A 144,179-nucleotide genomic window follows, 5' to 3' on the forward strand; every position below is an offset into this window, starting at 1 on the left:
ATTTTAATTATTTTAATCTTTCTTCATAACTAAGACCCATAACTGCATATTCCAGATGAGGCCACGAGTCCATGCCTCGTTTAATGCATGACAATATCCTGGTAACCTTAGAAGCAGCTGATTGACATTGTATGCTGTTATTTAATCTACCATCTACAAGGACATCACAACTAGTATTACTGGCCTGTGCACAGCTAAGCCCCGTTCACTTGACTGGAGTTTAGCCGCCTTCCTAAGCCTGTGACGTTACTTTTATTGGTCACATGGCCTAGGCACAGCTCAGTCCCATTCAAGTTAATGGGACTGAATTGCAATATCAAGCAGAGCTTCTATGAAATGGATGGCGCTGTGCTTAGTAAACTGTGAGGAGGCCCTCTTCAAACAGCTGATCAGCGGGGGGTGCCCATCACATACTGATGACCTATCTTGAGAATAGGTTATCAGTAATAAACACTCAGACAGACCCTTTAATATTGTAAATTGAAGGAACACTTGTATTGCGCTATCTGTATGTAGACCTGCAAAAATAATATATGTATCTTTTCAATACATCACAAAAGAAAGCTATTTAAGTAATTATAAAACGTCATGAACATTAATCATGTGTAAATATACTGCTCTAAACAGGAGTTTGGAATAACGATTAAGAACAATACTAAAGAAAAGCTATAGTCCAACACTGCCTCCTACTGATGGTTAAAGGATTATAGGATTGTTTTACTTTTTCATGTATTTACCTTTCAAACATTATTCTGTTCAGTAATGCAGGGGACATACATAACCGTCATTTCCATAACATTTTTTATGTTGAAGTTCATGTAGTATTTAAAATGGTTGTCTCACTTCAGTAATTGACATTTATTTTGTGTAAAATCATCATACAAGTCACTTACCCAAATGCTCTCTGTAGCAATAATGCCTCCTGTTCTTAGTTTTCACAATTTTGCTAGTTTTTATAGACTGCTCATCTCTAGGGTAATGGCCACTTGCGCACTAAAAGCTAAGAATGTCAGCCTGGTGGCCAGGATCACTAGAGCGAGCATGCATAGACTCGCCAGCTTGTGTAGTAGCTCTCTTCGCTGGTGTCACGGTCCCTCCTGTGAGAGAGGTGAGAAGATCGGATAGACTTGCTGCACGTAAGGCTATCTGACAGGTCTCTGTTTTCCTCTATGTATGTTGTGGTTTGGCAGGATCTCACCTCTCCTCAGGTGCCACTTGTTATCAGTGATGAGGCTTTATTTAGATCCACCTCACACTGCTGACCATGCAGTTGATAGTTTCTGATTGGAGTTGCTAGTGCTGGTTTGTCTTGGATCTCCTGCTTCTCCATACATATCTAAGCTAAGTACTTGTTGCCTTCGCTGTTTCTTATTATCTAGTGTGTGTTGTTTCTTGTCAGTTTTAGCAGGGCTTTAGGTATCTGGTGTATGAGTATTTCCACCATCAGGATCTGCTCATAATGGCAGGAGTTAGGGAAAGGCCTAGGGATTACTAGGAGGTCACCATCAAAGATGGCCAGTTCGCAGTGTTCGCCAGCGAAGTGTCACGGCCATGGTCATGGTCGTGACTCCTGTGTCCGCATGCTGATGCCTGCGGTTTGGGTCTTGTTATTCAGCCACAGGTGAGGGCCGCTAGTTTGTTGCCTCACTTGTGGTTGCCGCTGGGAACATGTGTTTGTACTTGGCAGTATAGCAGCCGGAGCTGGTGCTAGGTAGCTTACTGTCAAGTGCATGCGGTTACACCTGAGTGGTATGTGTGTATGTATGCACTTTGTATGTCTGGTGTGCACTTGGTTTTATGTTTGGTGTGCACTGTGACATTTTCCCTTCACTGTAGCTGCCCGTGGCAACGTTTGGTTTAATGTACATGTGGTGGCAGTGTCTCTGCCTTTTGGCCGGCTCCCAGGACACGTTTGCCACACATGTCATTGTCAACGGTAACAGCTGCAGTGAGTATTTGTGTGTATTTCCTTTTATGTGGTCTCACTACACTTCCTGGTGTTGGAAGGGTTAATTCCCTTCTGTGTGTGTGAACACTGGGTGTGTCTGTGTGGGTGTGACTACTTGGGCCTGTAAAGCCTCAGTGTTAATCTCCAGTCTGAGGGGTACTTCAGCCATGACTAGCTGGAGTAGCCTCCTGTGTTATTTCACCTGCCAGTGGGGGCCACCCTTGTGGTCATAAGTTTAAGTTTGTGTGATGTTAAGTTTATGTTTTCCTTTATTATTCAGTGCAGCTATGGATCTGGGTTCCTGTGTGTGGATGTGTGTGTGTGCTGAGTTCTATTTGTATTCTTGTGGACTTCAGCTTGCCTGCACACGGATCCAGTCAGCAAGGCTGTGGCAGGTGGCTGGAACTAGTGCAGCACCTGCCATATCCATAGGCCTGTTTCTGTTCCCCTTTTTCCTGCAGCTTGGCAAGTGAGACTCCTGTTCCTCCGTGTCCAGAAGGAACAGGTCGTCTTACCCTTCACTCCTAGTTCAGGGACCGGCGGAGGGTGAGTAGGGATCCGAGGTTCCTGAGCATGGGCCCTCCTACCTTCAAGGTCGGCCCATGCAGCTAGGAGTTAGGGACGGATTAGGGATGCGTTAGGAGGTGACCTGCTCCCTAATTCTCTCGTCCTGGCCGAGCAGTGGTTAACATCTTCTGGCATCGCACGGCTGAGGGTTTTCCCCATCCTCAGCCGTGACACGAACACATGCGAGCTGCCATCTTAACTCACAAGTCCGGCGATGCACAGGTAAGTCCTTACCTGTGCCTGAGCCGGTCTGAAACAAATGCGGTCACCCGGAGCAGGCAGTTCTGAGAACAGCTGTCGGGCGCCTTCATCGGGCTGTTCTCGGAGCTGCCTGCTCCCGGTGACCGCATTTGTTTCAGACCAACTCGCGCACGGGCACAGGTAAGGACTTACCTGTGCATCGCCGGACTTGTGATTTAAGATGGCAGCTCGCATGTGTTCGCTGGCGAACACTGCGAACTGGCCATCACTGGTCACCATCCCTCTTCCTTAGCTTTTAAGGCCTAGATTGTTGTCGACTCGTTGTGGTGTGTATTTGGTGTTTTCCCTTCCCCTTAACCTGTAACATTATCAACCGCCTAAACCGTTATCCTTTGTTTTATCAGTGCAGCTATGGATACTGTTTCTGCACTGGTTAATCGTATGCAGAGGCCTTCTTTGGAGGTGGCTGACCTCCGCATGGCTGTTACACAGTTTCAGAGACCACAGGCGGTGGGTTCTGGCAGCGGGAACCAGGCCTGCCCTGAACCGAAGGTTGCTCTTCCGGATTGGTTTTCCGGGGGAAGTGAACTCTTGGTTTGGTTCAGGGAATTATATTTCAGACTGCGTCCTAGCTCTTCTGGGGACGAGAGTCAGAGAGTGGGGGCTATTGTTTTGTTGCTTAAAGGTGACGCTCAGTCTTGGGCTTTCTCTATGCTGACTGGTTCACAATCCCTCCAGTCGGTAGATTAATTTTTCATAGCTCTGGCACTTATCTACGATGACCCAGATCGGGTTCCCCTGGCCGAATCTAAGTGGCGTTGCTTGCGGCAGTGAGTCCTATTGCTCGGAATTTAGGAGGTGGGCAACTGATACGGAGTGGAATAACCCAGCTCTCCATAGTCAATTTTGTCAAGGACTGTCTGAACCTGAAGGACATCTTGGCATTTCACGCTAATCCAGAGACATTGGAGGCGGACATGTCTCTGGCGGTGGGTATTGATAGACGCCTGAGGGAGAGATCTAAAGTTCCTCTCGCTCAGGACGTATTATCATAGAGGGAAGTGGTCTCTTCTGACACTCTGGGTAAAGAGACACTCTAGCTCATGTCTGGTGATGAGCCAATGCCATTGGGTCAGGTCACACGTGGACCAGGTGATAAAAACTGTTAAGGAAAGACTTTGCTTTTTCTGTGGTAAAGGAGGACATTTTGTTAGCGTATGTTCTTATGTTAAACATCAAGGTGAAAAGGGAAAAAAAAGTCCTAATGTGTCTAGTCCTCCTTCTCACTCTTGGTAGTGTGGAAGGGGAAGTTGAGAATGTACTTTTGTCTTTTACTGGTAGTACCCGATTTCTCCTGCCTGCCAAGTTGGCACTAGAATCCAAAACTGTGGAAATTGAAGTATTTATTGACAGTGGGGCAGGGGTTAACTTAGCGGATGGCCAGTTTGTCCGTGTGCATGGTTTGATAACAAGCGCATTAGACAAAAATATTTCTGTGTTTGCGATTGATTCCGCCGATCTCTCTCAAAAGTGTCTGTCTCAAATGGTGAAGGACATTCACCTAAAGGTGGGAGATTCTCATATTGAATCCATTTCATGTTTTGTGCTGGAGGGTTTGCCTACTCCTCTGGTGTTAGGTTTACTATGGTTAACCAAACTTAACACTACTATCGATTGGCAAGCAAGACAGATTCTCGATTGGAGTGATTTCTGCCTTGACAACTGTCTTAGCTTGTTGCTTTCTGTTGTAACTACTAAAATGTTAACTCCTTTCCTTTCGGATTTTTCTGATGTATTCTCTAAGGGTGGAGACCAGGAGTTGCCTCCTCATCGGGAGTATGCAATTCCTGGGGTACCTAGTCTCCTCTTTGGGTGTTCGTATGGATCCGGAAAAAGTCCATGCTGGGTTGGACTGGGATCAACCCGAAGATCTGAAGGCCCTCATGCGATTTTTGGGGTTCACCAACTACTACCGTAAAGTTATCTTGAATTACTCAACTGTTGTTAAACCATAAACTGATATGACTAAGAAAGGCGCGGATTTCTCAGTCTGGTCTGAAGAAGCATTGCATTCTTTTTCAGCAATGAAGGAATGTTTTGCTTCTGCTCCTATTCTGGTGCAACCAGACATGTCACAACCATTTATTGTGGAAGTTGACGCATCAGAGGTAGGGGTTGGAGCAGTTTTGTTGCAAGGTTCTTCTCCTAGCAAATGGCGCCCTTGTGAATTTTTCTCTAGAAAACTCTCTTCTGCTGAAAGAAAGTATGATGAAGGTAATAGAGAGTTGTTGGCCTTAAATTGGCTTTTGAAGAGTGGCGTCATTGGTTGGAAGGAGCAATTCATCCCATTACGGTAATTACTGATCACAAAAATCTGGCCTACCTGCAGTCGGCTAAACGTCTGAACCCAAGGCAGGCCAGATGGTTGTTGTTTTTTACTAGATTTAAATTCATTGTCACTCCTGCTCCGATATTGGCTGATGTGGTGGTTGTATCTGCCCTATATCCTGAACTTGAGAAAGAGGTGTTGAAGGCCCAGGGAGAAACACCCGATTCCTGTCCTGCAAGGAAGTTGTTTGTCCCTTCGGAACTACGACACAAGTTGTTTACGGAACATCACGATACGGTTCTTACGGGACACCCTGGGAGCAGATCCACTGTGGATCTCATTTCTCAAAGATTCTGGTGGCCAGGGTTACGTAAATGTGTTAAGGGCTATGTGGCAGCTTGTGAAACTTGTGCACGTGCTAAGGTGGCTCATACTCGGCCTTCAGGATCTCTACTTCCCTTGTCTATCCCATCCCGACACTGGACTCATTTGTCCATGGACTTTATCACAGATTTGACTAATTCTTCTGGAAAAACTGATTCTGGTAGTTGTTAACCGCTTCAGCAAGATGGCGCACTTTATACCATTATCAGGTTTACCTAATGCCAAAACTCTCGCTCAAGTGTTTGTCGATAACATCATGAAATTACACGGCATTCCCTCTGATGTGGTGTCTGATAGAGAGACTCAATTTGTTTCCAGATTCTTGAAGGCATTCTGTACTCGTCTGGGGGTCCAATTTTCCTTCTCTTCGGCCTTTCATCCTCAGTCGAACAGGCAGACTGAGCACACTAACCAGAATCTGGAGACTTATTTGAGATGCCTTGTCTCTGAGAATCAAGAGGAGTGGTCTTCATTTTTGTTGTTGGCAGAGTTTGCCATAAATAACCGTAGACGGGAGTCCACTGATAAGTTGCCATTTTTTGGTGCATATGGGTTTTATCCGCAGTTTGGCACATTTTCTGGTACTGAAACGTCTACCTGAAGAGGAAAGATTCTCCTCTTTGTTGTCATCTATTTGGCGGAAGATTCAAAACAATTTAAATAAGAGACGGGTGATTCTGTGTGGGCGTGAGAGTGGGTGATTCTGTATGGCTGTCCACAAGAAACATTAAGTTGAAGGTACCCTCTTGGAATTTGGGGCCAAGGTTTATTGGGCCATACAATATCTCTGCCATTATTAATCCGGTTGCTTTTCGTCTTGAGCTTCTGCAGGCAGGAGATTCATAATGTGTTTCACAAGTCATTGCTGAAAAGATATGTTGAACCTGCTGAACCGTCCTCCCTGCCACCACCTCCTGTTATGGTGGATGGTAATCTTAAGTTTCAGATTGCCAGGATAGTGAATTCAAGTATTCTTCGTGGATCTCTTCACGTGCACTGGAAGGGTTACGGTCGAGAGGAAAGAATGTGGGTTCCTGTGATCTACGTGAATGCCAGTCGCCTTGTGAGGGCCTTTCACAGGGTGCATCCTGATAAAGTTGGTCCTGGGTGTCCGGAGGCCACCCGTAGAAGGGGAATTACTGTCATGGTCCCTCCTGTGAGAGAGGTGAGAAGATCAGATAGACTTGCTGCACGTGAGGCTATCTGACAGGTCTCTCTGTTTTCCTCTATTTATGTTGTGGTTTGGCAGGATCTCACCTCTTCTCAGGTGCTGCTTATTATCAGTGATGAGGCTCTATTTAGATCCCCCTCACACTGCTGACCATGCGGTTGATAGTTTCTGCTTGGAGTTGCTAGTGCTGGTTTGTCTTGGATCTCTCCATACATATCTAAGCTAAGTACTTGTTGCCTTCGCTGTTTCTTATTATCCGGTGTGTTGTTTCTAGGCCTCAGGGAGACGAGTGTTCCTTCATTCTGGAAGCAACTAGCTGTCTCATCCCCTGCTACCTATCCTAGGGCATCGTCAGTTTTAGCAGGGCTTTAGGTATCCGGTGTATGAGTATTTCCACCATCAGGATATGCTCATACTGGCAGGAGTTAGGGAAAGTCTATGGATTACTAGGAGGTCACTATCCCTCTTCCTTAGCTTTTGAGGCTTAGATTGTTGTCTTATTGGCTTTAGTGATGAGCGGCATAGGCAATATTCGGTTTTGCGATATGTAACTTATTTTTTTTGCATAATATTAGCAATAAATTCATGAATTCTAGAATTCATGATCTCCGGTCATTATTTTTGTGATTGCGCAAATCGGCACTAATGATGCGCATATTTTTTGTGCAATACATGCAACTTCACATTTTATTGTTGTGACATCACAGCACTATGTCTGTAGCATGTATGTATGGACAGCAGATAAACAGTAATTCCTATTACACTACCTGAAACCCTGCACTGGAACCTATCAGCTACACTATATCACTATCTAACCTACACTGACTATCTCCCACTAACTATCTGTATTATATATATGAGCTAACTATCTAATGTAATTTGATAAGGAATAGGATCCAAATGAAAGCACAGAGCATAGCAATGTCAATGCTCTCTCAGAAGTGCAAAAAAACTGCAGAAAATGGCTGCTGGGGAGTCTCCTATATAGTAAAGTGTAGCTGGCCAGCTAAGACCTGTCCTAGGTTGCTAATATAGCTTATATGTTTATACAGCTAGACCTGCCAATAACCTTAATACAGTTCCTATGTGTGTGTGTTAAAGAGAAAAGCAGAGTTATTTACAATAACTTCATGTTTGGATGTCATATAACTGTTATATATATAGATTCACCTAAAGAATTTTTAGGAACACCTGTTCTATTTCTCATTAATGCGATTATCTAGTCAACCAATCACATGGCAGTTGCTTCAATGCATGGAGGGTTGTGGTCTTGGTCAACACAATCTCCTGAACTCCAAACTGAATGTCAGAATGGCAAAGAAAGGTGATTTAAGCAATTTTGAGCGTGGCATGGTTGTTGGTGCCAGACGGGCCGGTCTGAGTATTTCACAATCTGCTCAGTTACTGGGATTTTCACGCACAACCATTTCTAGGGTTTACAAAGAATGGTGTAAAAAAGGGAAAAACATCCAGTATGCGGCAGTCCTGTGGGGGCGAAAATGCCTTGTTGATGCTAGAGGTCAGAGGAGAATGGGCCGACTGATTCAAGCTGATAGAAGAGCAACGTTGACTGAAATAACCACTTGTTACAACCGAGGTATGCAGCAAAGCATTTATGAAGCCACAACACGCACAACCTTGAGGCGGATGGGCTACAACAGCAGAAGACCCCATCGGGTACCACTCATCTCCACTACAAATTGGAAAAAGAGCCTACAATTTGCACGAGCTCACCAAAATTGGACTGTTGAAGACTGGAAAAATGTTGCCTGGTCTGATGAGTCTCGATTTCTGTTGAGACATTCAAATGGTAGAGTCCGAATTTGGCGTAAACAGAATGAGAACATGTATCCATCATGCCTTGTTACCACTGTGCAGGCTGGTGGTGGTGTAATGGTGTGGGGGATGTTTTCTGGGCACACTTTAGGCCCCTTAGTGCCAATTGGCCATCGTTTAAATGCCACGGGCTACCTGAGCATTGTTTCTGACCATGTCCATCCCTTCATGACCACCATGTACCCATCCTCTGATGGCTACTTCCAGCAGGATAATGCACCATATAACAAAGCTCGAATCATTTCAAATTGGTTTCTTGAACATGACAATGAGTTCACTGTACTAAAATGGCCCCCACAGTCACCAGATCTCAACCCAATAGAGCATCTTTGGGATGTGGTGAAACGGGAGCTTCGTGCCCTGGATGTGCATCCCTCAAATCTCCATCAACTTCAAGATGCTATCCTATCAATATGGGCCAACATTTCTAAAGAATGCTATCAGCACCTTGTTGAATCAATGCCACGTAGAATTAAGGCAGTTCTGAAGGCAAAAGGGGGTCCAACACCGTATTAGTATGGTGTTGCAAATAATTCTTTAGTTGAGTGTATATCGTGTTCACAGAAGCAGAAAAGATAATAGCCTTTAAGATTCATTATATGGATATGAGGTAAGCTCAATGACACAGCAGAAGCAACAGAAAGCATAGAGTTAAACTGTTGTTTCTGGGAAGGAGTCTAGACCAATCACAGCCACCCTCACACACAGCAGGAGTCTTGGCCAATCACAGTCAGCGTCACACACAGCCTGTGTGGGAAACTCCCTAGCAGGAGCTGCTAGAAATTATTATTCACCAGGAGAGAAGCTGAACAGACATTCACTCCACTAAGACCTGTTTTTTATGATAGCAGAGAGGCTAAAATAGGTATTTAAAACAGTTATATAATGTTCCTACTGTTAATATAGTGATTAGAACTGTATACTGAACCAGTTATACGTGTGTTTACTTACAATTCCACCAATTGCAAACTACAAAGTTCACAATCCAAATTCAAATTCCATATTGCAATCCAAATTGTATACAACCATACAAGATCAATCATACTCAACTAATCTGCAAATAGTTACTGCTAACTGCATACTGAAAATTGCAACCGAATTCAGCAAGTGAACTATTAGTTAGACCTCAGATACACCTCTCAGAGAGATCATAAAGTGCTTAAATAACTGAAAGTGAGAGTACAGATACTCAAGAGAGAAATATGTCCACCATTTTATGTTGAATAACAAGATTGAACAGTTGAACCACAATCTTATGCATACCGCCATTTTGTGATACTTTATTCAACACCAGTGATGGCTGGTTCGCATTGTTCGCCCGCAAACATATGTGGGCTGCCATATTTTTTCACAAGTCCGACGAGGCACAGGTAAGCCTTTACCTGTGCTTGTGGGCAAGCCGGTCTAAAAACAAGTGCGGTCAGCGGGAGCAGGCAGTTCCAAGAACAGCCACCGGGGGCCTTCATCGGACTGTTCTCGGAACTGCATGCTCCCGCTGACAGCACTTGTTTTCAGACCGGCTTGCGCACAGGCACAGGTAAGGGCTTACTTGTGCCTCGCCTGACTTGTGAAAAAAGATAGCAGCCCGCATATGTTCACGGGCGAACAAGCCATTACCGTTCAACACGTGTTTTGCACATGGACTATCTGCTGCGGAGGCGGCAGTGTTATATGAAGAAAATTTGAAATTAATAAGTAGTTATTTCAAGCATTTGGTGTGCTCTTTAAACCTACTGTTGCCATAGAACGGCGCTAGAGGAATTACAGAGTAATAGTCTGGTTAGACTAAAAGTCCGAGATATCAAATTTCTTCTAATGCCACAGTGCAAAAGGCACTTCATAGTGCTGTGCCTGCCACAGAGGTAGCAGCAGCATCAGGAGACCACAGAGTGGCACAATAACAGAGTGTGGAGGTGGCAGCAGCATGAGGAAGCCAGAGAGTGGCAAGTTGACCTAGTGTGGAGGTAGCAGCAGCATCAGGAGACCACAGAGTGGCAAGGTGACATAGTGTGGAGGTAGCAGCAGCAGCAGCATGAGCAGGCTACAGAGTGGCAAGGTGACATAGTGTTCAGGTAGCAGCAGCATCAGGAGACCACAGAGTGGCACAATGACAGAGTATGGAGGTAGCAGCAGAAGCATGAGGAGGCCACAGAGTGGCAAGGCGACATAATGTTGAGGTAGCAGCAGCATCAGGAAATCACAGAGTGGCAAGGTGACATAGTGTGGAGGTGGCAGCAGCATCAGGAGACCACAGAGTGGCATGGTGACATAGTCTGGAGGTGGCAGCAGCATCAGGAGACCACAGAGTTACCCGGTGACAGAGTGGGGAGGTGGGTGGCAATAACAGTACCCACTGTCGATGCTGGGTGTAAAAAGGATCACTTGGCATCAGATGTGTGGTATCAGGCGGGTGGCAGCATCAGAATAGTAGCTGAGGCAGGTAGCCAGAAGAAACCGGTCTCTTTTGTCAAGGTTTGGGTGAGGCAGCATGGATGATCTAATCTGATGCATCAGGCATTGGTGGGTGGAAATCCTGGCTGATCCACGCCTGATTCATCTTGACAAAAGTCAGTCTCTCCACATTTTGGGTGAACAGACGAGTTATCCATGGAGTAACTTTGGCCCCCGCCGCACTAAACACCCGCCCTGATGCCACACTACTGGCCGGGCAGGACAGCTTTTCTAGGGCAAACTCGGCCAGTTGCGGCCACAAATCCAGTTTGGCTGCCCAGTAGTCTAGTGGATCTTCCATGACAGCTGTCAGGGTTCACTCCAAGCCACCACCTGGTGAGTAGTTTCTTCACAATGCGGGTGAAGAAAGCTGCGCATCAGCGACTCTGGCAGTGAAACGTGAGCGCAGAGGTCCCTTCTGGTCAAACCTGCGAGAGGATGGACGATGGCACATATAGGCAATGGTCAACTGACTACATAGTATTTTTCTAATAGTAGTTCAGTTTGTCCTTCCTCTCAGCAGGTGTAAAAAAGGCCCCCATTTTGGACCGGTAGCGAGGGTCTAACATGGTGGAGAGCCAGTAGTCATACCTCTGCTAAATGGTGACAATTCAGCTGTCACTATGCAAGCAAAGTGAGCATGCATCAGGCTATTTGCTCAAGTGACATTTGCGCAGGGACTCCCTGCCTCCATCTCCACTGCATACTGCCACGGTGAGTCTGGGTCATCTGCCTTGTCTTCCTCTTGATCCTCTGGCTGCTCCTCCTCTCCTCTCACCTGTGTAGAAAAACCACCCATTTCACTACACATTGCTTGTGCTCCAATGTCCTCCTCCTCCAGTTCAGCCCCCATCGGGCTCATGTGGCCATGAGATACCGGCGCCACATCTCCAGTCCCCTGACCAGACAGATTTACCAGCATCTTTCCCAGGATATGAATCAGTGGAATGATGTTGTTCATCCCATAATCCTGGCGACTGTCAAATAAAATGGCCTCCTCAAAAGGCACGAGCAAACAGAGGGTGTCACACATGAGCTGCCACTGGCTAACATTGAAGTTACACAGGGGAGTACCTCTGTCCGCCTGTATCAAGAAATCGTTTGTGGCCTTTCTCTATTCATACAGTCGGTCCAACATATAGAGGGTGGAATTCCAACGGGTGGAAACTTCGCACATCAGCCTATGTTGGGGGACGCCGTTCTGCCGCTGTAGCTAAAGGAGGGTGTGCTTGGCGGTGTACGAGTGGCTGAAGTGCATGCAAAGTTTCTTGGCCATTTTGAGGATGTCAAGCAGATGGATGGAAGACTTCAGGAACTGCTTGACAACCAAAATGAACATGTGCGCCATGCAAGGCACATGGCTCAGTCCTCCTTGACACAGCGACGACATAATGTTTTTCCCGTTGTCGGTCACCATGGTTCCGATTTTGAGTTGTCGTGGAGAGAGCCAGGATTCGATTTCTTGATGAAGGTCGCGGAGTAGTTCCTCCCCTGTGTGACTCCGTTCCCCCAGGCAAACTAGGTGCAGAACAGCGTTACACCACTGTGCCCTGCACATGTGGTATGCTGGTGGGACACTGTGAATTGTCCCTGTAGTGGAGACTGAGGACAAGGTGGAGGATCAGGCAGAGGCGGACATTGTCGCAGGACCAACAACGGGGGAATGTGGAGGCGGAAGCAGAGTCACCTGACCAAGTTGCTGGTTTGGCTGGGTAGGAACCACATTTACCCAGTGGGCTGTAAAGGAAATATATTGTCCTTGACCATAGTTACAGATCCATACGTTGGCGCTGCCGTGCACTTTGGCAGACACCAACAGGCTCAAGGACTGACACACCTTCTGTTCTACATATGTGTGCAGGACTGGTACTGCCTTTTTGGCAAAGAAATGACGGCTTAGGATTCTCCACCTCGGCTCGGCACAAGCCATCAGTTCTCTGAAAAGTGCAGAATCCACCACTTGGAAAGGGAGGGACTGCAGTACCAGTAACTTGGCCAGGAGCACGTTCAGCTTCTGCGGCATTGGATGAGTGCACGCATACTGTTTTCTCTTGACAATCGCTTCGGTGATCGATTGCTGACAGAATTACTGACTACGAGGAGGAGGAGCATCAGGACCAGGTGGACCATGGTGTCCTTCTCGCTCGCAACACCAGCTCCCACGCCACTCTCCTCTTCACTACTTGCCCACCTGCCTTGGCTGGGCAGTAGCTGCTGACTGTCCTCTAGTAGCTCGTCCTCGCTGTATAGTAAAGCTGAGCCCACAGGATATAGTACTTCTCTGGCTGAGGAAACAGAAAAGGACAGAGGCAGATTGAGGACAGGTGAGGGCACAGGGCCTGCTCCCGGGCCATGCCAACTAAGGGTTGTGCATGACGAACCCACCGACTTTTGGCTGTGGGTGTCTGATGTCACTTGCGATGAAGTCGAAGATCGAGTAAGGGCTGTTTCACATGAGCGGATGTCGTGCGTGACATCCGCTGCGTGAATGACAGCCAAGGCCCGCTGCAGCCAGCAGAAGCACGGAGCATTAACATGATTGATAATGCTCCGTGCCTCTCTGTGATCTCTTTACTACGAAATTACAGTGAGATAAAGTTGTCACTGTGATTTTGTAGTAAAGAGATCACAGAGAGGCACGGAGCATTATCAATCATGTTAATGCTCCGTGCTTCTTCTGTCCGCATTGGGTCTTGGCTGTCATTCACGCAGCGGATGTCATGCACGGCATCCGCTCGTGTGAAACAGCCCTTACCCATTCAAGAACCGTTGGGTTGCTGGTCAAGACACGACTGCTAGCTGACACTGGGAGCTCAGGCCTCTCAAAGTGACCTCTGCTGCCACGCCCCCTTACTGTGCTGCGACCTGTGCCTGCGCCAGAAACATTTAGGCCTGTGCCCTTCCCCTGTGCAGGGTCTGTCACACATACTGTTAGATCAAATAAGTAAATAAAAAGGAAATTAATACATGCCAAAAAGGGCTGTCATTTTCTCACTTCACCACACAACAGCTAATAAGCCCCTTTTCCCCCCACTAATACACGGCAAAAAAAGCATTAGAACATATAACTGCACCGCTGAACGGCAATTTTTATTTTTTTTTTTAGCACTAATACATGCCAAAAAGGGCTATAATTTTCTCACTTCAACACACAACGGCTAATAAGCACTTTTCCCCCCACTAATACACGACAAAAAAAGGCTTTAGAACATATATATAACTGTACCGCACAATTACAGAGGTATCATCTATTGCAAACCTGAAATGAGCAGCAGTATAATGGCAATTTGGATCCGCAGTCAGTGCAGCAAGGTGTAATAGGATTGTTCCTATTACCCAGGCTATACCTCCCCTATTGGACCCTGTTCTGCTTCAATACTGTGGAATAATCCCTCCCTATCCTTTCCCTACACTTCTAATGCTCTTTCCCTGAACTTCTACTGAGCAAAATATAAGTTTTCAAGTCTTTCCTATCACTGTCCCTAGCGCCTGCTGACGTCTCTCCCTGCACTAAGTACACTGGAAAATGGCTGAATCCAAGATGGCTGAGGCTATTTATAGGGCTGTGACATCACAGGGCTGACTGGCTGATGATTGCCTGCATGCATGGCATTATGGGTGATCTCTTGTTCCCAGAGTTACTTGTTCTATGTCCTAACATGTGCAGCAGCCATTTTAGGAAAAAATGGGATTCGTTACCACGAAGCGTGAGGAGATTCTGTGCGAATCGAATAATTCCTGAAATTTGGATTTAAATTTTACTTTCTCAGCTTTGATTCACTCATGTCTAGTAGTAGCAGCAAACTAGTCAACACACATAGCAGTCATTCGGCAAGGAGGGTTCAGCTTGTACAACGTGATGAACATAGGTCATATTTGGCGGTCTTTTCTGTCACATTTTTGGTGGTTTGTATAAACCAAAGATGTGCTTAATAAGCTATAGTACGGTCACGTACGTACGCTGTGATATGAAATAAAAACGTGATGTTGGTAGTCTTAAGCATACATAACATCTTTTGAGAATGGTCATTAGTGAGATTTCAAAGTGCAGAATAAAAAATGGCGTCTGCCATGCTCTCTGCAAAAAAATTGGACTTTATGCCCTGCCCATTGATATAGGGCAGTGGTGCCCAACCATTTTTCATCTGAGGGCCGCACTAGACTTGGTATAAATTTCGCGGGCCGGAGGCAAAAGTGCAGACAGAGCTGCTTGCGCTAAAAAGAACCGAGATCCTGGAAGAGCAGCAGGAAACTAGCACGTCTACTGCGACAGCTGACGCTGAGCCAGGACCTTCAACATCAAGAACATCAATACTGGAGAGTCTCTTCGAGTCTGGTGGCAGCAGTGAAGAGGACACCGAGGCACAACACATGGAGGAGGATATTAACACAGTCATCCGAAATGAAGTACAGTCCTATTTTGCTGAGAAGCCTCTCAACAATGATGGCAACCCTTTGAGCTGGTGGAAGTCTAACGAAGACAGGTATCCTACATTGGTTAAACTTGCAAGATCATACTTGTGTATCCCAAGTACATCCACACCATCGGAACGCCTCTTCTCAGCAACGGGCAACATAGCGTGTAAGAAGAGAGCTAGCCTCAGCCATGACCATGTGGATATGTTGTCTTTTTTACATTGTAATGCCAAATTTTTATAATTATGTAACTCTTAAAATTGTTGATATGGCTTTTATACATATTTTTACAAGTAAAATGACATAATCCCATTACTTAAAATTTTTGTCGTTTTTCCGATTAATCGATTAATCGTAGAAATTAATCGGCAACTAATCGATTATTCAAATAATCGTTAGCTGCAGCCCTATATGATAATATATGTGGTGATGTACAGTAATAGATCAATGATGTCACAGCACAGTAATAATACGCACAGTGATGTCACGGTACAGCAGTAAGGCTCACAGTGATATCACCATGCATATGATAATACAGGTGGTGATGTACAGTAATAGATCAGTGATGTCACAGCACAGTAATAATACGCACAGTGATGTCACGGTACAGCAGTAAGGCTCACAGTGATATCACCATGCATATAATAATACATGTGATGTACAGTAATAGATCAGTGATGTCACAGCACAGTAATAATACGCACAGTGATGTCACAGTACAGCAGTAAGGCTCACAGTGATATCACCATGCATATAATAATACATGTGATGTACAGTAATAGATCAGTGATGTCACAGCACAGTAAAAATATGCACAGTGATGTCACGGTACAGCAGTAAGGCTCACAGTGATATCACCATGCATATAATAATACATGTGGTGATGTACAGTAATAAATCAGTGATGTCACAGCACAGTAATAATACGCACAGTGATGTCACGGAACAGCAGTAAGGCTCACAGTGATATCACCATGCATATGATAATACAGGTGGTGATGTACAGTAATAAATCAGTGATGTCACAGCACAGTAATAATACGCACACCGATGTCACGGTACAGCAGTAAGGCTCACAGTGATATCACCATGCATATGATAATACAGGTGGTGATGTACAGTAATAGATCAGTGATGTCACAGCACAGCAATAATACGCACAGTGATGTCACGGTACAGCAGTAAGGCTCACAGTGATATCACCATGCATATGATAATACAGGTGGTGATGTACAGTAATAGATCAGTGATGTCACAGCACAGCAATAATACGCACAGTGATGTCACGGTACAGCAGTAAGGCTCACAGTGATATCACCATGCATATGATAATACATGTGGTGACGTACAGTAATAAATCAGTGATGTCACAGCACAGCAATAATACGCACAGTGATGTCACGGTACAGCAGTAAGGCTCACAGTGATATCACCATGCATATGATAATACATGTGGTGATGTACAGTAATAAATCAGTGATGTCACAGCACAGTAATAATACGCACAGTGATGTCACGGTACAGCAGTAAGGCTCACAGTGATATCACCATGCATATGATAATACATGTGGTGATGTACAGTAATAAATCAGTGATGTCACAGCACAGTAATAATACGCACAGTGATGTCACGGTACAGCAGTAAGGCTCACAGTGATATCACCATGCATATGATAATACAGGTGGTGATGTACAGTAATAAGATCAGTGATGTCACAGCACAGTAATAATACGCACAGTGATGTCACGGTACAGCAGTAAGGCTCACAGTGATATCACCATGCATATGATAATACAGGTGGTGATGTACAGTAATAAATCAGTGATGTCACAGCACAGTAATAATACGCACAGTGATGTCACGGTACAGCAGTAAGGCTCACAGTGATATCACCATGCATATGATAATACAGGTGGTGATGTACAGTAATAAATCAGTGATGTCACAGCACAGTAATAATACGCACAGTGATGTACACGGTACAGCAGTAAGGCTCACAGTGATATCACCATGCATATGATAATACATGTGATGTACAGTAATAGATCAGTGATGTCACAGCACAGTAATAATACGCACAGTGATGTCACAGTACAGCAGTAAGGCTCACAGTGATATCACCATGCATATGATAATACATGTGGTGATGTACAGTAATAGATCAGTGATGTCACAGCACAGTAATAATACGCACAGTGATGTCACCATGCATATGATAATACAGGTGGTGATGTGCAGTAATAGATCAGTGATATCTCAGCACAGCAATAATACACACAGTGGTGTCACGGTACAGCAGTAAGGCTCACAGTGATATCACCATGCATATGATAATACAGGTGGTGATGTACAGTAATAAATCAGTGATGTCACAGTACAGTAATGATATGCACAGTGATGTCACGGTACAGCAGTAAGGCTCACAGTGATATCACCATGCATATAATAATACATGTGATGTACAGTAATAGATCAGTGATGTCACAGCACAGTAATAATATGCACAGTGATGTCACGGTACAGCAGTAAGGCTCACAGTGATATCACCATGCATATGATAATACATGTGGTGATGTACAGTAATAGATCAGTGATGTCACAGCACAGTAATAATACGCACAGTGATGTCACGGTACAGCAGTAAGGCTCACAGTAATATCACCATGCATATAATAATACATGTGATGTACAGTAATAGATCAGTGATGTCACAGCACAGTAATAATACGCACAGTGATGTCACAGCACAGTAATAAATCAGTGATGTCACAGCACAGTAATAATATGCACAGTGATGACACGGTACAGCAGTAAGGCTCACAGTGATATCACAATGCATATGATAATACAGGTGGTGATGTGCAGTAATAGATCAGTGATGTCACAGCACAGTAATAATATGCACAGCGATGTCACGGTACAGCAGTAAGGCTCACAGTGATATCACCATGCATATGATAATACAGGTGGTGATGTGCAGTAATAGATCAGTGATGTCACAGCACAGCAATAATACACACAGTGATGTCACGGTACAGCAGTAAGGCTCAGTGATATCACTATGCATATGATAATACAGGTGGTGATGTACAGTAATAAATCAGTGATGTCACAGTACAGTAATGATATGCACAGTGATGTCACGGTACAGCAGTAAGGCTCACAGTGATATCACCATGCATATAATAATACATGTGATGTACAGTAATAGATCAGTGATGTCACAGCACAGTAATAATACGCACAGTGATGTCACAGTACAGCAGTAAGGCTCACAGTGATATCACCATGCATATAATAATACATGTGATGTACAGTAATAGATCAGTGATGTCACAGCACAGTAATAATATGCACAGTGATGTCACGGTACAGCAGTAAGGCTCACAGTGATATCACCATGCATATGATAACACAGGTGGTGATGTGCAGTAATAGATCAGTGATGTCACAGCACAGTAATAATATGCACAGTGATGTCACGGTACAGCAGTAAGGCTCACAGTGATATCACCATGCATATGATAATACATGTGGTGATGTACAGTAATAGATCAGTGTTGTCACAGCACAGTAATAATACGCACAGTGATGTCGCGGTACAGCAGTAAGGCTCACAGTGATATCACCATGCATATGATAATACATGTGGTGATGTACAGTAATAGATCAGTGATGTCACAGCACAGTAATAATACGCACAGTGGTGTCACGGTACAGCATTAAGGCTCACAGTGATATCACCATGCATATATAATACAGTGGTGATGTACAGTAATAGATCAGTGATGTCACAGCACAGTAATAATATGCACAGTGATGTCACGGTACAGCAGTAAGGCTCACAGTGATATCACCATGCATATGATAATACAGGTGGTGATGTACAGTAATAGATCAGTGATGTCACAGCACAGTAATAATATGCACAGTGATGTCACGGTACAGCAGTAAGGCTCACAGTGATATCACCATGCATATGATAATACATGGTGATGTACAGTAATAGATCAGTGATGTCACAGTACAGTAATAATATGCACAGTGATGTCACGGTACAGCAGTAAGGCTCACAGTGATATCACCATGCATATGATAATACAGGTGGTGATGTACAGTAATAGATCAGTGATGTCACAGCACAGTAATAATACGCACAGTGATGTCACGGTACAGCAGTAAGGCTCACAGTGATATCACCATGCATATGATAATACATGTGGTGATGTACAGTAATAAATCAGTGATGTCACAGCACAGTAATAATACGCACAGTGATGTCACAGGTACAGCAGTAAGGCTCACAGTGATATCACCATGCATATAATAATACATGGTGATGTACAGTAATAGATCAGTGATGTCACAGCACAGTAATAATACGCACAGTGATGTCACAGGTACAGCAGTAAGGCTCACAGTGATATCACCATGCATATAATAATACAGTGGTGATGTACAGTAATAGATCAGTGATGTCACAGCACAGTAATAATACGCACAGTGATGTCACGGTACAGCAGTAAGGCTCACAGTGATATCACCATGCATATAATAATACATGTGGTGATGTACAGTAATAGATCAGTGATGTCACAGCACAGTAATAATATGCACAGTGATGTCACGGTACAGCAGTAAGGCTCACAGTGATATCACCATGCATATGATAATACAGGTGGTGATGTACAGTAATAGATCAGTGATGTCACAGCACAGTAATAATATGCACAGTGATGTCACGGTACAGCAGTAAGGCTCACAGTGATATCACCATGCATATGATAATACATGTGGTGATGTACAGTAATAGATCAGTGATGTCACAGCACAGTAATAATACGCACAGTGATGTCACGGTACAGCAGTAAGGCTCACAGTGATATCACCATGCATATGATAATACATGTGGTGATGTACAGTAATAGATCAGTGATGTCACAGCACAGTAATAATACGCACAGTGATGTCACGGTACAGCAGTAAGGCTCACAGTGATATCACCATGCATATGATAATACAGGTGGTGATGTACAGTAATAGATCAGTGATGTCACAGCACAGTAATAATACGCACAGTGATGTCACGGTACAGCAGTAAGGCTCACAGTGATATCACCATGCATATGATAATACAGGTGGTGATGTACAGTAATAGATCAGTGATGTCACAGCACAGTAATAATATGCACAGTGATGTCACGGTACAGCAGTAAGGCTCACAGTGATATCACCATGCATATGATAATACAGGTGGTGATGTACAGTAATAGATCAGTGATGTCACAGCACAGTAATAATATGCACAGTGATGTCACGGTACAGCAGTAAGGCTCACAGTGATATCACCATGCATATGATAATACAGGTGGTGATGTACAGTAATAGATCAGTGATGTCACAGCACAGTAATAATATGCACAGTGATGTCACGGTACAGCAGTAAGGCTCACAGTGATATCACCATGCATATGATAATACATGTGGTGATGTACAGTAATAGATCAGTGATGTCACAGCACAGTAATAATATGCACAGTGATGTCACGGTACAGCAGTAAGGCTCACAGTGATATCACCATGCATATGATAATACAGGTGGTGATGTACAGTAATAGATCAGTGATGTCACAGCACAGTAATAATACGCACAGTGATGTCACGGTACAGCAGTAAGGCTCACAGTGATATCACCATGCATATGATAATACAGGTGGTGATGTACAGTAATAGATCAGTGATGTCACAGCACAGTAATAATATGCACAGTGATGTCACGGTACAGCAGTAAGGCTCACAGTGATATCACCATGCATATGATAATACAGGTGGTGATGTACAGTAATAGATCAGTGATGTCACAGCACAGTAATAATATGCACAGTGATGTCACGGTACAGCAGTAAGGCTCACAGTGATATCACCATGCATATGATAATACATGTGGTGATGTACAGTAATAGATCAGTGATGTCACAGCACAGTAATAATACGCACAGTGATGTCACGGTACAGCAGTAAGGCTCACAGTGATATCACCATGCATATGATAATACAGGTGGTGATGTACAGTAATAGATCAGTGATGTCACAGCACAGTAATAATACGCACAGTGATGTCACGGTACAGCAGTAAGGCTCACAGTGATATCACCATGCATATGATAATACAGGTGGTGATGTACAGTAATAGATCAGTGATGTCACAGCACAGTAATAATACGCACAGTGATGTCACGGTACAGCAGTAAGGCTCACAGTGATATCACCATGCATATGATAATACAGGTGGTGATGTACAGTAATAGATCAGTGATGTCACAGCACAGTAATAATACGCACAGTGATGTCACGGTACAGCAGTAAGGCTCACAGTGATATCACCATGCATATGATAATACATGTGGTGATGTACAGTAATAGATCAGTGATGTCACAGCACAGTAATAATACGCACAGTGATGTCACGGTACAGCAGTAAGGCTCACAGTGATATCACCATGCATATGATAATACAGGTGGTGATGTACAGTAATAGATCAGTGATGTCACAGCACAGTAATAATATGCACAGTGATGTCACGGTACAGCAGTAAGGCTCACAGTGATATCACCATGCATATGATAATACAGTGGTGATGTACAGTAATAGATCAGTGATGTCACAGCACAGTAATAATACGCACAGTGATGTCACGGTACAGCAGTAAGGCTCACAGTGATATCACCATGCATATGATAATACATGTGGTGATGTACAGTAATAAATCAGTGATGTCACAGCACAGTAATAATACTGCACAGTGATGTCACGGTACAGCAGTAAGGCTCACAGTGATATCACCATGCATATGATAATACAGGTGGTGATGTACAGTAATAGATCAGTGATGTCACAGCACAGTAATAATATGCACAGTGATGTCACGGTACAGCAGTAAGGCTCACAGTGATATCACCATGCATATGATAATACATGTGGTGATGTACAGTAATAGATCAGTGATGTCACAGCACAGTAATAATATGCACAGTGATGTCACGGTACAGCAGTAAGGCTCACAGTGATATCACCATGCATATGATAATACAGTGGTGATGTACAGTAATAGATCAGTGATGTCACAGCACAGTAATAATACGCACAGTGATGTCACGGTACAGCAGTAAGGCTCACAGTGATATCACCATGCATATGATAATACATGTGGTGATGTACAGTAATAATCAGTGATGTCACAGCACAGTAATAATACGCACAGTGATGTCACGGTACAGCAGTAAGGCTCACAGTGATATCACCATGCATATGATAATACAGGTGGTGATGTACAGTAATAGATCAGTGATGTCACAGCACAGTAATAATATGCACAGTGATGTCACGGTACAGCAGTAAGGCTCACAGTGATATCACCATGCATATGATAATACAGTGGTGATGTACAGTAATAGATCAGTGATGTCACAGCACAGTAATAATATGCACAGTGATGTCACGGTACAGCAGTAAGGCTCACAGTGATATCACCATGCATATGATAATACAGGTGGTGATGTACAGTAATAGATCAGTGATGTCACAGCACAGTAATAATATGCACAGTGATGTCACGGTACAGCAGTAAGGCTCACAGTGATATCACCATGCATATGATAATACATGTGGTGATGTACAGTAATAGATCAGTGATGTCACAGCACAGTAATAATATGCACAGTGATGTCACGGTACAGCAGTAAGGCTCACAGTGATATCACCATGCATATGATAATACATGTGGTGATGTACAGTAATAGATCAGTGATGTCACAGCACAGTAATAATATGCACAGTGATGTCACGGTACAGCAGTAAGGCTCACAGTGATATCACCATGCATATGATAATACAGGTGGTGATGTACAGTAATAGATCAGTGATGTCACAGCACAGTAATAATATGCACAGTGATGTCACGGTACAGCAGTAAGGCTCACAGTGATATCACCATGCATATGATAATACATGTGGTGATGTACAGTAATAGATCAGTGATGTCACAGCACAGTAATAATACGCACAGTGATGTCACGGTACAGCAGTAAGGCTCACAGTGATATCACCATGCATATGATAATACAGGTGGTGATGTACAGTAATAAATCAGTGATGTCACAGTACAGTAATGATATGCACAGTGATGTCACGGTACAGCAGTAAGGCTCACAGTGATATCACCATGCATATAATAATACATGTGATGTACAGTAATAGATCAGTGATGTCACAGCACAGTAATAATACGCACAGTGATGTCACGGTACAGCAGTAAGGCTCACAGTGATATCACAATGCATATGATAATACAGGTGGTGATGTACAGTAATAGATCAGTGATGTCACAGCACAGTAATAATACGCACAGTGATGTCACAGGTACAGCAGTAAGGCTCACAGTGATATCACCATGCATATAATAATACAGTGGTGATGTACAGTAATAGATCAGTGATGTCACAGCACAGTAATAATATGCACAGTGATGTCACGGTACAGCAGTAAGGCTCACAGTGATATCACCATGCATATGATAATACAGGTGGTGATGTACAGTAATAGATCAGTGATGTCACAGCACAGTAATAATACGCACAGTGATGTCACGGTACAGCAGTAAGGCTCACAGTGATATCACCATGCATATGATAATACAGGTGGTGATGTACAGTATTAGATCAGTGATGTCACAGCACAGTAATAATACGCACAGTGATGATGTCACGGTACAGCAGTAAGGCTCACAGTGATATCACCATGCATATGATAATACATGTGGTGAAGTACATTAATAAATCAGTGATGTCACTGCACAGTAATAATATGCACAGTGATGTCACGGTACAGCAGTAAGGCTCACAGTGATATCACCATGCATATGATAATACATGTGGTGATGTACAGTAATAGATCAGTGATGTCACAGCACAGTAATAATACGCACAGTGATGTCACGGTACAGCAGTAAGGCTCACAGTGATATCACCATGCATATGATAATACATGTGATGTACAGTAATAGATCAGTGATGTCACAGCACAGTAATAATACGCACAGTGATGCTCACGGTACAGCAGTAAGGCTCACAGTGATATCACCATGCATATGATAATACAGTGGTGATGTACAGTAATAGATCAGTGATGTCACAGCACAGTAATAATACGCACAGTGATGTCACGGTACAGCAGTAAGGCTCACAGTGATATCACCATGCATATGATAATACAGGTGGTGATGTACAGTAATAGATCAGTGATGTCACAGCACAGTAATAATACGCACAGTGATGTCACGGTACAGCAGTAAGGCTCACAGTGATATCACCATGCATATGATAATACAGGTGGTGATGTACAGTAATAGATCAGTGATGTCACAGCACAGTAATAATACGCACAGTGATGTCACGGTACAGCAGTAAGGCTCACAGTGATATCACCATGCATATGATAATACAGGTGGTGATGTACAGTAATAGATCAGTGATGTCACAGCACAGTAATAATACGCACAGTGATGTCACGGTACAGCAGTAAGGCTCACAGTGATATCACCATGCATATGATAATACGTGGTGATGTACAGTAATAGATCAGTGATGTCACAGCACAGTAATAATACGCACAGTGATGTCACGGTACAGCAGTAAGGCTCACAGTGATATCACCATGCATATGATAATACAGGTGGTGATGTACAGTAATAGATCAGTGATGTCACAGCACAGTAATAATACGCACAGTGATGTCACGGTACAGCAGTAAGGCTCACAGTGATATCACCATGCATATGATAATACAGGTGGTGATGTACAGTAATAGATCAGTGATGTCACAGCACAGTAATAATACGCACAGTGATGTCACGGTACAGCAGTAAGGCTCACAGTGATATCACCATGCATATGATAATACATGTAGGGATGTACAGTAATAGATCAGTGATGTCACAGCACAGTAATAATATGCACAGTGATGTCACGGTACAGCAGTAAGGCTCACAGTGATATCACCATGCATATGATAATACATGTGGTGATGTACAGTAATAGATCAGTGATGTCACAGCACAGTAATAATACGCACAGTGATGTCACGGTACAGCAGTAAGGCTCACAGTGATATCACCATGCATATGATAATACAGGTGGTGATGTACAGTAATAGATCAGTGATGTCACAGCACAGTAATAATATGCACAGTGATGTCACGGTACAGCAGTAAGGCTCACAGTGATATCACCATGCATATGATAATACAGGTGGTGATGTACAGTAATAGATCAGTGATGTCACAGCACAGTAATAATACGCACAGTGATGTCACGGTACAGCAGTAAGGCTCACAGTGATATCACCATGCATATGATAATACATGTGGTGATGTACAGTAATAGATCAGTGATGTCACAGCACAGTAATAATATGCACAGTGATGTCACGGTACAGCAGTAAGGCTCACAGTGATATCACCATGCATATGATAATACAGGTGGTGATGTACAGTAATAGATCAGTGATGTCACAGCACAGTAATAATACGCACAGTGATGTCACGGTACAGCAGTAAGGCTCACAGTGATATCACCATGCATATGATAATACAGGTGGTGATGTACAGTAATAGATCAGTGATGTCACAGCACAGTAATAATACGCACAGTGATGTCACGGTACAGCAGTAAGGCTCACAGTGATATCACCATGCATATGATAATACATGTGGTGATGTACAGTAATAATCAGTGATGTCACAGCACAGTAATAATACGCACAGTGATGTCACGGTACAGCAGTAAGGCTCACAGTGATATCACCATGCATATGATAATACAGGTGGTGATGTACAGTAATAAATCAGTGATGTCACAGCACAGTAATAATACGCACAGTGATGTCACGGTACAGCAGTAAGGCTCACAGTGATATCACCATGCATATGATAATACAGGTGGTGATGTACAGTAATAAATCAGTGATGTCACAGCACAGTAATAATATGCACAGTGATGTCACGGTACAGCAGTAAGGCTCACAGTGATATCACCATGCATATGATAATACAGGTGGTGATGTGCAGTAATAGATCAGTGATGTCACAGCACAGTAATAATACGCACAGTGATGTCACGGTACAGCAGTAAGGCTCACAGTGATATCACCATGCATATGATAATACAGGTGGTGATGTACAGTAATAGATCAGTGATGTCACAGCACAGTAATAATACGCACAGTGATGTCACGGTACAGCAGTAAGGCTCACAGTGATATCACCATGCATATGATAATACATGTGGTGATGTACAGTAATAGATCAGTGATGTCACAGCACAGTAATAATACGCACAGTGATGTCACGGTACAGCAGTAAGGCTCACAGTGATATCACCATGCATATGATAATACAGTGGTGATGTACAGTAATAGATCAGTGATGTCACAGCACAGTAATAATACGCACAGTGATGTCACGGTACAGCAGTAAGGCTCACAGTGATATCACCATGCATATGATAATACAGGTGGTGATGTACAGTAATAGATCAGTGATGTCACAGCACAGTAATAATACGCACAGTGATGTCACGGTACAGCAGTAAGGCTCACAGTGATATCACCATGCATATGATAATACAGGTGGTGATGTACAGTAATAGATCAGTGATGTCACAGCACAGTAATAATACGCACAGTGATGTCACGGTACAGCAGTAAGGCTCACAGTGATATCACCATGCATATAATAATACAGGTGGTGATGTACAGTAATAGATCAGTGATGTCACAGCACAGTAATAATACGCACAGTGATGTCACAGTACAGCAGTAAGGCTCACAGTGATATCACCATGCATATGATAATACAGGTGGTGATGTACAGTAATAATATGCACAGTGATGTCATAGCACAGTAATACCGCAAAACACAATGCACGCGTCTATTTTCCATATCACTATCTGCACATTGTCTGGGTGGAGATGGGCCCCCGTAGTTATTGGGGCCCCACAGGAGCAGTTATGCCCAGACTTCTGTGAGCTTTACCAACTAGCTCAAGTTGAAGATCTGTTCAGTAGAAACAGAGGCTCCAGGTGATCCAGCCATAACACATGCTAAACGTATGGGTTGTGGAGGAGAATCCCTTTAAGCCATTACCGGCCTCTTCCTGCAGCTAAGGTAAGAGGTTTAGTGTGCTGGGATTGCAGGCAGGAATCTGCATGGGCAGAGATGAGCACTTTCGGAGGACTCCCCCTCAGGAGGTGCCCACACCTGTATCCTGACAGGACCATGGCGGGCTCCCCGTCTGCCCTGCCTATGACAAGTGACAGCGCGGACTCCGTGTCACACCTCCTCCCTCACAGGTCTCGCTCGTGTAACCTCCCTGTCTGACACCGCGCATGCGCCGCCCCCTGAGATTTAAAACTGCAGCCCGGAGTGAGAAGGTGCAGAGCTGTCGCCTAGGACCCGTCCGGGAAGGTGATACTGGGGCTCGGGCACATCCCGGAGGCCGCCCCGCCAGGTGAGACATTGCCCATTCTCACCACTGTCCTCCGGACACTTTGTCCTTCTTGTCCTGGGGCAGCCTAAATGCCCCTGTCATGTACCCCCGCAATGCCCCCCTTATATTATGTGACAAGCACAAGCCGTTTAACCCTTCCCTGCTCACCATGCACCTGTAGATGCTGGGGAGAGTAGTACATCTGGCAGCCCCCCTCTCCTTCCCACTATCCCTATGTTGTCCCGGAGAAGCCCCGCTCTTCCCTCTCATCTTCCGGAGGAAGAATTGTGACTCACATCAAATGAATACTTAGGATGCTAGTTTGTCCTTATTTTCCGCCTCCTCAATACTTCCCTGTGCCCTGGATTAACCCTTCCTTGCCACTGACCTATAGCGTCGTATAAGCCCATATGACCTTTATATATTCACTTCAATGAGAAGTAGCACTTGCTTTTTTAAAATATTTCTTTTACACGTGGGAAAAAGAAGCAGCGCGCCCTATATTGGGGCCAAATCTGCGCTGATTCTCCCATTGAAATGAATAGGAAGCATAAAAGAACAGCACCATGTAAGTCTATACGGTTTTTCAGCGCATTTTCCATGCTTTGTTTTGGCGTAGATCCGCGGCCAAAACCTCAAGCTGAAAATGCAGCTTTGTATTGAAGTGAACAACCATTGGTTAAAAGAAGACACGTCAAAAATATGCACTGAAAACCCCACTTTTTGTTTTTTTCATTAGTTCTGTTTTTCCAGAAGAAATGTGTGGAAGGCAAAATGTCAATTCAATATATTTGTGTTTTAGCGGGACATCGGCTATATGGTAATCAGTTTATCTCCATAGGGGGTCGCACAATTAACCCCAGAGCTTTGAGTGTCAAATCTGATCAGATATGAGCGATATCGGAATAAGGATCCCTGCATACACACATTTGATGTGCCTTCAGAATAACCGCATGCAGGTTTTTTTTTTACACTCGTATTATTTGTGGCGTTTTTTGCAAACAGTGGCCCAGATTTACTAATCCTACAGTTGGTGCCAGACAGGCTGACTCCATCAGGACCAGATGTATCACCGGGGATCAGGCAGGATGGTAATCTGGTGCAGGGATAGGCACTTGTCACTAACTCTATGTGAACTCTTTTTACGCCAGAATTGTGGCACCAGTTTGGTACAAAATTTAAAATCCTTAGGCCCGCCCTTTCCTGTGAAGCTCCACCCATTTCCAAGCCCCGCCGTTGTTGAGCATTTAGAAAAAAGTGTCAATTTTAAACAGATTTCTGGCGCAATCACGTTCTAAAAAACAAACAAAACGCAACTAAAATGCCAAAGTGTAGGCAAAAACAGCAAAAACCTATGTTGGAAAGCGCCCCAAGGGGTATTCCCACCAGACCAGTGAAGGTCAGTCTATAGAAGAAGCGGTTGTAGCGCCACCAAAGCAGAGCGCAGCTCTTGACCTGGTATAGGGCAATTCAGCCCGGACCACAGCAGTAACACAATGATTACTATGGAGGGCAGATTAACCATTTCTACCATCTCTAGGAAAGATGGATGACTGTGGACGCTGTAAGGGTGGCCAGAAACGGATAAGTGTGAATAAGTTGCCGTCCTTTGATAAATCTTTAGGTATGTCATAGTGACTCTGATCAATGCGGGTGCGGAGGCAGATCGATGAAACAAGGGGGCAGCTTCGCCCAGCTGAGCACCGTGCCCCTTCTGCTGCGGTTGGCTCTCCTTTCCAGTCACGTGATCTACGAATATCATTCCAATATTTGACATTATTTGGATCCATTACTAGGGATAGAAGACAATAATCAGGGTGTGCCGTACGACACAGTGTACAGTCCATACATCCCTAGAGCTTGGATCCAATGTCCTGTAGTTATAGCAGAAGCTAATGAATACTTCACCAGTTCCCTGTATAGTCCTTTCACTTCTTATCTCAAAGGGATTCGCTTTCTTCAGTGCGTGAAGCAGCACATTCTTTATACGTATATGTGTTGCTGGAGGTTGTTTATCTGCTTGAAATATGGAAACAAATATTCGCAGAGTCTCATGTCCCATCAGCAAATACAATCTTCCTTAAAGGGAACCCGTCATCAACTTTAAGCTGATCTCACTGAGGGCAGCATAAAGTAGTGACAGAAATGCAGATGTCAGCGGTGTGCCGACTGATGAGCTAAAAGTAAGTGGTTGCTGAGAACCAGCATCATAATCATTACAGCCCAGGCCTTGAGAAGAGTCACATCTACCTGAGAAGAGTCCTGGTTATTCATCTCCTGCTCTCTCACCACCTGCTGATGATTGGCAGTTCTCTCCTAGATAGAAAGGGAGAAAACTCGGTAGGAGACTGTCAGTCATCAGCAGGTGGGCAGGAGAGCAGGAATTCATGAATAACCAGGACTCTTCTCAGGTGGCCGGGACTCTTTTCCAGGCCCAGTCTGCCATAATTGTGATTTTGGTTCTTGGCAACCACTTACTCTTATAAATGACAGACCGGCTGAAATCATCTCACCTGTCTCTACTTTATGCTGCCGTTAGTATGGGACCCCTGATCAGCAGGGGTCTCGGGTGTCAGACCCCCAGCCAAGGATAGGTCATCAACATGAAAATCCCAGAGAACCTGTTAAGGTCGCCAACAAGTGAAGACAACATTTAGGTTTGAACCAGCAAACACATATATCACAGTATTAGGCCTCATGCACATGACCGTGCTGTGTTTTACGGTCCGCCATTTGTGTGCGTCCCGCAATTTGCAGAATAGAACTGGCGCCCTTAATAGAAATGCCTATTCTTGTACTCAAAACGGATCTAACACGATCTTTTTTTTTTTTTTCGGGGCGGGGCTACGGAACGGGGCGACGAATGCGGACAGCACACGGAGTCCTGTCTGCATGTTTTGTGCCCCCATTGAAGTGAATGGGTCTGCATCCGAGCCAAGAAATATGCGGTTCGGATGCGGACCAAAACCACAGCGTGAGGCCTTAGGTCGTGTTCACATCACCATTTAGCTTTCCGTTCTTCTGATCTGGCAGAACAAAAAAAATTGGATCCGTTATTTAGAGCTTCAGTCAGAGATCAGTTATTTTTAATGGGTGAAAAAGTACTGATCTCTGACAGAAGTGACACAAACGGATTGTAACTGATGCTCTAAATAACGGATCCGATTAAAAAAAAAAGTTTCTGTTCTTCTGATGGATCAGAAGAATGGAAAGCTAAAAGGCGATGAGAACCCGGCCTGAACTATCTTATCTATACAACCATAAATATGGTAATGGTATTCTGTGGAGGTCCGGACATTTGCGGACTGTGCTGTGGAAATGACATTACTGGGGATTATCATATCAAAATTCACTAACGTTTGGTCAGTTTGCTCATTAGTGCTTTGCACTGCTTCTCTCCGGCCTACGTTATAGTCCACAGCTACAGCCATGGTTCTGCAGGGTGCACAGCATGAATTGCTTGCCCATCTGTTTAGCATTTTTTTGGATTTAGTTTATCAGGGTAAGGGCTCGTTCACACAAATGTAATTTGCTTTCCGTATACGAGCTATTTTCTGCGTTCTGTATACGAAACCATTCATTTCAATGGGTCCGCAAAAGATGCGGACAGCACTCTGTGTGCTGTCAGCATCTGTTGCTCCGTTCCATGGCCCCGCAAAAATTATCAGTCCTGTCTTTCTTGTACATTATGTGGACAAGAATAGGCATGTCTATAATAGGCCTCCTGTTCTGTTGCGCAAATTGCGGAAGGCACACGGACGCCATCCGTGTTTTGCGGATCCGCAAAAAATGGCACGTTCGTCTGAACAAGCCCTACTACTTTCACATTCGTGTTTTGTGCGGATCCGTCTGGATCTGTTCAGATAATACAACCGTCTGCATCCATTCAGAGCGGATCCGTTTGTATTATCTTTAACTCAGCCAAGACGGATCTTGAACACCATTGAAAGTCAATGGAGGACGGATCCGTTTTCTATTATGCCAGATTGTGTCATAGAAAATGGATCCGTCCCCATTGACTTACATTGTGTGCCAGGACGGATCTGTTTGGCTCAGTCTCATCAGACGGACACCAAAACGATGCAAGCAGTGTCTTGGTGTCTGTCTCCAGAGCGGGATGGAGACGGATCAGAGGCAAACTGATGCATTCTGAGCGGATCATTTTCCTTTCAGAATGCATTAGGGCAAAACTGATCCGTTTTGGACCGCTTGTGAGAGGCCTGAACGGATCTCAGAAACGGAAAGCCAAAACGCCAGTGTGAAAGTAGACTTATCTACACAACCTTTTTTTTTCTGTTTGCGTTCAGCTTTGTGCGTTCCATATACGGTTTCATATTTCATTTCAATGGGTCCTTAAAAAAACGGAATTTACTCCGTATGCATTCCATTTCCGTTTTTCCGTTCCGTTCAAAGATAGAACATGTTCTATTATTGTCTGCATAATCCACAACTCCTTTCAACTTATCTCCTGCCTCATCTGGATGTGGATGCTCTTGAAAAAATAAAAAAAGTTTTGATTGCAACAACCTAAGGCCTCATGCACACGACCGTTGTGTGCATCCACGGCCGTTGTTCCGTTTTCAGTTTTTTTTCGCGGACCCATTTACTTTCAATGGGTCCGTGGAAAAATCCGAAAATGCACCGTTTTGCAGCCGCATCAGTGATCAGTGTTTCCTGTCCGTCAAAAAAATATGACCCATCAAATTTTTTTGACGGACAACGGTTCACGGACCCATTCAAGTCAATGGGTCCGTGAAAGAACACGGATGCACACAAGATTGGCATCCGCGTCCGTGATCCGTGGCCGTAGGTTACTTTCATACAGACGGATCCGAAGATCCGTCTGCATAAAAGCTTTTTCAGAGCTGAGTTTTCACTTCGTGAAAACTCAGATCCGACAGTATATTCTAACACAGAGGCGTTCCCATAGTGATGGGGACGCTTCTAGTTAGAATATACTTTGAACTGTGTACATGACTGCCCCCTGCTGCCTGGTTACTTAGCAATTTTTAGAAGCATTATACTTACCCGTGAGTTGCGATGTCTGTGACCGGCCGGGCGCTCCTCCTACTGGTAAGTGAAAGGTCTGTGCGGCGCATTGCTTATAGCACAGACCTGTCACTTACCAGTAGGAGGAGCGCCGGCCGGTCACAGACATCGCAGCTCGCAGGTAAGTATAATGCTTCTAAAAATTGCTAAGTAACCATGGCAACCAGGACTGCAGTAGCGTCTTGGTTGCCATGGTTACCGATCGGAGCCCCAGCGATTAAACTAGGACTCCGATCGGTACTCTCCGCTGCAACCAATGATAGGGGGGGAGATTTTAATTAGGAGGGGGAGGGAGGGGGGGCCCACTGGCCACCAATGAATCTACAATACTACAGGGGAGAGAGGGGGGGGGGCCGGCCGCACTGGCCACCAATGTGTTAACTACAATGAATTTAAAACTGGGGAGGGAGGGGGGTCTGCCCCCTCCTGCCTGGCAGCACCCAATCTCTTACAGGGGGCTGTGATCCGTACAATTAACCCCTCAGGTGCTGCAATCCGATGGTATAAAAGGGACTCCTGACTTTACATTGAAAGTCAATGGGGGACGGATCCGTTTGCACGGCCAGACGGACACCAAAACAACTTTTTTTTTCATGTCCGTGGATCCTCCAAAAATCAAGGAAGACCCACGGACGAAAAAAAGGTCACGGATCACGGACCTACAGACCCCGTTTTTGCGGTCCTTAAAAAGAAACGGTTGTGTGCATGAGGCCTTAATCTGAGTGCCTCAATTTTCATTATGTGTAATCTTATTTTATTCATTTTTTGATTTTCATAAGCAAATGACACATTACATCACAGGCAAAGATATAAGTAATATGGACACAGTCCAACACCGGGACACGCAGGACCCTCAGAATACAGCTGAAGTATTACAGACATCGTAACAGTTAAAGGGACTCGAATATCCCAATCATAACAGGGAACCCCAATCAAGGAGGACTATTATTGTGGAGGAGAACAAGGCTACTTTCACACTAGCGTTCGATTGGATCCGTTCAGGACTACTCACTGTAGTTCAGCTGTCCGCCTGTCCGTGCGGAGGCGAGCGGAGCGGAGGCTGAACGCCGCCAGACTGAGCGGATCCGCTCCATTCAGACTGCATCAGGGCTGGACGGAGGCGTTCGGGTCCGCTCGTGAGCTCCTTCAAACGGAGCTCACGAACGGACCTATGAACGCTAGTGTGAAAGTAGCCTAAGGTTTATTGTGAGCCCTCAAGTGCCCAAGTGAGAACACTGAGTGAGTAGTCCTAAACGGAGGTTCCTAAAACACATCAAAACATAACGGACACAAAAGGAAAGAGGATTAGGAAGAGGGGAGGGATACCGAGGAAAGGGTACACCTGCCACGAACCCTGCCGGGGGAAAAATTCAGGAACAAATCAGATCCCTAAATCTCTGAGAGTCTAGAAAGAAAGTTAGAGAGTTGTATCTGTTCTGGTAAATCCCGCCCCTTTCCTGACTGTCGGCTATCAACTCTTCCATCCTAAGAATGTGCTTCAATTCCTTGGCCCACTCAGTCAATGTAGGGGGGGAAGTGGTTTTCTAGTGCCTTGGAATCACCATGCGCGCCGCTGCTAAGAAGAGACGTAGTGCCCCTTTCTTAACTTGTGAGATAGAGCCCGGAATGAGAGACAGCAGTGTAACCTGAGGAGTATTAGGTATTGACTGGTTCGAATAGCTGGTATAAATATCCAAAACCTTCTCCCAGAAAGGCTTTATCAGCTGGCAGTCCCACCAGATATGCAACATAGAGCCCTGTTCTCGTTCACACCGCCAGCAGTGATCGGGAACCGACGGAAACATCTGATGTAGAGTAGTAGGACAATAGTACTATCTAGAGACAATTTTATTTTCTTAAATTTGAGTTGCCATAGACATCCCATGGGAGAGTGTACACATCTTCTCAGCTTCATCCGCTGAGAAGGTAATTTGCAGGTCCCTTTCCCATTTTGCAAAGAAGGGGGATCTGTCACCATTCTGGGATTGTAGCAAGACCTGATACATGGATGATATTGTACCGCGACCATCAGTGGAGGCCAGGTAAAGTTTATCAAAGTCTGTCAACTGGCCTATCGCTCCACCAGGAAACGTGAGACCCATGAAAAACCTGACTTGAGCGTACCCCAACCATGAGACTTGTGAGAAAGCTACGTTCTGTCTGAGGATCTCAATGGAGGATAATAGCCCCGAGGTGACTAAGTCCTTAACCCTCAAGATACCATCCCCTATGGTTTTAATGAGAAAAGCGGAGGGTCGAAGGCCCGGTGAAAATGCCGGATTACCATGGAATGGGGTCATGGGACCTGGCCTAGCTGACACTTGTGACATGGAGATCCACTGATCCCAAATAGATAGGGCATGCCTTACCAGATATGGCCATTCCTCAGAGGCTGGCCTTTTATCTAACTCCAGCCAGGGCAACGCTTGAAGGGGCAGGGGAGACAAAGACTGCTCCAAACCTACCCACAATTTCTGAGCATCCTTATGAAGCCAGTCCCGTATTCTGGTTAGCACCGAAGCGCTGTGATAGATTAAGATGTCTGGGAGGCCAAAACCGCCCAAGGATTTCTGTTTAGTCAGGACTTGTCTCCGTAATCTGGGTTTACTAGCTAGCCATATGAATTTGTTCAGACCTTTTTGTAGCTCTTGGAAATACGACCTTGGCACATAAATCGGGACAGTTTGAAAGAGGTATAGAAACCTCGGCAGGATGTCCATCTTGAAGGCGGACATGCGGCCAAACCAAGACAGCTTTTTAAGGGAGTACTTCTGCATGTCCTCCAGCGTTCTCCTTTGCAGTGGTAAGTAATTGAGAGGGAAAAGCAAGTGTAGCTGCGTAGGAATTTGGACGCCCAAGTACACCAAACTTTGCTCTTTCCATTTAAAAGAAAAGTTATTGCGGAGGGAATCTACATCTGCATCAGCCAAAGAGATGTTTAGTAGCTCCGTCTTTGAGAGATTCACCTTGAAATTGCTTAGGTGTCCAAATCTATCAAACTCACGGAGTAAAGATTTGGAATTGAGATGTAAGGGGACGACACGTATAGGAGCAAGTCGTCAGCGTATAACGCCAGTTTCTGCTGTTTATTCCTGATGGAGATACCTGGAATGTCTGGATTGAGGCGGATAGCCTGAGCGAGGTGTTCCATTTGTAGTACATACAGGAGAGGGGACAACGGGCAACCCTGACGGTTACCATTATGAATCTCAAAAGGTGGCGCTAGAGCCCCATTAACCCTAACTCTGGCAGTAGGGTTGGTATATAAGGCTGATATATAATCTATGAATCTGCATCCCAATCCAAGGTGCTGCAAGGAAGCTAACAGAAATCGCCAATGAACCCTGTCAAACACCTTCTCGGCATCAACAGACATCAGGCCAGCGGGGATCTGTCCTTCTTGCACATGATGGATCAGTGTGATAGTGCGTATGGTATTGTCTCTGGCTTCTCTGCCAGGGACAAAGCCCACTTGGTCCAGGCTAATACATTGCGGTAAAATCAGCGGCAACCTATTCGCCAGGATCTTTGAATAGATTTTAATATCACAGTTTATTAAAGATATCGGCCTGTAGTTACCACAAACCGTGCTATCTTTATTAGGCTTGGGAATGACAACGATATGAGCCTCCAGGGATTGTTTAGGGAAGGGACAAGTAGGAGAGATGCTATTGAACATTTTTGTCATCAAGGGACTAAGTAGATCAAGGAATCTTGTATAGAAAACGCCAGTAAATCCGTCCGGTCCCGGGCTCTTATGGCATTTAAGAGATTTAACCACCAATTTTACCTCAGCCTCAGAGAAGGGTAGGTCTAGATCAGCTTGCTGTTCTGGCGTAATCGCGGGCAGGGCTGTCTCATTTAGATAAGAGGAGATGCGACTATCCAGATCAGAGGGCCGCATGTCCGCGAATTGGCCTTTGATATTGTACAATGATGCATAATATTCTCTGAAAGCTTCAGCAATGTGGAGAGGATGATGCAAGGTCTTACCCTGTGAGTCCTTAATCTCAGGGATATAGGATTGTGTCGATTTAGGATGAAGAAGTTTGGCTAGGGCCGACCCACATTTATTGGCGTTTTCGAACAAAAAGCCCTGGTATCGTTCCCTGGCATGTGCATGTTTCCTACCAATCTCTTCCCTTAGTTTGTCTCTCACCGAGAACAACTCCGTCAGCAGATCAGGGGTAAGAGATCTCTTATGAAGGGATTCCAGGCGAAGTAACTCCTCCGACAAGCTCCTAATACGTGCCTCTCTCTCTTTTTTCAGTCTCGAAACGTGCTGAATAAAAACCCTCCTTAGGACACACTTTAGTGCTTCCCACTGCATAGGAGTAGCTGTGGAGTCAGTGGCGTGAGTATCCATAAAATCTGAAATGGATTTCTCTATGGCTTTTCTACAAACCATGTCTTTCAATAAATGTGCATTGAGCCGCCACGTCCACTCTTTGGCCACTAAGTCAGGTAAAGCCAGAGTAAGAAAAACAGGGGCATGATCCGACCATAATATCAAACCAACATCCACCCTAGGATGATAGGACAAGGCATGGTGGGAGATAACAAACAGGTCGATCCGGCTATAGGAGTCATGGGCTGGGGAATAGTATGTGTAGTCTCGGCTCGTCGGATTTAACACCCTCCAGACATCTACCAACCTATTGGTCTGCAAGACAGAGCGGACTCTAGAGAGAGTCGAGTTAGGGATCAGCGATCTCCCAAGGGAGGTGTCTAGCGACGGATTGAGGGGCAAATTAAGTCCCCTCCCAGCAGCACAATACCATCCATGAAAGATGAGCAGGGTAAGTTTTTATTCAACGCTATCGAGACACCTTTTGCTTTAGTATCTGGATTAGTACTATGGATCCATGTGGTATACGTCTTGGATCTGAAATTTGGTACATGGTGCGTCTTAAAATGTGTTTCCTGGAGAAGTAGGATTTGAGCATTTTCTTTCTGCAATCCAGCTAGGATCTTTGCTCTTTTATCAGGGATATTAAAACCCCTTACATTCAAGGAGACCAATTTGATCTCAGCCCTCTGATTAATTGGTGGCGCCATGACCAAATTACAGAGAGACCCTGACAGGATCGGTGGCAGGTACAGGGGTGAGGGAAACACACAACGGTAAGACAATACAACAGAAATTCACACAAGCACACCAGAGACAAAAAAATGGGGAAGGGGAAAAGTAATCGGACAAGACAAGACCACAAAAAGAAAAAAGGAAAAGACTGCAGACACAATCCCAATCAGGGAAGACACCCTAAGGTATCAAGGAAACCTCGGAAATGAGGTGAGTAACGAAAAACGTTATTCAGGGAACTGTCTTCCAACAGCAGGTGTAGAGACCTGCCTGAGAGTATACATAACCAGCATTAAACCTCTGAGCGCCCTAAAAAGATGGCGGGCAAAAAGGGGGACAATTCCATAAAAGAGGTACCAATCCCCAACAAACAAACAGGAGACCCAGCAACAGGAGATCAAACTGTAAGGTAGGGGAGCCTAGTGAAATGAAATACCCCTTCTTGGGAGAGGGGAACCATGTCACCAGATCTAGTAGAGAAATCTGCCTCATGAGAGCTGGACCTCAGCCAGAAGAGACCTTATGGGAAAAACTATGTAAAGGGGTACAGCATACTCCTCAAATCGCAACTAAGAGGAACGATCAAGAAGGCAGTCTCCTATCTTCCACCCCTCTGTTACGTCCCGGTGAGGTAGCCTTCCAAACAGAGAATCTCGACGGGATCGGGGGGGGGGTGATAGTCCAGTCGGGGAGTTCAATATCAGGGAGGCCCAGCGCTGCCAAGAAATCAGCTAACTCAGACGGGTCACGCAGTTCATAGCGCTTGCCACCCCTTCTGACCACCAACTGGAACGGATAGCCCCACATGTAGGGAATGTCTCTTTCACGGAGGCACTCTAGAAGAGGGCGAAGAGCTCTTCTCTGTTGTAAAGTGGAGCGAGCCAGATCTTGTAGAAGTAAGATATGGACTCCCCGAAACTCAATCGTGGCTGTGTTGCGCGCCTTACGCATGATCTCTTCTTTAATGGAGTAGTAGTGCAGGCGACATATCACATCCCTGGGTCTAGCAGGATCCGGATTTGGGGGGCCGAGTGTCCTGTGTGCTCTGTCAATTTCCAGATCATCAGAGACCGGCCTGTTCAGGATCTTCTTGAAAAGTTCTTGCAGAGTGTGAATAAGGTCAGCTGTAGGGATAGCTTCAGGTAGGCCCCGCAGCCTGATATTATTACGCCTACTACGATTTTCCACGTCTTCATGTAGACGATAGAGCTGGCTAATATGTTGATCCCTCTGCACCCCCACCCTGTCTTCTAGCATGTCCAGACGGGAGGACAATTCAGCCTGGTGGGAGGATACATCGTCCACCCTCTCCTCCACCATTTGTAAATTGGTGGACAGGGTATGGAGTTCCTGCTTATAGGAGGTTTCAAGGCACGCAATAAACTGTTCTATCTCTTGCCTGGTCGGCAGTTGTCGAACATGGGCTCTCCAGTCCCAAGACGGATCTTCTATGTCTGTCGGAGGGATAGCCTGGGATAGAGCTGGTTTCTGCGGGGTCGGTGCGGCTTGAGCCAGTGGTGTGGAGTCTCATGGGGCCTGGCAAGATGGCGCCGGCCTAGCGTCTCCGCCAGACATAACGTGGGCCGGGGGAGGTGAGTCCCTCTTCTGGTTTACAGCAGGCGACTGAGACTGGATCATATTGCGGTGGCCAGCCCCTGATTTCTCTGCTTGCTTCGGAGTATGTAAGGGCTTGTATGGGGTGCAGCGATGTTCAGTTCGCGCGCTGCTTGTGGGAGAACCGTGGCTCCCGAGTCGCGACCCGTTACCTTCTGGTCTTCCAGAGCAAAAAACTGCTGGATGTCCTTGTGCCTCACGTCCGTGGGGGTACTAACGGAACCGGCAGAGGAACCCCTTCTCGTCCGAACCATCGGAGCCTAGAAATGCAGGTGCTGGTGAGCTAGAAATGCTTGCAAAAGCCCTCTCAGGACAGGAGCTCTCAGCGATGCGTGTTCACTCCGCCATAGTCAGGACACGCCCCCCTCAATTTTCGTTATATATACACTGGCTGTTCCCAGTACTTGATTGATCAGTGTTACAGATCTGTGGGGAAACCCTCCCAAGGTAATATCCCAGTGGCCCGTCCGGCTAGGAAGAATTTTTTTTCATGCAGTCGGTTATTCCCTGTCAGGGAACTTCTAGTCAGAAAGATTGTTTCCCTGCTGAAACATAGTAATTCCTTTTCTATGGCGCAGTGCAAAGCGTCTTTGGCTTTAGTTTCTTAGTATCATAGGGATTGCTTCCCCATGAAGTCTCGCTTAGTCAACTAAAATTGGGGGTCCAGTCACAGAACTATATCCGATTTTGCGGACCACAAGTTGCGGAGCCATAGGGCACGGATGCCGCCATGTGCATTCTACATTTGCAGTTCAACATCCTGCCCTAGGATGGTAATGCCTATTCTTGTCTGTACAGGCAATACGGACAAGGGGGGTACATTTCTATCTCTTTTCGAGACCACGGAATGTATGAGCAGATGTGGACGGCACACTGTGTGCTGTCCGTGTCTCTCGGTCCCATTGTAATAATGGGTCCGCATGAGATCTGCAAATTGCGGGACGTGTCGGAAAGAAAAAATACTTTTGTGTGAATGGGCACTAATTGTGCTTCTGAGTTCATGTGATCCCCATAGACACTCTGTGCAGAGGGACATTCTATTAGCGCCATTTTGTTCCTCACCAAATTAATTCTATTTAGAATCAATCGTTGTTACAGAGGGGTCTCCTTTCCACAATAGACGCCGAAGGAAGGAAGCCGGCAGCAGGAGCGCGTCCTTCACTCACTGCGCCTGCACCGAATACTAAAAGGGACGGCGCAGGCGCGGGATTTACAGGACACTGAGGAGAACTCGAAAGTCAATCAACTGGACCTGGGCATGCCAAAGGGTCTGTAGACGGAGCCTCTAGGTGCTGAAGCAACGCCCTAATAGCACCAAAAGGCTCATTAGCATATTTTAAAAGTCTTTATTTTAAGAGAACGGCGGCAGGCAGGGAGTTATAAAGCACGCTGTTATGTACTGCTGACATTAGCACATCGCTAGTCAGTCAGCTACATAATGTTATTTCTCATGACAGAAACCCTTTAAGAAATTCATCAGAATCATCATTCAGCTAAACAAGACAAGCTTCACCTACTGGTCATTGGAGAACCAGGGTCCTTGAGGTCGGCTGACCAGCTTTTTATAGAGAAGTGTAAAAGCCAGCAAGCCTACACTGCTTGGAATAAGGTTACTATTAAGCCTCATGCAGACGTCAGTGTGTCACGGACGTGTGCTGTACGTATTCTCCACGGACAGCACACGTCCCTATTCATTTTAATGTGTGTATTCACACATCAGTGTTTCAGCACGGTCCGTGGGTCTGTTTTTTTTTTTACCACGGATGCATGCTCTATTTTGTCAGTGTTCACAGATCCATCACGCCCATTATAATCTATTGGTCCGTGAAAACCACGGATGCCATCCGTTTTTCATCCGTGTTTCACGGATCATTAACAAGAAATTCTTTGAAAATTATTTTTCAGCTGTTGAGTGTTATTGCAACACGGACAGCAAAAAACAGACCCACGGACCCAACACGGATTGAACACCTTCCGTGTTACCACTGATCCAAAACTGACGCAGACGTCTGCATGAAGCATTAAAGTCTGCTTCTAAATTTCAAGTACTTCAGTTACCATGTGAAGTTACAGCACACTCAACTCGGTTCACTTAGTCGCTTGGGCAGAGAAAAGGGGAAGAAAAGGCATTGGTACAAATCTGCAGGGCACTACATGGTCTTCTGCATGCACCTTTACAAAACAATGTAAGTTGGATGTATCTGGTGCTTGTGATACAGCCTTTCTGTGTGCTGCCTGCTATTCCCCCCCCCCCCCCTCCTTGTTTAATACTCCTTTTTAGATCCCGTTGTGTGTGCTGCCTGAAGGACGATAAGGAAAGTCTAAATTTCCCTACCAAAATGTATCTTTTCTTGAGTCCAAAGGCAGCACATATCTCCTTCTCCACACATTTCGGTAATCAAATTTACAGTTTCATTTTCCAAAGCAGCTGTGAAAAATGAAAGGTGGAATCTGATCAGTTGCTATTGGCAAATAAGGGTACTTTCACACTAGCGTTCGGGCGGATCCGTTCTGAACGGATCCGCTCATAATAATGCAGACGGAGGCTCCGTTCAGAACGGATCCGTCTGCATTATTTTTAGCATAGAACAGCTAAGTGTGAAAATAGCCTAGTACGGATCCGTCCAGACTTTCAATGTAAAGTCAATGGGGGACGGATCCGCTTGAAGATTGAGCCACATTGTGGCATCTTCAAACGGATCCGTCCCCATTGACTTACATTGAAAGTCTGGACGGATCCGCACGGATCCGCACGCCTCCGCACGGCCAGGCGGACACCCGAACACTGCAAGCAGCGTTCAGCTGTCCGCCTGTCCGTGCGGAGGCGAGCGGAGCGGAGGCTGAACGCCGCCAGACTGATGCAGTCTGAGCGGATCCGCTCCATTCAGACTGCATCAGGGCTGGACGGCTGCGTTCGGGTCCGCTCGTGAGCTCCTTCAAACGGAGCTCACGAGCGGACCAGCGAACGCTAGTGTGAAAGCAGCCTAAGCCAATTCTATTTTACACCAGTTTGATAAATCTCCCCCTATATTCCCAGTACTCCATGTGTGGTCTGACTAGCGATTTGTAAAGTGGTAGGACTATGTTCTCATCACGGGCATCTATGCCCCTTCTGATGCAACCCATTATCTTATTTGCCTTGGCAGCAGCTGCCTGACACTGGTTTTTGCAGCTTAGTTTGCTGTTCACTAAAATTTCTAGGTCATTTTCTATGTCAGTGTTACCCAGTGTTTTACCATTTAGTATGTACGAGTGACTTGCATTATTCCTTCCCATGTGCATAACCTTACATTTGTCAGTGTTAACCTTCATCTGCCACTTATCTGCCCAAGCCTCCAATCTATCCAGATCCCTCTGTAGCAGTATACTGTCCTCTTCCATGCCAATTACTTTGCACAGTTTAGAGTAATCTGCAAAAATTTATATTTTACTGTGCAAGCCTTCTACAAGATCATTAATAAATATATTTAAGAGACTAGGGCCCAATACTGATCCCTAAGGTACTAGTGACAGTGACCCAATCTGAGTGTGTACCATTAATAACCACCCTCTGTTTTCTATCACTCAGCCAGTTACTTACCCACATACAGACATTTTCTCCCAGTCCGAGCATTCTCATTTTACATACTAACCTTTTATGCGGTACAGTGTCAAATGCTTTGGAGAAGGCCAGATATACGACATCCATTGATTCGCCGCTGTCAAATCCGGAACTTACTTCCTCATAGAAACTGATTAAATTAGTTTGACATGACCAATCCCTCATAAAGCCATGCTTATATGGCGTTATTTGCTTATTTTCCTTGAGGTACTCCAAGATAGCATCTCTTAGAAAACCTTCAAACAGTTTACCCACGACAGATGTTAAACTTACTGGACTATAGTTTCCGGGCTCTTGTTTTTGGACCTTTTTTGAATATTGGCACTATATTTGCTATGTGCCAATTCTGTGGAACACTCCCTGTCAGTATAGAGTCCTTAAATATCAGAAATAAGGGTTTGGCTATGACATTACTTAATTCTCTTAGGATACGGAATCTGGTCCTGGCGATTTGTCTATTTTAATCTTTTTAAGACGCCACTGTACTTCTTCCTGGGTCAGACAGGGCACTTTTAATGGCGAACTAACTTTTACATTCTGCATTTCAGCTGACAGTTTATTTTCCTCTGTGAATACAGTGGAGAAAAAAATATTTAACCTCTTCAGGACATAGGGCGTACAGGTACGCCCTTATGTCCTGGTACTTAAGGACACAGGGCGTACCTGTAGGCCCTGTGTATTTCTGATCACCGCCGCGCAGCAGGCGGTGATCGAAAGCAGATGCCTGCTCAAATCATTTAGCAGGCACTTCGGCTAAATGCCCGGGGGTGTCCCGTGACCCCCCCCCCCATGTCGGCGATCGGCGCAAACCGCAGGTCAATTCAGACGCGCGGTTTGCGGCTTTTCTAACTTGCGGCGGCGAGCGGTGCCATCGGGTCCCCATGGGGCAGGGGGGGACCCGATGGCATGGAAGGCAGCGCGATGTCTAAGGAAGGCATCGCGCTGCCTTCCGGTGACGGGATCTCACAGGCCCCGGAAGCTGTATGAGTAATACACACAATATTACTCATACAGCCAATACAGAAGTATTGGAATGCATTGTAAAGGAATATACCCCCAAAAGTTCAAGTCCCAAAGTGGGACAAAAAATTAAGTGAAAAAAAAGTTGAAAAAATAAAGTTTTCCCCCCCAAAAATTAAAAGTTTCAAGTAAAAATAAACAAAAACTTAATTTTCCCCAAATAAAGTTTTAAAAAATTGGTAAAAAATAGGGGAGAAGAAAAGTATACATATTAGGTATCGCCGCGTCCGTATCGACTGTCTCTATAAACATATCACATTACCTAACCCCTCAGATGAACACCATAAAAAATAAAAACTGTGCTAAATAAACAATTTTTTTGTCACCTTACATCACAAAAAGTACAACAGCAAGCGATCAAAAAGGCATTTGCCCACCAAAATAGTGCCAATCAAACCGTCATCTCATCCCGCAAAAAATGAGATCCTACCTAAGATAATCGCCCAAAAACTGAAAAAACTATGGCTCTCAGACTATGGAGACACTAAAACCTGTTTTTTTTGTTTCAAAAATGATATTGTGCAAAACTTACATGAATAAAAAAAAAAGTATACATATTAGGTATTGCCGCGTCCGCATTGACTGGCTCTATAAACATATCACATGACCTAACCCCTCTAATGAACACAGTAAAAATAAAAAATAATTAAAACTTTGCTAAATAAACCATTTTTTGTCACCTTACATCACAAAAAGTGTAATAGCAAGCGATCAAAAAGTCACACTCACGCCAAAATAGTGCCAATAGAACCGTCATCTCATCCCGCAAAAATCATACCCTACCCAAGGTAATCGCCCAAAAACTGAAAAAATTATGGCTCTCAGACTATGGAAACAATAAAACGTTTTTTTTTGCTTCAAAAATGAAATCATTGTGTAAAACTTACATAAATAAAAAAAAGTATACATATTAGGTATCGCCACGTCAGTATCGACCGGCTCTATAAAAATATCACATGACCTAACCCCTCAGATGAACACTGTAAAAAAATTTTAATAAAAACTGTGCTAAATAAACAATTTTTTGTCACCTTACATTACAAAAAGTGTAATAGCAAGTGATCAAAAAGTCACATGCACCCCAAAATAGTGCCAATAAAACCGTCATCTCATCCTGCAAAAATCATACCCTACCCAAGGTAATCACCCAAAAACTGAAAACATTATTGCTCTCAGACTATGGAAACATTAAAACATGTTTTTTGCTTCAAAAATGAAATCATTGTGTAAAACTTACATAAATATAAAAAAAAGTATACATATTAGGTATCGCCGCGTCCGTGACAACCTGGTCTATAAAAATACCACATGATCTAACCTGTTAGATGAATGTTGTAAATAGCAAAAAAATAAAAACTGTGCCAAATCTTGCCTCACATCTTGCCTCACAAAAAGTGTAATATAGAGCAACCAAAAATCATATGTACCCTAAACTAGTACCAAAAAAACTTCCACCCTATCCCATAGTTTCTAAAATGGGGTAACCTTTTTGGAGTTTCTACTCTAGGGGTGCATCAGGGGGGCTTCAAATGGGACATGGTGTAAAAAAAAAACATTCAAGCAAAATCTGCCTTCCAAAAACCGTATGGCATTCCTTTCCTTCTGCGCCCTGCCGTGTGCCCGTACAGCAGTTTATGACCACATATGGGGTGTTTCTGTAAACTACAGAATCAGAGCCATAAATATTAAGTTTGGTTTGGCTGTTAACCCTTGCTTTGTTACTGGAAAAAATGGATTAAAATAGAAAATGTGCCCAAAAATTTTAATTCTGAAATTTTATCTCCATTTGCCAATAACTCTTGTGGAACACCTAAAGGGTTAATGACGTTTGTAAAACAGTTTTCAATCCCTTGAGGGGTGTAGTTTCTTAGATGGGGTCACTTTTATGGAGTTTCTACTCTAGGGGTGCATCAGGGGGGCTTCAAATGGGACATGGTGTCAAAAAAACCAGTCCAGCAAAACCTGCCTTCCAAAAACCATATGGCATTGCTTTCCTTCTGCGCCCTGCCGTGTGCCCGTACAGCGGTTTATGACCACATACAGAATCAGGGCCATAAATATTGAGTTTGGTTTGGCTGTTAACCGTTGCTTTGTAACTGAAAAAAAATTATTAAAATGGAAAGTGAAATTATGAAATTATATCTCTATTTTCCATTAATTTTTGTGGAACACTTAAAGGGTTAACAAAGTTTGTAAAATCAGTTTTGAATACCTTGAGGGGTGTCGTTTCTTAGATGGGGTCACTTTTATGGAGTTTCTACTCTAGGGGTGCATCAGGAGGGCTTCAAATGGGACATGGTGTAAAAAAAAACTGTCCAGCAAAACCTGCCTTCCAAAAACTGTATGGCATTGCTTTCCTTCTGCGCCCTGCCGTGTGCCCGTACAGCGGTTTACAACCACATATGGGGTGTTTCTGTAAACTACAGAATCAGGGCCATAAATAATGAGTTTGGTTTGGCTGTTAACCCTTGCTTTGTAACTGAAAAAAAATTATTAAAATGGAAAATCTGCCAAAAAAGGGAAATTATGAAATTATATCTCTATTTTCCATTAATTTTTGTGGAACACATAAAGGGTTAACAAAGTTTGTAAAATCAGTTTTGAATACCTTGAGGGTTGTAGTTTCTTAGATGGGGTCACTTTTATGGAGTTTCTACTCTAGGGGTGCATCAGGGGGGCTTCAAATGGGACATGGTGTCAAAAAAACCAGTCCAGCAAAACCTGCCTTCCAAAAACCATATGGCATTGCTTTCCTTCTGCGCCCTGCCGTGTGCCCGTACAGCGGTTTATGACCACATACAGAATCAGGGCCATAAATATTGAGTTTGGTTTGGCTGTTAACCGTTGCTTTGTAACTGAAAAAAAATTATTAAAATGGAAAGTGAAATTATGAAATTATATCTCTATTTTCCATTAATTTTTGTGGAACACTTAAAGGGTTAACAAAGTTTGTAAAATCAGTTTTGAATACCTTGAGGGGTGTCGTTTCTTAGATGGGGTCACTTTTATGGAGTTTCTACTCTAGGGGTGCATCAGGAGGGCTTCAAATGGGACATGGTGTAAAAAAAAACTGTCCAGCAAAACCTGCCTTCCAAAAACTGTATGGCATTGCTTTCCTTCTGCGCCCTGCCGTGTGCCCGTACAGCGGTTTACAACCACATATGGGGTGTTTCTGTAAACTACAGAATCAGGGCCATAAATAATGAGTTTGGTTTGGCTGTTAACCCTTGCTTTGTAACTGAAAAAAAATTATTAAAATGGAAAATCTGCCAAAAAAGGGAAATTATGAAATTATATCTCTATTTTCCATTAATTTTTGTGGAACACATAAAGGGTTAACAAAGTTTGTAAAATCAGTTTTGAATACCTTGAGGGTTGTAGTTTCTTAGATGGGGTCACTTTTATGGAGTTTCTACTCTAGGGGTGCATCATGGGGGCTTCAAATGGGACATGGTGTCAAAAAAACCAGTCCAGCAAAACCTGCCTTCCAAAAACCGTATGGCATTGCTTTCCTTCTGCGCCCTGCCGTGTGCCCATACAGCGGTTTATGACCACATATGGGGTGTTTCTGTAAACTACAGAATCAGGGCCATAAATATTGAGTTTGGTTCGGCTGTTAACCCTTGCTTTGTAACTGAAAAAAAATTATTAAAATGGAAAATCTACCCAAAAAGTGAAATTATGAAATTATATCTCTATTTTCCATTAATTTTTGTGGAACACCTAAAGGGTTAACAAAGTTTGTAAAATCAGTTTTGAATACCTTGAGGGGTGTAGTTTCTTAGATGGGGTCACTTTTATGGAGTTTCTACTCAAGGGGTGCATCAGGGGGGCTTCAAATGGGACATGGTGTAAAAAAAAAACAGTCCAGCAAAACCTGCCCTCCAAAAACCGTATGGCATTGCTTTCCTTCTGCGCCCTGCCGTGTGCCCGTACAGCGGTTTACGACCACATATGGGGTGTTTCTGTAAACTACAGAATCAGGGCCATAAATATTGAGTTTGGTTCGGCTGTTAACCCTTGCTTTGTAACTGAAAAAAAATTATTAAAATGAAAAATCTGCCAAAAAAGGGAAATTATTAAATTATATCTCTATTTTCCATTAATTTTTGTAGAACATCTAAAGGGTTAACGACGTTTTTAAAATCCGCTTTGAATCCCTTGAGGGGTGTAGTTTCTTAGATGGGGTCACATTTATGGAGTTTGTACACTAGGGGTGCATCAGGGATGGGACATGGTGTCAAAAAAACAGTCCATCAAAACCTGCCTTCCAAAAACCATATGGCATTGCTTTCCTTCTGCGCCCTGCCGTGTGCCCGTACAGCGGTTTATGACCACATATGGGGTGTTTCTGTAAACGACAGAATCAGGGCCATAAATATTGAGTTTGGTTTGGCTGTTAACCCTTGCTTTGTAACTGAAAAAAAATTATTAAAATGGAAAATCTGCCAAAAAAGGGAAATTATGAAATTATATCTCTATTTTCCATTAATTTTTGTGGAACACATAAAGGGTTAACAAAGTTTGTAAAATCAGTTTTGAATACCTTGAGGGGTGTAGTGTCTAGAAATGGGTCATTTTTGGGTGGTTTCTATTATGTAAGCCTCGCAAAGTGACTTCAGACCTGAACTGGTCCCTAAAAATTGGGTTTTTGAAAATTTCTGAAAAATTTCAAGATTTGCTTCTAAACTTCTAAGCCTTGTAACATCCCCAAACTATAAAATATCATTCCTAAAATGATCCAAACATGAAGTAGACATATGGGGAATGTAAAGTAATAACTATTTTTGGAGGTATTACTATGTATTAAAGAAGTAGAGAAATTCGGAATCCGGAAAATCAACAGACAACCCTGGCACACCAACCTGACCAAGAAACTCAGACAAGCTTCCAGGGCTGCTGAGCGGCGATGGAAAAAATCCCCTTCTAAAGACCATTTCACTGCATACAAGCAATCCCTTCTCATATTCAAATCCTCACTCGCTGATGCAAAACAGGCCTACTTCTCATCTCTCATATCTTCCTTGTCACACAGCCCTAAACAACTTTTTAGCACTTTTAACTCCCTTCTCCGACCCCCAGCGTCCCCACCCTCTCCTCTCTTCTCAGCTGAGGACTTTGTCAAATATTTCAAACAAAAGATAGTCCACATCAGAGAAAGCTTTACTACACAGTCCCCACAGACCCTCTACACAACTGCTCGGTCCTCTCCCCCCAAAACCCGCTTCTCCACCATTACAGAAGAAAAACTCTCCACTCTACTCTTCAGATCACATCTCACCACCTGTGCACTTGACCCAATCCCATCCCACCTCATCCCTAACCTCACCGCAGTGTTTATCCCAGCCCTAACTCATCTCTTCAATATATCACTAAACTCTGGTGTCTTCCCCTCTTCATATAAACATGCTACCATTACACCCATCCTCAAAAAGCCTTCACTTGACCCATCTGCCTTGTCCAGTTATCGCCCCATATCACTTCTTCCGTATGCCTCAAAGCTACTTGAACAACATGTCCATTCAGAACTGTCCTCCCACCTCTCCTCCTGCTCCCTCTTTGCTCTTCAATCTGGCTTCCGAACCCACCACTCGACCGAGACTGCCCTTACCAAAGTCACCAATGAGCTACTGACAGCCAAAACCAAGAAACAATACTCTGTCCTCCTTCTCCTTGACCTGTCCTCTGCCTTCGACACTGTTGACCACTCCCTTCTGTTGCAAACTCTCTCATCTCTTGGCATCACTGACCTGGCCCTCTCCTGGATCACATCATAAGTCACAGACCGGACATTTAGCGTCTCCCACTCCCGTACTACCTCCTCGTCTCATTCCCTCTCTGTTGGTGTCCCGCAAGGCTCTGTCCTAGGACCCCTGCTCTTCTCAATCTACACTTTTGGCCTGGAACAGCTCATAGAGTCCCATGGCTTTCAGTATCACTCCTATGCTGAAGACACACAAATCTACCTCTCTGGTCCAGACATCACCACCTTACTTTCAAGAATCCCACAATGTCTATCTTCTATATCATCCTTCTTCGCCTCTCGCTTTCTTAAACTTAACATGGATAAGACAGAATTCATAATCTTTCCCCCATCTTGTTCAACCCCCCCAACAGACCTATCTATCACGATCAATGGCTGCACATTATCCCCAGTCAACAAAGCCCGCTGCCTTGAAGTGACCTTAGATTCTGCCCTTTCCTTCCGACCGCACATCCAAGCCCTTTCCACCACCTGCCGCCTCCAACTCAAAAACATCTCCCGCATCCGTGCTTTCCTTAACTTTGAATCTGCGAAAATGCTCGTACATGCCCTCATTATCTCCCGCCTAGACTACTGCAACATTCTCCTTTGTGGCCTTCCATCTAGCACTCTTGCACCCCTCCAATCTATCCTCAACTCTGCTGCCCGACTAATCCACCTCTCACCTTATTACTCCTCTGCCTCTCCCCTCTGCCAATCCTTTCAGTGGCTCCCCATTGCCCAACGAATCCACTTCAAAGTACTAACAAACACATACAAGGCCGTCCATAACCTGTCCCCTCCCTACATCTCCGAGCTACTTTCCCGATACATCCCCACACGCACTCTCCGATCCTCACAAGACGTCCTTCTCTCCTCTCCTCTTATCGCCTCTTCCCACAATCGACTCCAAGATTTCTCCCGTGCATCCCCCATACTCTGGAACTCGCTACCCCAAAATATCAGACTCTCACCTACAGTGGAATCCTTCAAAAGAAACCTGAAAACCCACCTCTTCAGACAAGCCTACAACCAGTGACCCTGCTGCCTCTATACCGCCATGACCAACTTAACCCGCACCTACTGTGTCCTTCTCCCATACCATGTAGATTGTAAGCCCTCACGGGCAGGGCCCTCTCTCCATCTGTACCAGTTTGTAACTCATCTTGTTTATGATTAGTGCAATTGTCTGTGTTATGTATGTGCACTGCTTATCATATGTACAGCGCTATGGAATGAATGGCATTTTAATAATAAATAATAATAATAATTGATACTTGGAAATTTGCAATTTTTTATAAAATTTTTGCTAAATTTGGTATTTTTTTATAAATAAAAATGATTTATTTTTTACTTCATTTTACCAGTGCCATGAAGTACAATATGTGACGAAAAAACAATCTCAGAATGGCCTGGATAAGTCAAAGCGTTTTAAAGTTATCACCACTTAAAGTGACACTGGTCAGATTTGCAAAAAATGGCCTGGTCCTTAAGGTAAAATAAGGCTGTGTCCTTAAAGAGTTAATAGCTTTGCTTTCTCCTCATTGCTCTTTGCAACTCCCCCCTCATTACTCTGAGGACCGACACCTTCAGATTTATACTTTTTACCATTTATATAATTGAAAAACATTTTAGGGTTAGTTTTGCTATATTTGGCAATTAATCTCTTGGTCTTTAGTTAGGCTGCTTTTATTTGTTTTTTACGTATTCTATTTTTTTTTCCTCCTGTTTTAGTGATTTAAATGCTTTCTTTTTGTCATTTATTGCTTTCTTTACAGTTCTATTTATCCACATTTGTTTTTTCTTGTTCCTTAATTTTTTATTCCCATAAGGTATGTACCTCTCACAATTAGATTTTAGGGTGCTTTTAAAACTATCCCATTTTATGGCTGTATTTTTATTTTTGAAGACTTTGTCCCAGTTAGTTAGGCCTATGGCCTCTCTTAGTTGGCTAAATTTAGCTTTTTTGAAATTTGGTATTTTTGTTCCTCCCTGAAGACACACTTTTTTTTTATGATAATTGGAAGGTTATTACTTTATGGTCACTATTCCCCAGGTGTCCCGCGGCCTGCACATCTGTTGTTCTGTTAGGTCTATTGGTTAATACTAAGTCCAGTATGGCCGTCTCTCTAGTTGGGTCCTGAACCAGTTGGGAAAGGTAATTGTCTTTGGTTATTGCCAAGAACCTGTTTCCTTTATGAGATATACAAGTTTTAGTTTCCCAGTCTATATCTGGGTAGTTGAAGTCCCCCATAATAACAACCTCATTATGATTTGCCGCCTCGTCTATCTCGTTTAGTAGCAGATTTTCAGTGGACTCTGGTATATTAGGTGGTTTATAGTAAACTCTTATTAGTAATTTATTATTGTTTTTGCCTCCATGTATTTCTGCCCACAGTAACCCCACATGTTCATGTCCCTCACTTATATCTTCCCGGAGTGTGGGCTTTAGACAGGACTTTACATAAAGGCAAACCCCTCCCCCTCTCCAGTTTTGGTGATCCTTTCTAAACAGACTGTAACCTTGTACATTAAGCACCCAGTCATTGTTATCATCCAGCCATGTCTCAGTTATTCCCACTATGTCATAGTCCTCCTCACACATCACTAATTCCAGTTCACCAGTTTTATTAGTCAGGCTTCTGTCATTAGTATACATATATTTAAGAGGTTTATGTATATTTTGTACCCTACACTTCTCCTTCTGAGCTGTTCTAGTCCCTCCTTCCATTTCTCCCCCAGTCCCATTACCTTGCCCCGGTCTCTATCTGCACTATCTTACTATCCTATAATGTAATTACCCTCCCCCCCAGTCCATAGTTTAAACACTCCTCGAAACTTCTAGCCATCGTCTCCCCCAACATAGCTGCCCCTTCCACATTGAAGTGCAGCCCATCCCTACGATAGAGCCTGTAGCCAACAGAGAAGTCGGCCCAGTTCTCCAGGAACCCAAACCCCTCCTTCTTACACCAGTTCTTTAGCCACTTGTTAACCTCCCTAATCTCCCGCTGCCTTTCTTGTGTGGCTCGTGGTACAGGTAGTATTTCGGAAAATACTAGCTTTGAGGTCCTTGCCCTAAGCTTTGGACCTAAGTCCCTAAAATCATTTTTAACCACTCAGCTCCCCTAGCTTAAACACCCTTAATGACCAGACCACTTTTTACAATTCTGCACTGCACTATACAACTTACCACCCAAATGAATTTTACCTCCTTTTCTTCTCACTAATAGAGCTTTCATTTGGTGGTATTTCATTGCTGCTGACATTTTTACATTTTTTGTTATTAATCGAAATTTACCGATTTTTTTAGCAAAAAAAATGTAATTTTTCACTTTCAGTTGTAAAATTTTTCAAAAAAAACTACATTTCTATATAATTTTTCTCAAAATGTATTGTTCTACATGTCTTTGATAAAAAAAAATGTTTGGGTAAAAGTTATAGCGTTTACAAACTATGGTACAAAAATGTGAATTTCCGCATTTTGAAGCAGCTTTGACTTTCTGAGCACCTGTCATGTTTCCTGAGGTTCTACAATGCCTAGACAGTAGAAACACCCCACAAATGACCCCACAATGCCTAGACAGTAGAAACACCCCACTGATGGGCATAGTGAGTTCATAGAACTTTTTATTTTTTGTCACAAGTTAGTGGAAAATGATGATTTCTCATATTCCACTAACTTGTGACAAAAAATGAAAACTTCCATGAACTCACTATGCCCATCACGAAATACCTTGGGGTGTCTTCTTTCCAAAATGGGGTCACTTGTGAGGTAGTAAGACTGCCTTGGCATTTTAGGGGCCCAAATGCGTGAGAAGTAGTTTGAAATTCAAATGTGTAAAAAATGTCCTGTGAAATCCTAAAGGTGCTCTTTAGAATTTGTGCCCCTTTGCCCACCTAGGCTGCAAAAAAGTATCACACATGTGGTATCGCCATACTCAGGAGAAGTTGAGCAATGTGTTTTGGGGTGTCTTTTTACATATACCTATGCTGGGTGAGAGAAATATCTCTCTAAAATGACAACTTTGTATAAAAAAAATGTGAAAAGTTGACTTTTAGAGAGATATTTCTCTCACCCAGCATGGGTATATGTAAAAATACACCCTGAAACATGTTGGCTTACTTCTTCTGAGTACGGCGATACCACATGTGTGACACTTTTTTGCAGCCTAGGTGGGCAAAGGGGCACAAATTCTAAAGAGCACCTTTACGATTTCACAGGGCATTTTTTACACATTTGGATTTCAAACTACTTCTCACGCATTAGGACCCCTAAAATGCCAAGGCAGTATAACTACCCCACAAGTGACCCCATTTTGGAAAGAAGACACCCTAAAGGTATTCGCTGATGGGCATAGTGAGTTCATAGAAGTTTTTATTTTTTGTCACATCATTTTTTTCCGCTAACTTGAGGGTCTCCGCAATCATTACATGTATGGCCAGCATTAGGAGTTTCTGCTATTCTCCTTATATTGAGCATACAGGTAATGAGATTTTTTTTTTCCGTTCAGCCTCTGGGCTGAAAAAAAAACTGAACGGCACAGATTTCTTCATTCGCATCGATCAATGTGGATGAAAAAATCTCTGCCAAGAAAAAAAAGGAGGGGAAAGGCGTCTGCCAGGACATAGGAGCTCCGCCCAACATCCATACCCACTTAGCTCGTATGCCCTGGAAAACCCGATTTCTCCATTCACATCAATCGATGTGGATGAATAAATCATTGCCGTTTTTTTTTTATATACAAAGTGTTTGCCAAAGCATATGAACACCACCGCCCGTAAGCTCATAAGCCTCGGCAAACATATCTTTTTTCCTGCAGAGGAGAAATCTCGTCTTGCAGCGCCGCATACACTTGTGTGTAATCTGACAGCAGTGCAATGCTTCTGTCAAAATACACATCAGTGCTGCAGCTGGTCGATCGGTTGGTCCACCTAGAAGGTAAAAAAACTAAACAGAAAAGAAAAAAACAGGCCGCAACGCAATAAATTTATTAACATGAACTTTATAATAACATTTGAACAAAACATTAACTTTTATGAACTTTGGAAACAGAACATTAACTTTTTTGCTTACCGGTGATTTTTTTTTGTTTTGCTTTTTTTTATAGGACAAACCTCTGCTTCCCCATGGAACAATGTGCAAAGCGCAAATCGCCCAGAGATGTGGCGAAGTACATTATGCACTTTGTCCCAGGTGAAAGGAGAGGTTTGCAGCAGCTCTGTGTGAATGGGCCCTAATAGCCCTGTGTGCCTGTCCTGTGAGATGCAATCCCTATGCTAAGTGTACCTGTGTGTGGTACCTTCCGGAAACACTCCCCTAAGCATAGGGCAGGGTGGTCAGGGCAGTCAGGACAGAAATAGCGGGTGTCACGCCTTATTCCACTCCTGCTACAGACACAACCTTTTTTTTTTCGGGGTGGCGGTTGGTTTGAGGTACCGGCAACGACACTGGGGAAATGTCGCTCGTGTAGACGGCTCACTACACTGGTGGTTGGGGCCACGGAACCTCCTGGATACAGGAGGTTCTCGATGATCTCTTCCTGAAATTTGAGGAAGGATCTTGTTCTCCCAGCCTTACTGTAGAGAACAAAACTATTATATACAGCCAATTGAATCAAATATACAGACACCTTCTTATACCAGCGTCTGGTTCTGCGGGAAAGTAAATAGGGAGCCAACATCTGGTCATTGAAGTCCACCCCTCCCATGAGCGAATTATAGTCGTGGACACAGAGGGGCTTTTCAATGACACTGGTTGCTCGTTCAATTTGGATTGTCGTGTCTGCGTGAATGGAGGAGAGCATGTAAACGTCACGCTTGTCTCTCCATTTCACCGCGAGCAGTTCTTCGTTACACAAGGCAGCCCTCTCCCTCCTTGCAAGACGGGTGGTAACGAGCCGTTGGGGGAAGCCCCGGCGACTAGGTCGCGCGGTGCCACAGCAGCCAATCTGTTCTAGGAACAAATGCCTGAAGAGGGGCACACTTGTGTAGAAATTGTCCACATAAAGATGGTACCCCTTGCCAAATAAGGGTGACACCAAGTCCCAGACTGTCTTCCCACTGCTCCCCAGGTAGTCAGGGCAACCGACTGGCTCCAGGGTCTGATCTTTACCCTCATAGACACGAAATTTGTGCGTATAGCCTGTGGCCCTTTCACAGAGCTTATACAATTTGGCCCCATACCGGGCGCGCTTGCTTGGGATGTATTGTTTGAAGCCAAGACGCCCGGTAAAATGTATAAGGGACTCGTCTACGCAGATGTTTTGCTCAGGGGTATACAAATCTGCAAATTTGGTGTTAAAGTGGTCTATGAGGGGCCAAATTTTGTGGAGCCGGTCAAAAGCTGGGTGGTCTCTGGGACGAGAGGTGCTGTTGTCACTAAAGTGCAGGAAACGCAGGATGGTCTCAAATCGTGTCCTGGACATAGCAGCAGAGGACATGGGCATGTGATGAATTGGGTTCGTGGACCGCAATTCATGTTTTTTTGTTAGGCCCATGTTGAGGAGAAGGCCCAGAAAACTTTTAATTTCGGAAAACTTGGACGGGTTTCCACCGGAAAGACCGGGCATAAAATCTTCCCGGGTTGGCGGCTATAAATTGAGTGGCATATCGATTTGTTTCTGCCACAACTAAGTCCAACAGCTCCGCAGTCAAGAACAGCTCAAAAAACCCCAGTGCCGAACCGATCTGAGCTGTCTCAACCCGAACTCCAGACTGGGCGGTGAAAGGGGGAACTACTGGTGCGGCTGAAGTTGGGGGCTGCCAATCAGGGTTTGCCAGCACCTCAGGGACTCTAGGGGCTCTACGGGCCTGTCTGTGCGGTGGCTGCGACGGGGGAACTAATGCACGTGCCACCGTACCAGCTTCAACTGCCCTTCTGGTGCTCGCCACTTCACCATGTTGTACGGCAGTGCTGGTACTAGGTCCAGGATGGGCTGCGCTGCTGGTGTATGCCTCACCACGTAATCCGACAGCGCCAGCCCCACTCTGCTGCCCTTGAAGCGGATCCTGCGCAACCTGTGGTCTAGCAACACGGGGCCGGGTACGCCTGGTGGTATCAGGGACCTCAACCTCCTCGTCCGAACTTTGGGTCAGACTGCCACTGCTTTCTACAGGTTCGTATTCTGACCCACTGGATTCGTCAGATGAGGGTTCCCATTCCTCATCCGACTGGGTCAGAAGCCTGTAGGCCTCTTCAGAAGAATACCCCTTATTTGCCATTTGGACTACTAAATTTAGGGGGTATTCCCTGAGACTACCCAAGAAAAAAAGCAAGCCTGTCTTACAAATGGGAGGCTAGCGAAGTACCGGTGGCCGCTGCGATTGATAAAAAATATCAAAACTGATTTTTTTATTGCCGCAGCGCTTGTAAAGTGATTGTGCAGTGATAAAAAAAATTATATATTTTTTGTCACTGCAGCTGGGCAGGTGTGGGTGAATGTACGTGTGGGCGACCGATCAGGCCTGATCGGGCAAACACTGCATTTTGGGTGGAGGGCGAGCTAAGGTGACACTAATACTATTATAGATCTGACTCTGATCAGTTCTGATCACTTACAGATACTATAAAAGTACAAATGCTGATTAGCGATACGCTAATCAGCGAATCAGTGACTGCGGTGCAGTGGGCTGGGCGCTGACCAACGCTAACTGCCTAACAAAGGGGCCTAAACTATCCTAAACCTAACCGTCAATACTAGTGGAAAAAAAAGTGACAGTTTACACTGATCACTTTTTTCCCTTTCACTAGGTGATTGACAGGGGCGATCAAGTGGTTAATTGGGGTTATGGGCGGTGATCTGGGGGCTAAGTGTGCTGTTTGGTGTACTCACTGTGAACTGTGCTACTCTGCTGGAACCAACCGACGAAAAGGACCAGCAGAGGAGCACAGAAGCCATTTAACACCTTATATTTATAAATATAAGGTGTTATATGGCTTGTGATTAGTTTTTTGAAAATCACCAGCCTGCCAGCAACGATCATTGGCTGGCAGGCTGGTGACGAAATACTTCATTAACTTTTGCCGGCCCGCAATGCGCATGCGCGGGCCGGCTCTGACCGAAATCTCACGTCTCGCGAGATGACGCGCCGGCGCGTCCAGGAGGAATTACAGGGCCGCCGCAAAGACGCATCCCTGCGTGCGGCGGTCCTGTAGTGGTTAAGGACGCTCCACCTACCTCTAACTTTGTCATTGGTTCTGATATGGAACATGACCGCTGGATCTTCTCCAGCCCCTCCCAGTAATCTGGCAACCCGATCCGCGATGTGTCGAACTCGAGCACCATCCCTGTCTTTGTGACAGATCGCCCTATCTGTACCCCTAATAATTGAGTCTCGCACTACCAGCACCTGTCTGGCCTGCCCTGCTCTCCTGGGCCCCTGCTTACCGGAGCTGACATTCCCCTGACTGGCAGAGGAAGTGTCTGGCTGCAGCAGTGCTCTCCCTGAACTGACATCTCCCTCATCTGCCAACTGTGCAAACTTGTTGGGGTGTGTCAGATCAGGGCTTAGCCTCCCTGGCACTCTTCCCTCTACCCCGCTTTCTATCTCACTTTCCTGAGCCTCCTCGCTACCACCCTCCCCCACATCTACCCCATAGAGTGCTTGCTCATTGAGCAGCAAGCTCTTTTCCAAACTGTCAATGCTTCTCAGTGTTGAAATTCACCTGTTTAGATACTCGATGTGCGATTCCAAATGGGCAATTTGCTCACATTTTGAACAAAGATATGCACCCTCAAATGGACTGCATACATTACACAAGATGTGCACTGGACTGCGCTGTCAATAATGGAACACATACTAAGTGGGGATTACGCAAGAAAAGCGAAAAATACAATGTGCAGTGATAAGAATCTAACTCCTAAAGTACCTGAATCTCAAGTCACGTAAAAAAAGTAAAATTCTGAAATTTCATCTACATTTTATTTTAATTCTTGTGGAACGCCTAAAGAGTTAACAAAGTTTGTAAAATCAGTTTTGAATACATTGAGGGGTGTAGTTTCCAAAATATCCCTAATATTAATCAGACCTCAGCGCGAGGCCCAATCAGATCCCCAATGTTAATAAGACCTCAGCTCAGACCCCAATGTGAATGACCCCTAATCAGATTTCAGATCAGAGCCCAATATAAAGAACACCCCCCAATCAGTCCTCAGATCAGACCTCAGACACCCATGCCTCATATCAATCCTCCATGTCTCATATCAGCCCCCAGACATATTTAAAGAGGACCTTTCACTAGAATAAAAAATCTAAACTAACTATACAGACATGGAGAGTGGTGCCCAGGGATCTCCCTGCACTTACTGTTATACCTGGGTGCGGCTCCGTTCTCCCGGTATAGCCTCCGGTATCTTCATATGTTAGGCTCCACCCAGTGGAACATGCCGGCGTCTCCTTCTCCCATGCTGTAGCGCTGGCCAATCGCAGCGCTCAGCTCATAGCCTGAGAGGCTTTTTTTCTCTCAGGCTATCGGTGCTACAGCATGGGAGAATGAGACGCCGGGAGGTTCAAAATGCTGATTAGCAATCTTGCAGTGTAATAATGCTCGTTCATCGGGCAACTCAGATTTTTAAGCATACTTAGAAATCTGTGTTGCCGATGGCAGACCGTGCTGTCTAATAGTCATCTGCCGCCAGCAAACCACTAAACAGCATGGTGATCGCTCTTCCACATGCTGCAGAGGAGATTGCTGCATGTAAGCGAGCAAGTGATTGCCGGGAGGGAGCGCTTCTGTCCTGACAATCGCTTGCTCAATGGGCCCGTGTACTATTCATGTATTTATTCCAGTTGTCTGGTTTAAATACATTGAGAAAAGTGGTGTTCAGAATGGGTGCCATACTTATGAAGCACCAGTTCTACTTTTTCTGACATAGAAGTCAATTAAAGTGGGTGAGGCTGAGCACAACATTTTTCTTTTGCTATGGTGTCCTATGAGATCTTTCCTCTTGACTACCATGGATATTGGTGTTAACCCCTTTACAACTGTTGACCACCAAGCCACACTAGGAATGTTTTTATTAGTCCTTCACTACCCTATTCCACCAAGTTTTTTACCGTTAACTACCCTAGACCTCCATAGATATAAGCTTCACCCTAGAGAGGAAATATTTAGCAGGAAGGACTAGAAATTCTGTGGCTACATTGATTTATCTTGATACTCTATGCAATATTAAACTAGGTGCAGCCTGAATTATTTCTAGGGATGCTGTAAGAAACCTATCTGGGCACAATGTGAAACTGTTTATGTGGTTGCTGTTTAGCCTATTATGTAGGCACTGTATTGCAGTATTTATCTGGTGTTGATTGAAGAGGTTTTTGAGGGAAAGGCGCCCGGGGAACAATTTTTATAAATTACTGCTATTGTAAAGTAAATGACTGTAACCCTGAAGAAACTGTAAAACCAGAAAAACCACTTTTTACTTACATAACCATAGGAGGATCAATGGAAGATTCTCTTGCACATTCAGCCTTATGTAGTTAGTTGTGGAGTCCCTAATACCTAATCTATCTACCTAACCTAATGAAAGGATTCCTCAAATACAAGATCAGTTTCAGCAGAATATATAAGATGCCAAAAAGATAATGCTGAGGTCTATTAACATATAAGTGTTAGGCAATATGATTGCCGTATTTGTGGGAGGGGAGGTGGGGCCCTACTGCCTACTTATACCGGCAAGCGCACAGGTGTGGCTCGACGGCGTTTCAGGGCGGCTCGACGGCGTTTCAGGGCGGCTCGACGGCGTTGTCATCACTTCCGGGTCAAATGGGTTATCGTCGGATGCGGTTGTGGCGTTCGGGTGTGAGACGTTCCAGCTAAGTGCTGGTATTTAGGGTAGGTCGGAGGCTGCTGTGGCTTGCAGGTGCGGCCTGGGGCATGTGTCGGTCAGGGGTTTGTGACCGGGGGCAAGGGTTGGCGGTGGCAAGCAATTATTCCTTACCAGTCACGAGCAGCAGTGCAGTTAAGGCACAGCCGGGTATGTTCGGTCTTCTCAGTGCGCGTCACAGCCGACATCTGCTGGGTATTTTTGGTATTGCAACTCAGCAGCATCGCCAGCAAATCCCATCCAATTGCTTTCAGTTGTATTGTGCATAAAGGGCTTGGTGATGGAAGGGGGGCTGGGGCGCATAAGTACTTGTTAGTATTTGCATATAAAAATATAATGGTGTACTTGTTGATATGGTTACAATGGGGGTGTTAGTTAGGTGCTAAGTCATTAGATAGTAAGTTGTCTTTTCTCTTTCATTTCCGTAGAACAGTCAGCTACACTAGTTGTGCACAGCAGTTCTATCTCTATCTTATCTACGTATAATCAGAAGGTAGGTATGGTAGGGGCTTTGCTTGCCATACTATTTGCGGGTGCTGCTGGTCAGAGATGTAAGTATGGGGCCTTTTTTTCACGGGTGCGCCATTTTTTACCTCATCCATAGGCACTAGACTTCCTGTTGGCACTGCTAATAGTTCCACATATCACGAATCTGGTTCATTGGACCTACAGTCAGGCCCACTGTCATGGCATTACAATTAAAGTATGGTGCTAGCTTAACCACTTCAACCCCGCTAGCTGAAACCCCCTTAATGACCAGGCCACTTTTTACACTTCTGCACTACACTACTTTCACCGTTTATCGCTCGGTCATGCAACTTACCACCCAAATGAATTTTACCTCCTTTTCTTCTCACTAATAGAGCTTTCATTTGGTGGTATTTCATTGCTGCTGACATTTATACTTTTTTTGTTATTAATCAAAATGTAACGATTTTTTTGCAAAAAAATTACATTTTTCACTTTCAGCTGTAAAATTTTGCAAAAAAAACCGACATCCATATATAAATTTTTCGCTAAATTTATTGTTCTACATGTCTTTGATAAAAAAAAAATGTTTGGGCAAAAAAAAATGGTTTGGGTAAAAGTTATAGCGTTTAAAACTATGGTACAAAAATGTGAATTTCCGCTTTTTGAAGCAGCTCTGACTTTCTGAGCACCTGTCATGTTTCCTGAGGTTCTACAATGCCCAAACAGTAGAAAAACCCCACAAATGACCCCATTTCGGAAAGTAGACACCCTAAGGTATTCGCTGATGGGCATAGTGAGTTCATAGAACTTTTTATTTTTTGTCACAAGTTAGCGGAAAATGATGATTTCTTTTTTACTTATTTTTTCTTACACATTCCCCAACTTCTCCTGAGTATGGCGATACCACATGTGTGACACTTTTTTGCAGCCTAGGTGGGCAAAGGGACCCACATTCCAAAGTGCACCTTTCGGATTTCGCAGGCCATTTTTTACACATTTTGATTGCAAAGTACTTCTCACACATTTGGGCCCCTAAATTGCCAGGGCAATATAACTACGCCACAAGTGACCCCATTTTGGAAAGAAGACACCCCAAGGTATTCCGTGAGGGGCACGGCGAGTTCCTAGAATTTTTTATTTTTTGTCACAAGTTAGCAGAAAATGATGATTTTATTTAAATTTTCTTTTCCTTACAAAGTCTCATATTCCACTAACTTGCGACAAGAAAAAACCAGGCTGCAACGCAATCATTTTATTAACTTTGGAACAGAACATATAAACTTTAACTTTTTTAACTAAACATTAACCTTTTTGCTTACTGGTCCCTATGCTAAGTGTACCTGTGTGTGGTACTTCCGGAAACACTCTCCAAAGCATAGGGCAGGGTGGTCAGGACAGTCAGGACAGAAATAGCAGGTGTCACGCCTTATTCCACTCATGCTACAGACATGACATTTTTTTCGGGGTGGCGGTCGGTTTAAGGTACCAGGAACGACACTGGGGAAATGTCGCTCGTGTAGACGGCTAACTACACTGGTGGATGGGGCCACGGAACCTCCTGGGTACAGGAGGTTCGCAATGATCTCTTCCTGAAATTTGAGGAAGGATCCAGTTCTCCCAGCCTTACTGTAGAGAACAAAACTATTATACAGAGCCAATTGAATTAAATATACAGACACCTTCTTATACCAGCGTCTGGTTCTGCGGGACACTAAATACGGAGCCAACATCTGGTCATTGAAGTCCACCCCTCCCATGTGAAGGTTATAGTCGTTGCTCGCTCAATTTGGATTGTCGTGTCTGCGTGAATGGAGGAGAGCATGTAAACGTCACGCTTGTCTCTCCATTTCACCGCGATCAGTTCTTCGTTACACAATGCAGCCCTCTGCCCCCTTGCAAGACGGGTGGTAACGAGCCGTTGGGGGAAGCCCAATCCGTTCTAGAAACAAATGCCTAAAGAGGGCCGCACTTGTGTAGAAATTGTCCACATAAAGATGGTACCCCTTGCCGAATAAGGGTGACACCAAGTCCCAGACTGTCTTCCCACTGCTCCCCATGTAGTCAGGGTCACGACTACAGGCAACAGTAAAAAAATAAAAATAAAATATTGAAAAATAAAGCAAAGCAATGTCTGTCACGACTACAGACTCGGTGTGAAGTCCTGTCACGACTAAAGGCAACAGTAAAAAAAAAAGCAATGTCTGTCACGACCACAGACTCGATGTGAAGTCGTGTCACGACTACAGACAACAGTGCAATGTCTGTCACAACTACAGACTCGATGTGAAGCCCTGTCACGACTACAGGCAACAGGGCAATGTCTGTCACGACTACAGACTCATTGTCAAGTCCTGTCACGACTATAGGCAACACTGCAATGTCTGTCTGTCACGACTACAGACTCAATTTGAAGTCCTGTCACAACTACAGGCAACAGGGCAATGTCTTTCATATCTTCAGACTCGTTTTCTAGTTCCGTCACGACTACAGGCTCGGCATGGTAAGCTCTACCACGACTGTAGTCCACGTCCGGGGACTTTAGTCCTGTCACGACTACAGGATCGGGGTATAGTGGTTCATGACTGTAGGTTCACATGTATTTAGTCACGGTTGTAGGTGGCGGTTGTCTATACATCATTTATACTAAGGTGTAGGTATATTGTTATTCAGGGTTTGCATGGTGCTTGTCAATTAGGGTGCTAGTTTGGTCTCTTGATTGATATATCTCTTTTAGTAGGGAGATGTCTCAAGAGTTTCTCGCTGAGGGCTCATCCTCCTCTCGCGACAGTGGTCTGCAATCAGTACGAGGTGCAGTACCATCGTTAAGGTCATGGACCATCCCGAAATTGACGGCAGAATTATTAAAAAGAGGAATCCTGTTCTTAGCCTCAGCCAGAAAGGCAGAACTTTACCGTCTTCTCTCTATGGATTTGGCTGAAACAAGCCAGGAAGTGGTATCCATGAATACGATCCAGATGTCATTTACTCAGCTTCACGCTGTCATTAATACGATGGCTTCTTCAATGTGTGACATTCAGGCTAGACTGGACACAGTCGAAGCCAGTACTGCTGCGTCTAGCTTGATGGAACAAACACCAACGGTGGCCACTATTTCACAGTTTAATGCTCCTGGTGGGTCAAGTCCTACTCCCACTATTGCACCTTCACATTTCATACCCACTAACATATGACAAGACATCCTTGAAGGGAAAGATATTAATCTGGCATCTCTTCTCATAGCTACTCATGAGGCCCCAGATAAAACCATAACCTGCTGTGAGGTCTCGATGATATTGAAATCTAAGGACTAGTGATGGACGAATATCTGCCGGGACGGTTCGAGAACGTGATCGCGCAAATCGATAGCACACCTATACCAGTGCTTAAAATGACTTCTGTGGCCCTATTAGCTAGCATTTGCTGTCCCTAACAGCCTGTCCCTGCTCCACACAGCAACCTCTCCCTACACTGGCAAAACACTGAATGTAAAATGGCTGCCAGATCATGTTTATTAGGGGGTACGTCTATGTGCTGAAATGTGTCAATTGGCTGTCCTGTACCACCTGATGGATGTATCATGGGTCAAAGTTCTTCACAATGTAAAAGAATATGGCGGGCGCAGATTTCTCCATATGTTCGGCGAATCGCGAACACGCCAAGTTCACCGCGAAACGACCGCCGGGGCGAACCACAAGACCATCTCTACTAAGGACGCTAGATTGAATAGAAAGCTAAATATTGCAGAGTTTGTGTTGGCATTTAGCTTGTTTTGGGACGTGGTTTGTACGCTTAGCCAACTTAGGAGGGAGGAGTTAGACTTCTATATATATACAGTGGTAGACTTGGGATACAAATATTGTGGTACTGCATTCTACGACTATCACCGCTCATTTTCGGCTTAGGCAGCAGCTGCTCTTCCACAGTGTCAGCATACGGTTGATTGGTCTATTATTGATACAGAGCTATTTTGTCGCCATTTTGCGGGACTTAAAGCCCCAACCTGTACGGTTTGTAACTCCTACATCCATACTGCTGAGTGGTGTTCTAATATACACAACGGAACCTTCCCAGTCTAGCGCTGTTCTGGGCCCGTCAGTTAGCAGAGTAGTCTCCGGGGTGGATAAATTGTGTCGCCAATTAATTATTTAGGTAAATAGCAAATTTGTAACAATTTCAATAATTCTGTGTGCCACTGCAGCCAGTATAGATTGTTGCATTTCTGTGCTATTTGCTTTAGGGCCCACCCCGAGTTTCTTGCCCTCAAAAGGGCCATAATCCTGCATGACTAAGCGTGGTGAATGTGGAACTCCTTAGTTGTCACTTAGCCGCTCATCCAGACCCAGCTTGGGTACAGTTCGTGCTCAACGGCTTAGTTAACGGTTTTCATACGGGTATGCTCGCCCTCCCTCAATCTCCATATAAGTGCACAAATTTATTGTCGGCATTCAAAGATTCTGAGGCTATTTCACAGTTAATTCAGACCGAGTTAGATAGGGGATATTTATTTGGCCCTTTGAAACAGCCCCCATTTGAATGTTGGAGGATTAATCCGGTTGGGGTGGTGTTCCGGCAAATTTTCTAATAAAAAAGGTAGATTTATGATTTGTCGGGCCCACATTCCTTACCCATACCTAGTTTGAATTAATTGATTCCGTCAGAAGAGATTTCCATGAAGTATGCGTCTATTGATGAAGCTATTCAGATCATACTTAAAGTTAGGTAAAGGAGCCTGGTTATCTAAGGCAGATATTACAGATGCTTTTAAGCTACTCCCCATTCAACCAGACTTATGGCAGTGGCATGGTATCAATTTGCAAGGGCAGTATTTCTTTTCTAGTAAATTAATGTTTGGGTCGAAATCTAGCCCATAGTTATTCGACCAGTTTGCTAGCGTCCTGCATTGGGTTTTGTCAAACACTTTCTGTGTCAATCATGTCATTCATTACCTAGATGACTTTCTCTTGATTGAGCCCCCGTTACAAGAGCCTCAAGACTTACAGGTATTTGAAGGTCTTAGAGTTCTTGTAGCTCCGCACAAGGTCCAAGGGCCTTAATTACATTTCTGGGTATTTGTTTAGGTACTGTTCAGATGTAAGCTAGTCTAGACAAATTAGATCAGGGAGGTCGTACATAGATTGGCACAGATTCGGGTTACTACCAAGGCGGATCTCCAGTCTCTTTTAGGTATGCTCAATTTCGCTATTATTCCCCAAGGAAGGTCCTTTATTTCTAGACTTCTGGTTTTGCTCCCTTGTGCCCAAAGTCAGGCCTTTCCAGTTTATTTGGATCAAGAGGCCGTTGCTGATTTATTAATGTGGGATAGGTTTCTGTCACAATGGAATGGAGCCTCGCTGTTTATTCCGGTCGTCATTAATCAATCTCCGGTGGTGTACACAGATGCATCTCCGGAAAGCATTGGTTTGCTAATTTCTGGCCACCGGAGATTGTGATTATCCCAGGCTTCTGTCAGTGTTCCCCGTTGTTTGAAATGTATCCTATAGTTGGGGCAGCGCTAGTATGGGGTAAACAGTGGAGGAACCATACAGTGTTGTTTCTGACTGATAATGTGGCAGTGGCTGACATCCTTATGAAGGGTAGATCTGGGTCGAAACAGCCGACTCGACAGCCTTTTTCTGGTAGCATGTTTAGGTCTTTATCAAACATGTTGCAGAATAAACCATTTGGTCAGCATATCAGCTTGCTAATTAAAACAGCCATGTACTTGGCTTTCTATGGGTTCCTCAGGCCGGGTGAAATTACTTACGGAAGAGTCAGTTGCGCTGGAGTAGATCTTGCTATATCCTTACCTTAGAAGCTTCCAAGACAGCCCGGTCAGGGGAACCAGTAGGGGTCAAGTATTTTACCACTGGTAATAAGTGGTGCCCGGTGAATGTATTACATGAATGGTTGCAGTTTATCAAGCCTGAGCCGGCTGATTCCCCCTTACTTAGGTTGGGGCTGCGCCTTTGAATATTCAAACGTTCCTGAAGTTCATCTGCATATTTTTGGCCAATTCAGGGGTTAACCCTTTGTCAATTATAGGTCATTAATTTCGTATTGGCGCAGCTTCAGCTGCTTCTGAGCATAACGTACCGGTTCATATCATTAAAAAACTGGGTCGATGGAATTCTGCTTGCTATACTTGTTATATTTCTGATCCTCATTGTGAACTGTCACTTGCCTTTCGAGATTTGGTCATGTAATTATGTGTCATAAATATACATTTTTCTATATCTATGGTCTGTTATTTTTGGCCCCTTTAGGCTGCCCTTCTACAGCAGTTCCGGCATAATCCTGCTGCTATTAGGTAGAGTTAGGTAGGGTGTGTTCTTATATGAGCCGATCTGAGCACAAGTGTTAGGCAATATGATTGCCGTATTTGTGGAAGGGGAGGCGGGACCCTACTGCCTACTTATACCGGCAAGCGCACAGCCACAGGTGCGGCTCAACGGCGTTTCAGCCCTCCCAAACTCCCCCCTCCCCCTTTTAGGGCACTTCATATTAGGGTTGCCCCCTTTAGGCTGCCCTTCTACAGCAGTTCTGGCATAATCCTGCTGCTGTTAGGTAGAGTTAGGTAGGGTGTGTTCTTACATGAGCCGATCCAAGCACAACTACTCTTACTAGAAATTGTAGTAATGATAATAACAGTGACTGTTCAGTGGCTGTAAAATATCCCTTAGGTATTTACAATGTCAAGCATAAATCGTTCATGTTACACATTTTTGTCTTCTATTAAAGGGGTTGTCCAGCCTTTTTTTAAGTGATGGCCTGTCATGAGGATAGGCCATCACTAGCTGATCGAAGGGGGTCCGACACCCCACAACCACGCCATTTTGCTGCTCTGTTGCTGGTGTTTATAGCTCTGGGGTGTCGGAACCCACGCCAATCTGCCAGTGATGGTGTATCTTCAGGACCAATTAAAAAAGGCAGGACAAGCCCTTTAATGTGATCTAGGGGGGAAAAGAAACCATAACAACAAATACTTTACATTTGTTGAACGTTTCAGCGTATTATTATATGGCTTTTCTGTTTGTGAGAACGGTTGAACCCAGTCTGATATCCTTTTATGGTTTGCACATATGTTATAGATGCAGTTACCTGCTGGTCTTTCAAGGACAGGAAATTAAAATAACGATAGAAGCAGTCTGAAATTTTACTCAGGATCTAATTTCAACACGAAAAGATGAAATATATTTACATTATCAACAAACCGTTACTGATAAAATATTGCCTTTAATAAAATCCAAAGGTTTACCACATAAAATACTAACTTTGGGGGAGATTTATCAAATTGGTGCATAGCAACCAATTGAAATCCAACTTTCATTTTTCATAGCTCCTTTGGAAAATGAAAGGTGGAATCTGATTGGTTGCTATGGAAAGGTGGAATCTGATTGGTTTTCATGGAACGCCACTTATGCCATGCAAATGCATGACTCACTAGTTCAGTATTGATAAATGAATAGTTAAAAGTAAGTAAATTGCACGACTGTATATATAAGCATACCTTTCATACCTTTCTGATTCATAGGTTTATAAAAATAAGTTATTGAGAAAACTAGCAAGGATGTGGGATAGCTAACTGATCAGTGGGGTACAATCGCTGGGACTCCTGTCAATCCCGAAAATGCCTGCAAGCCCAGGAGGAGTGGAGCAGAGTACAGGAGTGGTAGTGGTTTTGGCTGCAACAGCTATTCCCATAAATCACAGTGGCGTTCCTCAAACTGATGCTCCATAGGGCCAGGGTAGTTATAGGAGGGCGCACTTTGATGTTGGGGCTCCTGCCTGATGGTACTTGGGGTGCCCCTGCTGGTATTATTTTGGTGCAAGTGCAAGGCAGGAAATGTAGGTGCAGTGGCCAGCAAATGGTACTGGCATCAGTAACCAGGCCAGTTGTAGAGAATAGATGAGTCTGTCTCTACTAATGTGCAGAATAGGAGGTGTAGTACATCCAACAATATGAAACACAGTTCCAAACAATTCACAACTTTCAAGTCTTCCGCGATAGTGATGTATGAATAAAAGCAAAGGTGGAGGTTGTAGTGCTCCTCTTCTCTATGTTTCCAAGGTCTCTCTCTGCAGAATTAATGCATGGCAGTAGAACTGAAATGATTCATCGATTTAATCAATGTAATCGAGGAAAAAAAATCCTCAATGCAGTTTCCTTGCATCGAGGATTTGTTTAAATCACGTGACCACGGAGCGTGAGTGAAGTGAAGCTTCTCACTCACCGCTCCATTGCCTCCCAACTCGGCACCGTGCTGGCTGACGCTGTGTGGGACCTCAGGTCCCTCTCAGTGCACGCTGGGAGGAAGACGCATCTCCTACGGACTCCGTGTCAGTGTACACCGCACTGCCAGGAAAGGTAAGTATATTGTTAGCGGCGGGGACGGGGGGATCCTGTGATGGTGAGGGGCACCTGTGATTTGGCATGGAGGGGCTGATCTGATGGGAGTGGGGGACATGGTGGATGGCATGGAGGCACTGGGGAAGGGGGACATCATGGCAATCTGGATGGCATGGAAGGGCTGATGGCATTCCTGTGGGACATGGCATGGAGGAGCTGATCTGATGGCACGGAGGCACTGGGGAAGGGGGACATCATGGCAATCTGGATGGCGTGAAGGGGCTGATGGCAATGCAATCATGGGGGCACTGGGGGACATGGCATGGAGGGGCTGATCTGATGGCACTGAGGCACTGGGGAAGGGGAACATCATGGCAATCAGAATGGCATGGAGGGGCTGATGGCAGTGCCATCAGGGGGCACTGGGGGACATGGCATGGAGGGGCTGATCTGATGGCACTGGGGCAGTGGGGGACAAGGTGGATGGCATGGAGGCACTGGTGAAGGGGGACATCATGGCAATCTAGATGGCATGGAGGGGTTGATGGCAGTGCCATCATGTGCTATACCACTGTAAGAAATAAAAATATTGTTTTTATAAAGGAATACGTTATTTTAAGAAGGTTTTTCTTATTAGAGTACTTGATTAATCGTAAAAATAATCGATAGAATACTCGATTACTAAAATAATCGTTTACTGCAGCCCTACCTGGCAGTAAGGTTTTTGCACTTGTCTGTAACGACCAGCTGAGGGGTAGCGGATTAAGATACGGCTGGCCAGGGCTGTGTCAAAGTGCAAAGGGTGTATTAGCAATGTCCCTTTCCCTGCACTAATGTGTTAAGCCTTAAAGAGGTTGTCTCATCATGGACAATAGGGGCATATTGCTAGGATATGCCCCTATTGTCTTATAGGTGCGGATTCAACTGATTGGACCCGCACCTACAGTACAGAACAAAAGTTTGGAGACACCTTCTCATTCAAAGAGTTTTCTTTATTTTCATGACTATGAAATTTGTAGATTCACACTGAAGGCATCAAAACTATGAATTAACACATGTGGAATTATATACTTATCAAAAAAGTATGAAACAACTGAAAATATGTCATATTCTAGGTTCTTCAAAGTAGCCACCTTTTGCTTTGATTACTGCTTTGCACACTCTTGGCATTCTCTTGATGAGCTTCAAGAGGTAGTCACCTGAAATCGTCTTCCAACAGTCTTGAAGGAGTTCCCAGAGATGCTTAACACTTGTTGGCCCGTTTGCCTTCACTCTGCGGTCCAGCTCACCCCAAACCATCTCGATTGGGTTCAGGTCCGGTGACTGTGGAGGCCAGGTCATCTCGCGCAGCACCCCATCACTCTTCTTCATGGTCAAATAGCCCTTACACAGCCTGGAGGTGTGTTTGGGGTCATTGTCCTGTTGAAAAATAAATGATGGTCCAACTAAACGCAAACCGGATGGAATAGCATGCCGCTGCTGATAGAACTCTGTGTGGCATAGACCTGGTCTCTAATCTGAGCTGCTGTTAACCTGCGATTTCTGAGGCTGGTGACTCGGATAAACTTATCCTCCATCAGCAGAGGGGACTCTTGGTCTTCCTTTCCTGGGGCGGTCCGCATGTGAGCCAGTTTCTTTGTAGCGCTTGATGGTTTTTGTGACTGCACTTGGGGACACTTTCAAAGTTTTCCCAATTTTTCGGACTGACTGACCTTCATTTCTTAAAGTAATGATGGCCACTCGTTTTTCTTTACTTAGCTGCTTTTTTCTTACCATAATACAAATTCTAACAGTCTATTCGGTAGGACTATCAGCTGTGTATCCACTTGACCTCTCCACAACACAACTGATGGTCCCAACCCCATTTATAAGGCAAGAAATCCCACTTATTAAACCTGACAGGGCACACCTGTGAAGTGAAACCCATTTCAGGTGACTACCTCTTGAAGCTCAACAAGAGAATGCCAAGAGTGTGCAAAGCAGTAATCAAAGCAAAAGGTGTCTACTTTGAAGAACCTAGAATATGACATATTTTCAGTTGTTTCAAATTTTTTTGATAAGTATATAATTCCACATGTGTTAATTCATAGTTTTGATGCCTTCAGTGTGAATCTACAATTTTCATAGTCATGAAAATAAAGAAAACTCTTTGAATGAGAAGGTGTGTCCAAACTTTTGGTCTGTACTGTATATCGAGAACGGAGCCCTGAAAGTAAAGGAGGGCGCACTGCGCATGTGCAGCCACCCTCCATTCATTTTCTATGGGGCTGGCAAAAATAGCCGAGCACTGGCTCCCATTCACTTCTATGGGGAGCCGGCTTGGTGGTGGCCGGACCGGAGACCCGCACCTATAAAACAATGGGGGCATACCCTAGCGATATGCCCCCATTGTCCACGATGAGACAAACCCTTTAAATAGCGAATACCTTACCTACTGACCTTCTATTTCTTTCTTTCTCTCTGGAGTATTTAGAAATGGCATTTCTTGATGCAAATATCTCAGATAGTGATTCTCTGGTACTCAAGCCTAGTCTTCTGAGGAATGAGCACACATATGTCCTCTTTCTTCCTCATCTAGCTTTATACTCACTAAAGTGGCTGAGTCTAGTAGTTGGATTACCGGAACAGCTATTTGGCTGGGTGTTCAGGTGTTTTTATGGAGTTTTTGAAGCCGAAGCTAGGAGTGATGTGCACATGACATATTCATCTCTCACTGTTCGCAAATATGTGCAGAGCCTCAAATACTAAAGATGTGCAAACCTATGGATGACGTGGACATGTGGTTATCTCTGATGGGTGACATTACAGAGTTTTATACACCACAGGTGCAGAGTTGCTGCACCCAGTATATTAGTAAGTTGATTATTTGCTGATTTACCACAGATTTCATGAAAAACTAAAACTAAAAGTTCTTCATTTCCTCCATAGCAGGAATAGTCACTATGTTGAGCAGTATGAACAGAAATCAAGGAGCGTCAACAGGTGAAAGCTTAATCTTTGTTGAGTAACACACCGTCTCTTTGTCAATAACCAGATCTTCCAGGATGTGGTTTCCTTTTTCACGTTTTCTTTGGACACAGATTTCTTTTCTTACCTCACTGATTTAGGCCTCATGCACACGGCTGTTGTGCGGCTTTTCTGTGCATTGGGGACCACAATTTGCAGTCCCCAATGCATGGGCCCCATCCGTGTGGCAGCCGCGAAGGATCCAGTGCGGTGCGGAGGCAAGCACAGAAACGCCACGGAAGCACGCAGTGGGATTCAGTGCCTCCGCTCTGCACCGAAGCTCCGGATTACGGACCCATTTAAGTGAATTGGTCCGCATCCGTGGTGTGGGGTGCACACGGCCAGTGCCTGTATATTGCCGACCCGCTGTATGTGGGCCGCAATACAGCCACAGCCTGGCAACGGCCGTGTGCATGGGGCCTTTTTTAAGTATTATTACTTTATCTTGTGATAAGCCTGTGCTAAAATGTGTACTTTTGCATGCTATGTAAATGGAGTATGAACAGAAGTGTGCATGAAGTATAGGTGCCTTCCTATGGCTGTAACATGGGCTCATTTCGGCATTCTGGATTGGGACCGGAATACTCGGGCCTCCCGCATTTCTACTGGATTGAATATAGATCACCATAGACGTGTTTTCACCACTAATATATGGAAAGATCCACACAAGTACAAAGTGACAAACATAGTTGGCCATTTAGGATTGCTCATGGTTGGCCAATTACATCATACACATTTCATTTTAGATACCATTTCAGCAGCCAGTGACCGATGTGTCATGTAAAACTTTCATTCAATCGCCAGCCATCTTTAGTTAACATGTAGGGGCAGCTTTTCTGTAAATATGTATTGTACCCTCCTCGGCTACTGTATTCAGAGAAGAGTCCACATTCACAATGGACTTTGCTGGACTGTAGTGACTAAAGGTTCCTTTACACGAGGCGATGATCGGTACAAGTGAGTTGTTTCTTGGTGTAGTGAACGTTTCAACAACGACCCTTTAGAAGCACAAATTTTGACTGCATATTCCATCGTTTGTAAAACAGACTGTTGCATTTACACAAAAAGCGAAATTTGAGTGGCGTGCAGTGAACGATTCCTGTTTACACGTATGAAATCGTTATCGTCCAGTGATGATCTTTGTGCCCACACAAGCGATTGAATCAATGAGAAATCTACCGATTGTCGCTCTATTGTTCATTTCTTTTACACTGCTCGATAATCGTTCAGTTTTGCTCGATTTAACTATAATTTACACGATAATCGGCTTTTGTAAAAGTGCCTTTAAAGGGAATCTGTCACCAGCGACCTTTCCGTATCCAACTGTTTGTATAGACACATACCTGATTAAAATGCTGTTTTTCTTTTGTTGATCTGAGGCTTCGTTCTCGAGTTATGATACTTTTTAATATGCAAATTAGGCCTGTGACGCAATGAGGGTGTCACTATTGCTCTTGTTGCACCCAGGCTCTGCCCCTTTCTGTGGCTGGCCCTCCATCACTGCTTTGATTGACACACAGAAAAGAGTGGAGCTTGGGTGTACCAAGAGCAATGGTGACACCCTCATTGCACCAAAGGCCCAATTTGCATAATAAGAAAAAGCATAACGCAGGAACAGAGCCTCAGATCAACAAAAGAAATATAACATTTTAATCAGATGACCTTTGGCTATGTGTCTGTGTAAACAGTTGTATAGGGAAGTCACTGCAGACAGATTCCCTTTAAAATCACAATCAAATTGCAATGCCAAAGACAATGCCAATCTGGGTGGGCTCTTCATTTTTGGCTGCGAGATCCAGATAGTGAGGCTCACACCTTTTATGCAGAACCAGAAATCACTGTTTCTCACCAGTACATCGCCCCATGTAAACAGGTATGTGCTGCTGACAGCATGCACACTGCTTGTACTGGGCCATCTGCATTCAGTATACCGCTATCTACATGGGCCAGGTAGAAAGACTCCATTAATGTACCTAGAAAGTGATTTCCAGCTTCCAGCAGCCCTTCTGTTAGGCCTCATGCACATTTTTTGCAGCTTGGATACGGACCCATTCACTTCAATGGGGCTGCGAAAGATGCAGACAGCATTCCGTGTGCTGTCCACGTCCGTTGCTCCGTTACGTGGCCCCGCAAAAAAAAAAAAGAACATGTCCAGACAAGAATAGGCATTCCTATTATGTGCGACCCGTTCTGTTCTGCAAATTGTGGAACGAACATAGGCGGCATCCATGTTTTGAAGATCCACAAGCCTTAATATTGTAAGGACTTGCTTTAACTGTATTAGTTGTATCTTATTATATTTAATCTTTCATTTTGTTCTTACTTTGGGTGATAATTTGAGGCCTTTGGAACCAATTAGTAGTTTACCATCCCAAGTTACTGGAATGGTCGTCCCGGAACAATATTGTTGTCACTGTATTTTATGTGAGAAGTCAAGTAAGTCACTTCCTTGTAGGCTAAGTTTGTGACTCAGCGCACTGTGTAAAAAAAGAAAAAACAAGAATGGAAGGAAGCCGGCTTTTGTATATCCTTTTAACTACCTGTGTTCTGATCTACACAGAAGTGTGCTTTGTACCTTTTGAGCATAGTGGATGATAGTGTTTGAGAGCAAGGGCACACATAATTAATTGTAGGACTGCGGTGTAAAACTAATAAGCCCTTCATCAAGTACCGTATTTTTCGCCGTATAAGACGCACCGGCGTATAAGACGCACCTAGGTTTTTGGGGAGGAAAATAAGAAAAAAAATATTTTTAACCAAAAGGTGTGCTGTGGGTTTGGAACTAGGTGGTCTGTGGATGGCACTATTACTGGGGATCTGTGGATGACGGACACTGTTATGGGGGGATCTGTGGATGACGGACACTGTTACGGGGGGATCTGTGGATGACGGACACTGTTATGGGGGGGATCTGTGGATGACTGACACTGTTATGGGGGATCTGTAGATGACGGACACTTATGAGGGGGGATCTGTGGATGACGGACACTGTTATGGGGGGAACTGTGGATGACGGACACTGTTATGAGGGAACTGTGGATGACGGACACTGTTAGGGGGGAACTGTGGATGACAGACACTGTTATGAGGGAACTGTGGATGACAGACACTGTTATGGGGGGATCTGTGGCTGGCACTGTTACAGGGGGGGGATCTGTGGATGGCACTGTTATACATGTGTCATCCACAGACCCTCCCAGCCCATAACTGTGCCATCCACAGATCCCCCGCCGCTCCAGTATACTAATATAATATGTCTTATTCAGTTAATAGTTATTAAATATGCCTCTTTATTCCTAAAAGTACCTTAAATCCTAAGCGCTTAAGTACAATGCCGGCAGGCCGGGCGGCCGGCGCGGCGCGTCACTCACTGACGTCACTTGCCTGCGCCGCCTGCTTCATTCATAAAGTAGGCGGCGCAGGCACGTGACATCAGGGAGTTACGCTGCCGCCCGCCCGGCCTGCATTGTACGGATGCGCTTAGGATTTAAGGTACCATTAGGCATAAAGGGGCATATTTAGTAACCATTAATTGAATATGACATTTTATTAGTACACCGGAGCGGCGGGGCGGGCCTTTAGTACAGTGACTGCACCGCCCCGCCGCTATTGCCGGCCCCAGCTCCTCCTCCCAGTCCCTCCCCGAGTCCCCGCTCGCTTTGCATCGCATCCAGCGATGTAAAACTGACTGCATTCGCCGTATAAGACGCAGGGGCATTTCTCCCCCATTTTAGGGGAAGAAAAAGTGCGTCTTATACGGCGAAAAATACGGTACATATAATCAAACGGAAAATTCCTAATAAAACCACCAAACAGCAGACACATGCATTTCACATTAGGGTATCTAATCCGTTTCTAGGCCAGTGAATATGGTAGATCTCCGCTGTATTAGCTCAGTGATTACTTTACGTGCACTTGTTGTCCATGCCTTAATTGGTGGATATAGCTGAGACAGCTGCACATGTGTGCACTAGCTTTAAAAGGAATGTACCACCTATCATTTTTTTCTGCTAGTTAAAACAAGATAAATTCACATATATATATTTTTTATCTGTTTTATTTTCTAAATGTAGATTTTTATATTTTTTTTAATTCTATTTCTTGAACATGATTATGGGGGCGGCCATCATCCTGAACTGTTATGAGCCATGGAGACAACAAACTGGAGGTCTGGGAGAGTTTTCTAGGCATGCTCTGTGACCTGTGCAGAGGTGTTTGTACAAGGAAAGAATAGAGAAACTTTGACAATCAGCTATTGTGAATGGTAGATCCTGTTATCTGTACAGAAGTGGCACCTATTATTAGGCCAGTGTAAGTGCCAAAACGGCAGGATTTCTATTTTTTTTTATTTATTTATTTACTATACACAATGACATCGAAAATTAAAAATACTGTTTTCCGGAATATAAGGCTAATGACTGCTTCTATTAGCCCGAAAGAAGACCAGGGATGGTGAGTGAGTGGTAGTGCCATACGTAGCAAGCAAGGTAAGTTTATTATTATTTTTTTATGTCTGATCTGAGGGCTGATGGGGGGTTGATCTGAGGCTGATGGGGGGGTCTGATCTGAGGCTGATGGGGGTCTGATCTGAGACTTATGGAGGGGTCTGATCTGAGACTGATGGGGGGTTTGATCTGATACTGATGGGGGGTCTGATCTGAGACAGATGGGGGTCTGATCTGAGACTGATGGGGGGGTCTGATCTGAGCCTGATGGGGGTCTGATCTGAGACTTATGGAGGGGTCTGATCTGAGACTGATGGGGGGTTTGATCTGATACTGATGGGGGGTCTGATCTGAGACAGATGGGGGTCTGATCTGAGACTGATGGGGGGGGTCTGATCTTAGAATGAAGGCAGGGTCTGATCTGAGGCTGATGGGGAGGGGGTGTCTAATCTGAGGCTGATGGGGGGTCTGATATGAGGCTGATGGGGGGGTCTGATCTGAGACTGATGGGGGGTCTAATCTAAGACTGAAGGCGGGGTCTGATCTGAGGCTGATGGGGAGGGGGTGTCTGATCTGAGGCTGATGGGGGGGTCTGATATGAGGCTGATGGAGGAGGTCTGATCGTAGGCTGATGGATCTTAGGGGTCCGATGAGGGTCTGATCTGAGGTCTGATGAGGATTGGGAGGTCTGATTTGAGGTCTGAAAAAAAAGTGTCTTATTTTTCTCCTCCAAATCCTGGATCATTTAGTGTGTCTTATAGTCCAAAAATACAATAACCACCAAAAATTCATTAAAAATATAATTTAAAACTTGAGTTAAACAATAGGTTTTCTGATGACTCATTCCCTATGCATGAAGCATAAATATTGATGCAGATAAGCAATGTTCACAGCTCACAGCAGCCAACCTCTAATCTGATATCTTTTGCATGTTACTGTCTGCTGCCTGTTCACTTCTGTCAAGCATTCTGCCATTTCTATACCTCATCTGCTTACTGCCTCCTCAGCTCTGTCGTTTCATGTCCTCCTAACAGCTGCCTTATCTGATTCTTCTGCCTCCCTATGACTTCCAGCCAAGTTCCCCAATAAGTCATCTTTTACCTCCCTAAATCCATCATTACTAATACGTTTCTTTGCCCTTCCCCTTTCCAAGCCACCAATTTATGATACAAACCACCTATGTTAAAGAAAGGGAGGCTCGTACACAAGTATTATGTCATCTTACCGCTCCATGCAGGCTCAGAGTTGTACAGCATAGTAATGTTACCAATAAAAGACTCTGGGGCCATACTGTACCTCTGTATGCCTCTGATGTCAGACACAGGTATTGATATGTCAATTGAATGTCTTTCTTTTTTTTCAAGATGTCTAAAACGAACCTGTCAGGAATTTCAAAATGCCCTTCTGGCTTGGCTTGATTGACAGGTCTACCTAAGCGAGAAACCTGTGTTTCCACATTTCAGAGTAGAACATTAGAACATTAGTAGAGCTGGTTGTTATTCCATGCTGTCCATGCTTTGGGTAGTGTGCTGCCCCTGACAGGGTCCCTTTAAGTTTTCCTCTGATTCTGTGAAACCATGGTGGAAATATGTTAAATACTGGATCAGTTGGCCATAGGAGCCAATCATATTGAGCATTGATAAAAAAAAAAAATCACCTTTTGTATAACAAAAGGTCACATTTGATTTGTTGCCATGGGCAAGATATCCATTTGTCTATTGTACCAGTTTTGAAAAATCTTCTCTGTGTATTAATGGGGTTGTCCCATATGGGACATAAAGGACATATCGCTAGGGCCGCAAATGTCAAATATATGCAAGTTCAACCTCTGAGACCAGAGCGGGGTCCCCAAAGTGAAAAGAGAGCAAACCACCATACCTCTGCTGTTTTCGGAATTCCGAAAGCAGTAAATGGAGGTTGTCTCACATGCACGGATTGCTCTCCCTTCACTTCGGGGTCCTGTGCTCAAGATAGGAAGTGCTTCCAGAGGTGGGCCCCTCACCTATCTGACATTTATGGCATATCCTTACTATATTCCATAAATCTTCCAGATGGGAATACACCTTATAATAGCTTGAATAGGATCTATTAATATGGGAATTACAATGTGCACCAAAACCAGACCCATGTGTTATCACTGGAATATTGTGTAGAAAAGATGACAGCAGTCTGGATGTCAGGCAGGGAAACTGGTGGTAGGTTCCCAACTCAGTTACACGTCTAATAAACTTCTGCAATATTCTGCCTATCAGGGCAATGGAAATATGATGGAATAGAGGCTAACTGAACTCAAGGCAGGTACCAATAATATATCTCATTGAATTCTGTAAGATTTTTGGTAAAATAGATGAAATAGAATAACGATTTATTCACTACAAAAAAAAATTGTTCCATGAAAAATGGATAGCACCTGGATGGCTCCCATGTGCGTTTTGTTTTTTCTTCACTTCTGTACCTTGAAAGAGTGAGTCAGATCCGAAAAAAAATGGACCAGAATAAAACATGTGCTAAGTTTCTCAGACAGAGTCATGAAGAAAACGGACATGTGATGAGCACCATTGATTTGTATGGGTCCATATACTATCTGCTTTTAACCTCTTTGCGCCATATGACAGATATATCTGTCATATGCATGCAGGGTAGGTATAGAGTGGGCTTGTGAACCCAATGCATACATGGCGGCAATGACTGGGAGAGGAGGTAACGGCGATCAGAGGGAGGGAGCCCACTCTGTCACTCTGTCCTCCAATTGGACCCCCCCCCCCCCCCCGAAGCAAAATTGCTGTATTCTGATTGGTTGATATGGCAGCCTGGGGCTTTGGAAAGGTTCCTAGACCTTCCATTACAAACAGCCTGTTTAGCCCTGTGGAGAATTCCCATAGACTGAATTCCCATAGTCAAAACAAAATTAAAATGAATTGGTATTGCCCTGTCTGAAAATCTCTGAACTATAAAATTATAAACATATTATTGGAAATCAAAATAACTGGATCATTATTTTTTGGTCACTTCACCCCCGCCAAAAATGTATTAAAATGTGTTCAAAAAGTTGGTGTATCCCTAAATATCACTAATGAAAAGTAAAGGTTGCCCGGCCAAAAACAAGCCCTCACAGAACTCTATATACAGACATAAAAAAAAAATGTAATGTGTGTCAGAATATCGCAATGCAAAAAAGAATTTTCAAAGGTTTTTATTTTTAAAAAGTTGTCAAATATAAAAAAATTATATATGAATGTACATTATCATATTGAACTACATAATGAGGTCATAGTGTCATTTTTAGCACATAGTGAACACCGTAAGAACAAAACTCAAAAAATTCCCTTTCAAAGAATTCACCTTGTCCTTGTGGAGTTCAAATGGACCAGACATGGAAGAGAAATGGCATGTGAATAAGCCCTGCCATAACTGAAAAACACTAATGTGAATAGAGCTTTACGTCTCCAGAGATCTTAACAAAACTATCTTCCTGCTTCTTACGACCTGCCTGTTTTACAAGATTCCACTCCACGTCTAGAAGTTCCTTGTCCATCTGGTTTATCCAGCTTTTACTCCTTTGACTGCAGTGCTACTCCCAAAATAATATGATTGAAAGTAGTTGTGTCTTTACAACGTAGGAGTTAATATGGTGACCTCAATCCCCTTCTTTGAAATGTGCCCTGACTTGACAGTCTTGAAGATGAAGAGCCCTTAATCTCCTGCGTCAGAGTGAGCAACCACTGAGGTATCCATTTGGTATTTTTGCCAACCTAAATTACCCTCCCACATGCAAACTGGGCTAGATGTGAGCTAGTGCTGGTCAGGCCGCAGAAAATTCTGTAAATAGTTATCTCCTAAAGGCTGAGGGGCAAAAAATAATCCTTGGGGCGTACCTGCCCTTGTGTTGGCAAGGTAATTTATTTTCAGACGGAATGCTTATTAGAAGCTAGAATAAATGCAGATTGCTATGACATCTAATATATATTTATTGTACTTTCTTATACAGGGTGGCCTACGGAACAGTAACCCGCCTCCAATATCTACCTGTTAGTAAATCACTCTTAGTTGTCCATAGCAACCAATCAGAGTTCAGCTTTCATTTTTTCAGAGACCTATAGGAACTGAAAGCTAAGCTCTAATTAGTTGTTATGGACAAGTAAGACAGATTTACTATTAGGCGGTAAACAACATACTCTGTAGAGCTTTATATACAATGGCGATCAAAATTTGAGAACAATTTATGAACACTTTATTTTTTAAGAAATAATGTAATCTACATTGATCGTCATTTGAATGATTTTTTGTAAAGGGTACACCATGCCATTAGAAAAGTGTTTTCCAAAATAACCAAAGTATATCAACAAAAAAGAAAACATAAAAAAAAAAAACCTGATGATCATAATTAGAGAACAGCAATGACTGTAGCACAGAGTAAGATTGTAACAAAAATTTCTGAAGGTTACAACAGTCACCAATGAGTAGAAAGTGTACAGGCCACAGGACATCACTAGTCTCTCACACTGCTCTGGTGTGATTTTGGTTCACTCTTCTTCCAGTCTCTTCAACAGTCTGTGACTGTTGTGGGTTTCTTGACCATAACTTTGTCACCAAGGATTTTCTAGAGGTTTTCTATTGATTTTAGATCAGGACTCTGGACTGGTCATTTCATTGTTTCAATGTTTTCAGTTTCAAGGAACTGCTTTACCCGTTTTGCTGTGTCACAGGGGGCATTGTCCTGCATAAAAAATTGCTGGCTGATTGAGTGATGAACGCAAGGAAGGAACCATGTGTTGTTGAAGAAGGTTCTGATACACACTTGCTTTCACTCTGCCATGTAGCTGTATGAGAGGTCCAACTCCTGCTGCATAAAACATTCCCCAAACCATGACTCTTCCTCCTCCTCCTTTCACTGACTTCTTTACACATTTTGGGGTCAGTTTTTCCCCAGTTTGTCGACAAACATAATGTTTCCCATCAGACCCAAATAAATTTAACTTGATTTCATTACTAAAATAAACTCTGGACCACTTCTCCTCTGTACATACAACATGCTCCTCAGCAAAGGTGAGTCTAAACTTTTGATTCTTTCTGCTAATGAGAGGTTTGGTCACTGCAGAGTGGGCTTTCAGTCCAAATGCTCTTAAATGTCAAGACACTGTATGACAAGACAGATCCTTACCCTGTTCAGTGCTGAACTGGCGAGCAATTCCTGCTGCAGTGTTGAAACGATTACCCATGGAGATTCTCCGCATTATCCTGTCCTCTCTTGCATTTGTCTTTCGAGGCCGACCAGCCTTCTTGGGGGACTTGAATGAGTTTGTGATGTTGTAAAGATGGAATATTCTAGAAATCACAGACTTGGAATGACCAACTTCTCTTGCTATGGCTGATAGGGTCACCCCTTTGGCCTTCATCTGGACAACCTGCTGCCGGAGAGTTTCAATCACTTTGGAACGGCACACCATTTTGGCAAAGTCATTGAAAACTGGAAAGTTAGGCTGCCAGTTAAATAGGGTTTGTCAGATCATTAAGGAAATTAGCACCAGTTGCCAGATTAGCACCAATAACTTGCAGGTATCTGAAAGTGTTCTGTAATTCTGATCAGTGTTCTTTTTCAATTATCTAATTTACTTTTTTATTCTATGCTTTAGAATAAATACAATTTATGAAATAATCTACTGCTATTTTATTCATGTTAGGATATATTCACATAGGACTACACTATGACCTTGACATTTCGGAAATTGTGTGTTGTTCTCTAATTTTGATTGCCACTGTATATTATTATCACTGTTCCCAGTGGAGCTCACAATTAGTGATGAGCGAAGCGAGCTTCGACATTCTAGATCCAAAGTCGCTTCACTCAAAAGTTCGGATTAATGATGTACAGAAATCCATCTCCATACAGCATTAAAATGTACGTTGCTCCGATGAGGTGAAGTAATTTATTCCCGAAGTCTGGCGAGACTTTGGTGAATAACTTTGGCATTTGACTTTTAAACTGGAAAATCACTTTAAAACTTGGATCCGAACTCTCCGAACGGCTTTGGTTCCGAGGTACTAACTCCTTGATTCGTAACCAAATTGTTTTTACACAGTGGAGAATTATACTTCAGTATGTTGACCCACCAACTCCAAACCTGTAGAGTATCTGTTTCTTAAAGATTGAATTGCTTCCAGCAACCTTTGCCTAGAATGCAAGCAGGACTGGCTGCTTCCTCTTGTAGAGCTGCCCGGGGTGGATGAGCGGTGAGGGGGTGGGCCTCTCTACATACTAAACTGCTCTACAGTAGATAGTGATGATGAGATCCTGCCTACATTATACCATCATGACTGAGTAGCCTGACAGGAAAACTCACCAATTTGTAGTATATGAAAATGCCAGAGTGTAGTAAAGCTCCCTCACCCACCTAGGAAGCTCTGCAAGTGGAGGCAACCAGTCCTGCTCACATTCTAAGACGCCCATTTTAAATCATTCCCAGAGAACTCCTTTAAACTGAAGACACCAATGTACCCATGTTCTCATGAAGTGGTGCGTCCAGGCTTTCCCCTTCTTTTTTCAACTCTGGTGAAATCCATTTTCTCTCTTCTACCAAGACGTCACTAGACACTTTAGTGTGAAATCTTCAGTTTCTGGACATTACCTTCCTTTTGCTGAAGTAAATCAGACTAATGTGTTTACAGAGAAAGCTGTTTGTTTTGCCCCAACTTTCCCCTCTTAGATTGGAGGTCTTAGGTTGCTGCCACATGTTAAGGTTTTCTGATGCAATTTTTGAAGCTAAAATCAGGAGTGGAACATAAAAGTAAAGAAAGTATTAGGGACAGAAGTGACCTCTTGTTTTTGGATCCACTCATGGTTTTGGCTTAAAAAACTGCATCAGAAAACCTGAATGTGTGGTTATATCCTTAGGAACATAGTGAAATAAATGCCTTGAAATTGATTCTGTGAATAATAAATTCTAATGAGATCATTTCCATAAGTAATTGCCATTTGCAACTTTAGTCATGGCTAGACGATTATGGGAGCTTAATAAGGGTGTCCATTCACATGAGTTACCACTAAATTCTGTGGTTTCAAATGGAAAGTACTGATGCAGGCTGGCAGTTAGCGGTAATCCGCAAGCGGATCCAGCGGCCAGGCCACACTGTGTACTGTTGCCTTAGCAAAAAATGTTCTTAGATTACAACCATTTGCACACTATTATGTATGTTTACTTGACTAACTGTAATTAAGTAGACAGTTTAGGCTGAGTTCACATAGGCACTTTGAATTCCGGTGGAGCCTAAATGACGGCTTTCGGTCGGGCATAAAATACTACACGCATCATTTTTTGTCTGGCCAAAAGCTGGCATATATGCCGGAGAGCGGCTGGATCCCATTACAGTGAGTGGGGATCCCCTGGTGACCTATGTTGCATACAGTGAACTCTGGCAGTCGTTCCTCCACCAGAACAGACCGTCTGGATTCACAACGTATATGTGAACCCAGCCTTAGGGAAATTATACGCCATCTGTAGATAAAGCATATCTATTTTATGTGTACTGTATGTTGTGTTAACATTTCATTATTTTTCTTTCACAGGAGATGGTATTGACATGCTGGATTTAACCTCATGGAAATTGAATGTGCAAACACAACTTAAGTGCTTCAGGAAATCAACATTTGAGTTCGTAGCATATGGAAGCTGCATAGTTTGAAGCACCACATAATACCAGGACTCTTTCTTAGAAATGGGCTTCTGTCAGCCCAAACAGAGTGGCCGCCCCAGATTGCACTCCATGTTTAGCAGCGGTTTATAGGATAATCAAGGTGCACAAACTACAGTGTCCATGATGCAGAAGGCGGGGATCCCCGAGGTCCTTCGCAGTCCTCGTGCACAGCTCCTACTGGTTAACTCTCTGACTTGTGGTCTTGAAGTTTGTCTAGCCGCAGGGATTACCTTTGTTCCACCTTTGCTTCTTGAAGCTGGAGTGGAGGAAAAATTCATGACCATGGTACTAGGTAGGTAAATCTGCAACCTGGTGAATTCAAGGTGTATCAGGCTGCTTTAGTTATCCATTATAATGGCGGGTGTCTGGTTTAAACAGAGATAAAATTCCTGCTAATGTGATCTCACTGGATCATAGCAAATCATAACTAGTTAGGTGACTGAAATTACACGTCGCCGCCTAAGCAAATCACTTCCTGTGCCGAGCTGTTAAATTTCATGTCGTGTAAGGCTAGATAAAACCAACATTATTGTGCCACCATAAAAAGAATAATTGTCAATGGAGGGACAATTAAGGCTACTTTCACACTTGTGTTTGGTGCGGATCCGTCATGGATCTGCACAGACAGATAGGGTTGCCACCTGTACGGGATTGACCCGGACAGTCCAGGTTTGTAGTCCAGGTACAAGCCTTTTTTAGACCCTGACACAGGATTCATTTGAAACTGCAGTGCAGACTGTCTCACTTGCTCGATCACGGTCCTGACAGCTGGCAGTGAGTGGGCGGCGGCGAGCTGTGAGTGGCCGGCATTCCGGGACCAGCTCGAACCTGAAGAGGACGAGACCGCCGGTCAGGATGGATTGGAAGCCGGAGAGCTAGAGGCTGCGGGTGGTGAGGAGCAGGAGCACAAAGACGCTGCTGAAGGAGAGCAGCAAACTCTCACCCCACAGCATGGCGGTTGCGCCGGGACTGAGCTGCTCTCACTCCCAGATCAGGCCAGATAACAATGAGACGCGCCGCGGGCTTGCGCTCCTCCCGTCCCAGGCTCTTCTGCTGTGCTCTTTTCCTATCACATCACCTCCCCTCTCCCCCGGTCTCTGTTACCGGGCTTAGAAAAGCTGCCGGACTCTCACACAACACTCTACAGTCAGTGTGCCGGCCCCGAGTGATGGTTCCCGGGGGATGAGGGCCACATTACTCTAACTGGGGGTCACTAATGGGGGCATTATTCTTAATGGGCGCATTACTCTTACTGGGGGGATTATTCTTACTGGGGGGCATTATTCATTCTGGGGCGCTCTAATAGGGCCATTACTCTTACTGGGGAACACTAATGGGGGTATTACTATTACTGGGGGCACTAACGGGGGCTTTAATATTCCTGGGGTGTGGCTTAACTTGCCCGGTATTTTTTGTTGGGAAAGGTGGCAATCCTACAGACTGATCAGTTCAGATAATACAATCGTCTGCCTCTGTTCAGAACGGATCAGTTTGTATTATCTTTAACATAGCCAAGACGGAGCCGTCTTGAACACCATTGAAAGTCAATGGAGGACGGATCCGTTTTCTATTACATAGTAACATAGTACATAAGGCCTAAAAAAGACATTTGTCCATCCAGTGCGGCCTGTTATCCTGCAAGTTGATCCAGAGGAAGGCAAAAAAAAACCTGTGAGGTAGAATCCAATTTTCCCCACTTAAGGGGAATAAAAAATTCCTTCCCGACTCCAATCAGGCAATCGGAATAACTCCCTGGATCAACAACCTCTCTCTAGTAGCTATAGCCTGTAATATTATCACGCTCCAGAAATACGTCCAGGCACCTCTTGAATTCCTTTATTGTACTCACCACCTCCTCAGGCAGAGAGTTCCATAGTCTCACTGCTCTTACCGTAAAGAATCCTTTTCTATGTTTGTGTACAAACCTTCTTTCCTCTAGACGCAGAGGATGTCCCCTCGTCACAGTCCTGGGGATAAACAGATGATGGGATAGATCTCTGTACTGACCCCTGATATATTTATACATATTAATTAGATCTCCCCTCAGTCGTCTTTTTTCTAAAGTGAATAACCCTATTGTGTCAGAGAAAACTAATCCGTCCCCATTGACTTACATTGTGTGTCAGAACAGATCCGTTTGGCTCAGTTTCGTCAGACGGACACCAAAACGCTGCAAGCAGCGTTCTGGTGTCCGCCTCCAAAGCGGAATGGAGACGGAACGGAGGCAAACTGATGCATTCTGAGCGGATCCTTTTCTATTCAGAATGCATTAGGGCAAAACTGATCCGTTTTGGACCACTTGTGAGAGCCCTGAACGGATCTTACAAACAGAAAGCCAAAACGCTAGTGTGAAAGTAGACTTACAACACAACATTTAGTAATAGACAAAAAATAAGGAAACAAACAAACAGCAGGTGGCGCTATACAGACACATTTTATTGAATGGCTCAGTGGCTATACTAAATTACATAAATGGCTGAATGGAATTATTCTTGAATTTTTAATGTGACGTGAAAGAGGATCTGTCACATCTCCTGACATGTCTGTTTTAGTTAATAGTTGTATTTCACATGAAATGACAATTCTGGAGCACTTATTCTTATGGCTGTATGTTGTGCCGTTCCTCTATTATTTCTGCTAGATGTTTCAGAATAAATTTACAATTGGATGTTACCAGTTGGAGGTGTATCCCTTCACAGTCTGTCCAGTTGGTGCCGGCAGTGGCAGACTGCCCAGGGACACACCTCTGATAAGGGGGTATGGTAATGCCTAGTTGTACATCTACCTATAAAGTTTTAATGGGAACAGTATTGGAAACACATAAAGTTATATGAAAAAATGCTCGAATTATTGCAAGTTGTCATTAAAAGAGACATGTCAGACGAGGTGACAGGCCCTCTTTAACCCCTTAATGCATAATCATGTTGTATGGTGCGAGCTCACATGCTGAGTTTTCTTCATACATGACGGGGGCCGGTTTATAATACAGCTGGCACCTGCCAGCAGTGACTGGAATCTGGGACCACGTCGATCTCAGTAATTTAAGCTCTCATAGCGACGGCGGCATCTGTGGGGTTAGACTGTCCTCCCACCTGAGCCCCCACCTTGTTCAGTGATCAAAATACCTCGAAATAGTTCCAATAAAAACTACAGCTCATCCCAGAAAAAAAACAAGCCCTCAATACAGCTCTGTAGACGTAAAACATAATAAAACCTATACAAATTTTGTGTCACTGTATCAGTACTGACTAACAGTAACACATAGTGAACACTGTAATATCAAACCCCCAAATAACCTTTTTAAATGGTAACTGTCATATTTATTTTTTTGCTAGTTTATTAGAGCTAGGCATGTATACCAGTGTTCCCTCTAAGCTGCGCGGGTGGGCGGCCGTGCAGCAATTATTGCGGCTCCGCTCACAATTTTATAATGCCCGCTCACTCAGCCTACAGCGCGCCGCTAAGTTCGCTAACACTGCTGGCAAAATGCCAGCACTTGTCGACAGACTCATCTGCGTGACGGCGCCGACGTCCTCCTCGTAGTCTTGTGCGGCTCAGCACAGTGGGGGCGCCGCCTACCAGCTACCACGTATTGCTACGCTACTTCTGCCTCCTCCTTCTTTTTGCAGGAAGAGGAGAACTGAGCAGCAGCAGGCAGTAAGGTGCGATAGTGTCGGCGGCGCCGCCATCTTAGAACCAGGCCAGAGGCACACGCTAGAGTGAGACTGAGTTTATCTTATGGGCTACCTACAATAAGTAAAATCCTAGAAACCGTCATTGATTGCTGAACTGGTCTCTCTTGGTATTTCTAGAGTGTTAACTCGTGACAAGAAGTGGAGAACAGCGGGGGACAATAGTGGCACTAGTAGTCTACTAATGACACTATTGTCCCCCGCTGTTCTCCACTTCTTATCACGAGTTAACACTCTAGAAATACCAGGAGAGACCAGTTCAGCAATCAATGACGGTAGAATGTCAGTAGTAGGGGAGAACACTAAACAATCTTGGTTATTTTGAATCCTATAGGCTAGAGTGAGTGAAGTGAATGAGTCTCTCTGGCCTAGCCTGATAGTGATAAGTCCTTCATGTGGGCAGCAGGAGCTGTGTCTGTGTTACCTAAGAAAGCAATGAAAACAGCATGTACTGTATGGGAGGTTTTATCACAGCAGACTAGCCAATGCAAAACAAGGGAATGCTGGTTGGCGCCGCCATCTTAGAGAGGCTAGAGTGAGTCTCTCTGGAACAGCATTGCATTCCCTTCAGGTTTTGCATTGGCAATGTTGCTTGTCTCAGCCAAGGAAAATGGGGGGGAAAAGTAACATATATAATTATATACAGGAGATACCCGAGTTATACCAGCGTGCTCCATATCACTATATACAAGAAGATGTATAACTTATACCAGCTGTACATATATAATTATATACAGGAGATGCCCAGGTTATACCAACATGGTCCATATCACTATATACAAGAAGATGTATAAGTTAGACGTCCTAGCCAGTGTCAAGTTAGCACTTAGCAAGGTCTTTCTTCACTCCGCAAGAGACATTTGGTGTGCGGTTCTGTCACACTGTCCGTCCACTCCAGTAACTGTTTTATCTTGTCTTACTTAGTAGGCTAGATTTATTGTTTTGCCAATATGTCGGCGATGATCTCTTGTTTGATTGTCCTATCGCCCACCTTTGACTAAGCATTGACCATGTCTAAGCCGACCCCGCTCAGCAACTGCCAAAGCTTAGAGGGAACACTGATGTATACCCGAGTTAAGTCTGTCAATGATTGTCAAAAGATCTGTAATTACCTTATAATAATAGCTTTCATGATTGTCCTCTGTCCCTTTCCACTGCTCCTTAAGACAGTGCTATGACTTGTCTGTCTCTGGCTAAGAAGACAGGAAGACGGAGGGGCGGTCCTTCACACTGCATGCCTGCATTAGGCTTCAGAGTAAGGAGGCATATCTCTCAGTAATCCAATCTGATTGGCTGGCAGGGAGCTGTTGGCTACAGCATGTGTGTATGGGAAGTGAGGGAAAGCAGTTTTGGCCTCAGAGAACTGGCAGAGGAGCCATCTTGAGAAGGTCCTCATATTGTAAATGTTTAAACAGCCGTAACTAAGGGAAAAACTGAAGGAAAACAGTGGTATGTGAAGAAACTAAAGATTGCTCTATGCATAATGCTGCTGCTGCTGCAGCAGTAATGTATGCAAATATATATATATTTTTTTTAATGAAAACATGAGTTACCTTTTAAATACTCTGGGGGAGAGTCATCAAAACTGGTGTAAAGGAAAACTGGCTTAGTTGACCATAGCAACCAATAGGATTACGCCTTTCATTATTCAGAGCTCATTTGGAATATGAAAGGCAGATTCTGATTGGTTGCTATGGGCAACTGGGACAGTTTTCCTTTACACCAGTTTTGATAAGTCTCCCTCTTTTTTATATAAGTGGGGTATGTAGTTTTTCTGCTAGCAGTGTATATATTAAGTCTTGTTTCCTTAATGTCTCCACTTCTAGGTATCGGGCCCATTCTTGGTCTCTTAGTTGTACACCTAATAGGCTCTGCAAGTGACCATTGGAGCAGCAGATTTGGCCGTCGGCGGCCCTTCATCTGGCTTTTATGTTTTGGAGTAATACTGTCCCTCATTATCATTCCTTTTGCCAAACATTTCGCCAGCCTTGGAGGTCACCACTATGCCGGCATGGAGGTGTTCTTCCTTATATTGGGTGTTGGGCTGCTAGATTCCTGTGCACAGGTTTGTTTCACTCCTTTGGAAGCACTGCTCTCTGATCTCTTCCCTGAAGGAGAAGCCTGCAGAAAAGCCTTCTCAGTGTACGCCTTAACTGTTGGACTAGGAGCATGCATTGGATTCCTTTTGCCTTCTGTGGACTGGAGTGACAGCTGGCTGGCACACCAGTTAGGTGGGCAAGAACAGTGCCTTTTCACACTCCTACTTATTATATTTTGCGGATGCATTTTTGCTACATTCTTTGTTTCCGAAAAGGTCTGGATAAATGCTGGACACTCAGATATAGAACCAGCAGGCAAGGGTTGGACTTGCACAAGAACATGTCACCTTTGGTCTCTACCACACAGGGTTTGGCGAATGGCCCTAGCGCTGCGAAGTATGTGTGCTCTGGTATCCCGCTTCAGGACGTTTTGTTGCAGAGTTCCTGTCGCTCTGTGCCGCTTGTTTATGGCCCAGCTGTGCTCATGGATGAGCCTTATGACCTTTTCTCTCTTTTACACTGACTTCATTGGGGAAGGACTTTATCATGGTGTGCCAATAGCAGAACCGGGGACGGAGGCTAGACTTCAGTATGATGCAGGTCAGTCATAGTACATATGTGATTATACCTTGAAGGGCATCTGTCAGCAGATTTGTACCTATGAAACTGGCTGACCTGTTACATGGGCACTTGGCAGCAGAAGGCATCTGTGTTGGTTCCATGTTCATATGTGCCCGTAGTGCTGAGAAAAATGATTACTATATGCAAAAATATCATCACAATGCATGGTCCTGTCAATCAAAGTGCAGAAGACACAGCAGTTGCAGAGAGAGCAGAGTCTCAATGAGTAACGGCAACGCCCCCGTTGCTCCTAGAGGCTCATTTACATATTTTTAAACATAATTTTGTGCAATGCGGGCACATATGAACATGACACCAACATAAATGCCTTCAGCTACCAAGTGCACATGCAACGGGTCAGCCAGTTTGGTACAGATCTTCTGACAGATGCCCGTTAATAGACAGTATGATGTCATATGTTTTCGAAGCTTACATTTTAATTTTTCATTCTTCTCTAGGAGTCAGAATGGGAAGCTTGGGCCTCTTCCTTCAGTCTGTGACATCAATAGTGTTTTCGTTCTCCATGGATTACCTGGTGAAGACATTTGGAACGCGAATCGTCTACCTGTTTGCGGTTTCCTGCCTCCCGGTTGCTTCAATAATCACATGCTTTTCCCATAATATTACAGTGGTAATAGCATCCGCTGCTATGACAGGCATCCCATTTTCTGTACTGCAGATCCTGCCATACACTCTTACCTCACTTTATCATCATAACCGACAGGTAAGTCATCACATCGGTGAAGTCACCCATGTATAATGCTCACACCTACATTTCATTGTATGCAGATACTGTATACCATGTTCTCCATCAGCTTTAGAAAAATGGAGCCAGTTTTCTCACAGAAATGGCACATATCAGTTGCTTTTCCAGATTCACGATCTCTATACTCATCTCCATGATCTATCAAGTTACATTACAGCTGTTATTTTTTATCAGATAAGCAATGGCTACAGTGTAAGAAACATTTTACTTTTCCACTGAGGTGCAAATCTAATTAGGTCAACCAAAAAATTTATTTTATCTGTATAGTTCAAATTCAGGTTGCTATAAAGACGGTGTATTATTTATCAGATTTTTTGGAGATGGCATCTTGCTATAAACTTACAGCAGTTTTCCAAGACCCTCAAAAATGTAGGTAAAGGCAGAGAACAGAAGATCTCTGTATAATATCTTTCACGCTGATGCTGCTTATTCTCTCTGTGAAGTATATGGAAGATATCATAGCAGCTAGTGTCCACTCCTGAAAAAATGCAGGATACAAGTCACATAATGCCCAAATTTAGTAGCAGAAGAAAGCACTGTGGGGGAGATTTATCAAACTGGTGTAAAGTAGAACTGGCTTAGTTGCTCATAGTAACCAATCAAATTCTACCTTTTATTTTTCACAGCTCCTTTGGAAATGAAAGGTGAAATCTGATTGGTTGCTATGGGCAACAAAGTTAGTTCTACTTTACACCAGTTTTATAAATCTCCCCCTCTGTACTTTCTAATATGATTAACCCCTTAGGGACCCATGACGTACCGGTACGGCATGGATCCCGAGTCCTTAAGGACCCATGACGTACCGGTACGTCATGTATTGTTCCGAACACCGGCGGTGATCGGAACCTGGTGCCTGCTCAAATCATTGAGCAGGCACCTAGGCTAAATGCGCAGGGAGGGTCCCGTGACCCCCCGTGTCGGCGATCGCCGCAAACCGCAGGTCAATTCAGACCTGCGGTTTGCGGCTTTCTATAGTGCAGCGGCGGTGCCATCAGGTCCCCATGGGGCTGTGGGGGGGGGACCCGATGGCATGGAAGGCAGCGCGATGCCTTCCTGAGGCATCTGCACTGCCTTCCGGTGAAGAGCCTGTAAGATCCAGCCCCCTGGATCTCACAGGCCCCGGAAGCTGTATGAGTAATACACAGTATTACTCATACAGCCAATGCATTCCAATACAGTGGGACAAAAAATAAAGTGAAAAAAAAGTTGAAAAAATAAGTTTCCCCCCCCAAAAAATTTAAAGTTTCAAGTAAAAATAAACAAAAACGTCATTTTCCCCAAATAAAGTTAAAATAAAATTGGTAAAAAATAGGGGGGGGGAGTATACATATTAGGTATCTCCACGTCCGTATCGACCGGCTCTATAAACATATCACATGACCTAACCCCTCAGATGAACACCGTAAAAAATAAAAACTGTGCTAAATAAACAATTTTTTTGTCACCTTACATCACAAAAAGTACAACAGCAAGCGATCAAAAAGGCGTTTGCCCACCAAAATAGTACCAATCTAACCGTCACTTCATCCCTCAAAAAATGAGCCCCTACCTGAGACAATCGCCCAAAAAATAAAAAAACTATGGCTCAGAATATTGAAACACTAAAACATCCGTTTTTTTGTTTGAAAAAAGCTGTTATTGTGTAAAACTTACATAAATAAATAAAAATTATACATATTTGGTATCGCTGCGTTCGTATCGACCGTCTCTATAAAAATATCACATGACCTAACCTCTCAGATGAACACCATAAAACGGCCGGACTGGCCATAGGGCAGACCGGGCATTTGCCCGGTGGGCCAGGCCGCCTCAGGGCTCGAGTGGAGGGGGAACGGGTGGGAACGGCATTCCTGCACTTTTTTCATGGCAGGAACGCCGTTCCCAAAGTTTCAGAGCAAAAGGACCAGGAAGCGGTGAATGCTTTGTACTCACTGCTTCCTGGTCCTCGTCTGTCGGCTCTGCAGGCTGCGCACAGGAGTGAGTCGCTCTGTGACGTCGTCACATCGCACTGTGCGCAGCCTTCACAGCACAGCCGACAGCAGGAGAAGAGGAGCGTCTGCGTCCAGGAGCAGGAGAGGTAAGTGTTTTTTTTTCCATATATTATGTGCAGGGGGACTGCTGAGAGGCGCAGGGGGGCTGATGAGAGGCGCTGTGGAGCTGATGAGAGGCGCTGTGGGGCTGATGAGAGGCGCTGGGTGGCTGATGAGAGGCGCTGGGTGGCTGATGAGAGGCGCAGGGGGGCTGATGAGGCGCAGGGGGGCTGATGAGAGGTGCTGGGGGGCTGATGAGAGGCACTGGGGGGCTGATAAGAGGTGCAGGGGGGCTGATGAGAGGTGCAGGGGGGCTGATGAGAGGTGCAGTGGGGCTCATGAGAGGCACAGGGGGGCTCATGAGAGGTGCTGTGGGGCTGATGAGAGGCGCTGTGGGGCTGATGAAAGGTACTGGGGGGGCTGATGAGAGGCAGTGGGGGGGCTGATGAGAGGCGCAAGGGGGCTTATGAGAGACGTTGGGGGGGCTGATGAAAGGCGCTGGGGGGTTGATGAGAGGCACTGGGGGCTGCTATGAGGCTACTGGGGGCTGCTATGAGGCATGGGGCTATTATCTGAGGTCTGATTGGGGGTCATTCATATTGGGGTCTGATCTGAGGTCTTATTGGGGTCTTATTAACATTGGGGATCTTATTTGGACTGTTAGCTGAGGTCTGATTAACATTGGGGGTCTGATTGGTGGTCTGACCTGAGGTGTAATGAAAATTATTTTTTTCTTATTGTCCCCCTCTAAAACCTAGGTGCGTCTTATGGGCCGGTGCGTCTAATAGGGCAAAAAATACAGTACTTGCTTGCTCCAGCCGATCTCCCCTGCCCTTTGCGAACGCCGCGCGCTGTGACATCACGCGGAGGCACTTGGTTGAGTTCCCACACTTTTTTTCCCAGGTGGCTGGCCCTGCCCCTCAATTGTGCTTCCGGTTTTGGCTCCACCCCTAGACTGCAAGGGGGTAGGGCCTGTTGGGGGTCATGTGATTGGGCTACTCAGTCAAAAATGCCTGGGCCTATTTTTTGTGCCACTCTGCCCCTGCCATAAAAAATAAAAACTGTACTAAATAAACAATTATTTTTTTTTTACTTCATTTTACCAGTGTCATGAAGTACAATATGTGACGAAAAAACAGTCTCAGAATGGTCTGGATAAGTCAAAGCATTTTAAAGTTTATCAGCACTTAAAGTGACACTGGTCAGATTTGCAAAAATGGCCTGGCCCTTAAGGTGAAATAGGGCTGAGTCCCTAAGGGGTTAAAGGATGATCCTTTAAAATAATCTCCTATCTTTAGTTCTGGGCTGTCCATGCAGCTCTTTATTTCCTGTGATGGTATGTCCATGGAGTGTCAAAGCAGCAACAGGGGCAGTGATAGGGGAGTGTCTATGTAACTAGTGGGTGGGAGGAGCTATAAACTAGCTGGGCGGTGTTAGGGGAGGTGCTAGAGCTGTGGCAGAGAATTGAGAGCTGCACCATGGGATTGGATGGATACAGCAACAGGAAGTGCTTGATACAGGATGTAACAAACCAGAGGGATTGGTTTATGTAGTGAAAACAGGTCAGGAGAGTCCCAATTGAAAATAAAACATGGGAAAAAATGTACATGACATATTAACTATTTTAAATGGTGTTTTTTAGGACTTTATTATTGATGACCTATGCTTAGGATAGGTCATCAATATCAGATCGGTGGGGGTCTCCCAGCACCCTCACCCGTCAGTTGTTTGTAGGAACCAAGTGAATGGGAGAGAGCTGCAGTAACCAGGCACAGTGTACAGAGCTCCTGCAAACATCTGACCAGTGGTGGTGGTGGGTTTGACTCTCAGCATTGATGTTGATGATTTATCCTACGTTTAGGTCATCAGTGTAAATGTCTCAGAAAACCCATGTAATGATAAAATAAAGGTTATGTTTGGAGATTACTCTGCAATCTAAATTATTAGTACAGAGTGATGGTGCTTATTGTGATACAGCATAATATTACATTGGTTTATTGTCTGTAAATTTTGACCAGCAAGTAATCGTCCCTTTACACAGAACGATATTACAGCATATTGTCAGGAAGGAAGCGTTCCTTTCCCGACAATCTGCAGCTCACTGATGGAGGAGACCGCATTTACATGCAGCGATCTCCTCCAGAGTATGGGGTGGGAGGTATCTCTAACGCCATTGCTCTTCTCCATACTGACTCGTTTCCCAGCCGTCGATTGTGTTTACACAGCACAATCCGCATTTGGGAAACAAGGATTTTTGTGTTCACACAAACGATCCAATTACCCAATAAACAAGCGGGTAATCGGGTAATCGGCGGTACATTTACACTGCCAGATCATCGCTAACAAGCATTACTATGAAAGCTCATTAGAGATGATCTATGCGATTCTCAGCCTGTGTAAAGGGCACTTAAGATACATGGAAACTTGTCTAGAAATCCTCTAGCTCTAATAGAATCGTTCCTGTTTTTGACGTTCACCTCCATTTATTCTCTTGTTGAACGTATTTCTCCATCTTCTTATCTCTCTTCATTTCCTGCCTTCTGATTGGTTATTCTTTTCTCCTATCCTGCTTACCTTGGAAGGCCATCTGCTCATGGACTACAGAAAAGCTTCCTTCTGTTCTGTAAGTTTTTCACCTCTTGCTCTGAAGCTCATTTTGCTTACTGTAATATCTTCTTCTACACGTCACGTTATATAGAGTACATATTTGTGCCTATGGTTTTTCAGATTATTGTGATATTTTGCTTCAATCATTTGCTTTCCGGCCATGTTTTACTTTTTCTTGGTGCAAAAAATGATTGTAATGTAATTGTATTTTCCAGATATGAAAATGTTTATCTTTTCAACAGGTGTTTCTCCCAAAGTATAAGGATGTGGCTGAGGAGGAGATAAAGGAAAAAGAGCGAAAGCCTGGATTCATGGAAGATGCATCAAATAATAATAGTGTTGCAATGTTTTCCTCACACTCCCCATCTATGTGCATTGGTCCCTCCTGTGACAACTCTGTCATGGTTGGAGGACCTACTACTCCAAACAATGGGATATGCTTGGATATGGCTATACTAGACAGTGCCTGTCTTTTGTCTCAGGTGGTCCCCTCCCTAGTTATGGGCTTCATCGTACACATGACACAGACGGTGACCGCCTACATTGCATCAGCTGCAGCTTTTGGTTTGATAGCTATATATTTCTCCAACAAAGTTGTCTTTGATAAACGTGATATATTAAAGGTTACCCCTCTATAGGACCATGGACATTTTAATGTTTGACAACAGGTACATTATTTATTTTGTAAATTAAACCACTATATTTCCCAGGGTGGATTTTTCCACCAATACATCTTTCCAAAATCCTTTCCTGTTTTATTAGTAAGAAATGATTAACTCTGCCTTGTTGATTTACTTAAAGGGATTCTGCACTTTGTTTAAACTGATGATCTATCCTCAGGATAGATCATCAGCTTCTGATCAGCGGGGGTCTGACCCCTGGGACCCCCGCTGATCAGTTGTTTGAGAAGGCAGCGGCGCTCCAGCAGCACCGTGACCTTTTCACTGTTTACCGCAGGCCCAGTGACGTCACGACTAGTATCACTGGTCTGGGCGCGGCTAAGCTCCGTTCCCTTGAATGGAGCTTAGCCCTGCCCAGGCCAGTTGATGCAAGTTGTGACATCACTCGGCCAGTGGTAAACAGTGAGAAGGCCGCAGGGCTGCTGGAGCACCGCTGCCTTCTCAAGCATCTGATCGGCGGGGGTCCCGGGTGTCGGATCAGAAGCTGATGATCTATCCAGAGGATAGATCATCAGTTTAAACAAAGTGCAGAACCCCTTTAACTGATAGTATTGAAAATGTGCAGTCATGTGATTCCTCCTCTCCATTAATTTCTGATTCGCATTTGTTACACTTTATTGCTTCAAGTAACAATATACGTCTTGGCAGGGGCGGATTGGGAACTAAAAGTGGCCCTGGAAAAAAACATAAAAGTGGCCCCGTGTTGCAGGTGGGTCTAAATTGACAGAAGGCAAGGCAACATAATAAGGCAGAGCCAGCAATATCATGGTGCAGAGCAACATACCACCTAAGCTAAACCAAATACCATAGTGCAGTACAAAATACTGCCACCTGTGCCACAGTATTGAAGTATACTGCTGCCCTGAAGATGTCAATACACTTGAATTCAGGAGGGCACCTGAAGCTGCTGGCCAGGTGCATTGGAGAGAATCAGATCATTATGTACCCGGCTGGCAGCCATGAGGAGGGCTTGGGTGGACCTCCTAGGCATCGGCCCATCGGGAAATTTCCCTGTAAGGTCTATGGCCAATCCGCCCCTGCGTCGTGGTCTGTCAGCACGGATATCACGCCTGCAAACAGTGGTGGTGTACTTTTTTTTTTTATAAAGCAAATTTTATAACTCAAAAGAGGTATACTAATTTCCTGGGAAACAATTTACATAATATTGTATTCATCTGGTTACAACAATTCTTGAGTATGTAAGCTGGTTCACGGAGAACACCAACTGCACACATACCCATTGATTTTAATGTGTGCATTCACACATCCGTGTTTTAGCACACTCTACAGGTCCATGGTTTTAGCATGGAAGCATGCCCAATTTTTGTTCTTGTTTACGGATCCATCACTCATGGACCCAACACAGATGCCATCAGTGTTTCGTCTGTGTTTCACAGGCCAATTAATTTTCAACTGTGCAGTGTCTGTTAAACATGTATAATGCACAGAGAGCCAAAAAAAGGACATACAGACCAAACACGGATTCTTTACGGATGAATCACTAACCCTATTATCGTAGATTACATCATGGACACGGACATGTGAAAAAGGCCTTACTCAAGAAACCGTTCCGCCACTAACAATCATTTTGTTGGTTCATGTGGTTACAGGAAAACTTGGGTAGCCAATTAAAGGGGTTATCCAACATTATATCAGACCTCAAACCGTGGTGGGGATCATAGTTACCTGGTCCCTGCCGCTGGATTCGGTATCTCACTCCACAGCCGGCTCTTCATCTCCCTGGTGCGCTTATATCAACATCTTGTTAGTGAGGGGCACGTGACCTGCTCCCCTTGCTTCAAGACAAATAGTCACGTGATGCAAGTGACAACTGTGGCCAGCTATTGGCTGCAGTGGTCACATGTCCCCCTGTCAGCAGGATGTTAATATCAGCGCACCAGGGAGATCCCGAGCCAGCTGTGGGGCGATAGAGACCGAAACCTGCAGTGAGGACCAAGTAAGTATGATGACCACCATGGGTCGGCCATTCAGGGAGGTCTGATATAATGTTGGATAACCCCTTTAACACTTTATTTGAAAACCCTGCCCAAAGCCATATACCAAAAACAGGGACAGACCCCAACCTTTCTCAACCTTTCCTTTGGTCTTGTCCCAGTGGTGTAACTATAAATGACTGGGCAGCACAGCACCCCCGGCAAATGAAGTTTTTTGTACTGGTAATATATGTTGACAGTGCGTTACTAAATATTTTATGGTTATAGAGGTTTTTCTAATATTTGTCAAAAAAATAATATTGCAGAAACAGTAATTATTTATTTTGATAGTGTATATTGAAAAAGGCTAACATCCATCCATAATAGCAAAGATAATAATATTTTAGAATATATTAAAATGAAGGAGGATATATATATATATATATTACAGTTCTGGAAGTTATTTTTATTTATTTAATGCACAGAGAGCCAAAAAAAGGACATACAGACCAAACACGGATTCTTTACGGATGAATCACTAACCCTATTATCGTAGATTACATCATGGACACGGACATGTGAAAAAGGCCTTACTCAAGAAACCGTTCCGCCACTAACAATCATTTTGTTGGTTCATGTGGTTACAGGAAAACTTGGGTAGCCAATTAAAGGGGTTATCCAACATTATATCAGACCTCAAACCGTGGTGGGGATCATAGTTACCTGGTCCCTGCCGCTGGATTCGGTATCTCACTCCACAGCCGGCTCTTCATCTCCCTGGTGCGCTTATATCAACATCTTGTTAGTGAGGGGCACGTGACCTGCTCCCCTTGCTTCAAGACAAATAGTCACGTGATGCAAGTGACAACTGTGGCCAGCTATTGGCTGCAGTGGTCACATGTCCCCCTGTCAGCAGGATGTTAATATCAGCGCACCAGGGAGATCCCGAGCCAGCTGTGGGGCGATAGAGACCGAAACCTGCAGTGAGGACCAAGTAAGTATGATGACCACCATGGGTCGGCCATTCAGGGAGGTCTGATATAATGTTGGATAACCCCTTTAACACTTTATTTGAAAACCCTGCCCAAAGCCATATACCAAAAACAGGGACAGACCCCAACCTTTCTCAACCTTTCCTTTGGTCTTGTCCCAGTGGTGTAACTATAAATGACTGGGCAGCACAGCACCCCCGGCAAATGAAGTTTTTTGTACTGGTAATATATGTTGACAGTGCGTTACTAAATATTTTATGGTTATAGAGGTTTTTCTAATATTTGTCAAAAAAATAATATTGCAGAAACAGTAATTATTTATTTTGATAGTGTATATTGAAAAAGGCTAACATCCATCCATAATAGCAAAGATAATAATATTTTAGAATATATTAAAATGAAGGAGGATATATATATATATATATTACAGTTCTGGAAGTTATTTTTATTTATTTTTTTGAAAACAAGATTATGTATTCTCTTCTGAAAACGAGATCACCTCAAAGTAAACTTGAAGATTGTTTGTACTGAAAGTGACCTCAAAACCAGTAAATTATTTGACTGGCTTACCCTATGGCCCAGATTTACTAAACCTGTAGATGTTGTAAACTTAAAGGGGTTATCCCATCTTAGACAATGGGGGCATATGGCTAGTATATGCCCCCATTGTCTGATAGGTGCGGGTCCCACCGCTGGGACCCGCACCTACAAGGAGAACGGAGCCAGGGAGAGTTGTGGCTGGAGGACCCTGGGTTTCCCGGGGTCCGTCCACCAACAGGCGCAACTCCCCGCTTCTCGTATTGAAGTTAATGGGAGCGCACCGCGCATGCGCGGCCACTGCTCCCATTCATTTCTATGGGGCCGACGGAAATAGCCAAGCTATTTTTGGCGGCTCCATAGAAATGAATGGAGGGCGGCTGCGCATGCGCAGTGCGCCCTCCTTAGGTTTCTCCGCTCCGTTCTGCTTGTAGGTGCGGGTCCCAGCGGTGGGACCCGCACCTATCAGACAATGGGGGCCTATCCTAGCAATAGGCCCCCATTGTCTATTTTGGGATAACCTCTTTAACCTATCTCTTCCATCTCCTTCCCGCTTCCCTATTTACAAACACGTTCGGCTTGGCGGAACGTTTCTGTATATACTATGGGCAGAGTGGAGAAAACCGCTGCTATACACTTTAAGCTGGGTTCACATCAAGTGCCCTATGATTAAAAAAATGTATATGTTAACAGTGATGGCCAGTTCGCATTGTTCGCCTGCGAACATATGCGGGCTGCCATCTTTTTTCACAAGTCCGGCGAGGCACAGGTAAGCCTTTACCTGTGTCTGTGCGCAAGCCGGTCTGAAAACAAGTGCGGTCAGCGGGAGCAGGCAGTTACGAGAAGGGCCACCGGGGGCCTTCATCGGGCTTTTCTTGGAACTGCCTGCTCCCGGTGACCGCATTTGTTTTCAGACCGGCTTGCGGCACAGGCACAGGTAAGGGCTTTATAATGTTCTAGTGGGTTGGGATGGCTCACCCTCCAATTGACAAGGAATGGGTGCTTCCCCTAAAAAAGATAACCCCAATATTTCAAGGAGAATAAATTAGAAGAATTAGTAAGAGGGGCACACCTGCATCCGGAAATCACACAGAGCACTAGCCAATGGTGTTGCTAAATTATTTATTAGATATAACCATGAAATTCAAATCAAATAGACGGTACCTCTATTAAAAACAATAAAAATGACATAAAATACATGAAAAACTGCTAAAATTGGTGTAACCGAACTAAAAAATTAATTATGATTGCCAACAATCTCGTGGGTGACTGTTGGAGCGTGGCCAATTTTATTGTTTTTAATAGAGGTACTGTCTATTTGATTTGAATTTCATGGTTATATCTAATAAATAATTTAGCAACACCATTGGCTAGTGCTCTGTGTGATTTCCGGATGCAGGTGTGCCCCTCTTACTAATTCTTCCAATTTATTCTCCTTCACAGGTAAGGGCTTCCCTGTGCCTCGCCGGACTTGTGAAAAAACATGGCAGCCCGCATATGTTCCCGGGCGAACAATGCGAACTTGCCATCACTGTATGTTAACGTATACATTTTTTTACAATAGAAATCTAGGGTGAACAGATGCTACTCTATGGCATGTGTATGGGGCATGCGCTAACATGTATGTTTTTTTCTGTATATATGTATATGTAAACGTGATGTGAACCCAGCCTAGTGTGTCGGCCGTTCTCGGCAGGATTGGCCGACAAAGTATAATGTATAGCTAGCTTTAGAGCTGTAATAAATGATGTACGGGACGTGCAGAACATCCACCGGCCTGATTACACAGTGACCAGCCAATGCAAACTGCGTGTCGAAGGAACAATTGCTTCTGCAGACGTTCCTCCCATAATCAGTTTCATTTATTATCGGCAGCACATCCCTGATTGAACAAGGAGATGTGCTGCCAATAATGGGGCAGCTTTCATCCTGATAAAAGAAGTGACAGCCTGCCTAGACAAAATGCACCAGGTTTATCACAGTGGCTCAGGCTGGGGGATAAATGTGGTGAAGGGTAGAAACGTCTATATGATCTACTAGAGTGTGGCGCATTGTGGCTCAAAGTGGGGTTTGTTAGTCCCATGTCCCTCTCCTGCAAAGCTTCACCCCCTTCCCAGCAAGAAGAAAATTGGGAAAAAGTGTTGCGGCAAAATTGTGCCAATTTGCACCACTTTTTAGATGGATTATAGGTGAACTGCAGGCACATTAGTAAATCTGGGCCAATCTCTTTAAAATGTTTAGAGTTTTTTTCCGTAGACGTTTTACTTTGTAAAGGTAACAGATATGAAGGTTATTTAATGTGTTTATATGCAAGTTAAAAAAAAAAAAAGTTTACTGTATTTTTCTTAATTCCCAAATTGTAATTTTATCGAAGTGTATGTTTTCCGAGATCTAGAAAAGCAGCGGGATTCACCATATGTCGAAACTTTTGTGCTTTATTCTTTTAAAAAACAAAGTGGTCAGGGATGCGGGTGACACGTGGCAGTGCGGGCTTTTATACACGTTTGTGTACGTGTACATGTGTAAAGTGTATGTTTACCTTGAAATGTTATTAGGATATTTACAATTAGCTTTTTTATGGAGATAACATCTATATATAAATTGGTGAACTTGTTTTAATACAGTAGTTTCCTGTAAATTGATTGATCAAAGCTTATCTGTGATTACAGGTTGTAACATTATTAAGAAAGTTCTATTAAAGGGGTTGTCCAAGTTATTTTCATTGATAACCTATTCTCATTAAAAGTGAATAGGACGGCTTCTTCCAATTTCACCTGCTCAATGCTGCTGTTGCGACGACGAGCAGGTAAACAATGTAGAGAAGGCAGCGCTGGCACCATATTCGCCTTCTCTTCAACCAGCTGATCGGTGAGGGTGCTGGGTGGCAGACCCCCTCCGATCTGATATTGATGACCCATCTTCAGGATAGTAATCAATGAAAATAACTTGGACGACCCCTTTAAGTGTTACACTCTTGTTCAGCTTTTTTTGTGACCACAGCAATTTTAGTTCAGATTATCTGATAATCGGAAAGTGCAATCAGATTATTTTTGATATTGTTTTCTGTCCACTAATTAAGTATTCTGTATAAGTCCCACATAAGGGTGCATTTACACGACTGTATGTATTTTGTGGTCCGCAACATGTGGATCTGCAAAAAAATGGATGGTGACATCCATGTTGCATCAGTTTTTTTGCAGACCCATTGTAACGTAACCCAATATGGGTCCGCATACAATCCGCAAAAAATGCAGAAAAAAAATACAGTTGTGTGAATGGGGTCCAAATCACATTAAATTGACCTGTTTAAAGAGGACCTTTCACTAGAATAAAACATCTAAACTAACTATACAGACATGGAGAGTGGCGCCCAGGGATCTCCCTGCACTTACTGCTATACCTGGGCACCGCTCCGTTCTCCCGGTATAGCCTCCGATATCTTCATAGTTAGGCTCCACCCAGGGGAACCTGCCGGCGCCTCCTTCTCCCATGCTGCAGCGCTGGGCAATTGCAGCGCTCAGCTCATAGCCTGAGAGCCTTTTCTCTCAGGCTATGAGCTGAGCGCTGCGAATGGCCAGCACTACAGCATGGGAGAAGGAGACGCCGGCAGGTTCCACTGGGTGGAGCCTAACATATGAAGATACTGGAGGCTATACCGGGAGAACAGAGCGGCGCCCAGGTATAACAGTAAGTGCAGGGGGGTCCCTGGGCGCCGCTCTCCATGTCTGTATAGTTAGTTTAGATGTTTTATTCTAGTGAAAGGTCCTCTTTAAGGCTACATTCACACGAATGTATTTTGTTTCCCTGTCCATTTACGTTTTTTTTGCGGATAGGATGCAGACCCATTCCTTTCAATGGGTCCGCAAAAAATGCTGTGTGCTATCCGCATGTCCGTTCCATAGCCCCGCCAAAAGAAAAACCATGTCCTATTCTTGTCTGTTTTGCGGACAAGGATAGGCATTGTTACAATGGATCTGCAAAAAAAACGGATGCCATACGGAATGTCATTTTTTTTTTTGCGGATCCGCTATTTGCAGATCGCAAAACACATATGGTCATGTGAATGTAGCCTTAGGATGAGGCCAGATGGGGTGGCTGTGATGCGGCCAAAAATCATTTTTTAAATTGATTGTTAAATGGCCACATGAACAAAATCATTTGGTATTGGACTATGCGGTTTTGCAGGTGAAACAGCAGTTTTCTGGCAATTTCATACAGCTATCAAATTAAAAACCACAGCATCTGCCACAGTTGTTGGCTGCATCACAGTCCCGCTCTGTGTGCCTTCACCCTAAGGCCTTATTCACACGTGAGTGTTCGGTTAGTGATTTCCATCAGTGATGGTGAGCCAAAACCAGGAGTGGAGCCTCCACAGACATAAGGTATAAGGGAAAGACCTGCGTTTGTTCTGTGTTTAAAGCCACCCCTGGTTCTGGCTCACAATCACTGATGGAAATCACTTAACGAACACTGACGTGTGATTGAGGCCTAAATGTTTAGACAAACGTACGTAAATGACTATGGAAGAAAGAAACATTGATCCTGATTGTAGATTTCATTGACTTCCTAAACGTCTGGTACTATGGAGCATTCTACTGAAGCATTAGTCAGACCATGTGCGTAATGCATAATATTGTTCTAGGGCCCCTTTCACACGAGCGAGTATTCCGCACGGGTGCAATGCTTGATGCAAACACATTGCGCCCGCACAGAATCCAGACCCATTTATTTCAGTGGGGTTGTGTACATGTGTGTTGGTTTTCACGCATCACTTGTGCGTTGCGTGAAAATCGCAGTATGTTCTATATTCTGCGATTTTCACGCAACGCTGACCTCATAGAAATGAATGATGCTGCATGAAAATTGCATCCGCAAGCAAGTGCAGATGCGATGTGTTTTTCATGGATGGTTGCTAAGAGATGTTGTTTGTATACATTCAGTTTTTTATCACGGCAGGCAAAACGCTTCCAAACGCATTGCACCCGCACGATAAAAAGATCGTATGCAAAACCGAATGACTTTGCCTCCAAAATCGCGCATTTTTCACTGAATGCATTTGCAACGCATCCGGACCTAATCTGGACACGCTCGTCTGCAAGGACTCTAATAGTACTTCATCTATAACAGTTTTTGTAATTGGTAACTATAGTTGGTTACCTATAGTGTGAACTTTCTATTGCCCGGGTCAAGAATTCCGATCCAGTGATACAAATTACTAGATAAAGTGCATCAACTTTTTTTTTTTATTATATCAGAATGTCCAGATCCTTTCATTTTCACATGTACAATGGGAAGGAGCCCTTCCATTTCTATCGATATGCCAGAGGAATGAGATTTCTTACTAACCCTCCTTGTTGGTGGGACATCTGCTTTTCTGTTCCTTCATCTACAAGTGCAGTTATCTAGCCAAGTAAAATGGAACTTACATTCCTTCCTTCATGACCCTGTGCAGAAATGATTGTTACTGTTACTTTGTACATGCTATTTATTTTCCAGAAGCAATAATATATTCATAGAGAAATAAAAGTTTGGCTATTTTATGTTACACGGTGTGTGTATTGTTTTTCATGTTTCACTCATGGGCCCTTGTAAATTATTTCAGTAGGGAGAGGGGACTAAGCCACTGCCAAACATGTCCAGTCCTTCTTTACTCTGACATCTATCAGGAGGTCCCAATACACATTAGATCCTCCCAGGAGTGGATTGGCCATAGACCTTACAGGTTGGCCAGTGGAAGTTTTTGGGGATGTATTTTGTGATGGACTGTGGTATTTGGCTCTGTTGGGGTGGGATAATGTGCCACAATATGGTAGTGTTGGCCCTGTCTTCCATCAATTTGGACCCAGCTACAAAACGGGGCCACTTTTAGTTTTTTTTTCCAGAGCCACTTTAAGTTCCCAGTCCACCCCTTGATTCTCCTAAAGTTGGCATGTTCAGCAGACATTTATCTAATGTGTATGTCCAAGTACATGACAATCTCTTCTAACAAACCTAGAACCAGCCCTGTACTGTACATGTTACCAGAGATCTCCTCATTCATTGCTTCGATTACTCTGCTAGATTTATTTCAAGCTGACAGCACAGAGGGCATGCCTTTTCTTAGGGGGTATGTTATTTCTGCGGCAGTTCTCTCCCTGTCACAGCTCAGGGGTGTGCCCATTCTGCGGCAGCTCTCTCACAGCTTCTGCAAATCGTCCTATGTCAGCTTAGCAGAAATGAACATGCCCCCTGAGCTGCAAGCCTGAAGGTCATCTAGCAGAGTAGTAGAATTTAATTTTTTTACATCAATCGACTGGCATAAACACTTTAGGAGTTCAGTTTAATAATGTATCCCATCTTTTTTTAAAGACCAAGCATTCTTTTTGCTTTGTTAGTTCACTGTATTCTAAGAGCCACAGTGCTTTTATTTTTCCATTATATTTTCGATCAGCTTATCTTTTTGTATTGCATAAGGTTACAGACAGTGAAGTAGGTCAGATATCGGCCATTTTGTGAATAGGTGCATTTCCTTGGGCCATAGCACTACAGTTAACCACACCCATTTATATATCCAGCTTTATTGATACATATACAAAGTTAAAAAAACACCACATTACAACAAGGAGAAGGGTACTTGCACAGATACTTGGACACAATTTAGATACAATATTCAGCACATTAAAAATGCACTTTGATCATCAAGTTTGAGCAGTTCTAGTGTCTCCAGTTTAGCTTCTTTCTGGAGCAACAATTTATATCTATTAACCCCCCCCCCCCCAAGAGGTATTCTGCACACATATCAAGCCCATAAACTGCATGAATCTTGCATCATTATTGTGACGCTCCTGCATATGCTGTATCAATCTAGGGGAACCCTCCCCATTTGCAGTAAGCATACATGACTACCTACGTACACAACGTACTTGGTTTTATGGGTCATAAACTTCTTAAGTGTATGTACCAAGTGTGCCTAAAGTTATTGCAACATATATTGACCACATACATAATTGCCTGTCAGAAACCAGTTCCGCCATTGCTGTCGGATCAAAGAAAATAGCATAACCCTGAATGTCAGTACACCTGCGTGCAGTGCTAGGACCAGTGGTACTACAGCAATAAACTATTTATCAGTAGTGCTCAGTGAACAATGGGTCAATCACAATGTTCCATCAGAGAGCAGAAGCATAAATCCCTAAATTTCAGTGATGAAAAGTAAGAGTCTATAGGCTAGGGTGACATGTAGGCTACCACTACATTGCGACCACGACATTGATGTCGCACTAAAGTCACAGAACATTTGTATAATGATAGTTGCAGCGTGTCGCAATCAACGGGGAGTTTTAGTTGGTTTTTGCCATGCATTATTGGAGATTTTTTTTTTCCATAAAATACCACATCATGGGGATTTTTTTTAAATGCAGTAACACAGTTTTTTTTTTTTTCTTAGTAGTGTTTACCATTCTTATTTAAATGATAGCTATTGAATTTTTTTCCCTACATCATTCCCTATTGGGGAAAAAAGACTTTAAAAAAACTGGTAAAAAATGTGTGAAAAAACATTCCATCCAAAAATGCCATAAAAATGCATGCAAAATGCATGAAAAACTATGCATCTTTACAGGTGTTTTTTTTATCTTAAAAAAAAATCTAAACCAAATTTATGTGTGAAGGAAGCCTAAACCATTTTTCTCCATCAATGAGTCTTAGTTAAGGCTTTTGTTTTGTGCTTTCATTGGCCCCATTTTGTAGTGCATATGAATTTTTGATTATTTAATTATTTTCTGTAGATGTCTTTTTATAGGCACCTACATTTTTATTGCATTCACCATGAGGGTTTAATAATGAGATGTGCATTTTATTTTTAATAGTTTCATAGTATAATTTTTGCCATGATAAAGTTTGTTTTAATGGGGAGGTTTTGTGTGTTATTTAGGCCTCTTTCACACAGGCGTCGCATGTGAGGGCCGGATAGGATGCACGTGCGTTGCGGGAAAATGCGTGATTTTTTCCCCACAAGTGTAAAGCGTTTTAATGCATTTTGCATGTGCATGAGAATAATCGGCATGTTTGGTACCCAGACCCGAACCCGGACTTCTTCACAGAAGTTTGGGTTAGGTGTTCTGTAGATTTTAATATTTTCCCTTATAACATGGTTATAAGGCCAACAAGTGGATTAAGGTGAGTTAAATTATTATTATTATTTTAAAGAGGACCTTTCACCAGAATAAAACTTCTAAAGTAACTATACAGGCATGGAGAGCGGCGCCCAGGGACCCCCCTGCACTTACTGTTACACCTGGGCGCCGCTCCGCTCTCCCGGTATTGCCTCTGGTATCTTCATAGTTAGGCTCCACCCAGGGGCACCTGCCGTCGGCTCATTCACCCATGCTGCAGCGCTGGCCAATCACAGCGCTCAGCTCATAGCCTGAGAGAGAAAAAAGCCTCTCAGGCTATGTGCTGAGCGCTGTGATTGGGAGAAGGAGGCGCCGGCAAGTTCCCCTGGGTGGAGCCTAACTATGAAGATACCGGAGGCAATACCGGGAGAACGGAGCGGCGCCCAGGTGTAACAGTAAGTGCCGGGGGGTCCCTGGGAGCCGCTCTAGATGCCTGTATAGTTACTTTAGAAGTTTTATTCTGGTGAAAGGTCCTCTTTAACCCCTCCATCACTATTTTACTTAGCATTTTGTATTAAGAATGCTATTATTTTCCCTTATAACCATATTATAATGGAAAATAATAATGATCGGCTTCCCATCCCGATCGTCTCCTAGCAACCATGCGTGAAAATCGCACCGCATCTGCACTTGCTTGCGGATGCTTGTGATTTTCACGCAGCCCCATTCACTTCTATGGGGCCTGCATGCGTTGCGTGAAAAACGCACAAAATAAACCATGCATGCTTGAAAATCACCGCTCTTGTGCACAGCCCCATAGAAATGAATGGGTCCGGATTCAGTGCGGGTGCAATGCGTTCACCTCACGCATTGCACCCGCGCGGAAATCTCCCCCATGTGAAAGAGGCCTTATAGTTTTTTACTAGGGTACTTCACCATTAGAGGACTTGATCATTATCCCATGGTTCTCATAAGAGCTGAAGGTAGGCAACAATAAGATTGTCTTCACACATGACAGAATTTGTTGCAGAAAAGTTCTGTGACTGAAAATCCGTTCCATTCATCTGAATGGGGCTTGCAGAAATCCATGTGCTTGACACCAAACAACCCCATTCAGTCACAGACATTTTCTGCAACAAATTCTGTAATGTGTGATGGCACCTTAATGCTCATCACTCTGTGAAGGGGAAGCTCCTAGTAGGGATCAGTTAAAAATGTCTCTCAGGAAACTGTTCAATGCATGTAAAAGATGCTGTCACTGAATATATGGACCCATGTGGCTTAATCATGAGGGAACAATATTCAGAATGCATTACACACAGTTTGTGCCACATCAAACTTGCCTATTGTCTGGATTCTGGATAAATGTACCTTAGTGTCTATTGTCCTGTATGACTACTGTGTGTATAAGGATTTGATATTTCAGAAAATTTCTCAATAGTGGCTGAACTCCAGCAAGGTTATAAATAACTCTTTGTTAATATCCTACAATCAAAGTGGAATTAAATTGCCAAAATATGATCTAGGAAAGAGGTGTACATCTCAGATCAAATACCCTTCAGATTAATATTGTTCAGTCAAAAAAAAAGAAGTTTTCATAGAAACATATAGAATGTGTCGGCAGATAAGAACCATTTGGCCCATCTAGTCTGCCCAATATACTAAGTACTATGGATAGCCCCTGGCCCTATCTTATATGAAGGATGGCCTTATGCCTATCCCATGCATGCTTAAACTCCTCCAATGTATTTGCAGCTACCACTTCTGCAGGAAGGCTATTCCATGCATCCACTACTCTCTCAGTAAAGTAATACTTCCTGATATTACTTGCCCCTCTAATTTAAAACTATGTCCTCATTTAGCAGTTTTTCTTCTTTTAAATATTCTTTCCTCTTTTACCTTGTTGATTCCCTTTATGTATTTAAAAGTTTCTCTCATATCCCCTCTGTCTCGTCTTTCTTCCAAGCTATACATGTTAAGGTCCTTTAATCTTTCCTGGTAAGTTTTATCCTGCAATCCATGTACCAGTTTAGTAGCTCTTCTCTGAACTCTCTCCAAAGTATCAATATCCTTCTGGAGATATGGTCTCCAGTACTGAGCACAATACTCCAAATGAGGTCTCACTAGTGCTCTGTAGAGCGGCATGAGCACCTCCCTCTTTCTACTGGTAATTCCTCTTGCTATACACCCAAGCATTCTGCTAGCATTTCCTGCTGCTCTGTGACATTGTCTGCCTACCTTTAAGTCTTCTGAAATAATGATCCCTAAATCCCTTTCCTCAGATACTGAGGTTAGGACTGTATCACTGATTTTATATTCTGCTCTTGGGTTTTTACGTCCCAGGTGCATTATCTTGCACTTATCAACATTAAATTTTAGTTGCCAGATTTTTGACCATTCCTCTAGTTTTCCTAAGTCCTTTTCCATTTGGTGTATCCCTCCAGGAACATCAACCCTGTTACAAATCTTTGTGTCATCAGCAAAAAGACACACCTTACCATTGAGGCCTTCTGCAATTTCGCTGATAAAGATATTAAACAATATGGGTCCCAGAACAGATCCCTGAGGTACCCCACTGGTAACAAGACCTTGGTCTGAATATACTCCATTGACTACAACCCTCTGTTGCCTGTCCCTCAGCCACTGCCTAATCCATTCAAACAATATGGGAGTCCAAGCCCAATGACTGCACTTTATTGATAAGCCTTCTATGTGGGACAGTATCAAAAGCCTTACTAAAGTCTAGATAAGCGATGTCTACTGCACCTCCTCCATCTATTATTTTAGTCACCCAATCAAAAAAATCAATAAGATTAGTTTGACATGATCTCCCTGAAGTAAACCCATGCTGTTTTTCATCTTTCAATCCATGGGATTTTAGATGGTCCACAATCCTCTCCTTAAGTATGGTTTCCATTAATTTCCCCACTATTGATGTCAGGCTTACTGGCCTATAGTTGCCCGATTCCTCCCTACTACCTTTCTTGTGAATGGGCACATTTGCTAATTTCCAATCTTCTGGGACGACTCCTGTTGCCAGTGATTGGTTAAATAAATCTGTTAATGGTTTTGCTAGTTCACCGCTGAGCTCTTTTAATAGCTTTGGGTGTATCCCATCAGGCCCCTGTGACTTATTTGTATTAATTTTAGACAGTTGACTTAGAACCTCTTCCTCTGTAAAGACACATGCGTCAAAAGATTCATTAGTCTTCTTTCCTAACTGAGGTCCTTCTCCTTCATTTTCCTTTGTAAAAACTGAACAGAAGTATTCATTGAGGCAGTCAGCTAGTTCTTTATCTTCTTCCATATACCTTCCTTCTTTAGTTTTTAATTTGGTAATTCCTTGTTTTAGTTTCCTTTTTTCATTTATGTATCTGAAGAATGCCTTATCGCCTTTTTTCCCTGACTGAGCTAATTTCTCTTCTGCCTGTGCTTTAGAAGCTCTTATAACTTGTTTGGCCTCTCTCTGCCTAATCTTATAAATTTGTCTGTCATCCTCGTTTTTTTTTTTTTTTTATAATTCCTAAATGCTATCTTTTTGTTTTTAATGATTTTGGCCACTTCTGCTGAGTACCACAGTGGTCTCTTCCTTTTTTTGCTTTTACTGACAAGCCTAATGCAATTTTCTGTTGCCTTCAATAGTGCCACTTTTAAGTAGTCCCATTTCTCCTGGACTCCAATGAAACTGTTCCAGTCTGATAGGGACTCGTATACCACTAATCTAATTTTAGAAAAGTCAGTTTTTCTAAAATCTAAAACTTTTGTTTTTGTGTGGTGTGACTCAGTCACTGTACTTATAGTAAACCACACTGACTGGTGATCACTAGATCCCAAGCTTTCCCCTACAGTAATATCAGATACCAAATTCCCATTTGTGAATACTAAATCTAAAATGGCCTCCTTCCGGGTTGGCTCCTCCACTACTTGCTGTAGAGATAATCCCAGTAGGGAATTTAGAATATCTGTACTAGCTATTTTGGTTTTCCAGTTTACATCTGGAAGATTGAAGTCTCCCATAATGATAACTTCCCCCTTCAATGTCATTTTAGCTATTTCCTCAACTAGTAGATCATCTAATTCTTTGACTTGGCTAGGTGGTCTATATATCACACCTACACGAGTTACCTTATGATTATCAAGCTGCAAGGTAACCCAAACTGACTCTAAATTGTTCTCTCTAACTTGTATCAAATTAGATTTTATGCTATCTTTCACATACAGGGCAACCCCTCCCCCCTTCTTGCCTTCTCTGTCTTTCCTGTATAGAGAAAACCCTGGTATTGATATATCCCAGTCATTACTCCCCTTGAACCACGTCTCAGTAACAGCCACTACATCTATATTCTCAGATGCCATTATAGCCTCAAGTTCATTGATCTTATTCCCTAGACTGCGAGCATTTGTAGACAAGACTCTGAGCTTGTCATTTCTTAACCTTTGTGCTACTGGCCTCTTCTGGCATTGTTCCGGGGGGCAGTTGGACTGCTGGATTATCACTCTTTTGCCCCCCTTTCCTAGTTTAAATGCTTCTTAGCAAATACTTGGAACTGTTCACCGAGGACATTCGTTCCCTTGAGAGAAAGATGCAAACCATCTTTCTTGTACAGTTCTTTTCCATTCCAACGAGAGCTAACATGAGACACAAAGCCAAACCCTTGGTTCAGACACCATTCACCAAGCCATACATTGAATTCCTTAATGCGCATCTTCCTGTCATGCTGAAGGTTCTGCACAGGCAAAACTGCAGAGAATGAAACAGTTGATGCAACCTCCCGTATATCCTTTCCAAGTGTATGAAAAGCTTCTTTCACCTTTGAAACCTCATTGCAAGCCAAATCGTTTGTCCCAAGATGGAGAATAACATCCACTTCCCTTTCCTGCTTTGCTTCCCTAACAATATTTAGCATCCGTCGTCTATCCCTGCTAGCGGTAGCACCAGGGAGACATCTCACAACACCATTCTCCTCAAACTTCACACCTCTTATGATGGAATCGCCCACCAACAGCTGCTTACTATCAATCCTCACCTTCTCCTTTTTGTCTTTGGCTGCAGTCTTACATACTTTAGGCATTGGAGATGATTGTTTCTCACCCACTGTGCTTGAGCCATCCTCCATGTTGCTCTTGCACTCTGAAAGTGCTGCAAATGAATTATGGAGAGCCACAGACTGTGGGACATGCCTTCTATCCACAACTCTCAGTCTACCTGAACCTACAGTAACCCATCTTCCATTTCTAGGGGGCCTCTGTGGCAGTGGCATTGCAATGTTCACATTGCATTCACATTTCTAGTACAGTATCTGTTTATTTTTTTAGAGCCTTAGAATATGTATTTTTCTAAAGTGCAATGCAATATGTAATAGCATATTCTATATAGCATCTCTACAAGAGATACTTAAGAATAAGTTGGGTGAATTACAGTTCCTTGAATGTTTTCACATTTTTTCACGTTACACCTACAAACATAAATGTATTTTATTGGGATTTTATGTGTTAGGCCAGGCATGCTCAACCTGCGGCCCTCCAGCTGTTGTAAAACTACAACTCCCACAATGCCTATCTGTAGGCTGATAGCTGTAGGCTGTTCGGGCATGCTGGGAGTTGTAGTTTTGCAACAGCTGGAGGGCCGCAGGTTGAGCATGTCTGTGTTAGGCCAACACAAAGTGGCAAGTATGTGTGAAGCGATAGGAAAACTGATACATGGTTTTCAAACATTTTAATAAATAAAAATCTGGAAAGGATGTACGTGCGTGGATTTGTATTCAGCTCACCCGAGTCAACACTGTAGGACCACCTTTCGCTGCAATTATAGTTGCAAGTCGTTTGGCGAATCGCGAACAGGCAAATTTTGCCGCGAAACGACCGCCGGGCAAACTGCAAGGCCATCTCTACTGGCTATAACACTTTCTTTTTGCCGACATCCCCACTATCATCATGGGTGACCAACATCCCTATTGACACCTGCCACACATCCGCCTCTAAACTCCTATCACTCTCTTCCTCCTTCGGCCTCTCACAGTGGTCTTTAGCTCCCACCCACAGAGATGGTCACACTCTAGATCTTATCTTTACCCGCCTCTGCACCCTATCTAACCTAATTCACCTCTCCCCCTATCCGACCACAACCTAGTCACCTTCTCTTCACTTATCTTTTCTGCTGCTCCCCCGGTCCACACACTGGCACACCCCAGCAGGAACCTTATAACATCTCGACTTTTGCTTGCTTTCTGACTCTCTTCTGACACTCTCTACCATCGATTCCCTGCAAGACCCAGATGCTGCCACCACCCTGTATAACACGACAACAAGTAAAGCTCTGGACACTGTTTCCCCCCTCACACACAACAAAATTTGAAAAATCAACAGACAACTCTGGCACACAAACCTGACCAAAAAACTCAGACAAGCTTCCAGGGCTGCTGAGCGGCGGCGGAAGAAATCCCATTCTAAAGATCAATTCACCGCATACAAGCAATCCTTTCTCATATTCAAATCCTCACTTGCTGATGCAAAACAGGCCTACTTCTCATCTCTTATATCTTCCCTGGCCCACAGCCCATAACAACTTTTTAACACTTTTAACTCCCTTCTCTGTCCTCCAGCGCCCCCACCCTCTCCTCTCCTCTCATCTCAGCTGAGGACTTTGCCGCATACTTCAAACAAAAGATAGTCAACATCAGAGAAAGCATCAGTACACAGTCCCCACAGACCCTCTACACAACTGCTCAGTCCTCTTCTCCCAAAACCCACTTCTCCACCATTACAGTAAGAAAAACTCTCCACTCTACTCTCCAGATCACATCTCACCACCTGTGCACTTGACCCAATCCCATCCCGCCTCATCCCTAACCTCACCCATCTTCTTTGTCCAGTTATCGCCCCATATCACTTCTTCCGTATGCCTTAGAGCTACTTGAACAACATGTCCATTCTGAACTGTCCTCTCACCTCTCCTCCTGCTCCCTCTTTGACTGGCTACAATCTGGCTTCCAACCCCACCACTCGACTGAGACTGCCCTTACCAAAGTCACCAATGACCTACTAACAGCCAAAGCCCAAAAACATTGCTCTGTCCTCCTTCTCCTTGACCTGTCCTCTGCCTTTGACATTGTCGACCACTCCCTTCTGTTGCAAACTCTCTCATCTCTTGGCATCACTGACCTGGCCCTCTCCTGGATCACATCATATCTCACAGACCAGACTTTTAGCGTCTCCCACTCTCATACCACATCCTCGTCTCATTCCCTCCCTGTTGGTGTCCCGCAAGGCTCTGTCCTAGGACCCCTGCACTTCTCTATTTACACTTTTGGCCTAGGACATCTCATAGAGTCCCATGTCTTTCAGTATCACTCTTAGGCCTCATGCACACGACCGTTTTTTTTACGGTCTGCAAAAACGGGGTCCGTAGGTCCGTGATCCGTGACCGTTTTTTCGTCCGTGGGTCTTCCTTGATTTTTGGAGGCTCCACGGACATGAAAAAAAAAGTCGTTTTGGTGTCCGCCAGGCCGTGCGGAGCCAAACGGATCCGTCCTGAATTACAATGCAAGTCAATGGGGACGGATCCGTTTGACGTTGACACAATATGGTGCAATTGCAAACGGATCCGTCCCCCATTGATTTCAATGTAAAGTCAGAAGTCCCTTTTATACCATCGGATCAGAGTTTTCTCCAATCTGATGGTATATTTTAACTTGAAGCGTCCCCATCACCATGGGAACGCCTCTATGTTAGAATATACCGTCGGATATGAGTTAGATTGTGAAACTCAAATCCGACAGTATATTCTAACACAGAGGCGTTCCCATGGTGATGGGGATGCTTCAGGTTAGAATATACTAAAAGAACTGTGTACATGACTGCCCCCTGCTGCCTGGCAGGTGCTGCCAGGCAGCAGGGGGCAGACCCCCCCCCCTGTTTTTAACTCATTGGTGGCCAGTGCGGCCGGCCCCCCCTCCCCCCTGTAGTTAACTCTTTGTTGTCCAGTGCGGCCGGCCCCCCTCCCTCCCCTGTAGTTAACTCTTTGTTATCCAGTGCGGCCGGCCCCCCCTCCCTCCCCTGTAGTTAACTTGTTGGTGGCCAGTGGGCCCCCCCTCCCTCCCCTGTAGTTAACTCTTTGTTGTCCAGTGCGGCCGGCCCCCCCTCCCTCCCCTGTAGTTAACTCGTTGGTGGCCAGTGGGCCCTCCCTCCCCCATCTAATTAAAATCTCCCCCCCTATCATTGGTGGCAGCGGAGAGTACCGATCGGAGTCCCAGTTTAATCGCTGGGGCTCCGATCGGTAACCATGGCAACCAGGACGCTACTGCAGTCCCGGTTGCCATGGTTACTTAGCAATTTGTAGAAGCATTATACTTACCTGCGAGCAGCGATGTCTGTGTCCGGCCGGGAGCTCCTCCTACTGGTAAGTGACAGGTCTGTGCGGCGCATTGCTTAATGATCTGTCACTTACCAGTAGCAGGAGCTCCCGGCCGGACACAGACATCGCAGCTCGCAGGTAAGTATAATGCTTCTACAAATTGCTAAGTAACCATGGCAACCGGGACTGTAGTAGCGTCCTGGTTGCCATGGTTACCGGTCGGAGCCCAAGCGATTAAACTGGGACTCCGATCGGTACTCTCCGCTGCCACCAATGATAGGGGGGAGATTTTAATTAGGAGGGGGGAGGGCCCACTGGCCACCAACGAGTTAACTACAGGGGAGGGAGGGGGGCCGGCCGCACTGGACAGCAAAGAGTTAACTACAGGGGAGGGGGGCCACTGGCCACAACAAGTTAACTACAGGGGAGGGAGGGGGGCCGGCCGCACTGGACAACAAAGAATTAACTACAGGGGAGGAAGGGGGGGCCCACTGGCCACCAATGAGTTAACTACAGGGGAGGGAGGGGGGGGGCAGCCGCACTGGCCACCAATGTGTTAACTACAGGGGGGGGGGCTGCCCCCTGCTGCCTGGCAGCACCTGTGAGGCAGCAGGGGGCAGTCATGTACACAGTTCTTTTAGTATATTCTAACAACGGTCGTGTGCATGAGGCCTTATACTGACGGCACACAAATCTACCTCTCTGGTCCAGACATCACCACCTTATTATCCAGAATCCCACAATGTCTATCTTCTATACCATCCTTCTCCTCTCGCTTTCTAGAACTTAACATGGATAAAACAGAATTCATCATCTTTCCCCCATCTTGCTCAACTTCCCCAACAGACCTATCTATCACGATCAATGGCTGTGCACTTTCCCCGGTCAACCAAGTCTGTTGCCTTGGAGTGACCTTGGATTCTGCCCTCTCCTTCTGACCGCACATCCAAGCCCTTTTCACCACCTGCCGCCTCCAACTCAAAAACATCTCCCACATCTGCTCTTTCCTTAACTTTGAATCTGCGAAAATGCTTGTACATGCCCTCATCATCTCCCACCTAGACAACTGCAACATTCTCCTCTGTGGCCTTCCAGCTAGCACTCTTGCACCCCTCCAATCTATCCTCAACTCTGCTGCCCGACTAATCCACCTCTCACCCTGTTACTCCTCTGCCAATCCTTTCACTGGCTCCCCATTGCCCAGTGAATTCAGTTTAAAATACAATAACAAATACATACAAGGCTGTCCACAACCTGTCCCCTCCTTACATCTCTGAGCTACTTTCCCCACACGCAATCTCTGATCCTCACAAGACCTCCTCCTCTCCTCTTATCACCTCTTCCCACAATCGCCTCCAAGATTTCTCCTGTGCATCCCCCACACTCTGGAACTCGCTAACTCCAACATATCAGACTCTCACCTACAGTGGAATCCTTCAAAAGAAACCGAAAAACCCACCTCTTCAGACAAGCCTACAACCAGTGACCCCGCTGCCTCTGTACCGCCATGACCAGCTTCACCCTCACCTACTGTGTCCTTCTAACCTACCATGTAGATTGTAAGCCCTCTGTACCAGTTTGTATTTCGTCATGTTTATGCTTAGTGCAATTGTCTGTATTATGTATGTATACCCCTTTTCATATGTACAGCACTATGGAATGAATGGCACTTTAACCCTTAAGGACGTAGGGCATACCGGTACGCCCTATTTCCCGAGTCCTTAAGGACTCAGGGCGTACCGGTACGTCCTAACTTTAAATAGATATTCCGGCGCCGCGGGGGATAATCGCAACGGGATGCTGGCTGAAATCATTCAGCCGGCATCCTGTCACAACGCCAGGGGGGGTCATGTGACCCCCCGTATCGGCGATCGCCGCAAACCGCAGGTCAATTCAGACATAGATCTGTTCAGACAAATTGTAAAGTAAAATACAGTACAGTACCCTATATAGAGTACTGTACTGTATTATACAGACATCAGACCCACTGGATCTTCAAGAACCAAGTGGGTCTGGGTCAAAAAAATGTTAAAAAAAGTGAAAAAAGTTAAGATAAAAAAACACATTTATCACTGAATAAAAATTAAAAAAATAAAATACACTACACATATTAGGTATCGCCGCGTCCGTAACGACCTGATCTATAAAACGGTCATGTTACTTTCCCCGCACGGTGAACGCCATAAAAATAAAAAAATAAAAACTATGAGAAAATTGAAATTTTGCCCACCTTACTTCCCCAAAAAGGTAATAAAAGTGATCAAAAAAGTCGCATGTACGCCAAAATAGTACCAATAAAACCGTCATCTCATCCTGCAAAAATCATACCCTACCCAAGATAATCGCCGAAAAACTGAAAAAAACTATGGCTCTTAGACTATGGAAACACTAAAACATGTCCCGTAGTTTCTAAAATGGGGTCACTTTTTTGGAGTTTCTACTCTAGGGGTGCATCAGGGGGGCTTCAAATGGGACATGGTGTCAAAAAAACCAGTCCAGCAAAATCTGCCTTCCAAAAACCGTATGGCATTCTTTTCCTTCTGCGCCCTGCCGTGTGCCCGTACAGCGGTTTACGACCACATATGGGGTGTTTCTGTAAACTACAGAATTAGGGCCATAAATAATGAGTTTTGTTTGGATGTTAACCCTTGCTTTGTAACTAGAAAAAAAATATTAAAATGGAAAATCTGCCAAAAAAGTGACATTTTGAAATTGTATCTCTATTTTCCATTAAATCTTGTGCAACACCTAGAGGGTTAACAAAGTTTGTAAAATCAGTTTTGAATACCTTGAGGGGTGTCGTTTCTTAGATGGGGTCACTTTTTTGGAGTTTCTACTCTAGGGGTGCATCAGGGGGGCTTCAAATGGGACATGGTGTAAAAAAACTGTCCAGCAAAATCTGGCTTCCAAAAACCATACGGCACACCTTTCACTCTACGCCCCGCTGTGTGCCCGTACAGTAGTTTACAGACACATATGGGGTGTTTCTGTAAACGGCAGAGTCAGGGCAATAAAGATACAGTTTTGTTTGGCTGTTAACCCTTGCTTTGTTAGTGGAAAAAATGGGTTAAAATGGAAAATTAGGCAAAAAAATGAAATTCTCAAATTTCATCACCATTTGCCAATAACTCTTGTGCAACACCTAAAGGGTTAACAAAGTTTGTAAAATCCGTTTTGAATACCTTGAGTGGTGTAGTTTATAGATTGGGGTCATTTTTGGGCGGTTTCTATTATGTAAGCCTCGCAAAGTGACTTCAGACCTGTAGTGTCCCTAGAAATTGGGTTTTTGTAAATTTCTGAAAAATTTCAAGATTTGCTTCTAAACTTCTAAGCCTTGTAACATCCCCCAACAATAAAATATAATTCCCAAAATAATTCAAACATGAAGTAGACATATGGAGAATGTAAAGTCATCACAATTTTTGGGGGTATTACTATGTATTACAGAAGTAGAGAAACTGAAACTTTGAAATTTGCAAATGTTTCCAAATTTTTGGTAAATTAGGTATTTTGTTTATGCAAATTTTTTTATTTTGTTGACTAAATTTTACCAGTGTCATGAAGTACAATATGTGACGAAAAAAGAATCTCAGAATGGCCTGGATAAGTCAAAGTGTTTTAATGTTATGAGCACTTAAAGTGACACTGGTCAGATTTGCAAAAAATGGCCAAGTCCTTAAAGTGAAATAGGGCTGAGTCCTTAAAGGAAACCTGTCACTGGGATTTTGTGTATAGAGCTGAGGACATGGGCTGCTAGATCGCAGCTAGCACATCCACAATACCCAGCCCCCATAGCTCTGTGTGCTTTTATTGTGTAAAAAAACAATTTGATACATATGCAAATTAACCTGAGATGAGTCCTGTACGTGAGATGAGTCAGGGACAGGACTCATCTCAGGTTAATTTGCATATGTATCAAATCGTTTTTTTTACACAATAAAAGCACACAGAGCTACAGGGACTGGATATTGCGGATGTGCTAGTGGCCATCTAGCAAACCATGTCCTCAGCTCTATACACAAAATCCCCGTGACAGGTTCCCTTTAAGGGGGTAAAGGGAATCTGTCACCTATTTTGAGCATATAAAACCGTTAACAGCAATGTGCAATAAAGTACCTTCATTCCAGCAAGGGTCTTCTTTCTTTTATTCAACTTTTTATTTAGATGAAAAAGTGATTTTTCTGCTATGCTAATTAAGCCTCAAGGTGCCCAGAGGGGCGTTATTACTCTCTTCTAGTGCCCAATAACACCCCCTGCATTGCCTAGCCTGCCTTTCTTCCAAGCCCAGCACACCTCTTAAGAAATACATTTAGTCCCACATCCTTGCCGAACGACACCGCCCCCTCCACTACGTCATGTAATTTATTCACCACACCATCCTTGCGTCCTCCTTTCTTGGCCTCCGAAATCCCGCGCAGCCGCAGTATCACTGACTGCCTGCGCCTGTACGATGCTCCTGGGTCCTGAGGCAACAGCGCTCTGATTACGTCACTGGGCTCAGCGCATGCCCAGTGACACTATTGAGGCTGTTGCCCTCAGGACCCAGGAGTATCGTACAGGCGCAGGCAGTCAGCGATACTGCGGCTGCGTGGGATTTCGGAGGCCAAGAAAGGAGGATGCAAGGATGGTGGGGTGAATAAATTACATGACGTAGTGGAGGGGGTGGCGCCGTTTAGCAAGGATGTGGGAGAAAATTAATTTCTTAAGAGGCGTGCTGGGCTTGGAAGAAAGGCGGGCTGGGCACTGCAGGGGGGCGTTACTGGGCACTAGAGGAGAGGAATAACGCCCCTCTGGGTACCTTGAAGCTTAATTAGCATATCAGAAAAATCGCTTTTTTTATCTAAATGAAAAGTTGAATAAAAGAAAGAAGACACATGCTGGAATGAAGGTACTGGTAATTGCTATGTTAACGGTTGTATATGCTCAAAATAGGTGACAGATTTCCTTTAATAGTTAATAATAATAATAATAACACTCTGAGGTGAGACTTCGATCCTGAAAGGTGCACTCCTAACAAAATATACCTAAAGGGGTTGTCCACTCTGTTAGCACTTAACACTTAAAACTATAAAGAAAGTAGGGAGACATTACAATTACTAATATATCTTCTTAAGCAGATCTGTCTGGTTTTCCTGCTATTGGCAGCCATGCCCCCTCCTGTCCTGCTCTCACAGCTGCCTGTCTTGTCCATCCCTGCACATGCCATGGAGGAGCAACCTTGTCCATGCCTGAAGCCTGTGCTGCTGTCTGGGTCCTAAAGCACCCTGCTTGTATCAGAGGTGCCTTCCTTCTGTGACTGGCACTCCTGGCTGTGAAGGGCTGGCAGGGGCTTAGCAGGGACACCTTTAAAAGCTAAAATAAAGAAACTTTTGAAGGAGGAAGGGAGACTGAGGGGAAGCTGTGGTGGCTGATCTGACTGCAGGCTCTGCCCCTTTGTTTCCCCTGTACATATGAAGATGTAGCAGTGCCAGAGCAGCGTCGTGGACCACAAACTGTGAGCAATCCCAGTGTCTGTCCTGGTTATAGCCCCTCTGCACTGTGTTCTTATCATAGACATGATATTACAGCCAGACCAACAGTTCAGGAGCTGTCAGTATGGCTGAGGTCAGTGATATCTGCAGCAGTCACTGGTCTCTATAAATGTGTTCCCTCTCCTTCCTGCACTCTGTATATGGTGATATGTGACCCCCACCACTACATATAGAGATCTGTGACCCCTCTGTATACAGTGATCCGTGCTAATAGTAGCCCACGAGTGCCACCGGAAGTCCGCTCTGGACCCATTCACTTTAATGAGGACAGGTTGGTGATGCGGCTGCAGCACGGCAAACATGCCGAGAGGCGACCGGACAAGGAAACGCAGTGTGCTGGATATCAGTGAATGGGGCTGGAGCGGACTTCCGATGGCACTCGTGGGCTAGCGTTAACAGGGTCTGGCAGGCTGTTCTCCTGCGGTATCCGTGCTAGCGCTTAGGCTACTTTCACACTGGCATTTTGGTTTATGTTTGTGAGAACCGTTTCAGCGCTCTCACAAGCGGTCCAAAACTGATCAGTTTTGCCCTAATGCACTCTGAATGGATAAGGATCCGCTCAGAATGCATTAGTTTGCCTCAGTTCCGCCTCCATTCCGCTCTGGAGGCGGACGACGCGGAGGCAAATGGATCCGTCCTGACACACAATGTAAGTCAATAGGGACGGATCCATTTTGGCTATGTTACAGATAATACAAACGGATCCGTTCTGAACGGATGCATGCTGTTGTATTATCTGAACGGAAGTGTTTGTGCAGATCCATGACGGATACGCCCCAAACGCGAGTGTGAAAGTAGCCTTAGTCGTGTGATGATAGGATGCGCCTCTCTATGTGAGCAGATCGATTTGTACAAATTTATTCATCAGAGCTCTTGTGCAACAAAGATCTGTCCCCCGGCCCAACAGCCCCCCTCCTATGGCAGTCCATGCACCTAAACAGAAATCTATGACAGCCCAGAGCTGCCATGGATGTCTGGCTTCATTTTGAGTCAGAAAACTGGTGAAAATTAACATAAATTTGTTTGGGGCGACTGGTCATGCCCCCTTCCATCATATTCCTGTGTGCTGCTGGGGCTGGGGCGTACTTCCTATTGCTAAGTCTGTACAAAAGTTATTCACTGATGAGTTATTGATATTATCTGAGGGGCTCTTGTCTCTATGGAAACACAGGTGGGCGGGGATGTCATGTGACTGCTCCTCTCAACATGCTTGCTGCAAAGCATGCTGGGATTTTTACTTTCACTTTACAGCTGCTCCTCCCACACAGCTGGTCTGAGAGAGCTCCTCCAGGGAGGCATGTCATGGTGAACAGGTTAGAAAAATGATATAGAGACAGTACATGTCACATGATATAAATACTTCATGGTTTTAGCTATTGTCTAGGCCACTTTGGATTTTTTGATACTTAGGGTGGCCAAACCCTTTAACAATATCCAAACCGTATACCACAATAAACACTTATGACAGCATAAAAAGGGAGGAAATCTTGTGATGTGTTGTGACTGAGCCCCTAAACAAAGTTGAATAAAATGAATATGAAGAACTACAAATATATGTTTGCCAGAATGCCAAGAGAACAAAATTTGAAATGGTTCATGCCCTTAAGGCCAAAATGGCTTAGGCTTCTTCCACACAAGCAACATTTACATTGGTTATCGCTGATCATCTCTGTGTTCAGGAACAATCCCAGCATTTTCCATGTTGTACGTTTTTCATTCAGCCCCGGTGTTCTGTCTTCATACACATTCACAGTGTGCAGTCTGACATTTAGTATAAACCATTCCTGTCTTCCAAATAAGAGGACTGTTTTCTGTAGTCTAACTTGTTTATTGGTCAACAGGATTGTGAATTGGTAAAACTACAAGAATACAAATGGCTTGTGTAAGTAAAACATATAGAATAGCATGTACATTAGTACATTAACAGAGAAAGCAGAATGGCTGCCTATACATAGATTGCATGGCTAGCTAACAGAAATAACTCGCTGAGTGACACTTATATACCTAGCTAAATAGCTCTGCATAACATGTCCCTGAAACAAAGGTGGATGTCACTCACCAGATATACTTGCACAAAGATGGTGGAGTTTAAGCCCTTAAGGACACAGCCTTATTTCACCTTAAGGACCAGGCCATTTTTTGCAAATCAGTGTCACTTTATGTGGTGATAACTTTAAAATGCTTTTACTTATCCAGGCCATTGTGAGATAGTTTTTTCGTCACATATTGTACTTCATAACACTGGTAAAATGGAGTAAAAAAAATCATTTTTATTTATAAAAAAATAAAAAATTTACCAAGATTTTGGAAAAATTAGCAAATTTCCAAGTTTCAATTTCTCTTCTTCTATAATACATAGTAATACCTCCAAAAATAGTTATTACTTTACATTCCCCATATGTCTACTTCATGTTTGGATCATTTTGGGAATGCCATTTTATTTTTTGGGGACGTTACAAGGTTTATTAAAACTTTAGATGCAAATCTTGAAAATTTTCTGAAAATATTCAAAAACCCACTTTTTAGGGACAAGTTCAGGTCTGAAGTCACTTTGTGATGCTTACATAATAGAAACCACCCAAAAGTGACCCCATTCTAGAAACTAAACCCCTCAAGGTATTCAAAACTGATTTTACAAACATTATTAACCCTTTAGGTGTTGATGGCAAATGGAGATTAAATTTCAGAATTTCAATTTTTTGCCAAATTTTCTATTTTAATCAATTTTTCCACTAATAAAGTAAGGGTTAACATTTAAACAAAACTCTATATTTATTGCCCTGACTCTGCGGTTTACAGAAACACCCCCGATATGTGGTCGTTCACCACTGTACAGCCCCACGTCAGGGCGTAGAGGGAAAGGAACGCCGCATGGTTTTTGGAAGGCAGATTTCGCTGGACTGGTTTATTTACACCATGTCCCATTTGAAGCCCCCTGATGCACCCCTAGAGTAGAAACTCCAAAAACATGACCCCATTTTGGAAACTACGGGATAAGGTGGCAGTTTTTTTGGTATTATTTTAGGGTACATAAGATTTTTGGTTGCTCTATATTACACTTTTTGTAAAGCAAAGTAACAAAAAATAGAAATTTCATCTCCATTTGCAGTTGACTCTTGTGGAAGACTTAAAGGGTTAACAAAGTTAATAAAATCAGTTTTGAATACCTTGGGGGTGTAGTTTCTTAAATGGGGTCACTTTTTGGAGTTTCTACTCTAGGGAAGCATCGGGGAAGCTTCAAATGAGACATGGTGTCAAAAAACAAGTCCAGCAAAAACTGCCTTCCAAAATCCATATGGCATTCCTTTCCTTCTGTGCCCTGCCGTGTGCCCGTACAGCAGTTTATGACCACATATGGAGTGTTTCTGTAAACTAAAGAATCAGGGCAATAAATATTGAGTTTTGTTTGGCTGTTAGCCGTTTTTATTATTTACAATGCTCATCTGACAGATTAGATCATGTGCTATTTTTATAGAGCAGGTTGTTACGGACGCAGGGATACCTAATATGTTTACTTTTTTAAATTTATTTCGGTTTTACACAATAATATGTAATATATAATATATATATAATAATTTTTGAATAAAAAAAAATCATTTTAGTGTCTCCATAGTCTGAGAGCCATAGTTTTTTGGATGAGATGACTGTTTTAATGGTATGATTTTGGGGTGCATATACCTTTTTGATCGCTTGCTATTACACTTTTTGTGATGTAAGGTGACAAAATTATGGCTTTTTTTACACCATTTTTATTTTTTATTTCTACGTTGTTCACCTGGGTCACATCATGTGATATTTTTATAGAGCAGGTTTTTACGGACACGGCAATACCTAATATGTGTACCTTTTTTTTATTTATAAAGGTTTTACACAATAATATCATTTTGGAGCCAAATAAAGTTTTTTTAGTGTCTCCATAGTCTGAGAGCCATAGTTTTTTTAATTTTTTGGGCCATTGTCTCATGTATGGGCTAATTTTTTGTGGGATGAGACGACGGTTTGAATGGTACTATTTTGGCATGCATACGACTTTTTTTTATCACTTTTATTACCTTTTTTGGGAAGTAAGGTCGGCAAAATTTCAATTTCATCATAGTTTTTATTTTTAATTTTTTATGGCGTTCACCGTGCGGGGAATGTAACATTACCGTTATATAGATCGAGTGGTTACGGACGCGGTGATATATAACATGTTTAGGGAATTTTATTTTTTACATTTTTAACTCAAGGATAAAAGTGTTTTATTTTTTATTTATTTTTTCACTTTTATTTTTTTATTTTTTACCCAGACCCACTTGGTTCTTGAAGATCCAGTGGGTCTGATGTCTGTATAATACAGTACAGTACACTATATAGTGTACTGCACTGTATTTCACTCACACTTTGTCTGAACAGATCTCTGCCTTTAGCACAGATCCTGTTCAGCACCATGGACAGCAGGATGCCTGATGTCCTGTTGCCATGGGAACCTTCACCGTCTGCGACAACTGAGCAGACGGGGAAGGGGAGGGAGGGGAGCTCCCTCACTCTGTGACCCCATCCTGTCCGGGAGCTGCAAAGGCACAGCAGCCTCCCGATGGGAGAGGGAGGGAGCTCCCTCCCTCTTCACCTCTTCCATACAGCGGTCCCTACGAACCGCAGCATGGAAGGGGTCAAAACAGCTGACATCTGCACAGATGTCAGCCGTTTGAATCAGAGTGTCTGATTCAACCGCTTGGTCATCCTGAGAATAAACGGGGGGCGGGCGGAAGATCGCGCACCCGCCCCCACACTGCCTCTCGCCCTCTGCCTCCCGCACCGCCCACAATCCTCCCCCCCGCTGCACCCGCAGGCACAAAAACATAGAGGGCTGCAGGGGGGGGGTTAACATCGAAATATAGGCACTTTGATGTTTCTGATGCCTGTGGTCACGGACCGCAGTGATCAGAAACTTGCATAAGCGCTACAAACCGCAGTTCTGAATTGACCTGCGGTTTGCAGCGATCGGCAATGCAGGGGGGTCACAGCACCCCCCCTAGGCATTGTCACAGGGTGTCTGCTGAATGATTTCAACAGGCACCCCGTTCCGATCACTGCCGGCCGTGTGGCAGTGATCAAAACTACACAGGACGTACGGGTACCACCTGTGTTCTTAAGTACCAGGACATCTGTGTCCTTAAGGGGTTAAGAAGGAGAACCGCATAGAACAGCTCTGCTGATGTCCTGTAGTCTGTATGTAGACTGAAGACTGGGGCTTCTCCTTCCCAGAAGGCCTTGCACTACCCATAATGCCTAGCACCTCTCACAAAGCAATAATCTTCATTAACAAGAAAACAAGGCACAATACATTTTTACCACCGCTAGATAGTGCAGTTACCTAACTAATAACTACAGGAATACAGAAATTGCAGCTCCCAGCCGATCAGCGTGGGGACGGCAGGTTGTCCCAGCTGATTGACGTAGGGGCGGGATTTCTGTACGGCGGCTCCCAAGCCCCATGCGGTTGCCTAGCACTGGGAGGAAGTTAAAGCCACTTCCTCCCAGTACTCTGGTGCATCTGCATGGGAAGGATTGCAGCAGGCCAGGTGGGTATGGTGCATGAAATGGAGGAGAAATTCAGTTAATTTCTCTCCATTTCATGTTAAAACAGACAAACTGTGAATAATAAAATAAGGTGCGGGGATGGGCATATAATAGTGATCCCCAACCAGTGTGCCTCCAGCTGTTGCAAAACTATACCTCACAGCATGCCAAAGTCTGTGCGGGCATGCGCATGCTGGGAGTTGTAGTTTTGCTACAGCTGGAGGCACGCTGGTTGGGAAACACTGGCATATGTCCATTTATTAATTTATTAACCCTTGTACAAAGGAAAATTAAAACAGTTGTCCATAGCAACCAAATTCCAGCTTAAATTTTTTTCATTACTATCAGCAACTGCGCCACTGTTTCTTTGTACAAGGTTTGGTAAATCTCCTCTATGACTAAATTAAATTGAAATTTGATGACCTATGTAGGGGCAAATTTTTTGTGGGATAAGGGGACGGTTAGATTGGTACTATTTTTGGGGGCATACGCCTTTTTGATCACTTGGTGATGTAAGGTGACAAAAATGGCTTTTTATTACACCATTTTTATTTTTTATGGTGTCTATTGGACGGGGTGGATCATGTGATATATTTATAAAGCCGGTCATTATGGATGTGGCGATACCTAATATGTGTGTTTTTTCTTATTTTCTTTCTATTTTTTATTATAAGATCAGGGGAAAGCGGCGTTTTTTTTTTTACTTGAAACTTAATTTTTTTTATCAAAAACCCTTTTTTTAAACTTTTTTTTTACTTTATTTCTGTCCCACTCTGGGACTTCAACTTTTGGGGGTCTGATCCCCTCTGCAATGCATTACAATACATCTGTATTAAAATGCATTGCCTGTTAGTGTATTACACAGAGTAATACACTAACAGGTTGCCTAGGAGACCCAGCCTGGGGCTGGATCTCCTGGGCACCCGTAGAAGGCAGGTCCCGATGTCGTGCAAGGCATTGGTCAGCCCCTGCACCTTCTGACACATCGAGTTCCCGCCACAGCAGCACGGGGACTGGATGCGCTCCCTCACCCGCCGAAAAACCACTTCTATGTCGCGATCAGCGTGGACTGCGGCATAGAAGGGGTTAATCTGCCAGCATCGGTTTTTACAGCAATACCGACGGATACAGCAGGGGCCCGGCTACCAGGGACTACCGAGCCCCTGCAGTGATCGGGCATGCACCGCTCTGGTGTCTGCCCAATCAGCCTGCCATTTATGTACAGCGGAATGCATTCTGGCAATGCATCCCCCGCTGTACATGCACAGCGTTTTGCGTTAAGGGGTTAAAGAGCATCTGTCAGCAAATTTGTATCTATGAAACAGAATGACCTGTTGCATGTGCACTTGCCAGCGGAAGGCATCTATGTTTGTCCTGTGTTCACATTTGCCCTCATTGCTAATAAAAATAATATATATTTTTTTTAATATATGCAAATGAGCCTCTAGGAGCAATGGGGGCGTTGCCATTACACCTGCCACGCCCTTTCCACTTTGACAGGGACAGGCATTATGATATTTTTACCGCCTGGCCCTGTCATTCAAAGTGCAGGGCAAGCAGCAGTTACAGAGAGAGCAGAGCCTCTAGGTGTAATGGCAACGCCCGCATTGATCCTAAAGGCTTATTTGTGTATACTAAAACTTCATTTTTCTCAGTAATGCAGGCACATATGTACATGAATCAATTATAATCTCAAATTACAACTCCATCCATCATGATTTTTACAAAATCACGATGGATGGAGTTGTAATTTGTGATTATAATTGATCTATGTATCTATGAATTGGTTGCGCTAATGGTGATACTGGATCACTGATACAGTAAGTTTAAGGGAAACAAGAGTTGGTTGTTTATACATATGTACATGAGACCAACATCGAAGCCTTAAGCCGCTAAGTGCACATGCACAAAACTGCTGACAGATGCCCTATAAGTAATGCACTAGTTACATTGTTTGTTACTGTTCGTCTAAAGTTACTCCTTGGAGAGGCTAGTGGCTGCACTGCAGGCACATTCATTAGGAATGGGATGGGCAGTATGATACTCCTTGGGGGAGGTAGCACAGGTCAGACACAAGGAACACTTCTGGGGGGGCACTACTTAATGGGGCACTAATGGACACCATTACCTAGACCTCTAAGTTGTCACTAATAGTAGAGACACTTTTACTGTCAGGAGAACTAAAGGGGCAGAATTATTGTGTAGGAGATACCAGTACTATATGCAGAGACACACACGGTACACTGATACTATGTGGAACACAAGAGGGGCACTACTGTGGGGAGCACTAGGAATTCTCTTTTTAATTCAAGACAGGAGACTCCATTATGCTAATATCTTTCTTTTTTACTCCCAGCAGCAAAATAGTTAACAATGTAAACATAGAACATTTTTTATAAAATATGTAAATGAGCCTCTAGGGCTATCCAATGAACAGCCAACAAAGGTTATATAAGGTTTAGCCCCACATAAAAACGTCCTTCTTTCTTGCTGCTCCCAGAAAGATATGTATTGAAGTTCTTTTGTCATATAAATATAATTATATAGATTATTTTATATACTTATTATAAATATTTCTATTATTGATTATTTATTCTTCTATATGGTTGTGGACAACGTATGTTGCCACTTGTTTTGTGGTTTTACCAAAATGCTATGCTGTAAAATGTGCAGTCGACACAGCCATGTCGTCATTGCAAAGTATCATTACACAATCTGTGACCATGGCTATGACTAATGCGCAGACCTTGCAAAAACCAAATGACCCTGTTACCCCGTCCGACCAATTCTGGTCTACAGAGGAATCCTCTTCCCGGCTTGCGGATGGTTTTTAGGGGTAAATCAGCCTGTAAAAGGCGATTTTCTACCGATCCCACTCCTAAAAAGTTACAAAAAACACAGGATAAATGGGATCAGGAAAAATCTAGAGCTTTTTCAAAAAGCACAGTTACCGCTGCTAAAGCAGTTAATATTGCACCCTCTGCCCCTGAGGTTGATGTCACAAAGCGGGCATCTAAGGCTTTAAGAGTTAAGCCAGACTCATTTAACTCTTCCCCTCCTGAATCCTCTAGTGAAGAAGATAATTCTTCTAAGAGTGATATAATATCTCTATATGAAGACATTTCTGATGAGGAAGAGACAAACCTGGAAGAAGGAAATTTTCTTCATCTGTTATTTTGGATGGATCAGGGGTACCTTTCTTTGACCCTGGAATGATTAAGCATCCCAGGTCAGGAGAATAGGTACCATTACCCCAGGTGTCTAAATTTGTGTCTTCTTGGCTCAAAAAGCCACTAGAAAATTCAGCAAGAAACAAACTACGAGCTGAATGCCCTAGACCTACTCTCCCACATAAAATTTCAGATACGCCTGAAATTGATCCAGCTTTGGTAAAATATTTGTTAAAATCAGGGAAAAATCCCCAAAAAGGAGTAGATCGTTCCTTTAGTACGATCCAAGATAGATTACTAGACATGGTCGGTCCTTTGACAAAAATATTAGATTTGACTGAACAGGCTTCCACTTCAGACACACCTGTGGATTTATCAGTCCTAAAAGGATGGTCACAAAGGGCAATATGTCTATTAGGTAATACAAATGCGACCATATGCACTGAAAGAAAGAGGTCTATTCTTATGAGGTTAGATCCACAATTGACGCACCTTGCCATGGTGCATAATGACCCGGATAATAATCCATCCTCCGATGGGTTACTCTTCGGTGATTATTTTGTTAAAGCTATTAACAAGTATGTGGGGCTATTTTCATCACTTGATAAGGCCCAGAATTCTTTAAAAAGAGTCTTCCAAGGGCGTGTTTTTGGAAGGGCTGGGAGACGAAAGGGCCGGTTTCCCAGCCGAGGATCCCACGACAGACAATTCTTTAAAGGCCCCATCCCACAACAAGAATATACTAATTACCCATCCACCTCCTACAATACCATTCCATTCTTCCCTACAAGAGGAAGACCATGGCGTGCGAGAGGAAATAGAGGATTCCCGAGATCAAGACCCTCTGCAGGTAAGAAATCTCTTTCCATTTTCTTCCCACATTCCCTTAGGAGGTCGGATAAAACATTTTATCCACGTCTGGGCTATGATTTCAACAGACGCATGGATATTAAACACCGTAAGAGGCTACCAAATAGACTTTGGCTATAAACCAATTCAAACTCAGTTACCACATCCGATCACATTTTCCCAGACAGATCAAAATCTGATACATTTAGAAATCAAGGAACTATGTTCCAAAGGCGTTTTAATAAAAATACCTGTACAATCTCCGGGTTTTTTGAGCAATCTCTTCTTACTGAAAAAGAGGGATGGAGGTCACAGACCTGTAATCAATCTGAAAACCCTCAACAATTATGTCGTCTACAGACATTTCAAAATGGAGGGTATCCATTTACTGAGAGACCTACTCCTACAAGAAGATTGGCTCGAAAAATAGATCTGAAAGACACCTATCTCACGGTGCCTATGCATCCGATGTCTCAACCTTACCTCCAGTTTCTATGGAAGGGTCACAAATATCAATTCACCAGCCTACCATTCGGATTGTCTTCCGCTCCTTGGTGTTTCACAAAACTATTAAAACCAGTGGTGGCAATCCTTCGGACAAGAGGTGTACGCCTCATCATTTATTTAGACGATATTCTTATCATGGCTCAATCTCTTTCAATAATTCACCTTCATATCCATTGGGCACTAACTCTTTTGACCAATTTGGGATTTCAAGTCAACTACGAAAAATCAAAATTAATTCCATCAAAACAGGTGGAATTTTTGGGCTTCCTGGTAGATACTCAATCTGCTACTCTGAGTCTTCCATCCAGAAAATTGAAGACTATCAGGAAAGAAATCCGATCTGTCCTCAACAAGAATTTAGTATCTCTGAGGACAATAGCACGGATTGTAGGCCTACTCTCAGCCTCAATCCAAGCAATTTTTCCTGCTCCCTTACATTACAGGGCTCTCTAACGTTTAAAAACACAACATTTAAGGGAAGGATTAGGTTACTCGGATGAAGTAATCCTAACCCCGGACACCAGGGAGGAGTTAATTTGGTGGCTACAACATATCCAAGACTGGAATGGGAAAACTATATTCAATTCTGTCCCAGATATAGTTATCGAGTCGGACGCCAGTCTACTGGGTTGGGGTGCTCGGTGTGGCTCCCTTTCCACAGGAGGGAAATGGTCAGAAAAAGAGTCTTCCCTTCATATCAACTGTTTAGAACTTTTGGCAGGCTCTTTTGCCCTCAAGAGTTTTAAGAAACAAATATCCAATTGTTGTGTCCTTCTTCGGATGGACAATATAGCGGCGGTACAATACATCAACCGCTTGGGAGGAACCAGATCAGAGACGTTAGCCAACATTGCCAAATTTTTTGGGCATTTCTGCCTAGACAAACATATCACTCTAAAGGCAGAATACCTTCCGGGCTTATCCAATACCATTGCAGATTGGAATTCCCGATTTCTCACAGATTCCAGCGATTGGAGATTAGATCCAAACATCTTTCATCAGATTGATTCACTTTGGGGTCCAATGTACCTGGATCTTTTTGCCTCTCGACTCAATCGTCAACTTCCTAGTTTTTTCAGTTGGCGCCCCGATCCGGAATCGTTAGGAACCGACGCTCTATCTCAGATATGGCCCGAGAAGAGGTTATATGCTTTCCCTCCTTTCAATCTCATTCCGAGGATTCTTCTTCTAACCATGTCACTTCTTCTAACCATGTCACAATCAACTCTGGTTCTGATAACCCCACTCTGGACAACTCAAACATGGTTTCCCCAGATACTGGCAATGACGATATATTACCCACGCATCCTTCCCATTCATTCCTCGATCCTTCTAAATCCAGCAGGACAACAACATCCGTTAATTCTATCGAACCATCTATCCTTAGTAGCCTGGTTAATTTCAGGTCGTCAGGAATTGATTTTGAAATTTCACAATCAGCTATCGACATTCTTTCTGACGCCTGGGCTCCAGGCACCCGATCTTCTTACAGATCAGTCTGGAAGATTTGGTCTAATTGGTGCAGTCAACGGTCATTGGATCCCGTATGTGCACCTTTAAATCAGATTATAAATTTCCTGTCTGATTCTTTTGACGCAGGAAAAGCATATAGAATGATTAACGTTTACCGATCGGCCATTTCCTTTTATCATTCCCCTATCCAAACTCTACCAGTAGGCAAACACCCTTTAGTTTGCAAACTCATGAAGGGTATTAGATTTCGAAGACCTCCTATGCCCAAATATAATATATTCTACTTGGGACGTAAATTTGGTTTTCAATTTGTTCCTAAATTGGGAGGATAATGATCTTCTTCCGTTGAAATTGTTGTCATTTAAACTAACCATGTTATTATGCCTTATTTCATTTAAACGAGTATCAGATGTCAAATCTTTGGATATATCCCATAGACAGTTTCTACCACAAGGCGTCCAATTCTCTATTGTACGTCGTACAAAAAACAATATCTCATCGGTTTTCTACCCTGCGTTCCCTTTACAAGAAAAACTTTGTGTAGTTAGGTGTTTAAAATCCTATGAACTAAAAACCTTACCACTCAGGAATCCATCGGTTTCTCAACTCCTTATTTCTTATTGCAAGCCTCACTTACCAGTGTCATCAGCAACCCTGGCTAGATGGGTATCTCAAACTATGTCTTTAGCTGGTTGATACCTCACTCTTTGGAGCACACTCCTCTAGAGGAGCTATGTCTACTAAAGTTAGACAAGCTGGAGGATCTCTATCAGACATCTTAAAAGCAGCTAATTGGTCTTCCGAATCAACTTTTAAAAACTTTTATTTCAGACCTGAAGCACATGTTTCCATGGTATTATTTAATAACCAGTAACAATGTTGTAATATTATGCTAAAATTAAGCTTTGAACTTGCATAATGGAGTCTCCTGTCTTGAATTAAAATTGAAGATTTTCCTAGTTTCAACGAAGGAAAATATAGATTTTATGAAAGACAGGAGACGAACATTATCCCACCCTATTGACCCAACCCTTATTATCTACATTTCTCTTTCCTTTCAGTTTAATACACCGATTATATTCAAGATGGTGCGATTCTTGGTGGATCATCAAATCCAGATTTAATTTCCAACGACTGTATTTATAATGGATGTTTATCGTACCAAGTTCCAGTTATCCTTCATCATATCATCAAGAAAGAAGGACGTTTTTATGTGGGGCTAAACCTTATATAACCTTTGTTGGCTGTTCATTGTGAAGTCCTAGCGGCTCATTTACATATTTTATAAAAAATGTTCTATGTTTACATTGTTAACTATTTTGCTGCTGGGAGTAAAAAAGAAAGATATTAGCATAATGTTCGTCTCCTGTCTTTCATAAAATCTATATTTTCCTTCGTTGAAACTAGGAAAATCTTCAATTACTGTGCATTATAATCGTGTGATGCACTAATGGAGGCAGTAAACTCTGCAGAGACTAATGGTGGCTGGGAGGACATGCAGAAAGAGAAGATGTATCTTGTAAATCATTGGATATGTTTATTCTGCCGTTGCGTCTGAAAGACAGAGCCAGCACTCCATAGCAATGTAAACCAAAGATGTGTGGTTATTCCAGATGCTTGAAAAACGCTCTGCAACCAAAAAGTTGCATCTAGAATAAACAGCACACTTTTACATTTCTATGCATTGCTGCCTCTACTTTTTGTTTGGAGCAAAGTAATTGGGGTGAGTTGGACCAAACCCCAGATTGATGACCACCCACTCTGTCTGCAGTAAGGGTACAGAGGGGAGGTAACAAGTTGGAAGGGTGTACCTGCACAGTCTGAAAATGGCAGCACTGATTGGATAGAGTCAGACTGACTTTTTTGTATTTTGGTGCCTCACAACCTGGAATTAACATGGATTGTTTGAGGATTTGCATCATTCAATTTACAGAACATGCCCACAACTTTGAAAGTGTTTGTTTTGTTTTTTATTGTGAAGCAAACAACAAATAGGACCAAATAACAGAAAAAGTCAATGTGCATAACTATTCACCCCCCTAAAGTCAAAACCATTTTTTGTTTCCATTGTGTTTCTGTTTTTCCGTTCCGTTATTCCGTATGACATATACAGTATACAGTAATTACATAGAAAAAATTGGTGAAAAACATCCCCACAGCATGATGCAGCCACCACCATGTTTCACTGTGGGGATGGTATTCTTTGGGTGATATGATGTGTTGGGTTTGCGCCAGACATAGCGTTTTCTTTGATGTCCATAAAGTTCAATTTTAGAGCACCTTCCTCCATACATTTCATACATTTTGGGAGTCTCCCACATGCCTTTTCGCAAAATCACAACGTGCCTTTTTTGTTTTCAGCTGAAAGTAATGGCTTTCTTCTGGCCACTCTGCCATAAAGCCCAACTCTATGGAGCGTACAGCTTATTGTCGTTCTATGTACAGATACCAATATCTGCTGTGGAACTCTGCAGCTCCTCAAGGGTTACCTTAGGTCTCTGTGCTGCCTCTCTTGCCCGGTCCGTGAGTTTTGCTGGGCGACCGTCTCTTGGCAGGTTTGCTGTTGTGCCATGTTCTTTCCATTTGGTTATGATAGATTTGAAGGTGCTCCTGGGGATCATCAAAGATTTGGATATTTGTTTATAACCTAACCCTGTCTTGTACTACTCAACAACATTGTCCCTTACTTGTTTGGAGAGTTCGTTGGTCTTCATGGCAGTGTTCGGTTAGCTTAGGTGTTGCAGCCTCTGGGGCCTTTCAAAAAAGGTGTGTATATGTAATGACAGATCATGTCACACTTAGATTGCACACAGGTGGACATCATTTCACTAATTATGTGACTTCTGAAGGTAATTGGTTGCACCAGAGCTTTTTATGGGCTTCCTACCAAAAGGGGTGAATACATATGCACATGCCAATTTTCTGTTTTCTATTTCTAAATAGTTTTATTTATAGATTTTTCTCATTTCACTTCACCAATTTAGACTATTGTGTTCTGACCCATCACGTACAATTCAGATTAACAAAACATTGAACTTAAGGCTGTAATGTAACAAAATATTCAAGGGGGTAAATACTTTTGCAAGGCACTGTAACAGAGGAATCACATAGAGACATATGAATAGATGCTAGCCTAGCCTGCTAGTTCCCTGCGAAGGTGTGCCATTTTGCTCATCCTCCTGTGTACTGACCCTTCCTGTTTACTGTATAGATACTTTTTCACCTGCCCTGACCTTAGATTAGTTTCACGGATTTGCACATACATTGCCTGCCCTGACCTCTGCCTGTCACTGACTACGAGTATTGCCTGACCCCTTGCATCGGGACTATTCCAAAAGGTAGCAGCCAGGTGCCTCCCCTTCGGCAAAGTCTAGATCATTGTATAGGGGTTAAAGGGAGAAGGGAGCTGCCAGGATAACACCCTTAGGATTAGCCCTAAGTCAAACAGTTTGGTTCACGCAGTGGTTCTACACCCACTGCCCACGACAATGACTGTAGAAACAAACTGCACAAAACTATCACTATACCCGGCAAAACAGCACAAAAACAAATGGTATTGAAAGGCATAACAATCAAAAATCCCCTTCCGGAGGGACAACAATAAAAGAAAACTTCCAGAGGGACAACAGTTAGGGGAAATGTCTAGCAACCATGATGGATAAAAACACCAAACATAGCAGACATGGAACACCAAACTAGACATTACAACACAACCAAAACATAAACCCACACCAAACATAGAGACATGTAAGGAAGGGTACCAAAACAGGGGAACAAATGGGAGACATCATGGTGACATCGATGTCCAACTAGGTGGGCCTCAAACTGGACCAATGACATATCCAGTACAGGAGCATCTCTAGCACACTACACATCAAGGCTGGAGGACAACTGACTCCAGCCTGGAAGCCACAGGCAATATGAACCCAGTGGCCACACCCAGCCAGATAGTTAACCCCAAAGACACCAAACAGGAAAGGAACCAGGAGAAGGGGAGCAAAGCACATACATGCTGCGACAACAATGCGTTGCCAACCAACATGAACAGCTAAAGTGTCATGGCGCACAACATCGAGGACGTGACACCCTCCCAGCAAATGTCAGACTAAGCAGAGTTAGGTTTAGGGCAGTTGTATATCAACTCCCTCAAACAAAATAAGAAACAGGCAAGGCATCCCTGTTAGTCACAGAATGCCAGTATTATTCAGGCACTGTAGTGTGGTAATATTAAGCAGTGGCGTACCTAACCAAGGAAGTAATATGCGACTGCAATGGGCCCCTGAGGAGGGGGAGGCCAGCACAGATTGACTGTATTGGCCCGACACAGATTCACAGTATTTTCCAGGAGTGACCACTAGGGTGGAGCTCAGCACAAAGATTATTTTAAATTTCCATTTATACTAATGGTAACTATAGTGTAGATTCCTATGTACTGAGTTTTCCATAGTGGTAGCTGCAGGGAAACAGTTTTATAATACACTGTGTGATGGAAAACAGGAGATTTAACAATGTATATACGCATGTTGTCTGGTGTAGATACATAAAGAAATATAGTGTTTAGAATGAGCACCATATTTATAAAGCACCTGTTACACTTTTTCCAACAATAGGAGTCAGATAAAATGGGTAAGACAGAGGGTGACTTCATTATTACTATTTATTTAACTAAAAGCTTCTTCCATTTATTAAATGTAAAAAATGTGGTGAGACGCACGAGATGCGTCACTTGTGGACACGTCCCCGCTGAAGCCAGTCATTGGCTGTGGTGGAGTAGGAGACCATGCCCATGACTGTCTGGAAGTAAACACACCACTCACTGGAGGATAGACACTTGTAGGTATGAAACTTTCAATAGCAGAGGCAGGCTGCGGCATCGCTAAAAAGTTAGTTATTCCTGGATAACCCCTTTAAGTGGCAGTGCCACACAGTACCTAAGTAAATACCACCATAGAGTGCTCCAATAATACCAACATACAGTGACCACATAACTTCATGCATAAAGCAATCTAATAACAGCACTATAGCATGTCTTCATAAAACTATCATACAATTAGTCTTAAAGGTGTTTTCTACATTTTAGATACTGATCATCAATATCAGATCAATGGGGATGTGACACCAGGGATCCCAAACGATCAGTTTGCGGCAGCCAACGGTGTAAGAAACAGATCCATGGACGGAGCTGGAAGCAGAAGGCGCCATCCATTGTGTAATGGCCGTGCTGGTGTACTGCAGCTCAGCTTCCATTTACTTGAATAGGAGCTGGGCTGCAGTACGCTGGCACAACAACTACACAGTGGATGAAGGATAGAACATCCGGGCCCAACATCTGGGTCATTCTGACCTAGTTTTTACAGCAATAAAAAGAAATAAAAAATATCTCAAAATACGTTGCCTTCCTTCGATGCGCTGCAGGTCCTTTAGTGATATGGGCAAGTTCACACAGCAATTCGTTTTATATGGACCACGCTGCTTCACTTTCCATCAAGAGACAACCTCTCAATAGTAGGATTCCTTTGCACCTTCCAAATGCAGTGACATATGGATCGTCACATTTGCTTTTACCCTCCTGGTAGATTGTATATACCTTCAAAAGGGACGTACACAATAGTTAAGTACCGCCACAAGAGATAAAATTTACAATTTATTATACTCACAAGTCAAGTTGCACAGCCTTGTGTTCATACCCGACCCGGGTTTCGCTTGAAGCTTCGTCTGGTTTTGCCCCAGTGATGCCAAATACATGTAGTTTTTGGCATTTCTGGTTTCCGTTATGCAGGACGGAAACAAAGTCGTGTCGACAGGATTTTTTTTTCCGTCCTGCATAATGAAAACCAGACGGATCCGTTATGCTTGCCCATAGACTTCTATTGTGACGGATCAAAATGGAATGCCTCTTAAAGGCTTCCGTTTTGCATTCTGTCATATTCCATTATAAACGAAACCTATAACAGAATGCCATAATGCTAGTGCGAACCCACTCTTACTACTTTTGCACAATTCAATTAAAAAAACTAAAAAGAAAAAAAAAGAAAAAAAAGAAAATGTTTTTGCATTTCTGCACCCCAAGACCCATAACTTTTTGAAATTTTCGTTCTACAGAGCTGTGGGTGGCTTGATTTTTTGCGGGACAACTTGTAGTTTTCATTGGTATCATTTTGCAATGCATAACACTTTTTTTTTATTTATTCATTCTTTGTGGCAAACAGCAATTGCCATAATTATTTTTCTGAGGGTCACCATAAATATGTTGAGGACATTTTATTTTTGCAATTTCTTCCATTGAAAAGCTTTTTTTCTGTCTGTATTACACATTTAAGTAAGGTTCCACACACACAACTGTATTTTTGATCCACATCTAAAGCACATTTTCTTTTACGGATCGGATGGGGACAAATTAATTTCAACGGGGTCACAAAAAATGCAGGCACACCGTGTGCTGTCCACATCCATATGTCCATTCTGACATCCTGCAAAGAAGATAGAACACATCCTATTCTTGTCCATTTTCCATAACGGAATGTGTGTAATGGGAAAATGCGGGATGCACATGGCCGGTATCTGTGTTTCTGTGTTTTGCGGACCCACGATTTTCAGATAGCAAACCTGATAGGGTCATGTGTATGGTTTAAAATACAGACAGATAAGACAGCTGCCATGCAGATGTGTGAATTCAGCCTTATAGTTGAGTTTGTCAATTGGAACAATGGGGGTCAATTGCTAACACAAAAGTGAAATGAAAAAACGGCACAGGACACAGTTTTGCAACTTTTTAGTGCCCATGTGACAAAATATTGTTTTTATGCCATTCTCGCCATTTGCCACGGGGCGTGGAGTAGATTTTCAATCCATGTGCACGGCCTTCTGTAGAAGTACATCATTCATATTGAGGCATACACCTCAATATAAATTATGCGCATTCTCCGGCAGCAACAACAGACGTGCAGGTTGGGGGACACCTGGGAAATAGTGACCATAAAGTAATAACCTTCCAATTATCATTCAAAAGATCGTTTTTACAGGGAGGAACAAAAATTCCAAACTTCAAAAAAGCTAAATTTAGCCAACTAAGAGAGGCCATAGGCGTAACTAACTGGGACAAAGTCCTCAAAAATAAAAATACAGCCACAAAATGGGATATCTTTAAAAACATCCTAAAATCTCATTGTGAGAGGTACATACCGTATGGGAATAAAAGGTTAAGGAACAAAAAGAAACCAATGTGGATAAACAGAACTGTAAAGAAAGCAATAAATGACAAAAAGAAAGCATATAAAACACTAAAACAGGAAGGTAGCACGGAAGCACTGAAAATCTATAAGGAAAAAAATAGAACATGTAAAAAACTAATAAAAGCTGCCAAACTAGAGTCCAAGAGATTAATTGCCAAAGAGAGTAAAACTAACCCTAAAATGTTCTTCAATTATATATGAATGTTAAAAAGTATAAATCTGACTTAAAAAGATTAAAATAGACAAATCGCCAGGACCGGATGACATACATCCCCGTATCCTGAGGGAATTAAGTAATGTCATAGCCAGACACTTACTTCTGATATTTGCAGACTCTATACTGACAGGGAATGTCCCACAGGATTGGCGCATGGCAAATGTGGTGCCAATAATCAAAAAGGGTCCAAAAACAGAGCCTGGAAACTATAGGCCGGTAAGTTTAACATCCGTTGTGGGTAAACTGTTTGAAGGTTTTCTGAGAGATGCTATCTTAGAGCATCTCAATGGAAATAACGCCATATCAGCATGGCTTCGTGAGGGATCGGTCACGCCAAACTAATTTAATCAGTTTCTATGAGGCTGTAAGTTCTAGACTTGACAGCAGCGAATCAATGGATGTCGTATATCTGGACTTCTCCAAAGCATTTGACTCTGTACCACATAAAAAGGTATGTGGTACACATTCAGATTGGGTCACTGTCACTAGTGGGGTACCTCAGGGGTCAGTATTGGGCCCTATTCTCTTCAATATATTTATTAATGATCTTGTAGAAGGCTTGCATAGTAAAGTATCAATTTTCGCAGATGACACTACACTGTGTAAAGTAATTTACACTGAAGAGGACAGTTTTCTACTACAGAGGGATCTGGATAGATTGGAGGCTTGGGCAGATAAGTGGCAGATGAGGTTTAACACTGACAAATGTAAAGTTATGCACATGGGAAGGAATAATGCAAGTCACCCATACATACTAAATGATAAAACACTCGGTAACACTGACATGGAAAAGGATCTAGGAATTTTAATAAACAGCAAACTAAGCTACAAAAACCAGTGTCAGGCAGCTGCTGCCAAGGCCAATAAGATAATGGGTTGCATCAGAAGGGGCATAGATGCCCGTGATAAGAACATAGTCCTACAACTTTACAAATCATTAGTCAGACCACACATGGAGTACTGTGTACAGTTCTGGGCTCCTGTGAACAAGGCAGACATAGCAGAGCTGGAGAAAGTCCAGAGGAGGGCAACTAAAGTAATAACTGGAATGGGGCAACTTCAGTACCCTGAAAGATTATCAAAATTAGGGTTATTCACTTTAGAAAAAAGACGACTGAGGGGAGACCTAATTAATTTGTATAAATATATCAGGGGTCAGTACAGAGATCTATCCCATCATCTATTTATCCCCAGGACTGTGACTGTGACGAGGGGACATCCTCTGCGTCTGGAGGAAAGAAGGTTTGTACACAAACATAGAAGAGGATTCTTTACGGTAAGAGCAGTGAGACTATGGAACTCTCTGCCTGAGGAGGTGGTGATGGTGAGTACAATAAAGGAATTCAAGAGGGGTCTGGATGTATTTCTGGAGCGTAATAATATTACAGGCTATAGCTACTAGAGAGAGGTCCTTGATCCAGGGAGTTATTCTGATTGCCTGATTGGAGTCGGGAAATAATTTTTTATTCCCCTAAAGTGGGGAAAATTGGCTTCTACCTTACAGTTTTTTTTTTTTTTTTGCCTTCCTCTGGACCAACTTGCAGGATAACAGGCCGAACTGGATGGACAAATGTCTTTTTTCGGCCTTATGTACTATGTTACATGGGGGATTCATTTTGTGAATGACCCCTAATGTGTTGCAGTATCAAAATATGATTCTTTCCTCGATAGGATTGCAGTTAGAAATAAATGATAACCACCGGCAGTCAAGCATTTAGATATCAAATGTCTGATGAAAATGGACTTTCAAAACTACAGTCTAGCAAAAATAGCATGGCACTGTGTTAGCCACAAAAACCTGTGATGTTAAATACTTTTTGTGTAAAAAAGTATTATAGCAGTGATATTGGCTAACCAGAAGAATTATATTTGTCTATACTGAGGTCAATACAGAACCTGTAATTACAAAGTTTACCACCAGGTGGCAATAAAGTATTCATACATGGATTTAGAGGCTAAGGGGGATTTTATCAACGTCTGGAATCCAAAATTCAGTCTTTAAAAAGTAGCAAAATAGGGCGTTGCTCCTTTTTTCAGCTTATTTCCTCAAAAATGTTGCATTTTTACTCCACTGACTTCAGTTTTGAAAGTGGGTGTGATTGGCTATGTTAATTTATTTCACCCCTGGTTTACCAGCTGAATTTTTTTTAAATGTCTTAGTCCAGTAAAGAGGTGATTTGAGGAAGTTGGGGGCTCATCTTTTAGCTTGCAAGCAAGATAAAGAACTCTTAGACTCTATTTTCAACCCCACAAATTATAAAGCACATTGATGAATGAATGTGAATAGCTGTACAGAGGCACTGCATTTGTTTTCTGGTTATCATCACCTTGGACCTTTACTACGCCGATCACGTGTGAGGGGAACCCCAGTGAGGTTAGCGCTGACGTCTGTATTACGCAGAAGTGCGCTCCACCAAACAGAGTCTACGAGCGCTGCCTCACCCCACGTGGAACGCCAAAATCTACACACAGGCACGTAGAGCAAAACGGAACCTATGGGACTGCGAAGGGGGAGAGAAAACTTCTGCAGCGGTAGGCGCGTGTCAGTAC

The 144,179-nt window shown here is 43.7% G+C and overlaps 1 protein-coding gene across 1 annotated transcript; it reads left to right on the forward strand.

Moving 5' to 3' along the window:
• Positions 1 to 27,786: 27,786 nt before the first annotated feature.
• On the forward strand, positions 27,787 to 97,232 carry LOC122932850 (solute carrier family 45 member 3-like). The gene is made up of 5 exons (XM_044287490.1): positions 27,787 to 27,868; positions 84,617 to 85,036; positions 90,263 to 91,075; positions 91,555 to 91,820; positions 96,742 to 97,232. The coding sequence occupies exons 2-5, from the start codon at positions 84,865 to 84,867 to the stop codon at positions 97,135 to 97,137; spliced, it is 1,647 nt and encodes a 548-aa protein (XP_044143425.1). The 5' UTR covers positions 27,787 to 27,868; positions 84,617 to 84,864; the 3' UTR covers positions 97,138 to 97,232.
• The last annotated feature ends 46,947 nt before the right edge of the window (positions 97,233 to 144,179 follow it).

This window comes from Bufo gargarizans, chromosome 3 (assembly GCF_014858855.1).
Source record: "Bufo gargarizans isolate SCDJY-AF-19 chromosome 3, ASM1485885v1, whole genome shotgun sequence".
Taxonomy (NCBI): domain Eukaryota; kingdom Metazoa; phylum Chordata; class Amphibia; order Anura; family Bufonidae; genus Bufo; species Bufo gargarizans.

What these genes read in the sequence shown, in the direction of transcription:
- LOC122932850 (XM_044287490.1), top strand. Translation starts at nt 84,865, where the DNA reads ATGATGCAGAAGGCGGGGATCCCCGAGGTCCTTCGCAGTCCTCGTGCA. An exon ending in ATTCATGACCATGGTACTAG is followed by an intron (nt 85,037 to 90,262) that starts GTAGGTAAATCT and finishes CTCCACTTCTAG; the next exon opens with GTATCGGGCCCATTCTTGGT. An exon ending in TAGACTTCAGTATGATGCAG is followed by an intron (nt 91,076 to 91,554) that starts GTCAGTCATAGT and finishes ATTCTTCTCTAG; the next exon opens with GAGTCAGAATGGGAAGCTTG.